The sequence below is a fragment of the Sarcophilus harrisii genome, chromosome 1 (assembly GCF_902635505.1).
Source record: "Sarcophilus harrisii chromosome 1, mSarHar1.11, whole genome shotgun sequence".
NCBI lineage: Eukaryota > Metazoa > Chordata > Mammalia > Dasyuromorphia > Dasyuridae > Sarcophilus > Sarcophilus harrisii.
The window spans coordinates 658,468,885-658,613,063 of record NC_045426.1 but is presented as its reverse complement, the minus strand read 5'-3'; the positions used below and the strand labels follow the sequence as shown (position 1 = coordinate 658,613,063).

Genomic DNA, 144,179 nt, shown 5'->3' with positions numbered 1-144,179 from the left:
TTAAAAGCATTTCACCCTAGCTGGAAACTAAGGAAACCATTATTAGTTTCTATAAGGGAAAATAGATTTGTGAGACATTGGGATATGAGATCTTTTCAGAATTGCTCTCTTTCTCTTCCTTTGTTATTGAGAGCCACTTTTTGTTGGTCATACAAGAAGGGACTAGAGAGTGACTATGGGAAGACTCTAGTTCTGTTCCTGCTTTGCACCCAAATAGCCACTGATTCTGGCAATCAAGATCATAGGTTTTCATGCAAGAGAGACTTTACATTAGCAATTTAGCTACCAAGGATAGGAAGAATTGTGACAGTTGGACTCTGTAGATCCTTTCCACCATGTGAGTGGACAATGGCAAATGTGGGAGGTTGGATTTGTGTTCTGTCAGCATTTATACCTCTATATTGCCACTAGAACTAGTGGTAGGATTGCTGAGGACAGATTGTGACTGGTAACAGTAGTCATGCCTTAAAACCCTACCTGTTATGATTAGGATCAGTGGAAGAAGGACCCAGATGAAAGTGGAAACAGAAGCAGGAGCCTCTGAATACTTGACTGGTGGCTCAAGTCTAGGAGAATCTTATGGGAAATTCACATACTGCATTCCCTTTTTGGAGAATTAATAAAGTCACACCTTATCTTCCTATCTGTTTAAGTAAGACAGTATACAAGCTGATGTGGGCTTTATATGTGTAACATAATACCCAGTGTCCCATGAGATACATCAAATGCACTATGTAATCTATGTCTATGCACATTTAAAGATAGATAAAAATAGCTTGCCATTAAAATGATACACTGGTAAAATAAATTTTAAAAAATGATTTAATGTTTGAAATTTTAATTGACAGAATGCTTAGTAGTAGAACAAGATGGTTATATAAAAGTCCAGGCAAACAATGAAGAACACTGATTTCTGAATATAGTGAAATGATGGGTTCCACTTGTGCAATTAAGGCAGTGTTTTAATAATCCCAGACTTCTCACTTCTTCAAAAGTTCATGATGATAAAGCCAGTATTCTCATGGTGATACTATGTGACTGAATCTTTTTTTTATTATAATAACTTTTTATTGACAGAACCCATGCCAGAGTAATTTTTGTTACAACATTATCCCTTGCACTCACTTCTGTTCCGATTTTTCCCCTCTCTCCCTCCACCTCCTCCCCTAGATGGCAAGCAGTCCTATATATGTTGAATATGTCATAGTATATCCTAGATACAATATACGTGTGCAAAACCAAACAGTTCTCTTGTTGCACAAGGAGAATTAGATTCAGAAGATAAAAATAACCCGGGAAGAAAAACAAAAATGCAAACAGTTCACACTCATTTCCCAGTGTTCTTTTTCTGGGGGTAGCTTCTTCTGTATCACTGATCAATTGAAACTGAGTTAGATCTTCTCTTTGTCAAAGAAATCCACTTCCATCAGAATACATCCTCATACAGTATCGTTGTTGAGGTATATAATAATCTCCTAGTTCTGCTCATTTCACTCAGCATCAGTTCATGTAAGTCTCTCCAAGCCTTTCTGTATTCATCCTGCTGGTCATTTCTTACAGAACAATAATATTCCATAACATTCATATACCACAATTTACCCAACTATTCTCCAATTGATGGGCATCCATTCATTTTCAAGTTTCTAGCCACTACAAACAGGGCTGCCACAAACATTTTGGTACATACAGGTTCCTTTCCCTTCTTTAGTATCTCCTTGGGGTATAAGCCCAGTAGTAGCACTGCTGGATCAAAGGGTATGCACAGCTTGATAACTTTTTGGGTATAATTCCAGATGGCTCTCCAGAATGGTTGGAATTGTTCACAACTCCACCAACAATGCATCAGTGTCCCAGTTTTCCCCACATCCCCTCCAACGTTCATCATTATTTTTTCCTGTCATCTTAGCCAATCTGACAGGTGTGTAGTGGTATCACAGAGTTGTCTTAATTTGCATTTCTCTGATTAATAACGATTTGGAACATTCTTTCATATGAGTGGTAATAGTTTCAATTTCATCATCTGAAAATTGTCTGTTCATATCCTTTGACCATTTGTCAATTGGATAATGGCTTGGTTTCTTATAAATTAGAGTCAGTTCTCTATATATTTTGGAAATGAGGCCTTTATCAGAACCTTTAACTGTGAATATGTTTTCCAAGTTTCTTGCTTCCCTTCTAATCTTGTTTGCGTTAGTTTTGTTTGTACAAAAGCTTTTTAATTTGATGTAATCAAAATTTTTTATTTTGTGATCAATAATGGTCTCTAGTTCGCATGTGACTGAATCTTAAAAAAAGCTTTTTTGCATTGACTTCAGTAAGTCAGTCCCTGGGGCCTGTGGAGAGTATCCTGGAGTGCAAAGTTTTTTTTCCTTCTAGGTTTTGATAGTGTAAATCCCAGAAGCAAAATCACAAGTAGTGTTTCTATCATTCTTAGCTCCCCTGGGAGAGGTTGTTTATAGTGAGCAGAATCCCTCTGAGATAGGATTGTCTCTGCTTTCTTCCTAAGAACCATACATATAATGGGATTCTTAATTTGTACATTCTGCCCACCTATCCTAAGTAACAAATAGTCCCCTCAGGAAGAGAACCTGAAAGGGAAACAAAAGTTTCTTGCCATTCTCCTTCAAAGGTAAGTCTGGGCTCTTGGACAATCATGGACAAATGGAGGGAACTAGACCAGTTATTCCTGAAGTTAATAAAGTTTCTGAAAACCCTAATGTCTCTTTAGGAAAGACCTGGTAACCCAGTCACAAAGAACAAAAGCATCAGTGAGCTATCAGACCTGCACTCTCCTGGAGGTGAGGGTCCAAGCTCTGGCCAGACAAATGTCCAGACAAATTCTCCTCTTAGCTTCCCAAGGAAATCACTGAGATTGAGAAGATGCTTCATTGGCATAGCCTTGACTCACTCAATTCAAGGTAAAAAGGAGAATAGTTATATGGGATTTAGATCTGGATAAGACCATATAGTTTATCGAGCCCAAACCTATCATAAATTGCCGATCAAAGGGAGGAAGTGACTTGTCCAAGATCGTGCAACTAGTGAGTAGGAGACCCGGGCTTTGAATCTACACTCTAGCACATAATAGGTCAATCCCAAGTGAAACAGAACAGAAAACAAGCAAAAAGAAAAGCTATTCAGACCTTGGCTTACATGATGGCTATGGAATGGTATTGTTTCAGAGATACCAACATTCATTCCTTCCCAGGTCTTCATGTTTTCTTGATCTCCAAGGGTTTTGGCTGGCTGTCCTCCATCCATGGAATGCTCTACATGCTCATCCCTATGACCTGGTTTCCCTGGCCAGCTTCAAGCCTCAGCTTAGTGTCTTACCTTTGCAAGAGGCCTGTCCCTGTCCTTAATGTCAGTGCCTCAGCAACTTGTCCCACCTACATCTCATTCATACATAGCATGTGGTCTCTCCCATTAGACCTTGAACTCCCTTTGGTCAGGGACTCCCACAACAGCCCATTCTCCTCTCCCCCCCCAACAGTCTTTTTATGCTCTAAGGGTTTAGCACAGTGCCTGGCACATTGTAGGTGCTTGATAAATGTTAGTTGACTATTTCCGAGACAGAGCGCTGGATTTGGAGTAAGCTTAAGTTCCAAGCCTTTCTATTGACTAGCTATGGCACTGACTGTCACCTAATTGTCTAGAGACCTCAGTTTTCTCATCTGCAACAGAAGGACAATGATAATTGCACCATCTGCTTAGAGAGGTGATATGAATTTCAAGTGAACTACTCAAAAAGTATTTTGCAAATATTAAAATACTAAAAAATGCAAACCGTTATTATCACAATTATTAGAATTTAAACTTGGAAGGTTGGTTAACACCTCTCCCCACTTTTTCCTTTTAGGCAGGAATAGTTTTCAGTCAGGCCTACCCACTCCTCCTTTTACCATTTACAGCCAGGAAGACCTAGATTCAAGTTCTATTCACCTCTGACACATACTGACTGTGTGACTCTAGACAAGTCATTTCAGCACTCCAGGCAATACTTTAAGACTAATTTTCAGAGCAAGTGTTTTGGTAAAATTCCAGGACCAAGAAATTCTTAAGTCTAGGTCATATTTCTATCCCTATGGTTTCAAAAATAGTATTAGACCCCACTTGTCCTATAATTCATGTCTAAAGGAGACTGAGTTCAAGGACTTTTTAACCTGCTAAGCAATAAATATAAATGATGCCCCAGTCCTATCCACAACACTTTCATCCCCAGCCGCACTGGGGATGAGAATCTACATTAATAAACAATGGCCCCTTTCATTTTTTGTAGTACCTGTTGCTTAGCATCCTTTACTCCCCTCCCACAAGAATCCTAGTCTTCCCTCCCCTCATCAGATTTTGGAAGGCAATAAAGATTGTCAACATCAACAAAGAAAAACTGAGTCTAGACAGGTAAGTGTCTGAGTCCCAGCCGCCCAAATTTTCTAAGCTGGAGTTTGCTATTGCTGAAGTCAAAGGAGGTATGTCAATCTCTAAAAGGAATGGCATTGACCATTCCCTATCCTCCCTTATTCAGCAGCTGGTGTAGCCAGCTTTTACCTTTCGGCCATTAAGCACCAGGGATTTCCCCTCATTTCTAGTCCTTTTTACCTCTCACATTGTCTGTATTGGGGAAGTAGGGAGACTTGGCTTTGAATCCTTGTTTGGGCAAGTCAATTCATGGCTCTGAGTCTGTTTCTTTCCCTGTAAAGCCAGGGAAGTTATACATTATGTTGCTGTGATCATTTCAGTTGCCTTTTTCTGAGTTCTCTTCCATTTCATTCTTCTTTTCTTTAAGCAGAGTCCAGGTGTGGAGTTACCGTGCTTTTGTACAAAGGGAGAACGATAATTTTTGTTTTCTTCCTGATACCCTTTTGGATGTCTAACATTTGGGGGGACTTTTACAGGAGCTATTAGGCTAGTGGAAATGAAGGCTACACTGAGTTTCTCTTTGTATTTGTTGTTCAATTGTTTTTCAGTCATGTTTGACAGTTTGTGACCCTATTTGGGCTGTTCTTGATAAGGGTGCTGGAGTGGTTTGCCAATATTTTCTCTATCTCATCTTACAGATGAGGAAATTGAAGCAGACAGGATAAAGTGACTTGCCCAGAGTCACACAATTAGGTATCTGAGGCCAGATTTGAACTCAAGAAGAGGAGACTTCCTGACTTCTGGGACTGGCATTCTATCTGCTTTGCCACATAACTGGCCTCTCAAAATCATACCTGATATCTGGAAGCCTATCATATTATAATTAGTATATATTATTTTCCCTACTGGCCTTCATTATTTTGTACTGGTGAATCTTACCTATAAATTTTCAGCCTAGTGCCATGAAATCTTCTGAAGCTTATACCTGCAGGTTCAACTTTTAATTCAAAAAGGGAGCTTAGCTTTTTTTTAAAAAGCTGGAAATTTCCTACTTCTTCCAGATCTATTAAAAATAAAAATCTTAAATGAAAAAGATTTCACATCAATGTCTGGACAACTAAATTTATACCATGATCTAAATTGGATATCTACCCTCACTGTTATATAATAACTTCTCAATCCCTTGCAATCTGCATTCTGGCCCAACAATTTTGTGGAAATCATTCTTTCTAAAGTTACTGAGGATCTTCTAATTGCCAAATCTGATGGCAGCTCTTGATTTTCATCCTTCTTTACTCCGCTGCAACTTTTGATCCAGTTGGTCACCCAATCTCCCTGAAAATCTCTTTTCCCCTTGACATCCATGATATCACTCCATTGTTCTCCTCCCTGTCTAATTGCTCCCTTTTGGTCTCCTCTTGATGCTGGGTAATCATCCATCTCCCTTTCTCTTAGCTATTAGGGGCATAGAGAGCCCTGAGCTCAAGTTGCGCTTTAGACACTGATCATGAGCAAGCACAAAACATCTTTCAATCTCATTTCTGCGGCATATCTGCAAAAGGACTTTTCTCCCAGGGCTATTACAAACATCAAATTAAATAATACATGTAAAGTACTTTGCAAATCTTAAAGCGTCTTGGGAGGTTTTCTCTTTGGGCTTTGTCTTTTTTCTTCCATCATCTCTTGGAGATTTATTGACACCTGTGGGTTCAAATATCCCTTCTGTGCAGATGACTTCCATATATGTGTTACTCTCCTCCAAACTTCCATTTTTCTATTGTCTCAATTCTCTCTCTTGCCCACACTGCCATATTAACGTCAAATGGATTGCTTTTTTTTTAGGTTCTCTCCTTTCTAGTCCATACTTCATGTAGTTGCTAAAAGCACAGGTCTTATCCTCTCCACCCCTCTTTCAAAAGTCTCCAATAGCTCCCCATTGCCTAGATATAAAACAAAGTAGGATTTCCCTAGCCTGGCACTTAAGGTCTCATAACCTGCAGATTCCCATCTACCTTTTCAACATTTTTATGCTGTTCCCCTTCACAAATTCAACATTCCAGCCAAAGAAGATGATGGGAATTCCTCCCAATTTCAATACTTCATCTTTTGTCTCCATGTGTAAACAAAAACTGTTCCTTAGCTTGCAATGCCATTCCTGCTCACTCTGGCTTCTTAGAATCTATATCTTCCTTCAAAGTTTAACTCTGCAATTCCTTCCCTGATCTTACTGCTAATACTGTTACTTCTCTCTATTTTTCTTGTATGATACTTATTTATGTATAGATATGTTGTTCTGTAAAACCCTTCCCACCCTCTACCCTGTAGAATATAAGCTTTTGGAGGTAATACCCTTTTGTTTTTTGTCTCCCTAGCACCTGGGAAAAAATTACAGGCTATATGCCAGAGAGAAGTGAGACCCAAACAGTTTTGTGAAGTCTGTAGAGGAAGATCCCAATACTAACCCATGAAAAGAGGAATCAGGGAAATTTTTCTGGAGGCTATAGCATTTTGGTTTGACCTTAAAGGCTTTCTAGTTCTACAGGCTGAAATCAAGAGAGAACAGCTTTTTCAAAGTTAGAGAGGCAGAAGAGGCCAGTGAGTGTTTAAGACAAAAGAACTGTTTAATTTGGCTGAATAACAGTAACAGCGGACATTTATCTAATAAGACTGGTCACTCCCAGGTTTAAGTCTCCTTGGTATTGATCCATTTTTTCAGGTCACTTCAGAATGAGAGAGAAAGAGAGAAAAGTTGGTGCCTTTATTCCCAGGTATGGAAGGAAGTGCTGCCTTTCTCTTTCCATAGTTCAAGTCCCCTATCTCCCTGACTTTGGTAACCACTGATGGGGTAATAGAATGGATATCAGGAGCATCAACATCCTAAGGCAGCTTGGAGAGGACAAAAGTCTCCTAAGCAGAGGATGTGGAGCTTGTGTGTTCCTTCGCATTCTTACTCATTCTTAGACAGCTGTGTTGCTCTAAGGAAAGCTGATGCTTCACATCTGGGCTGCTTAGGGGACACAGAGGGGAAGAATTGTGATTGGGAAACATGGCTGGTCAGTAGGAGAGGGCAGAATGGGGATCCCAGGGTGGTGAAGCTTTCTGTAGCTTGAGTAATTTCTTTCACATGCTTTTATAGGGATGGCAGACTGAATGGCCCCAAGTGACTGCAAAGGCAATAAGGGAACTATTGGAACCACTTTCCAGGTAATTTTGGTCACATGGAAATGCATTCACCCAAGGACAGAAAATTGTTGCTATGTAGCAAATATGCATAATCAAGCAAAGTGAATTCCCACATTATATATATCTGAAAATGTATGTCTTATTCTGCATCTTGAGTTCACTATCTTTCCATCAGGAGGTGGATGACATGCTTAATCATCAATCCTCTGGAATTTTAATTCATCATTGTACTGATCAGAGTCCTCGAACCTTTCAAGTTGCCTTTCTTTATAATGCTGTTCTTAACATACAATGTTTTGTTTCTGTTCACTTCATTCTGGATCAGTTTATACAAATGTTCCCAGATTTCCCTGAAACCATCCATCATTCCTTATGGAACAATAATGTTCATCTTGGAGACTTTATGCTTTGTGAAACAAACAAGGCTGATTTTCTGGGTGATCAGACAGATTCCTCAGTTGATGATCTGCATTCACTGAATGTACTGAAGCACAGAGGCAAAGAGATCCTATCTCAGGGATGATGAGCCTAAAGTAGACAGGATATTCAGCAAGAGAAGAGTAAGACTGAAATAGTCAAAACGAATAGTAGAGTGGTACACCAAGCTCCATGGAGCAAAATTCATTTCTAGATATGGTGGAAGTTAAAATTTCCTTTCCTGTTTTATCTCTTTATAGATTCCTGGGATGAAGTTGGAAAATGAGACATGGATAGTGAAAGAATTTGTGCTTGTGGGGTTTTCCAATCTTCCAGATCTGAAGGCTACTCTCTTCATTCTCTTCCTACTCATGTACTTGATCTCACTCAGTAGCAACGTCACTATCATTACCATTATCTACCTAGATCACACCCTCCACACTCCCATGTATTGCTTCTTAGGGGTCTTATCCCTTTCAGAGACTTGCTACACTCTGGTCACCATTCCCAACATGCTGGTCCACCTGTTGATGGCGAACCAGGTCATTTCCATTCCTAGTTGCTGGGCTCAAATGTTCTTTTTTATTGGCCTGGCTTGCAGTAACTGTTTTCTCCTCACCTTGATGGGTTATGACCGGTATGTGGCCATCTGCCACCCACTCCGTTACACAGTGATCATGAGTCCATCTGTTTGTCTCTATCTGGGAAGCCTGGTCTTCTGCTCAGGATTTCTGGTGGCTGTCACTGAGACTTGCCTCATATTTTCCTCCTCCTTCTGCCACAGCAACCAAGTGGAACACTTCTTCTGTGACATTGCACCAGTTCTCAAACTTAGTTGTACTCAGAGTGCAGCCAAGGCCCTGACTATCTTCTTCTTTAGTGTGATAGTGCTGCTGGCCTCCTTCTTCCTCATTCTGCTCTCATATGCCTTCATTGTGGCTGCCATTGTGAGGATCCCTTCTGCTGCTGGACGGCGCAAAGCCTTCTCCACTTGTGTGTCTCATCTCACAGTGGTCATTGTGCATTTTGGATGTGCCTCAATAATCTATCTGAGACCAAAGTCAGGGAGCAACCCAGATCAGGACCGAATGGTGGCTGTTTTCTACACAGTGGTTACCCCATTGCTCAACCCTGTGGTGTACACCCTACGTAACAAGGAGGTCAGAGTAGCACTAAAGAGGACCTTGGGTTGCAGACTGAGGACCTAGAATAACTAATTGCTAGCATGTGGCTAGAAAAAGGAGCAAAGCAATAGTGCATTTTCAAAAGGGACTCATTTATCCAAATTCAGTTGGGTCAACAGCTTTAATTGTTCCAGGGTTCCAAAGTCATATCTCAGTGAACTGAACTGGAGACCACTCTAAGACCACAACTTAATTGGAGACTAGACTTCTCAATTGCTTATCTTTAAATCCCATCCCCATAATTCTAGAAGGTCTACCTCAGCAAATCATGCAGTTTTATAGTCTACTTCTGTATCCATATATTCTAAATTAATTAGCTTTGAAAGTGGCTTTGTTGAAGGAGCATGGAAATCATCAGTGCCCTATAGACTCCTTTACTTTCTTGTCATCCTTTCATTGGCTGGGCATATGAACCACTAAGAGATCCAGGATGACTGTGCGTCTTGCCAAGCAGTTCAGAAAATCTTTGGAAGGAAGAGAAGCATCGCTTTGCCAGATTTAATTCAATGGGTGTGAAGATAGGAACAATGGAGTTTGAATTCATTTGAAATCTTCCCCCCCCCCCCCCCCCCCCGCCCACTCAGAATAGAGAAAGAACAAGAAACTGGAAAAATTCAATTAATAATTTTTTAAAAAATGCTTTATTACTTATAAAAAAGACTGTAAATATTTCATTTCACCTTTGAAAGGTGAAAGATGACTAGGGTATGTAGGAATAAAATGCAAATAACACAGAAAAAAAGAAACATAACAATATAACACAGAAAATAACAAACAGAGAAACAGTTTCTCCAAGCAAGATAGTAGTTTATTAATAGTGATGCATGAAGCTGTTAATAAAGTGGATCAGACAGCTCCTCTCAATTAGGTCAATGACCGTGAAATGTTGGGGGAAACCCATTTAATTGAGCTACAAAAAGGGAAGATTTCTGGGTGGTTGGAGACTAGCTTCACCAGGAAAAGGTGGCTTGTTTTTCAGATGTGGAGGATGGTCATACCATGAAACAATTAAAGACCATTAATTTTTTTATGGGCTTCAATTGCTTCTAGTAATCTTGGCTAGAAATTAGAACCACCCCAGTCAGAATGGCAGGATTAGCCATCCCTTTGGGGAAACCAAATCACTTCTCCTTTTACAAGGAGAGACAACTGTTCCTTGGAGAGGGACTCAACCAAAAACTGGTTTTTGGTATACAAAACAGGTGTCCCAGGTTAAGTCAAAAGGAAGACAATGTCTTTTGACCATGTCTTACTGGGAGAGATCACATTTCTGAGCTTAGCTGAGAAATGGAGTTTGACAAAATGGAGAATAAAGGTTGATTACAGAGTAAAATCAATTGTTAAATGATAACAGCACAATTTTAGTTTTCTTAGGTGTGTTATGGCACAGAAAAGTCTCTGTAGTTGCAGTTATAAGAGGCATAGTAGAACCAGTCATCTTCCTTAAAGAGTAATTTCCTCCAAGCCAGCTCATATCCTAGCTTGTTTTCTTGATTGTTCCTCACCTACCTCTACCCCCAGCTGCTAGTGCCTTGGTTTTTTGCCTTTTCCCCAGTGCTTAGTACAATGCTTGGCCCCTAGATGCTTAATAAACATCAATTGACTGACTGCTTCTGAGGAAGGAGTTACCTTCTGGCACAAGGCACAAAATAGAAGTAGAGAATCTCATAATTTCATGTTCAATGGAGCTGTAATCAGTAGTGATGATGGCACCAGGGACCCGTACACAGCAGAGGTCAAAAATGGCAGAGGCTGTGCATCTCACAGAGACTTCATGCCACAAAGCGATAGTTATTACAGGCAGAGTTTGTATTCAAGGCCATTGGTTGCTTTGAGTTGTGAGTTGCCCCTCAGTGTGTGCTTTAGTCACATGCATTTTCTATGAGTATGCTTTTCAATGCACATATCATAGCCATACATACTCCCTGCATGTGTGACACTTCTCTCCATGTGTTCCCCACATAACTCTATTCTTTTCATGGATAATATTTGTAGAATACAAACTCTTTGAGGGTAGGGGCTGTTTTATTTTTATCATTGCATCCTTATTCCCTAGCACATAGTATGTACTCAATCAATGCTTGTTGATGGAACAGAATTGAAGATTGAATTGATTTGTATATTTATGAATTTGCCTCCAATTGATGAGGGAAACATTTATTATTACTTTACTTACTATGTTATTTTATTAAATACCTTTGGTATGAATTAATTGTTTCTTTGGCTAACTTAAAAAAAGATAAAATCATTAGTAGGGGCTCACTTGTGCCATAATTTTAGTTAGATACAATCAATCAATCAATTAAAATTTATTCAATGACTTTTATGTGCCAAGAAATTTGCTAAGTGCTAAAGATTTTTTTTCAAAATAGCAAAAGAGAGTTTCTGCTCTCAAGGGTTTAGAATCTAAGGGGCAAAGCAATATGTAAACAAATATATAAAAAGTAAGCTATATAGTAGAAATAATATAGGGAGGGCAGTAGAATAAAGGAGGGGTGGGGATGCTTTCTTGGTGAAGATGGAATTTTAGTTGGAAATTAAAAGAAACTGGAGAGATCAATAGTTGGAGAGAAAGAGGGAGAACATTCTAAAAATAGGTCACAAACAGAGAAAATACCTGGAACCAAGAGATAGAGTATCTTGATAGTGGAACAGTTTGGGAGACTACTGTCATAAGATCAAAGAGTAAAGAATATTTGGAATCTGGAGAAATGAAAAGTATCATTGTATATGAGTAGAAGGATATTATCTATATGAGTAAAACCTTTTTAAAGGCATTTCACCCCAGTTGGAAACTAAGGAAACCATTATTAGTATCTATAAGGGGAAATAGATTTGTGAGACATTGGGATATGAGATCTTTTCAGAATTGCTCTCTTTCTCTTCCTTTGTTATTGAGAGCCACTTTTTGTTGGTCATACAAGAAGGGACTAGAGAGTGACTATGGGAAGACTCTAGTTCTGTTCCTGCTTTGCACCCAAATAGCCACTGATTCTGGCAATCAAGGTCAGAGATTTCCATGCAAGAGAGACTTTACATTAGCAATTTAGCTACCAAGGATAGGAAGAATTGTGACAGTTGGACTCTGTAGTCCCTTTCTACCATGTGAGTGGACAATGGCAAATGTGGGGGGTTGGATTTGTGTTCTGTCAGCATTTATACCTCTATGTTGCCACTAGAACTAGTGGGAGGATTGCTGAGGACAAATTGTGACTGGTAACAGTAGTCATGCCTTAAAATCCGACCTGTTATGATTAAGACCAGTGGAAGAAGGACCCAGATGAAAGTGGAAACAGAAGCAGGAGCCTCTGAATATTTGACTGGTGGCTCAAGTCTAGGAGCATCTTATGGGAAATTCACATACTGCATTCCCTTTTTGGAGAATTAATAAAGTCACACCTTATCTTCCTGTCTGTTTAAGTAAGACACTATGCAAGCTGATGTGGGCTTTATATGTGTAACATAATACCCAGTGTCACATGAGATATATCAAATGCACTATGTAATCTATGTCTATGCACATTTAAAGATAGTTAAAAATAGCTTGCCATTAAAATGATACACTGGTAAAATAAAATTTAAAACGTGATTTAATGTTTGAAATTTTAATTGACAGAATGCTTGATAGTAGAACAAGATGGTTATATAAAAGTCCAGGCAAACAGTGAAGAACACTGATTTCTGAATATAGTGAAATGATGGCTTCCACTTGTGCAATTACGTCAGTGTTTTAATCATCCCAGACTTTTCACTTCTTCAAAGTTCATGATGATAAAGCCAGTATTCTCATGGTGATACTATGTGACTGAATCTTAAAAAAAGCTTTTTTGCATTGACTTCAGTAATTCAGTCCCTTGGGCCTGTGAGGGAGTATCCTGGAGTACAAAGATTTTTTTTTTTCCTTCTAGCTTTTGATAGTGTAAATCCCAGAAGCAAAATCACAAGTAGTGTTTCTGTCATTCTTAGCTTCCCAGGGAGAGGTTGTTTGTAATGAGCAGAATCCCTCTGAGATAGAATTGTCTCTGCTTGCTTCCTAAGAACCATACATATAATGGGATTCTTAATTTGTACATTCTGCCCATCTATACCAAGTAACAAATAGTCCCCTCAGGAAGAGAACCTGAAGGGGAAATAGAAGTTTCTTGCCATTCTCCTTCAAAGGTAAGTCTGGGCTCTTGGACAATCAGGGACAAATGGAGGGGACTAGACCAGTTATTCCTGAAGATAATAAAGTTTATGAAAACCCTAATAGCTCTTTAGGAAACACCTGGTAACCCAATCACAAAGGACAAAAGCATCAGTGAGCTATCAGACCTGCACTCTCCTGGAGGTGAGGGTCCAAGCTCTGGCCAGACAAATGTCCAGACAAATTTTCCTCTTACCTTCCAAGGAAATCACTGAGATTGAGAAGATGCTTCATTGGCATAGCCTTGACTCATCCCTTTCAAGGTAAAAAGGAGAAGTCCATAGTTATATGGGATTTAGATCTGGATAAGACCATAAAGTTCATCTAGCCCAAACCATCATAAACTGCCGACCAAAGGGAGGAAGTGACTTGTCCAAGATCGTGCAACTAGTGAGTAGTAGACCTGGGCTTTGAATCTACACTCTAGCACATAATAGGTCAATCCCAAGTGAAACAGAACAGAAAACAAGCACAAAGAAAAACTGTTCAGACCTTGGTTTACATTATGGCCATGGAATGTTGTTGTTCCAGAGACACCAATATCCATTCCTTCCCAGGTCTTCATATTTTCTTGAACTCCAAGGGTTTTGGCTGGCTGTCTCCCATTCATGGAATGTTCTATATGCTCATCCCTATGACCTAGCTTCCCTGGCCACCTCCAAGCCTCAGCTTAGTGTCTTACTTTTGCAAGAGGCCTGTCCCTGTCCTTCTTAATCTCCGTGCCTTCAACTTGTCCCTCAGCAATTTGTCCCGCCTACATCTCATTCATACATAGTTGTTTGCATGTGGTCTCTCCCATTAGACCTTGAATTCCCTTTGGTCAGGGACTCCCACCCCAGCCCATTCTCCTCTCCCCCCCAACAATCTTTTTATGCTCTAAGGGTTTAGCACAGTGCCTGGCACATTGTAGGTGCTTGATAAATGTTAGTTGACTATTTCGAAGACAGAGCGCTGAATTTGGAGTAAGCTTAAGTTCCAAGCCTTTCTATTGACTAGCTATGGCACTGACTGTCACCTAACTGTCTAGAGACCTCAGTTTTCTCATCTGCAGCAGAAGGACAATGATAATTGCACCATCTGCTTAGAAAGGTGATATGAATTTCAAGTGAAATACCCAAAAAATGCTTTGTAAATCTTAAAATGCTATAAAATGCAAACCGTTATTACCACAATTATTAATAATTTAAACTTAGAAGGCTGGTTAACATCTCTCCCCACTTTTTCCTTTTAGGCAGGAATAGTTTTCAGTCAGGCCTAGCCACCCCTTCTTTTGTCCTTTATACCCAGGAAGACGTAGATTCAAGTTCCATTCACCTCTAACACATACTGACTGTGACTCTAGACAAGTCATTTCAGCACTCCAGGCAATACTTTAAGACTAATTTTCAGAGCAAGTGTTTTGGTAAAATTCCAGGACCAAGAAATTCTTAAGTCTAGGTCATATTTCTATCCCTATGGTTTCAAAAGTAGTATTAGACCCTACTTGTCCTATAATTCATGTCTAAAGGAGACTGAATTCAAGGGCTTTTTAACCTGCTAAGCAATATATATATATATATATATATATATATATATATATATATATATATATATATATATATGATGCCCCAGTCCTATCCACAACACTTTCATCCCCAGCCGCACTGGGGATGAGAATCTACATTAATAAACAATGACCCCTTTCATTTTTTGTAGTAGCTGTTGCTTAGCATCCTTTACTCCCTCCCCACAAGAGTCCTGGTCTCCCCTCCCCTCATCAGATTTTTGAAGGCAATAAAGATTGTCAACATCAAGAAAGAGAAACTGAGTCTAGACAGGTAAGTGTCTGACTCCCAGCTATCCAAATTTTCTAAGCTGGAGCTCCCCATTGCTGAAATCAAAGGAGGTATGTCAATCTCTAGAAGGAATGGCATTGACCATTCCCTACCCTCCCTTATTCAGCAGCTGGAGTAGCCAGCTTTTACCTCTGGGCCATTAAGCACCAGGGATTTCCCCTCATTTTTAGTCCTTTTTACCTCTCACGTTGTCTGTATTGGGGAAGAGGGGAGACTTGGCTTTTAATCCTAGTTCCGAGTCTCTTTCTTTCCCTGTAAAGCCAGGGAAGTTATACATTATGTTTCTGTGATCATTTCAGTTGCCATTTTTTGAACTTTCTTCCATTTCATTCTGTTTCTCCTTAAGTAGAGTCAAGGTGTGGAGTCACCATGCTTTTGTACAGAGGGAGAAAGATAATTTTTGTTTTCTTGCTGATATCCTTTTGAATGTCTAACATTTGGGAGGACTTTTAATTTACAGGAGCATTGGGCTGGTCGGAATGAAGGTTATACTGAGTTTTTCTTTGTATTTGTTGTTCAGTTGATTTGCAGTCATGCTTGACTCTTTGTGACCCTATTCGGCCTTTTTTGATAAGGGTACTGGAGTGGTTTGCCATGTTTTTCTTTATCTCATCTTACAGATCAGGAAATTGAGGCAGACAGGTAAAGTGACTTGCCCAGAGTCACACAACTAGGTATCTGAGGCCAGATTTGAACTCAAGAAGAGGAGACTTCCTGACTTCTGGGACTGGCATTCTATCTGCTTTGCCACATAACTGGCCTCTCAAAATCATAACTGATATCTGGAAGCCTATCATATTATAATTAATATATATTTATTTTCCCTAATGGCCTTCATTATTTTATACTAGTGAATCTTACCTATAAATTTTCAGCCTAGTGCCATGAAATCTTCTGAAGCTTATACCTGCAGGTTCAACTTTTAATTCAAAAAGGGAGCTTAGCTTTTTGGAAATTTCCTACTTCTTCTAGATCTATTAAAAATAAAAATCTTAAATGAAAAAGATTTAACATCAATGTCTATACAACCAAATTTATAACATGATCTAAATTGGATATCTACACTCACTGTTATATAATAACTTCTAAATCCCTTGGCTGGATTCTGGCCCAACAATTTTGTGGAAATCCTTCTTTCTAAAGTTACTGAGGATCTTCTAATTGCCAAATCTGATGGCAGCTCTTGATTTTCATCCTTCTTTACTCCTCTGCAAGTTTTGATCCAGTTGGTCACTCATTCTCCCCAACTAATCTCTTTTCCCCTTGGCATTCATGACATCATTCCATTGTTCTACCTGTCTAATTGCTCCCTCTTGGTCTCCTCTTGATGCTGGGTAATCATCCATCTCCCTTTCTCTTAGCTATTAGGAGCATAGAGAGAGCCCTGAGCTCAAGCTGTGCTTTAGACACTGATCATGAGGAAGCACAAAACCTCTTTCAGTCTCACTTCCATGGCAAATCTGCAAAAGGACTTTTCTCCCAGGGCTGTTATGAGTATCAAATTAAATAATAGATGTAAAGTACTTTGCAAACTTTAAAGTCTCTTGGGAGTTTTTCTTTTGGGCTTTGTCTTTTTTCTTCCATCATCTCTTGGAGATTTATCAGTACCTGTGGGTTCAAATATCCCTTTTGTGCAGGTGACTTCCATATATGTGTCACGCTCCTCCAAACTTCCATTTTTCTATTGTCTCAATCCTCTCTCTTGCCCACACTGCCATATTAATCTCAAATGGATCTCTTTCTTTTTAGTTTCTCTCCTTTCTAGTCCATACTTCATGTAGTTGCTAAAAGCACAGGCCTTATCCTCTCCACCCCTCTTTCAAAAGTCTCCAATAGCTCCCATTGCCTAGATATAAAACAAAGCAGGATTTCCCTAGCCTGGCACTTAACATCTCTTATAACTTGCAGGTTCCCATCTACTTTCCAATATTTTTATGCTGCTCCCCTTTATAAATTCAACATTCCAGCCAAATCAGATGATGGGAATTCCCCCATTTTCAATACTTTGTCTTTTGTCTCCATGGGTGAACAAAAACTGTTCCTTAGCTTGCAACGCGCTTCCTCATCACTCTGGCTTCTTAGAATCCATGTCTTCCTTCAAAGTTTAACTCTACAATTGCTTTCCTGATCTTACTGCTAATGCTGTTACCTCTCTCTATTTTTCTTGTATGATTCTTATTGATGTATAGATATGTTGTTCTATAAACTCCTTCCCACCCTCTACTCCATAGAGTATAAGCTTTTGGAGGCAGGGATACCCTTTTATTTTTTGTCTCCCTAGCACCTGGAAAAAAATAACCAAAGTATTACATGCTATATGCCAGAGAGAAGTGAGACTCAAACTGCTTTGTGAAGTCTGTAGAGGAAGATCCCATTACTAACTTGGGAAAAGAGGAAGCAGGGAAATTTTTCTGGAAGCTATAGTATGTTGATTTGGCCTGAAAGGATTTCTAGTTCTACAGGCTGAAATCAAGAGGGAACAGCTTAATTAAAGTCACAGAGGCAGAAGAGACCAATGAGTGTATGAGAGGAAAGAACTATTTAATTTGGCTGAATAACAATAACAGTGGACATTTATCTAGCACTTTGGGACTGTTAAAATACTTTAAATCATTTCACCCTCACAGTAAGCTCATGAGGTAGATGCCAGTTTTTTATTTGTATAGCTGATTTTCATAGAGATTAAGAGGTTGTTTTAAGATTTCACAACCACTAATATGCCACTCAAACCAGGGTCCACGTGATTTTAAGTCAGAAATGTCTTTCATCTGGCCACACTGTTAGACTGTAAATAGAAACAAAGGGTATGAAGAAGAAGAAGAGAATGAAATTATCTTAGAAAGGTAGAGTAGCATCACATGCAGGAAGGTTTGGATAAATGCTTAACAATCCATTTACCAAAAAAGTAGAAAAAAGTTTACCTATCATTTTTAAGGTTATGTGCATTAACACTTTCTCCATTGCTTTATCTAGACAATCAATATGGCAAATCAATAGTGTTGTAACATTTCCCAATTTCTGAGGTACAAATAAAATAAAAAACTTACCATTCAGAGCTGGCTCCAGCACATCCCATTTGAATATCAGATAAAGTAATTCCCCAAGCTCTAGGAAGACAGTGAAGAATTTTGATGGAAGAGGAATGATATGAGCAGAATCGATGAATAAGAAAGATTGGTTTTGACAGTAGTATAAAAGATCTAAGGGACTGAGAGCAGAGGCAACTGGACCTTTGCGAAAGCTTTTGCAAAAGTCTAGGTGGGAGAATCAGAAATGAGAGCTACAGGTGGAGGTGATGGAAATAGACCTGGGAGGTAGATGGATGAGATAGAGGTATTATCAATAGGCACCTGATGGAATGTTAGAGGTGACCAAAAGGGAAATCAGGGAACCTCAGGTGAAAGGCGGTGGCTGGAGCAGATTCACAGTAAAGTCACGAAGGGAGGCAGTTTTTGAGAGAGAGAGACCTAATGAGCTTAGATTTGAACATGTTGGCTTTGCCATCCTGGGGGTTATCCTGGGAAAGGTGGTCCTAACATAGCAGAAGATTTGGATCCAGCAGAAGAGGGTTCAGGACTAGAAATGTAGATTTGGAAGTCTTTTCAATAGATTTGGTAGCTGAAGACATGAACTGAATTGAGATCACCAAAGAAGAGAAGTAAGGAAACAATTAATAAATGCCTAGTATGTGTTGGGTACAATGCTAAATGCTTTACAAATATTATCTCATTTAATCCTCACAGGAACTTTGGAGAGATAGGAGCTATTATTATCCCCATTTTAAGGTGGAACATAAATTGAAGAGACAGTAGTGACTTGACCAGGGTCACACAGCTAGGAGGCATCAGAAGCCAGATTTGAAATCAGGTGTTCCTGACTCTGGATTCCTGTCCAGAATTCCTGGTTCCTGTGCTACCTCTAGAACAGACAAAGAAAAGAGGAGAGGACCATGGATAGATACTTGGGAAATACTCACTTTAAAGGATTTAGACAAGCATGAAGATGCATTATAAGTAACAGGAAAGGCATGATTTTAGAGGTAGGAGAACCAGGAGGGTCTTCCTGAAACCAAAAAAAGAGACAATTCTTCCTCAAAAAGGAGTGATCAATAGGGCTGAAAGCCACAGATAGGATTGGAAAAAATGTGAAAAATCCCATTATTGGATGCCAGTCATTGTAGACTTTAGAAAGGGTAGATCCAGTTGTGCTAGGGGCAGAAGTCCAATTTCAAGGGATTTAGGAGAGTCTTATTGTGAGGAAGCAGAGGTAGCCAGTGGAGAAAGTGTGATTCAAAATTACTGAAAAGGTCCTATAGGTGGATTAGATAGGGGAGCCAGAGGAGGGTTTTAAGCTTTTTTAATGATTGGAAAAAGTTAAGAATGTTTTATTAGGTGCTTCAAAAGAAACTCTCCCCAGTGTGGCTCTCTCAGTTTTCCTATTCCTATTACCTATTTTCTCATTCACACACTCAATGTTCCAACCACACTGGAATATATTCTCTCTTCATCTCTGACTCTCAGAATTATGGGATCACAGATTTAGAGTTGGAAGGACACCTAGAGGTGTTTTAGTCCAAATCATTTTTCTTATGTATGAGATAGTGGCCCAGTAGATAGAATCTCTACTCAGACACTGAGTCGCTATCCTGGGAAGTCACTTAAATTCTGTCTGCCTCAGTTTCTTCAACTGTAAAATAGGCATAATAACAGTATCTACCTTCCAGAATTGTTGTGAAAATTAAATGAGACAGGTTTTGTAAAGTGCTTAGCATACTATCTGGCATATAATGGGTGCCTAATAAATGCTTATTTCCTTCCTTTCTTACAGATGAGAAAATTGAGGCCTTGAGAGGATGTAATTTACACAAGGTTACATGACCAGGAGGGATCAAAGCCTGGCTTCAAAACCAGGTCTCTTGACTTCCAACCCAGTGACCTTTTTAATGTCATTTGGCTATTTCTCAAATACAGAAGCACCAATCAGAACTGGAACAATAACAAGAGTGTGGGAGAATGTAGGCATGTGGAAGCCTCATAGCCAGACTCATATACAAGAAAGATGTGACTTTAGGCCATGCAGGTGGCCTTTTTAGTTGCTGTTGAGGCCTTTTAATCCCAACTACTCCTGGCCTTATTAGGGATTTTCTTGGGAAGGATACTGAAGTGCCTTACAATTTCCTTTTCCAGTTCATTTTACAGTTAGGGAAACTGAAGCATCAGTTAATTGACTTGTTCAGGATCATACTGTTAAGTCCATGCCTAAATCTGGATTTGAACTCAGGTCTTCCTGACTCTAGAATTGACACTCTATCCTCTATAGCACTAGGCTGGACCTAAGCAGATTAATTTTTATACCAGGCCAGATAGTATTCCTTATGATATCAACCAATTAATTGATGGGAGTGAGAAGACACCAGTAGGACAACCAGAAGGACTGCAAGAAATATGTCATCCTCAGAGGAAATCCAGATTTTCCACCAGAGAGAGGAAGTGAAGAAATAATGACTGAGAAGTCTCAGGATGAAGGGGTGTTTGTTAACAATACAGCAGAGATTCCAGAGGGTCCAGTGGAGAGATCTAGAAGATGTGGGATCGGATTGAGGGGAAAACCATGATGAATGGAATAGGTAGCAGGCTTCTAGAGGAAGCCATATGGGTGTTCCACATACCTTTGAGGTATCATAACTGGATGATCAGGACTGGGGAGCCATATAAGCAGGGTATACCCTACTTAGTTAAATACTATCAGTCAACTTAAAGTGATAAGCCTCCCCCCAGTTTGAGGTAGAATTTAGAATCTCCTTGTTTTCCATGATGTTTGTTAGAGATTCTCTTTTAGGTTTCTCTTGGTTCAGTGATTTTTAAAGCAATATCCATGCATTCATCTATTTGGCTAAGCACTCACCCCTCCATCCAGCCTTCTGCCCAACTACCACTGCCCATTCATCCACCTACCTATCTGCTCACCCATCTATTCATCTATTCAGCATCCATTTACCCAGTATTTGAGTTGAAGTCCTTCCTAATTCTCAGTTCATCACTAATAATTTGGCGGTTAGATGTCTCTGACATTGTATCCTAAAGAGTAAATTGGGGTATTGAGAGATTAAGTGACTTAACTGTGATTGCACAGCTGGTATGTGTCAGAGGCAAGGCTAGTGCCATGTCCAGTGCTCTATTCATCCCTCCACATCTCCTTTTGAAGCATTATATAGATGTCAGTGATTATTATTGTTTTCAGAGGGATGGGTGCATCATGTTGTACAATATGCAAAAATTAATTAATTTATCAATCAACAAGTATATGTTAACTACCTGATATGTACCAGATGTAGTGATGGGTACTAGAGAAACATTCATTTGAAAAATGAAACAATGTTCACTCCCAAGGAATTTACATTTTAATGAGACAAACAAGTGCATGTGTGCGTGTGTGTGTATGTGTATCTATATCTATATATTATCAACATAAAGTAATTAAATATATACAAATTAGTCAAATATAGGGCAGTTTAACCATGTCCAAAATAGGTGGTGGTCTGAGGCAGGAAAAGATTCCAGAATTCAAGCAGATAAATTAATTGATTGATATCAAGGTCCATTGGCCTTTGCATGCATGAATCAAGAAAAAGGATGGGTTCAGAGCATGTCTTCAAGCATTTTAGAGCATTTGCAGATCTTGGGACATAGAGTAATCATTGCCCAACACAATGATGTCTCCATGCCTGTAATTTCAGGCAGTTTGAAGCCAAACCAATGCTTTTGTCTTCCCTAGGGATATGTATAAACATAGGAGAACCCAAAACAGCCCTCTTGGGAAAACCACCTAAGAAAACAGAGCCTCCAGGGACTGCATTGCTCTGCCAGAAAGGCTTTCCCTACTTCTTAGCTCAATGGCTACCGGCATTTCCAGGACAGGAGTCCAAATAAGAATATTCATTCCCAGGTTTAAGTCTCTTTGAAGTGCCATCTTTCTCTTTCCATAGTTCAAGTTCCCTACCTCTCCAACCTTGGTAACCACGATGGGGTAACAGAACGGATATCAGGAGCATCTGCATTCTGAAGGCAGCTTGGAGAGGACAAAAGTCTCCTAAGCAGAGGATGTGGAACTGGTTGTGTCTGGTTGTGTCTTCCTTCCCATTCTTACTCATTCTTAGTCAGCTGTGTTGTTCTAAGAAAGGCTGATGCCCCACATCTGGGCTGCTTAGGGCATGGAAGGGAAGAAGTGTGAGTGGGAAACATGGCTGGTCAGTAGGAGAAGACAAAATGGGGATCCCAGGGTGGTGAAGCATTCTGTAGCTTGAATAATTTCTTTCACATGCTTTCATTGTGATGGCAGGCTGAATGACCCCAAGTGACTGCAAAGGCAATAAGGGAGCTATTGGAACCACTTTCCAGGTAATTTTGGTCACATGGAAATGCATTCACCCAAGGACAGAAAATTGTTGCTTATGGATTGAGCCTGGCCACAGAATCCTGCTGCTATTGAGCAGTTATAAGTCAGGTGTTCAAGAAAGACAAGACAACAGCAAACTGAGGTAAGCCTGTGATGCTCCACAAAGAAGCAAGCACATTTTCAATGTTCTTGGTGTATGGTGAGTATATCCTCTTTAGCTCTTGTCATATTGTTAGGGTTCATTTGGGAAATATCCGTTAAAAGCCTCTTCCTCCTTCCTTCGGGTTTCCAGGAATTAAGCTTATTTCTTCCCATTTCCCAAAGTCAGGGTTTTTCACTTTTGGACTGTAGTTCAGGCAACAGATCATTTATCACACGGAAAATCTTTTTTATCCCCTTTAGAACACATCCATTAATTTAAGCCTTTGGTTTTTTTTTTTTAAAATTTTTTTTCATTCTTAATTTGGTTAATTTTAGAGTGCAAATCAAATGAAGTGGACCCTCTCCCGAAAAATTTTTTAGAGTTCTAATTTAGAAAATCTTACATCAACTTATTGATTTTTGGTTTTTTGTTTTAAATTTTTTTATTTCATTTCATTTGGTTTGGTCTTCAGGGGCCTTCAAGAATTTAAAAATTTAACTAAACTTTTGGCTTGGATTTTTGGAGAGAGTTTAAATTCCACCCAATTCACCTTGTATGTTACATTATTTTTTTGATCTCATTTTCCTAGTCTTTAAAGGAAGGGTTTAATTTCCCCGTTTCAAAACTAGAAAGGTCTTTTCAGGGAGTAATTTTGTTTTTTTCAAATGCTTTTAGGCCCGGGTAAAAGACCTCAAAACCTCCCCAGCATTTTCCGTTATTTTTGTTTTTTTAAATAGTTTTTGGTGGCCTTTCCACAAGGCCTGGGAATTCTCCTTCCTTCCCCTTTCTTTCCTTTTTTCCTTCCTCATTCTTTCCTTCTTTTCCTTCCCTTTCTTTTCTTTCCTTCCTTTTTTCCCTTCCTTCCTTTCTTTCATTCCTTCCTTTCCTCCTTTCTTTCTTCTCTTCATCCTGCCATCCTTCCTTCTATCCCTTCTTTTCTCACTCCCTTTATCCCTTCTTTTCTTTCTGCCTCCCTTCTTTTCTCCCTTCTTCCCTTGTTCCCTCCCTCCTTCCCTTCCTTCTTTTCTTCTTTCCTTCCTCCCTCCCTCCCTCTCTTTCTTTCTTGTTTCCTTCCTTCCTTCCTTCCTTCCATCCTCTTTGTTTCTCTACTCACTACTCACAAGAAAAACAAATGCCTTGTAGCAAATAAGCATAGTCAAGCAAAGTTAATTCCCACATTATCTGTATCTGAAAATGTATGTCTTAGTCTGCATCTTGAGTTCACCATCTTTCCACCAGGAGGTGGGTGCCATGCTTCATCATCAATACTCTGGAATTTTAATTCATCGTTGTACTGATTAGAGTCCTCAAGTCTTTCAAGTTGTTTTTCTTTATAATGTTGTGTTTCTATTCACTTCATTCTGGATCAGTTTATACAAATGTTCCCAGATTTCCTATCCATCATTCCTTATGGAATAATAATGTTCATGTTGGGGACTTTATGCTTTGTGAAACAAACAAGGCTGGATTGTTTGAGTCATCAGACAGATTCCTTGGTTGAAGAACTGCATTCCCTGAAGCACAGAGGCAAAGAGGTCCTAACTCAGGGATGATGAGCCTAAAGTAGACAGAATAGTTAGCAAGAGAAGAGTAAGACTGAGATAGTCAAAATGAATAGTAGAGTGGTACACCAAGCTCCATGGAGCAAACTTCTTTTCTAGATATGGTGAAGTTAAAATCTCCTTTCCTGTTTTATCTCTTTGTAGGTTCCTGGGATGAAGCTGGAAAATGAGACATGGATAGTGAAAGAATTTGTGCTTGTGGGATTTTCCAATCTTCCAGATCTGAAGGCTACTCTCTTCATTCTCTTCCTGCTCATGTACTTGATCACACTCAGTGGCAACATCACTATCATTACCATTATCTACCTGGATCACACTCTCCACACTCCCATGTACTGTTTCTTAGGGGTCCTTTCCCTCTCGGAGACTTGCTACACGCTGGTCACCATTCCCAACATGCTGGTGCACCTGTTGATGGAGAACCATGTCATCTCCATTCCCAGTTGTCGGACCCAGATGTTCTTTTTTCTTGGCCTGGGTTGCAGTAATTGTTTCCTCCTCACGTTGATGGGTTATGACCGGTATGTGGCCATCTGCCACCCACTCCGTTACGCAGTGATCATGAGTCCATCTGTTTGTCTTCATCTGGGAAGCCTGGTCTTCTGCTCAGGATTTCTGGTGGCTGTCACTGAGACTTGCCTCATATTCTCCTCCTCCTTCTGCCACAGCAACCAAGTGGAACACTTCTTCTGTGACATTGCACCAGTTCTCAAACTTAGTTGTACTCAGAGTGCAGCCAAGGCCCTGACTATCTTCTTCTTTAGTGTGATTGTGGTGCTGGCCTCCTTCCTCCTCATTCTGCTCTCATATGCCTTCATTGTGGCTGCCATTGTGAGGATCCCTTCTGCTGCTGGACGGCGCAAAGCCTTCTCCACTTGTGTGTCTCATCTCACAGTGGTCATTGTGCATTTTGGATGTGCCTCAATAATCTATCTGAGACCAGAGTCAGGGAGCAACCCAGATCAGGACCGAATGGTGGCTGTCTTCTACACAGTGGTTACCCCATTACTCAATCCTGTGGTGTACACCCTACGTAACAAGGAGGTCAGAGTAGCACTAAAGAGGACCTTAGGTCGCAAACTGAGAACCCAAAATGACTAATTACTAGGATGAGACTAGAAAAAGTAGCCAAGCAATACTCCAATTTTAAAATGGACTGACTTATCCAGATTCATTGGGTTGACAACTTTAATTGTCCCAGGGTTCCAAAGTCATATCTCAGTCAACTGAACTGGAGACTACTCTAAGACCACACCTTAACTAGAGACCAGATATCTCAATTGCCTATCTCTAAATCCCCCTCCCCATAATTCTAGAAGGTCCATCTCAGCAGATCATCCAGTTGTATAGTGTAGTTCTGCATTCATATATTTCAAATTAGTTAGCTTTGAAAATTGTTGAAGGAGCATGACTGTCATCAATGCCCCATAGCCTCCTCGACTTTCACTGGCTGGGCATAATGAACCTCTAAGGGATCCAGGATGATTGTGCTTCATGCCAAGCAGTTCAGAAAATCTTTGGAAGGAAGAGAAGCACCTCTTTGCCAGCTTTAATTCAATGGGTGTGCAGATAGGTACAATGGAGTTCGATTTCATTTCAACTCTTCCCCCTCTTCCCCACCAGAATAGAGAAAGAACAAGAAATTGGAAAAATTCAATTAATAGTTTTAAAAATGCTTTAATACTTATAAAAAAGACTGTAAATGTTTCTGTTCATCTTACAACTCCCTTGAAAGGTGAAAGATGAGTAAAGTATGTACCAAAAAAATGCAAATTACACAGAAACAGAGAAACATAACAATATAACACAGAAAATAACAAACAGAGAAACAGTTTCTCCAATCAAGATAGTAGTTTATTAATAGTGATGCATGAAGCTATTAATAAAGTGGATCAGACAGCCCCTCTCAATTAGATCAGTGACCGTGAAATGCTGGGGGAAACCCATTTTAATGAGCTACAAAAAGGGAGGGTTTCTGGGTGGTTGGAGACGGTGACGATTAGCTTCACCAGGAAAAGGTGGCTTGTTTTTCAGATGTAGAAGATGGTTGCACCAGAAACAATTAAAGAACATTAATTTTTATGGGCTGCAAATGCTTCTAGTGATCTTGGCTACATTAGAACCACCTCAGTCAGAATGGCAGGATTAGCCATCCCTTTGGGGAAACCAAACAATTTCTCCTTTTACAAGGAGAGACAACTGTCCCTTGGAGAGGGACTCAACCAAAAACTGTTTTTTGGTGTGCAAAACAGATGTCCCAGGGGCTAAGTGAAAGTGGATGACAATGTTATTTGACCATGTCTTACTAGAAGGGACCATCTTTTTTTAATTATAGCTTTTTATTTACAAGATATATGCATGGGTAATTTTTCAACATTGACAATTGCAAAACCTTTTGTTCCAATTTTTCCCCTCCTTCACCCCATCCCCTCCCTCAGATGGCAGGCAGACCAATACATGTTAAATATGTTAAAGTTTATGTTAAATAAAATATATGTATACATGTCCATATAGTTATTTTGCTGTACAAAAAGAGTCGGACTTTGAAATAGTGTACAATTAACCTGTGAAGGAAATAAAAAATGAAGGCGGACAAAAGTAGAGGGATTGGGAATTCTATGTAGTAGTTCATAGTCATCATCCAGAGTTCCTTCACTGGGTATAGCTGGTTCTCTTCATTACTGCTCTATTGGAACTGATTTAGTTCATCTCGTTGTTGAAGATGACCACATCTATCAGAATTGATCATCATATAGTATTGTTGTTGAAATGTATAATGATCTCCTGGTCCTGCTCATTTCACTCAGCTTCAGTTCATGTAAGTCTTTCCAAGCCTCTCTGTATTCATCCTGCTGGTCATTTCTTACAGAACAGTAATATTCCATAACATTCATGTACCACAATTTATTCAGCCATTCTCCAATTGATGGGCATCCACTCAGTTTCCAGTTTCTGGCCACTACAAAGAGGGCTGCCACAAACATTTTTGCACATGCAGGTCCCTTTCCCTTCTTTAAGATCTCTTTGGAATATAAGCCCAATAGTAACACTGCTGGATCAAAGGGTATGCACAGTTTGATACCTTTTTGAGCATAGTTCCGAATTGTCTCCAGAATGGCTGGATGTATACACAATTACACCAACAATGTACCAGTGTCCCAGTTTTCCCACATCCTCTCCAACATTTTGCATTATCTTTCCCTGTCATTCTAGTCAATCTGACAGGTATGTAGTGGTATCTCAAAGTTGTCTTAATTTGCATTTTTCTGATTAATAATGACTTGGAACATCTTTTCATATGGCTAGAAATAGTTTCAATTTCTTTATCTGAGAATTGGAGAAACCACCTTTTTGAGCTTAACTGAGAAATGGAGTTTGACAAAATGAAGAATAAGAGTTGATTACAGAATAAAATCAATTATTAAATGATAACAGCATAATTTTAATTTTTTCTGGTGTGTTATAAGCACAGAGAAGTCTCTGTAGTTTTAGTTAAAAGGAGCATAGTAGAACCAGTCATCTTCCTTTAGAATTTCTTCCAAGACAGCTCAAATCCTACCCTGCTTTCTTGATTGTTCCTCACCCCACCGCTACCCCCAGTTGCTAGTGCCTTTTTTTTTTTTATTTGTTTCTTTGTATCCCCAGTGCTTAGCACAATGCTTGGCCTGGCCCCTAGATGCTTAACAAATATCAATTGACTAACTGCTTCTGAGGAAGGAGTAACCTTCTGGCATAAGGAACAAACTAGAAGTAGAGAAGAATCTCATAACTTCATGTCCAATGGAGCTGTAGCCGGCAGTGATGATGGCACCAGGGACCCGTACACAGCAGAGTTCAAAACTGGCAGAAGCTGTTTATCTCAGAGATTTCATGTGACAAAGTGCCAGTTGTTGCAGGACCAGCAGGCCGAGTGTGTAGACAAGGCCATCAGTAGCCTTGAGTTGTGAGTTGTCCCTCAGTGTGAGCTTTAGACACATGTGTTTTCTATGAGTATGCTTTTGGATGCACATACCATGGCCATACATGCTCCCTGTATGTGTGACACTTCTCTCCATGTGTTCCCCACATAACTCTATTCTTTCCATGGATAGCATTTGTAGAATACAAACTCTTTGAGGGTAGGGGCTGTCTTATTTTTATCATTGCATCCTTATTCCCTAGCACATAGTATGTACTCAGTTAATGCTTGTTGATGGACAGAATTGAAGATTGAATTGAATTGTGTATTTATGAGTTTCCCTCAAATTGATGAGGGAAATATTTATTGTTTCTTTACTAATTATGTTATTTTATTAAATACCTTGGGTTTGAATTAATTCTTTCCTTTGGCTAACATAAAAGATAAAACATTAGTAAGGGCTCACTTGTGCCATAATTTTAGTTAGATACAATCAATCAAACAATTAAAATTTATTAAATACCTATGTGCCAAGAACTGTGCTAAGTGCTACAGACTTTTTTTAAAAAATAGCAAAAGAGAGTTTCTGATCTCAAGAGTTTAGAATCTTAAGTGCAAAGCAATATGTAAACATATATATATATATATATATATATATATATATATATAGCTATGTACTAGAAATAATTCACATAGGGAAGGCAGTAAAATTAAGGAGGGGTGGGGATGCTTTCTTGGTGAAGATGGAATTTTATTTGGGACTTAAAAAGAAACTGGAAAGATAAATAGTTGGAGATGAAGAGGGAGAACATTCTAGAAATAGATCACAACGAGAAAAAATTCTTGGAGCCAAGAGATAGTGCATCTTGATTGTGGAACAGTTTGGGAGGCTACTCTCATAAGATCAAAGAGTAAAGAATATTTTGAACCTGGAGAAGTGAAAAGTACCACCATATGGTAGTAGAAGTATACTATCTATATCAGCAAAAGATTTTTTAAAACAGTGAGCATTTCACCTCGGCTGGAAGCTAAGGAAACCATTATTAGTTTCTATAAGGGGAAATAGATTTGTGAGACATTGGGATATGAGATCTTTTCAGAATTGCTCTCTTTTCTCTTCCTTTGTTATTGAGAGCTACTTTTTGTTGATCATACAAGAAGGGACTAGAGAGTGACTATGGGAAGACTCTAGTTCTGTTCCTGCTTTGTTCCCAAATAGCCACCGATTCTGGCAATCAAGATCATAGGTTTCCATGCAAGAGAGATTTTACATTAGCAATTTAGCTACTAAAGATAGGAAGAATTGTGACAGTTGGACTCTGTAGTCCCTTTCTACCATGTGAGTGACAATGGCAAATGTGGGGGATTGGATCTGTGTTCTGTCAGCATCTACTATTTATACCTCTATGTTGCCACTAGAACTAGTGGTAGGATTGCTGAGGACAGATTGTGACTGGTAACAGTAGTCATGCCTTAAAACCCTACCTGTTATGATTAGCACCAGTGGAAGAAGGACCCAGATCAATGTGGAAACAGAAGCAGGAGCCTCTGAACACTTGGCTGGTGGCTCAAGTCTAGTAGCATCGTATGGGAAATTCACATACTGCATTCCCTTTTTGGAGAATTAATAAAGTGACACTTTATCTTCCTATCTGTTTAAGTAAGACACTATGCAAGCTGATGTGGGCTTTATATGTCTAACATAATACCCAGTGTCACATGGGATACATCAAATGCACTATGTAATCTATATCTATGCACATTTAAAGATAGTTAAAAATAGCTTGCCATTAAAATGATACACTGGTAAAATAAATTTTAAAAAGTGATTTAATGTTTGAAATTTTAATTGACAGAATGCTTGATAGTAGAACAAGATGGTTATATATAAAAGTTCAGGCAAACAGTGAAGAACACTGATTTCTGAATATAGTGAAATGATGGGTTCCACTTGTGCAATTAAGGCAGTGTTTTAATGATCCCAGACTTTTCACTTCTTCAAAAGTTCATGATGATAAAGCCAATATTCTCATGGTGATACTATGTGACTGAATCTTAAAAAAAGCTTTTTTGCATTGACTTCAGTAAGTCAGTCCCTGGGGCCTGTGAGAGAGTATCCTATACAAAGTTTTTTTCCTTCTAGCATTTGATAGTGTAAATCCCAGAAGCAAAATCACAAGTAGTGTTTCTGTCATTCTTAGCCCCCTTGGGAGAGGTTGTTTGTAGTGAGCACAATCCCTCTGAGATAGAATTGTCTCTGCTTGCTTCCTAAGAACCATACATATAATGGGATTCTTAATTTGTACATTCTGCCCACCTATACCAAGTAACAAATAGTCCCCTCAGGAAGAGAACCTGAAGGGGAAACAGAAATTTCTTGCCATTCTCCTTCAAAGGTAAGTCTGGGCTCTTGGACAATCAGGGACAAATGGAGGGGACTAGGCCAGTTATTCCTGAAGATAATAATAGGTCAACCCAAAGTGAAACAGAACAGAAAACAAGCAAAAAGAAAAGCTGTTCAGGCCTTGGCTTACATGATGGCCATGGAATGTTGTTGTTCCAGTGACACCAATATCCATTCCTTCCCAGGTCTTTATATTTTCTTGACCTCCAAGGGTTTGGGCTGGCTGTCCCCTATCCATGGAATGCTCTATATGCTCATCCCTATGACCTAGCTTCCCTGGCCACCTTCAAGCCTCAGCTTAGTGTCTTAACCTTTGCAAGAGGCCTTTCCCTGTCCTTCTTAATCTCAGTGCCTTCAACTTGTGCCTCAGCAACTTGTCCCACCTGCATCTCATTCATACATAGTTATTTGCATGTGGTCTCTCCCATTAGACCATGAACTCCCTTTGGTCAGGGACTCCCACCCCAGCCCATTCTCCTCTCCCCCCCAACAATCTTTTTATGCTCTAAGGGTTTAGCACAGTGCCTGGCACATTGTAGGTGCTTGATAAATGATAGTTGACTATTTGCGAGACAGAGCACTGGATTTGGAATAAGCTTAAGTTCCAAGCCTTTCCATTGACTAGCTATGGAACTGATTGTCACCTGTCTAGAGACCTCAGTTTTCTCATCTGCACAAGAAGGACAATAATAATTGCACCATCTGCTTAGAGAGATGGTGTGAATTTCAAGTGAAATACTTAAAAAATGCTTTGTAAATCTTAAAATACTATAAAAATATCAACCATTATTACCACAATTATTACTAATTTAAACTTGGAAGGCTGGTTAACACCTCTCCCCACTTTTTCCTTTTAGGCAGGAATAGTTATCAGTCAGGCCTAGCCACCCCTTCTTTTGCCCCTTACAATCAGGAAGACCTAGATTCAAGTTCCATTCACCTTTGACACATACTGACTGTATGACTCTAGACGAGTCATTTCAGCTATACTGAATACTTTAAGACTAATTTTCAGAGCAGGTGTTTTGGTAAAATTCCAAGACCAAGGAATTCCTAAGTCTAGGTCATATTTCTATCCCTATGGTTTTGATAATAGTACTATCCACAATTATCCTATTCAGCAACTTGAGTAGGCAGCTTTTGCCTCTGGGCCATTAAGCACCAGGGATTTCTGCTCATTTCTAATCTTTTTTACTTATCACATTTTAGCTTCTGGCTGTCTCTATTGGGGGAGAAGGAAGATCTGGTTTGAATCCTAGTTTGGGCAAGTCATTTCATGGCTCCGAGTTGGTTTCTTTCCCTGTAAAGCCAGGGAAGTCCTACATTTTGCTTCTGTGATCATTTCAGTTGCCTTTTTCTGAGCTCTCTTCCATTTCATTCTGTTTCTCCTTAAGTAGAGTCCAGGTGTGGAGTCACCATGCTTTTGTACAGAGGGAGAAAGATAAATTTTTGTTTCTTCCTGGTACCCTTTTGGATGTCTGACATTTGGGGAAAGGGATGGGAATGAATGCTACACTGAGTTTCTCTTTGTTTTTGTTGTTCAATTGTTTTTCAATCATGCTTGACTCTTTGTGACCCTATTTGGGCTTTTCTTGATAAAGGTGCTGGAGTGGTTTGCCATTTTTTTCTCTATCTCATCTTACAGATGAGGAAATTGAGGCAGACAGGGTAAAGTGACTTGCCCAGAGTCACACAGCTAGGCATCTGAGGCCAGATTTGAACTCAAGAAGATAAGACTTCCTGACTTCTGGGAGCAGCACTTTATCCACTCTGCCACATAGATGCCCTCTCAAAATCAAAATTGACATCTGGAAGTCTATCATATTATAATTGGTATATATTATTTTCCCGACTGGCCTTTCTTATCTTTGTACTGGGTGAAACTTACCTATAAATTTTCAGCTTAGTGCCATGAGATCTTCTGAAGCTTATACCTGCAGGTTCAACTTTTGATTCAAAAAGGGATGTTAGCTTTTATTTGAAAAGCTGGAAAATTTCTACTTCTTCCAGGTCTATTAAAAATAAAAATTATTAAATGAAAAAGATCTAACATCAATCTCTGCACAACTAAATTTATACCATGATCTAAACTGCATGCCTATCTTCCCTCACTCTTATATAATAACTTTTCAATCCCTTGCAATCTGGATTCTGGCCCAACAATTTTGGGGAAACCATTCTTTCTTACTGAGTTACTGAGTTATCTTCTGATAAGTTACTGAGGATCTTCTAATTGCCAAATCTGATGCCAGCTCTTGGTTTTCATCCTTCTTTACTCTGCAATTTTTGATCCAGTTGGCCACCCAATCTCCCTGACTAATCTCTTTTCCCCTTGGCATCCATGACATCATTCCATTGTTCTACCTGTCTAATTGCTCCCTCTTGGTCTCCTCCTGATGCTGGATAATAATCCATCTCCCTTTCTCTTAGCTATTAGGGGCATAGAGAAAGTCCTGAGCTCAAATTGTGCTTTAGACACTGATCATGAGGAAGCACAAAACCTCTTTCAGTCTCATTTCTATGGAATATCTACAAAAGGACTTTTCTCCCAGGGCTGTTATGAGCATCAAATTAAATAATACATGTAAAGTACTTTGCAAATCTCAAAGCCTCTTGGGAGTTTTTCTCTTTGGGCTTTGTCTTTTTTCCTCCAAAATTTCTTAGAGATTTATAGGCACTTGTGGGTTCAAATATCCCTTTTGTGCAGATGACTTTCATATATGTCACACTCCTCCAAAATTCCATTTTTCTATTGCTCAATCCTCTCTCTTGCCTACACTGCCATATTAACCTCAAATGGATCGCTTTCTTTTTAGCTTCTCTCCTTTCTAGTCCATACTTCATGTAGTTGCTAAAAGCACAGGCCTTATCATCTCCACCCCTTTCAAAAGTCTCCAATAGTTCCCCATTGCCTAGACATAAAACAAAGCAGGATTTCCCTAGCCTGGCACTTAACATCTCTTATAACCTGCAGATTCCCATCTACCTTTTCAACATTTTTATGCTGTTCCCCTTCATAAATTCAACATTCCAACCAAATCAGATGATGGGAATTCCCCCAATTTCAATACTTTGTCTCTTGTCTCCATGCGTGAACAAAAACTGTTCCTTAGCGTACAATGCACTTCCTCATTACTCTGGCTTCTTAGAATCCATGTCTTCCTTCAAAGTTTAACTCTCCATTTCCTTTCCTGATCTTACTGCTAATGTTGTTACCTCTCTCTATTTTTCTTGTATGATACTTATTGATGTATAGATATGTTGTTCTGTAAACCCCTTCCCACCCTCTATGCTGTAGAATATAAGCCTTTGGAAGCAAGGATACCCTTTTATTTTTTGTCTCCCTGGTGTTTTGCACCAGGCAAAAAATAACCAAAGTATTACATGCTACATGCCAGAGAGAAGTGAGACCCAAACTGCCTTATGAAGTCTGCAGAGGAAGATCTGCCCAACTACTAACTCAAGGACAAGAGGAATTAGGGAAGTCTTTCTGGAGGCTATAACATTTTGGTTTGTCTTTAAAGGATTTCTAGTTCTATAAGATGCAATCAAGAGGGAACAGCTTAATCAAAGTCAGAGAGGCAGAAGAAACCAGTGAGTGTTTGAGAGGAAAGAACTGTTCAATTTGCCTAATAACAAGAAAGCTGACATTTATACAGAACTTTGGGACTGTCAGAATACTTTAAATTATCTCACCTTCACAATAAGTACATGAAGCAGGTGCCAGTGTTACAACTGGATAGCTGAGTTTCAGAGAGATTAAGAGGTTCTTTTAGGATTTCCTAACCACTAAGGTGCCACTCAGACCAGGGTCCTTGTGATTCAAAGTCAGAAATATCATTCATCTGGCTATACTGCTAGCCTGTCCATAAAATGAAAGGGTATGAAGAAGAAGAAAAGAATGAAATTATCATAGAAAGGTAGAGTAGCATCACATTGTAAAGGTCCTTGAATGCAGGAAAGTTTGGGTAAATGCTTAACAATCCATTTTTTTAAGAAAGAAAAAAGAATAAAATAAAGAAAAATTTATTTATTATACTTCTATGAGCACTGTTCACACTTTATTACTTTCTTTGTCTAGACAATCAATATGACAAATCATTAGTGTTGTAACATTTCCTAATTTCTGAGGTATAAATAAAAATGGCTCCAGTACATCCCATTTGATTTGCTATGATGTTTGTTAGAGAGTCCATTTTAGGTTTCTCTTGGTTTAGTGATTTTAAAGCAATATCCATGCATTCATCTATTTCGTTAACCACCCATGTCTCCGTCCATCCTTCTGCCCAACCACCACTGCCCACTCATCCACCTACCCATCTGCTCACCCATACAACTATCTATTCAGATACTCACCATCCATTTGCCCAGTATTTGAGTTGAAGTCCTTCCTAATTCTCAGTTATCACTTTAATAATTTAGTGGTTAGATGCCTCTGACATTGTATCCTAAAGAGTAAGTTGGGGTATTGAGAGATTAAGTGATTTAACTGTGGTTGCACAGCTGGTATGTGTCAGAGGCAAGGATAGTGCCATGTCCAGTGCTCTATTCATCCCTCCACATCTCCTTTTGAAGCATCACATAGAAGATGTCAGTGATTATTATTGTTTCCAAAAAGATGGGTGCATCATGTTGTACAATATGCAAATTTTAATTAATTTATCAATCAACAAGTATTTGTTAACTACCTGTTGCATATCAGATGTAGTGATGGGCACTGGGGAAATATTCATTTGAAAAATGAAACAATGTTCACTCATAAGGAACTTACATTCTAATGAGACACAGAAGTGTGTGTCTGTGTGTGTGTGTATCTATAGCTATATATAACAGCAAAATAAAGTAAGTAAATATATACAAAATATTCAAATATAGGGCAGTTTAACCATGTCCAAAGTAGATGTATCATCTGAGTCAGAAACAGATCCCAGAATTCAATCAGATAAATTAATTGATTGATATCGAGGTCCATTGGCCTTTGCATGCATGAATCAGAAAAAAGTATGGTTTCAGAGAGTGTCTTCAAGCATTTTAGAGCATTTGCAGATTTTGGGACAAAGAATCATCATGGCCCAATACATTGGTGTCTCCATGCCTATAATTTCAGGCAGGTTGAAGCGCAACCCAATGCTTTTGTCTTCCCTAGGGGTATGTATAAATATAGGAGAACCCAAAATAGCCCTCTTGGGAAAACCACCTAAGAAAACAGAGCCTCCTGGGACTGCATTGCTCTCCTAGAAAGGCTTTCCATACTTCTTAGCTCAATGGCTACAGGCATTTCCAGGACTGGAGTTTAAATAAGAATGTTCATTTGCAGATTTGAATCTCCTTGCTGTTGATTCATTTTTTTTCAGGCACGCTTCAGAATGAGAGAGAAAGAGAGAAAAGTTGGTGTCTTTATTCCCAGCAATGGAAGCAAGTGCTGCCTTTCTCTTTCCATAGTTCAAGTCCCCTCTCCCCAACCTTGCTAACCACTGATGGGGCAAGAGAAAGGATATCAGGAGCATCAGCAAGCTGAAGGCAGTTTGGAGAGGACAAAAGTCTCCTAAGTGGGGATGTGGAGCTGGTTATGTCTTCCTTCTCATTCTTACTCATTATTAGACAGCTGTGTTGTTCCAAGGAAGCCCACTTCTGGGTTGCGTAGGGGATGTGGAAGGGAAGAATTATCAGTGGGAAACATGGCAGGTCAGTAGGAGAGGAGAGATCCCAGGGGATCCCAGGATGTTAAAATTTTCTGTAGCTTTAGTAATTTCTTTCACATGCTTTCATAGTGATGGCAGGCTGAATGATCCTAAGTGACTGCAAAGGCAATAAGGGAGCTATTGGAACCACTTTCCAGGTAATTTTGGTCACATGGAAATGCATTCACCCAAGGACAGAAAATTGTTGCTTATGGATTGAGCCTGACCACAGAATCCTGCTGTTCTTGAGCAGTTATAAGCCAGGTGTTCAAGAAAGACAAGACAACAGCAAACTGAACTAAGACTGCGGTGCGCCACAAGGAAGCAAGCACATTTTCAATGTTTTTGATGTATGGTGGGTATATTCCCTGCTTTATCTCTTTGTCATCTCTGCTAGTGTGGGAAAATATCCAGAAAAATGATCAGCCAATCTAGGTGGCTCTGCCTTCCCTCTGGTGTTTCAGGCATTAAGCTGTATTTGTACTTGGCATCCATTTCAGAGCCCAGGGTTACACCTCTGATGACTGTAATTCAGAGCCAAGAGCAGATCATATTTGATTAGTCAGAAGTTCTTCTTTCCTATCCCTTCCAGGAACACATCCTGCAGTATTTCAAGCCCTTGTGAGCTCCTTCTCTTGATTCTCACAGAGGTTATTCTCTAACTCATATCAAGTTTTTTCATCAACTTTGAATCTGGCTCACTGAATTAGTCTAGCAGTGTCAACATCAATTAACAATGTTACCAGTAAACCAAATGAAAAGTTCTTTGCAGGCTGCTTACTGAGAAAATCTCTCATCAGCATTATTGATGTTCTCTTGTGTTTTAGTTTGTTTTATTAAATATTTTCTTATCTCATTTTTACCTGGTTGGGATGCATTCAGGAGTGTTATGAGCAGAGTCTTTGACATCCCTAATTTTGAGCTAGAAGCTTAGTTTATGAGTACCTGAGTTCAAATTCCATTTCAGCCATTAACCTATATAATGTTAAGCATGGTACTTCCCTTCTCAGGACCTCATTTTCCTTCTATAAAATAAAGGGGTTGTAATTATAACCTCTACGTTCTCTTAAAGTTCTAGATTTAAGATCTTTTTCTAAGGAGCCTAATACAACTAATTTATTTAAAACATGAAGAAACTGAGGCCCAAGGAAAGGAAGTTCCATGTCCATGATCACATATAGAATAAGGAAGAGAGCCTCTTATTCCAACCCCAATTTCTGACTCCAGATATAACACTTTTCCCACTGAACAAGTCTCAGGATTTCTTGGTCTTTCTCAGACTCCAAATTGGTCTTTTTAAAATCAAGGTCAGCTTCTGCACAGCTAAAGTCTCTCTGAAGAATTACTACTGCTTGTGCATCCAGACCATCCATTTCTTTGTCCATGTTTATAGTGTGTCTATATGGCCTGTGATTCTTCCTTCCTTCCTTCCTTCCTTGCTTGCTTTTAGTTCATCATTGTACTGATCAGAGTCCTCAAGTTGTTCAAGATATTTTTCTTTATAAAGCTGTTGTTATTATACAATATTCTGTTTCTGTTCACTTCACTCTGGATCAGTTTATACAAATGTTCTCAGATTTCTCTGAAACTATCCATCATTCCTTATGGAACAATAATATTCATTTTGAGGACTTTATGCTTTGTGAAACAAACAATGCTGGATTGTTTGGGTCATTGGAAAATTTCCTTGGTGGATGAACTGCATTCACTGAAGCATAGAGGCAAAGAGGTCCTAACTCAGGGGATGATGAACCTAAATTAGACAGGATATTTAGCAAGAAAAGAATAAGAATGAGTTAGTCAAAATGAATAGTAGGGTGATAAACCACACTCCATGGAGCATATCTTTTCTAGATATGGTAGAAGTTAAAATCGCCTTTCCTGTTTTATCTCTTTGTAGATTCCTGGGATGAAGTTGGAAAATGAGACATGGATAGTGAAAGAATTTGTGCTTGTTGGGTTTTCCAATCTTCCAGATCTGAAGGCTACCCTCTTCACTCTCTTCCTGCTCATGTACTTGATCACACTCAGTGGCAACATCACTATCATTACCATTATCTACCTGGATCACACTCTCCACACTCCCATGTACTGTTTCTTAGGGGTCCTTTCCCTCTCAGAGACTTGCTACACGCTGGTCACCATTCCCAACATGCTGGTGCACCTGTTGATGGAGAACCATGTCATCTCCATTCCCAGTTGTCGGACTCAAATGTTCTTTTTTCTTGGCCTGGGTTGCAGTCATTGTTTCCTCCTCACATTGATGGGCTATGACCGGTATGTGGCCATCTGCCACCCACTCCGTTACGCAGTGATCATGAGTCCGTCTGTTTGTCTCTATCTGGGAAGCCTGGTCTTCTGCTCAGGATTTCTGGTGGCTGTCATTGAGACTTGCCTCATATTTTCCTCCTCTTTCTGCCACAATAACCAAGTGGAACACTTCTTCTGTGACATTGCACCAGTTCTCAAACTTAGCTGTACTCCCAGTGCAGCCAAGGCCCTGACTATCTTCTTCTTTAGTGTGATTGTGGTGCTGGCCTCCTTCCTCCTCATTCTGCTCTCATATGCCTTCATTGTGGCTGCCATTGTGAGGATCCCTTCTGCTGCTGGACGGCGCAAAGCCTTCTCCACTTGTGTGTCTCATCTCACAGTGGTCATTGTGCATTTTGGATGTGCCTCAATAATCTATCTGAGACCAAAGTCAGGGAGCAACCCAGATCAGGACCGAATGGTGGCTGTCTTCTACACAGTGGTTACCCCATTGCTCAACCCTGTGGTGTACACCCTACGTAACAAGGAGGTCAGAATAGCACTAAAGAGGACCTTGGGTCGCAAACTGAGAACCCAGAATGACTAATTACTAGAATGAGACTAGAAAAAGTAACCAAGCAACACTCCAATTTTAAAATGGACTGACTTATCCAGATTCATTGGGTTGACAGCTTTAATTTTCCCAGGGTTCCAAAGTCATATCTCAGTCAACTGAATTGGATACCACTCTAAGATCACACCTTAACTAGAGAGCAGATATCTCAATTGCTTATCTCTAAATCCCCCTCCCCATAATTCTAGAAGGCCCACCTTAGCAGATCATGCAATTGTATAGTCTACTTTTGCATCCATATATTCCAAATTAATTAGCTTTGAAAGTTGCTTTGATGAAGGAGCATGGAAATCATCAATGCCCTATAGGCTCCTCTACTTTCTTATCATCCTTTCATTGGCTGGACATATAAACCACTAAGAGATCCAGAATGACTGTGCTTCATGCCAAGCAGTTTAGAAAATCTTTGGAAGGCAGAGTAGCACCTCTTTACTAGCTTTAATTCAATGGGTGTGCAGATAGGTACAATGAAGTTTGAATTCATTTCACCTCTTCCTCCCAATCGCCCCCAGAATAAAAACAAGAAACTGCAAAAATTCAATTAATAGTTTTTTAAATGCTTTAGTACTTTAAAAAAAGATAGTCAATGTTTCTGTTCATCTTTACAATTCCTTTGAAAGGTGAAAGATGAATGGGGTATGTAGCAAGTAAAATGCAAATAACAGAGAAATTTAACAATATAACAGAGAAAATAACAAACAAAGAAACAGTTTCTCCAAGGAAGATAATAGTTTATTCATAGTGATGCATGAAGCTTCTAACAAAGTGAATCAGACAGCCCCTCTCAATTAGGTCAGTGACTGTGAAATTTTGGGGGAAAACCATTATATTGAGCTACAAAAAGGGAGGATTTCTGGGTGGTTGGAGAATATCTAAATTACCTTCACCAGGAATAGGTGGCTTCTTTTCAGATGTGGAGGATGGTCACACCATGAACAATTAAAGAACATTAATTGTTTATGCTTCTAGTAATCTTGGCTAGAAATTAGAACCACTCTAGTCAGAATGGCAGGATTAGCCATCCCTTTGGGGAAACCAAACCACTCCTCCTTTTACAAGGAGACAACTGTCCCTTGGAGAGGGACTCAACCAAAAACTGGTTTTTGGTATGCAAAACAGGTGTCCCAGGGGCTAAGTGAAAGGGGATGACAATGTCATTTGACCATGTCTTACTGGGAGAGACCACATTTCAGAGCTTAACTGAGAAATGGAGTTTGGCAAAATGGAGAATAAGGGTTGATTACAGAGTAAAATCAATTATTAAATGATAACAGCACAATTTTAGTTTTCTCCAGTGTGTTATGACAAAAAAAAGTCTCTGTAGTTTCAGTTAAAAGAGGCATAGTAGAACGTCATCTTCCTTTAAGAGTAATTTACTCCAAGATAGCTCAAATCCTAGACTGCTTTCTTGATAGTTCCTCCCCTCACCCATACCCCTAACTGCTAGAGCCTTCTTTTTTTTGCCTTTTCTTTGTACCCCCAGTGCTTAACACAATTATTGGTCTCTACATGCTTGATAAATATTAGTTGACTGACTGTTTCTGAGGAAGGAGTTACCTTCTGGCTGAAGACACAAGATAGAAGTAGAGAAGAATCTCATAACTTCATGCTCAGTGGAGCTATAGTCAGCAGTGATGATTGCATCAGGGACCTGTACACAGCAGAGTTCATAATGGCAGAGGCTGTGCATCTCAGAGACTTCATGTCACAAAGCACCAGTTGTTGCAGGACCAGCAGGCAGAGTGTGTAAACAAGGCCATCAGTAGCCTTGAGTTGTGAGTTGCCCCTCAGTGTGTGCTTTAGTCACATGTATTTTCTATAAGTATGCTTTTGGATGCACATATCATGGCCATACATGTTCCCTGCATGTGTGACACTTCTCTCTTTGTGTTCCCCACATAACTCTATTCTTTCCATGGATAGTATTTGTAGAATACAAATTCTTTGAGGGTAGGGGCTGTCTTATTTTTATCATTGCATCCTTATTCCCTAGCACATAGTATGTACTCAGTTAATGCTTGTTGATGGAACAGAATTGAAGATCGAATTGAATTGTGTATTTATGAGTTTCCCTCAAATTGATGAGGGAAATATTTATTGTTTCTTTACTTATTATGTTATTTTATTAAATACCTTGGGTTTGAATTAATCCTTTCCTTTGGCTAACATAAAAGATAAAACATTAGTAAGGGCTCACTTGTGCCATAATTTTAGTTAGATACAATCAATCAAACAATTAAAATTTATTAAATACCTGTTATGTGCCAAGAACTGTGCTAAGTGCTAGCAAGAGTTTGGAATATAATATGTAAACATATGTATAGAAAGTAAGCAATGTACTAGAAATAATTAATATAGGGAAGGCAGTAGAATTAAGGAGGGGTGGGGATGTTTTCTTTCTGAAGATGGAATTTTAATTGGAACTTAAAAAGAAATTGGACAGATCAATAGTTGGAGAGAAAGAGGGAGAGCATTCTAGAAATAAGTCACAACCAGAGAAAATGCCTGTGCCAAGAGATAGAATGTCTGGATTGTGTAACAGTCAGGAGACAATTGTTATAAGATCAAAGAGTAAAGAATATTTTGAACCTGGAGAAATTAAAACTACCACCATATATGAGTAGAAGTATACTATCTATATCAGCAAAAGATTTTTTAAAACAGTGAGCATTTTACCTCAGCTGGAAGCTAAGGAAACCACTCTTAGTTTCAAGAAGGGGAAACAGATTTATGAGACATTGGGATATGATATCTTTTCAGAATTCCTCTCTTTTCTCTTCTTTTGTTGTTGAGAGTGACTTATTGTTGGTCATACAAAAAGGGAACAGAAAACTGCTTGCATTTTTGTTCTTCTTCCCAGGTTATTTATACCTTCTAAATCCAGTTCTCCCTGAGCAACAAAAAAACTGTTCGCTTCTGCACACATATATTGTATCCAAGATCTACTGTAATCTATTTAACATGTATAGGACTGCTTGCCATCTTTGGGAAGAGGGTGGAGGGAGAGAGGTGAAAAATCGGAACAGAAGTGAGTGCAAGGGATAATGTTGTAAAAAATTACCCTGGCATGGGTTCTGTCAATAAAAAGTTATTTAATTAAAAAAAAAAGCGGGGGGGGGGGAACAGAGAATGGCTATGGGAAGACTCTAGTTCTGTTCCTGCTTTGCACCCAAATAGCCACTGATTCTGGGCATCAAGATCACAGATTTCCATGTGAGAGAGGCTTTACATTAGCACTTTTGCTACAGAGGATAGGAAGATTGTGACAGTTGGACTCTGTAGCCCCTTTCCACCATGTGAGTGGACAATCGCAAATGTGAGGGTTTGGATCTGTGTTCTTTCAGCACCCACTATTTATACCTCTATGTTACCACTAGAACTAGTGGTAGAATTGCTTAGGCCAGATTGTGTGTAATAGTAGTCATGCCTTAAAACCTTACCTGTTTTGATTAGGACCAGTGGAAGAAGGAACCTGATTTTTTGGGACAAAAACACCTACCCAAAGTGACTAACACAGAGATCACTCATAGAAAGCAGAATTATTTATTAGAATCTCGAGAAGTGGACCCCATACTGGTCTGTGAGTCAAATTCACAGCAGGATCTAGCCACTCCCTTAAAAATGTTCACAGATTTTATACATTTCAGACAAAGAACCTCCAAAATCCCACCCTCTATATGTTGTGATTGATTACATAAGCCTGTATTCCCCTATTTGGTCAGTGGAATGTAGTAGATAAGGTGTTGTACAGCTTCTTTGGCTATATTTTTAGACCCTTCTTTGGACAATGGAATGTAGTCCAGGCCTTATTTAAAATCAGTGACTCTGGAGAAGCCGAAACTGAGGCCTATAGGCTTGATCTACTTTAGCTAACAGTTTCTGATCAATATGTGCTTAATCTGTAAGTTCTTCACCTTTTCCTACATACAGATCTAAGTGGAAACAGAAGTAGGGACTCTGAGCACTTGGCTGGTGACTCAAGTATAGTAGCATCTTGTAGGAAATTTACATACTGCATTCCCTTTTTGGAGAATTTATAAAGTGACACCTTATCTTCCTATATGTTTAAGTAAGGTAGCATGCAAGTTGATGTGGGCTTTATATGTCAACATAATAACCAAGTATCACATGGGGTACAACAAATACTTTATGTGATCTATGTCTATGCACATTTAAAGATAGTTAAAAATAGCTTGTCTTTAAAATAATACACTGGTAAAATAAAATTTAAAATGTGATTTAATGTTTGAAGAGTTAATTGACAGAATGCTTAGCAGTAGAACAAGATGGATATTCAAAAAAGTCCAGGGAAACAGTCAAGAACACTCATTTCTGAATGCTGATTTCTGAAGACAATGAAAAGATAGCTTCCATTTGAGCAATTAAGGCAGTGTTTATAGTGACCCCAGCCTTCTTGTTGTGCCTCAGTTTCCCTAAATTTTTCTGCCTCGTTTCCCTTAATTGTTCTGCCTCAATCCCCTCAGTTGCAAATCCCCCCTCTGGTTCATTAGGACTGATATAACTCAGGGCTAGTTACTCTAAAGTTATAAGTTGTATATGTATAAACTCAAGATAAGGTGGAGTTCAGACTTCCTGACTCCTAACTCCTCCTAAATCATCAAGAATTTATGGTTTTACCCCCTAAACTGTCAGAACCAGATTGATGGTCCCTGCCTGGAGATTCCTGCTTACCAGAGTTTGGACTCCATCACCCTTTGTCTTAGATCCCCAAACTTTGAGCCAAAAATATATGTCACTGAGAACTCACATTGCTGCTGGATGATTTGGACATCAGCCCTGGGGGGGATCATGCCCTCAGCACAATCTCTCCCTCTCAGAAATCCAAATAAAATATTAAAAACTCTCTTATATCTATCTTGCCTCAGTTTCTCTGGCATTACATGCTCACTTCTTCAAAAGATCATGCTGATATAAGCAGTATTCTCATGGTGATACTAGTGACTGAGTCTTTAAAAAAGCTGTTTCTCATTGACTTCAGTAAGTCAGTCCCTGGAGCCTATAGGAGAGTATCCTAGAGTACACATTTTTTTTTTCCTTCTAGCTTTTGATAATGTAAATCACAGGAACAAAATCACAAGTAATGTTTCTATCTTTCTTAACTCCTCAGGGAGAGGTTTTCTAGTGAGCACAATCCCTCTGAGAAAGAATTGTCTCTGCCTTCTTCCTAAGAACCATACATATAATCGGATTCTTAATTTCTGCCCCTCTATCCCAAGTAACAAACAGTCCCCTCAGGAAGAGAACCTGAAGGGGAAACAGAAGTTTCTTGCCATTCTCCTTCAAAGGTAAGTCTGGGCTCTTGGACAGATCAGGGACAAATGGAGGGGACTAGACCAATTATTCCTGAAGATAATAAAGTTTATGAAAACCCTAATAGCTCTTTAGGAAAGACCTGGGTAACCCAATCACAAAGAACAAAAGCATCAGTGAGCTATCAGACCTGCATTCTCCGGGAGGTGAGGGTCCAAGCTCTAGCCAGACAAATGCCCAGACAAATTCTCCTCTTACTTTCCCAAGGAAATCACTGAGATTGAGAAGATGCTTCCTTGGCATAGCCTTGACTCACCCAGTTCAAGGTAAAAAGGAGAAGTTCATAGGAATATGGAAATAAGATTTGGATAAGACCATATAGTTCATCTAGCCCAAACCATCATAAATTGCCGACCAAAGGGAGGAAGTGACTTGTCCAAGATTGTGCAACTAGGGTGTAGTAGACCCAGGCTTTGAATCTACACTCTGGAACATAATAGGTCAACCCAAAGTGAAACAGAATAGAAAACAAGCAAAAAGAAAAGCTGTTCAGGCCTTGCCTTACATGATGGCCACGGAATGTTGTTGTTCCAGAGATACCAATATCCATTTCTTCCCAGGTCTTCATATTTTCTTGAACTCCAAGGGTTTGGGCTGGCTGTCCCCCATCCATGGAGTGCGCTACATGCTCATCCCTATGATCTAGCTTCCCTGGCCACCTTCAAGCTTCAGCTTAGTGTCTTACCTTTGCAAGAGGCCTGTCCTTGTCCTTCTTAATCTCAGTGACTTCAACTTGTCCCTCAGCAATTTGTCCCACCTACATCTCATTCATACATAGTTGTTTGCATGTGGTCTCTCCCATTAGACCTTGAACTCCCTTTGGTCAGGGACTCCCACCCCAGCCCATTCTCCTCTCCCCCCACAACAATCTTTTTATGCTCTAAGGGTTTAGCACAGTGCCTGGCACATTGTAGGTGCTCGATAAATGATAGTTGACTATTTGCTAGACAGAGCGCTGGATTTGGAGTAAGCTTAAGTTCCCAGCCTTTCCATTGACTAGCTATGGAACTGACTGTCACCTAACTGTCTAGAGACCTCAGTTTTCTCATCTGCACCAGAAGGACAATGATAATTGCACCATCTGCTTAGAGAGGTGATATGAATTTCAAGTGAAATACTCAAAAAGTGTTTTGTGAATCTTAAAATGCTAAAAAAAAATGCAAACCGTTATTATCACAATTATTAGAATTTAAACTTGGAAGGCTGGTTAACACCTCTCCCCACTTTTTCCTTTTAGGCAGGAATAGTTTTCAGTCAGGCCTAGCCATTCCTCCTTTTACCATTTACAGCTAGGAAGACCTAGATTCAAGTTCTATACACCTCTGACACATACTGACTGTGTGACTCTAGGCAAGTCATTTCAGCACTCCAGGCAATATTTTAAGACTAATTTTCAGAGCAAGTGTTTTGGTAAAATTCCTCACCAGGAACAAGAAATTCTTAAGTCTAGGTCATATTTCTATCCCTATGGTTTCAAAAAAGGTATTAGATCCCACTTGTCCTATAATTCATGTCTAAAGGAGACTGAGTTCAAAAGCTTTCTAACCAATAAATAGAGATGATATCCCAGTCCTATCCACAACACTTTCATCTCCAGCCCCACACTGAAAATCAACATTCATAAAGTCCCTTTCATTTTTCTAGTAGCTGTTGCTTAGCATCACTTACTCCCTTCCCACAATAGTCCCCTGCCCTTGTCAGAATTTGGAAGGCAATAAAAATTCTCATCTTCGAGAAAGAAAAACTGAGACACACAGAGATAAGTGTCTGACTCCCAGCCACCCAAATTCTCTAAGATGAGCTTCCTATTGTTGAAGTCAAAGGAGGTGTGGCTATATCTAGTAGGAATGGCATTGACCATTCCCTCCCCTCCCTTATTCAGCAACTGGAATAGCCAACTTTTGCCTCTGGGCCCTTAAGCACCAGGGATTTCCACTTATTTCTAGTCCTTTTTACCTTTCACGTTGTACCTTCTGGCTATCTCTATTGGAGGAGTGGGAAGACCTGGTTTGAATAGTAGTTTGGGCAAGTCATTTCATGGCTGTTTCTTTCCCTGTAAAGACAGGGAAGTGATAAATTTTGCTTCTGTGATCATTTCAGTTGCCTTTTTCTGAGCTCTCTTCCATTTCATTCTGTTTCTCCTTAAGTAGAGTCCAGGTGTGGAGTCACCATGCTTGTGTACAGAGGGAGAAAGATAAATTTTTTTTTCTTCCTGATACGCTTTTGGATGTCTGACATTTGGGGAAAGGGATGGGAATGAATGCTACACTGAGTTTCTCTTTGTTTTTGTTGTTCAATTGTTTTTCAGTCATGCTTGACTCTTTGTGACCCTATTTGGGCTTTTCTTGATAAAGGTGCTGGAGTGGTTTGCCATTTTTTTCTCTATCTCATCTTACAGATGAGGAAATTGAGGCAGACAGGGTAAAGTGACTTGCCCAGAGTCACACAGCTAGGTATCTGAGGCCAGATTTGAACTCAGGAAGATGAGACTTCCTGACTTCTGGGACTGGTGCTCTATCCACTGTGCCACATAAGTGCCCACTCAAAATCATAACTGACATCTGGAAGCCTATCATATTATAATTAGTATATATTATTTTCCCTACTGGCCTTTCTTATCTTTGTACGGGGTGAAACTTACCCATAAATTTTCAGCCGAGTGCCATGAGATCTTCTGAAGGTTATACCTGCAAGTTCAACTTTTGATTCAAAAAGGGAGTTTAGCTTTTATTTGAAAAGCTGGAAAATTTATACTTCTTCCAGATCTATTAAAAATAAAAATATTAAATGAAAAATATCTAACATCAATCTCTGGACAATCAAATTTATACCATAATCTAAACTGCATACCTGTCTTCCCTCACTGTTATATAATAACTTTTCAATCTCTTGCAATCTGGATTCTGGCCCAACAGTTTTGGGGAAACCATTTTTTTCTTACTGAGTTACTGAGTTATCTTCTGATAAGTTACTGAGGATCTTCTAATTGCCAAATCTGATGCCAGCTCTTGGTTTTCATCCTTCTTTACTCTGCAATTTTTGATCCAGTTGGCCACCCAATCTCCTTGACTAATCTCTTTTCCCCTTGGCATCCATGACATCATTCCATTGTTCTACCTGTCTAACTGCTCCGTCTTGGTCTCCTCCTGATGCTGGATAATAATCCTTCTCCCTTTCTCTTGGCTATTAGGAGCACAGAGAGAGCCCTGAGCTCAAGTTGTGCTTTAGACACTGATTGTGAGCAAGCACAAAACCTCTTTCAGTCTCACTTCTGTGGCATATCTGCAAAAGGACTTTTCTCCCAGGGCTGTTATGAGCATCAAATTAAATAATATATGTAAAGTACTTTGCAAACCTCAAAGCCTCTTGGCAGTTTTTCTCTTTGGGCTTTGTCTTTTTTCTTACATCATCTCTTGGAGATTTATCAGCACTTGTGGGTTCAAATATCCCTTTTGTGCAGATGACTTCCATATATGTGTCACACTCCTCCAAACTTCCATTTTTCTATTGTCTCAATCCTCTCTCTTGCCTACAGTGCCATATTAACCTCAAATGGATCTCTTTCTTTTTAGGCTCTCTCCTTTCTAGTCCATACTTCATGTAGTTGCTAAAAGCACAGGCCTTATCATTTCCACCCCTCTTTCAAAAGTCTCCAATAGCTCCCCATTGCCTAGACACAAAACGAAGCCTGGCACTTAAGGTCTCTTATAACCTGCAGGTTCCCATTTACCTTTCCAACATTTTTATGCTATTCCCCTTCACAAATTCAACATTCCAGCCAAATCAGATGATGTGAATTCCCCCAATTTCAATACTTTGTCTCTTGTCTCCATGTGTGAACAAAAACTGTTCCTTAGCTTGCAACGCGCTTTCTCATCACTCTGGCTTCTTAGAATCCATGTCTTCCTTCAAAGTTTAACTCTACAATTGCTTTCCTGATCTTACTGCTAATACTGTTTCCTCTCCCTATTTTTCTTGAATGATACTTATTGATGTATAGATATGTTGTTCTATAAACCCCTTCCCACCCTCTACCCTGTAGAGTATAAGCTTTTGGAGGCAGGGATACCCTTTTATTTTTTGTCTCCCTAGCACAAGGCAAAAAATAACCAAAGCATTACATGCTACATGCCAGAGAGAAGTGAGACCCAAACTGCCTTATGAAGGCTGCAGAGGAAGATCTGCCCAACCACTAACTCAGGGACAAGAGGAATTAGGGAAGTCTTTCTGGAGGCTATAACATTTTGGTTTGTCTTTAAAGGATTTCTAGTTCTATAAGATGAAATCAAGAGAGAACAGCTTAATCAAAGTCAGAGAGGCAGAAGAAACCAGTGAGTGTTTGAGAGGAAAGTACTGTTCAATTTGCCTAATAATGAGAAAGCTGACATTTATACAGAACTTTGGGACTGTCAGAATACTTTAAATTATCTCACCTTCACAATAAGTACATGAAGCAGGTGCCAGTGTTACAACTGGATAGCTGAGTTTCAGAGAGATTAAGAGGTTCTTTTAGGATTTCCTAACCACTAAGGTGCCACTCAGACCAGGGTCCTTGTGATTCAAAGTCAGAAATATCATTCATCTGGCCACACTGCTAGACTGTCCATAAAATGAAAGGGTATGAAGAAGAAGAAAAGAATGAAATTATCATAGAAATGTAGAGTAGCATCACATTGTAAAGGTCCTTGAATGCAGGAAAGTTTGGGTAAATGCTTAACAATCCATTCTTTAAGAAAGAAAAAAGAATAAAATAAAGGAAAAAATAAAGAAAAATGTATTTGTTATACTTCTAAGGTTATGAGCACTGTTAACATTTTCTTTGTCTAGACAATCAATATAACAAATCATTAGTGTTGTAACATTTCCTAATTTCTGAGGTATAAATAAAAATGGCTCCAGCACATCCCGTTTGAATATCAGACAAAGTAATTTCCCCAAACTCTAGGGAGACAGTGAAGAATTTTAATGGAAGAAAAGTGATATGAGCAGAATCAATAAATAAGAAAGATTAGTTTTGACAGTAGCACAGAAGATTGGAGGGACTGAGAACAGAGACAACAAGAACCTTTGAGGAATCCATTGCAAAAGTCTAGGTGGGAGGGTCAGGAAGGTCAGGTACAGGGGGAGGTGATGGAAATAGATACTAGAGGTAGATGGATGAGGTAAAGGTATTATCAACAGACACCTGATGGAATATTAGAAGTGACCAAAAGGGAAGTCAGGGAACCTCAGGAGAAAGGTGGTGGCTGGAGCAAGTTCACAGTAAAGTCAGGAAGGGAGGCAGTTTTTGAGAGGGAGATCTAATGAGCTTAGATTTGAACATGTTGGCTTTGCCATCCTGGGGATTATCCAGGTAGAGATGTTCCTAACATAGCCGAAGATTCAGGTCAAGCAGAAGAAAAGTCAGGACTAGAAATGTAGATTTGGGAGTCTTTTCAATAGTTATAGTAGCTAAAGTATATTGAAAGAGGATTGAATGAAGTCATCAAAGAAGAGAAGTAAGGAAACAATTAATAAATGCCTAGTATGTGTTGGGTACAATGCTAAGTGCTTTACAAATATCATCTCATTTAATCTCATAACAACTCTGGGAACATAGGAGCTTATTATCCCCATTTTAAAGTGGAACAAATTAAGGCAGACAGTATTGACTTGACCAGGGTCACATAGCAGGAGGTCTCAGTGGCCAGATTTGAAATCATGTGTTCTGGACTCTAGACTCTGGACTTTAGACATTGTGCTATCTCTAGAATAGACAAAGAAAAGTGGAAAGGACTATGGATAAACACTTGGGAAATATTGACTTTAAAGGATTTAGACAAGAATGAAGATGCATTATAAGTAACAGGAAAGGTACTAGTTTAGAAGTAAGAGAACCAGCAGGGTTTTCCTGAAGCCAAGAAAAGAGACAATAGACAGTTCTTCTTTAAAAGGGAGTGATCAATAGTGTTGAAAGCTATAGGAAAATGAAGAAGGATAGGAGTGGAAAAAAGGTGAAAAATCCATCTACCGGCTATCTGGACGAAAGTCTGGGAGGAAGGAGGGGAAAAGTTGGAACAGAAGGTTTTTCATGGGTCAGTGCTGAAAAATTACCCATGCATATGTCTTGTAAATAAAAAGCTATAATAAGAAATAAAATAAAAATAAAAATTTTAAAAAAGGGTGAAAAATCCCATTATTGGATGCCATTCATTGTAGACCTTAGAAAGGGTAGATCCAGTCATGCTAGGAGCAGAAGTCCAATCTCAAGGGATTTAGAAGAGTCTCATGGTGAGGAAGTAGAGGTAGCCAGTAGAGAAAATTTGTGTCAAAATTGCTGAAAAGGTCCTATAGCTGGATTGGACAGGGAAGCCAGAGGAGTGTTTTAATGATTTTTTTATGATTATTTTATTATTTATTTAAATTATTTTTTAATGATTAAAAAAATTTAAGTTTTATTAGGCACCTAGAAAGGAGCTCTCCCCAAAATGGCTCTCTCAGTTTTCCTATTCTTATTTCCTGTTCTCTCATTCACACATCCAATGTTCCAACCACATATATATATAAGTCTGACTCTCAGGATGATGGAATCATAGATTTAGAGTTGGAAGGATACCTAGAAATCTTTTAGTTCAAGTTGTTCTTCTTATGTATGAGATAATGGATAGTATATTTCTCTATCAGTAGATAGAATCTCTTCTCAGACACTCAGTAGCTATCCTGGGAAGTCACTTAACTCTGTCTTCTTCAGTTTAGGCATAATAACAGTATCTACCTTCCAGAATTGTGGTGAAGAATAAATGAAACAGTTTTTGTGAAGTGCTTAGCATACTATCTGGCATATAATGGGTGCCTAATAAATGCTTGTTTCCTTCCTTTCTTACATATGAGAAAATTGAGGCCTTGAGAGGCTGTAACTTAACATGGTTGGGAGGGGTCCAAGTCTGGCTTCAAAACCAGGTCTCTTGACTTCCAACCCAGTGACCTTTTTAATGTCATTTGGTTATTTCTCAAATACAGAAGCACCAATCAGAACTGGAACAATAACAAGAGTGTGGGAGAATGTAGACCTGTGGAAGCCTCATAGCCAGCCTCATATACAAGTGAGATGTGACTGTAGGTCAGGCAGGTGACCTTTTGTGGTTGCTGTTGAGGCCTTTTAATCCCAACTACTCCTGGCCTTATTAGGGATTTTCTTGGGAAGGGTACTGAAGTGGCTTACAATTTCCTTTTCCAGTTCATTTTACAGTTAGGGAAACTGAAGCATCAGTTAAGTGACTTGTTCAGGATCATGCTGTTAAGTCCATGCCTAAATCTGGATTTGAACTCAGGTCTTCCTGACTCTAGAATTGACACTCTATCCTCTATAGCACTAGGCTGGACCTAAGCAGATTAATTTTTATACCAGGCCAAATAGAATTCCTTATGATATCAACCAATTAATGGATGGGAGTGAGGAGAGACCAGTAGGACAAACAGAAGGACGGCAAGAAATATGTCATCCTCAGAGGAAATCCAGATTTTCCACCAGAGAGAGGGAGTGAAGAAATAATGACTGAGAAGTCTCAGGATGAAGGGGTGTTTGTTAACAATACAGCAGAGATTCCAAAGGGTCCAGTGGAGAGCTCTAGAAGATGTGGGATCAGATTGAGGGGAAAACCATGCTGAATGGAATAGGGAGCAGGCTTCTAGAGGAAGCCATATGGGTGTTTGACTTGACCAGGGTCACATAGCAGGAGGTATCAGTGGCCAGATTTGAAATCAGGACTCTAGACTCTGGACTTTAGACATTGTGCTATCTCTAGAATAGACAAAGAAAAGTGGAAAGGACTATGGATAAACACTTGGGAAATATTGACTTTAAAGGATTTAGACAAGAATGAAGATACATTATAAGTAACAGGAAAGGTACTAGTTTAGAAGTAAGAGAACCAGCAGCGTTTTCCTGAAGCCAAGAAAAGAGACAATAGACAGTTCTTTAAAAGGGAGTGATCAATAGTGTTGAAAGCTATAGGAAAATCAAGAAGGATAGGAGTGGAAAAAAGGTGAAAAATCCATCTACCTGCCATCTGGGCGAAAGTCTGGGAGGAAGGAGGGGAAAAGTTGGAACAGAAGGTTTTTCATGGATCAGTGCTGAAAAATTACCCATGCATATGTCTTGTAAATAAAAAGCTATAATAAGAAATAAAATAAAAATGAAATTTTTTAAAAAGGGTGAAAAATCCCATTATTGGATGCCATTCATTGTAGACCTTAGAAATGGTAGATCCAGTCATGCTAGGAGCAGAAGTCCAATCTCAAGGGATTTAGGAGAGTCTCATTGTGAGGAAGTAGAGGTAGCCAGTAGAGAAAATGTGTGTCAAAATTGCTGGTTGGGGATTCCCAAGGTTATACCTTTGAGGTATAACTGGATGATCAGGACTGGGGAGCCAACTAAGCAGAGTATACCCTACTTAGTTAAATTCTATCAATCAACTTAAAGTGATAAACCTCCCCCCAGTTTGAGGCAGAATTTAGAATCTCCTTGTTTTCCATGATGTTTGTTAGAGATTCTCTTTTAGGTTTCTCTTGGTTCAGTGATTTTTAAAGCAATATCCATGCATTCATCTATTTGGCTAAACACCCACCCCTCCATCCAGCCTTCTGCCCAACCACCACTGCCCACTCATCCACCTACCTATCTGTTCACCCATCCACCCATCTATTCATCTATTCACCATCCATTTACCTAGTATTTGAGTTGAAGTCCTTCCTAATTCTCAGTTCATCACTTTAATAATTTGGTGGTTAGATGCCTCTGACATTGTATCCTAAAGAGTAAATTGGGGTATTGAGAGATTAAGTGACTTAACTGTGGTTGCACAGCTTGTATGTCAGAGGCAAGGTCTTCCTAGTGTCATGATCAGTGCTCTATTCATCCCTCCACATCTCCTTTTGAAGCATCACAAAGATGTCAGTGATTGTTATTGTTTCCAAAGGGATGGGTGCATCATGTTGGAAAATGTGCACAATTTAATTAATTTATCAATCAACAAGTATTTGTTAACTACCTGTTGCATAACAGATGTAGTGATGAGCACTGGGGAAACATTCATTTGAAAAATGAAACAATGTTCACTTACAAGAAACTTACATTGTAATAAGACACAGAAGCGTGTGTGTATGTGTGTGTGTGTGTGTGTGTGTGTGTGTGTGTGTGTGTGTATAAAATCAAAAAAGTAAGTAAATATATACAAAATATTCAAAGACTAAGCTTCTAGCTGCCCAGTCTAGGGCAGTTTAACCATGTCCAATGTATGATCTGAGTCAGAAACAGATTCCAGAATTCAAGCAGATAAATTAATTGATTGATATCGGAGTCTATTGGCCTTTACATATATGAATCAGAGAGAAAGGATGGATTCAGAGAGCGTCTTCAAGCATTTCAGAGCATTTGCAGATCTTGGGACAAAGAGTCATCATGGCCCAACACATTTGTGTCTCCATGCCTGTAATTTCAGGCAATTTGAAGCCCAACCCAATGCTTTTGTCTTCCCTAGGTATATGTATAAACATAGGAGAATCCAAAACAGCCCTCTGAGGAAAAACACCTAAGAAAAAAGAGCCTCCTGGGACTGCATTGCTCTACTAGAAAGGCTTTCCCTACTTCTTAGCTCGATGGCTACCGGCATTTCCAGAACAGGATTCCAAATAGGAATGTTCATTCCCAGTGTGTGGGATGTAGAAGAACCTTACCCAAAATGACTACTAAGAGATCACTCAAAATAGAAAGCAGAAAGGCCATTTATTATATCTCTGGAGGATGAGCCATTCTATCACGAGATAAGAAAGAGAAAGCTGATGGCAGGAGGGCTAAAGAAGTAGTAAAGATACACAGCTTTTAGACAAGAGATTACATCACAAGTAAGAGAGCATTGAGAAAGGGAGAGGGAGGCATCTAATTGATTATTGCTATTCAGAGATTGGAATGGAAGGTTTCTGTTTCCCTGAAATCACCTGATTTCTGGGAAATAGAAAATCAGGCCTTCAGGCTTCAGAGATAGCTGGCCAAGGCTCAAGTATACGTGGCTTGCACATATTATACAGATCATAGGGGAAACACAGAATTAATGAAAATAAAATACAGAAAAAGAGTTCACATGTTCCTGTAAGTTCTTCATCTTATCTCTCTATTCCACACACCAGGTTTAAGTTCTACTTGTTGATTCATTTTTTTCAGGCACACTTCAGAATGAGAGAGAAAAGTTGGTAATTTTATTCCCAGTTACGGAAGCAAGTGCTGCCTTTCTCTTCCCATAGTTCAAGTTCCCTACCTCTCCGCCCTTGGTAACCACTGATGGGGTAATAGAATGGATATCAGGAGCATCAGCATCCTGAAGACAGCTTGGAGAGGACAAAAGTCTCCTAAGCAGGGGATGTGGAGCTTGTATCTTCCTTCCCATTCTTACTCATTCTTAGACATCTGTGTTGCTCTAAGGAAGGCTGATGCTTCACATCTGGACTGCTTAGGGGATGTGGAAGGGAAGAATTGTGATTGGGAAACATGGCTGGTCAGTAGGAGAGGGCAGAATGGGGATCCCAGGGTGGTGAAGCATTCTGTAGCTTGAGTAATTTCTTTCACATGCTTTCATAGTGATGGCAGGCTGAATGACCCCAAGTGACTGCAAAGGCAATAAGGGAGCTATTGGAACCGCTTTCCAGGTAATTTTGGAAACATGGAAATGCATTCACCCAAGGACAGAAAATTGTTGCTTATGGATTGAGCCTGGCCACAGAATCCTGCTGCTGTTGAGCATAAGTCAGGTGTTCAAGAAAGACAAGACAACAGCAAACTGAGGTAAGACTGCGGTGCGCCATAAAGAAGCAAGCATGCTTTCGATATTCTTGGTGGATGGTGGGTATATTCCTTGCTCTAGTTCTTTGTCATCTCTGCTGCGAAAATTTCCAGAAAAAGGATCAGTCAATCTAGGTGGCTCTGCCTTCCCTCTGGTGTTTCAGGAATTAAGTTGTAATTGTACTTGGCAGCCCAGGGTTTCACCTTTGATGTAACTGTAATTCAGAGCCAGGAGCAGATCATATTTGATTAGTCACTTTGAAGTTCTTCCTTCCTATCCCTTCCAGGATCACAATCTGCTGTACTTCAAGCCCTTGTGAGCTCTTTCTCTTCATTCTTGCAAGGGTTGTTCTCTAACTTAGACCAAGTTTTTTCATCATCATTGAATCTGACTCTAGCTGACAACAGGTTCACTGAATTAGTCTAGCAGTGTCAACATCAAATAAAAATGGTACCACTAAACTATATGAAAAGCTCCTTGCAGGCTGCTTATTGACTTAAAAAATCTCTCATCAGCACAATTGATGTTCTCTTGTGTTTTAGTTTTTTTATTAAATATTTTCTTATTTAATTTTCATCTCTTTGGGATGCATTCAGGAGTGTTATGGGCAAAATATGTGACACCCCAAATTTAGAGCTACAAGCTTAGTCTTTGGGTACCTAAGTTCAAATTCCATTTCAGCCATTAACTTGTGTGATATTAGGCATGGTACTTCTCTTTTCAGGACCTCATTCTCCTCAGTCTTAAAATAAAAGAATTGGAATTATAACCTCTAAGTTCTCTTAAAGTTCTAAATTTAAGATCTTTTTCTAAGGATACTAATCCAAATAATTTATTTAAAAGATGAGGAAACTGAGGCCCGAAGAAAGGAAGTCAGTTATCTTTGGTCACACAGAGAATGAGGAAGAGAACCTCTTATTTCAATCCTAATCTCTGACCCCAGATACAGCACTTTTCCTCCATAGTACCAATCTCAGAATTTTTTAATCTTTCTTTGTATCCAATTTGGTCTTTTTGAAGTCAAGGTCACCTTCTGCTCAGCTAGAGTTTGTCTGAAGAATTGCTACTGACTATGAGTCCAGACCACCCATTTATTTGGCCATTTTTATAGTGTGCTCTCTCCACATGACCTATGATTCTCCTTCCTTCTTCTTTCCCTTCCCCCCTTCTTTCTTCCTTTCCTTCCTTTTTTCCCTTTCTTCCTTTCGACCCTTTCTTCCTCCCTTCCTCCTTTCCTCCCTTCCTTCATCTTTCTGTCCCTCATTTCATCCCTCTGTCCTTTCCTTCATCCCCTCTTTCCTCCCTCCCTTAATCACTTCTTTCCTCCCTCCCTCCCTTCCTTCATTTCTTCATTCCTTCTTTCCATCCTCCTTATTTCTCTACTCACTCCCTCACTACTCAGAAAAGAAAAAGAAATACCTTGCAGCAAATATGCATTGTCAAGCAAAGTGAATTCCCAAACATTATCTATCTGAAAATGTATGTCTTATTCTGCATCTTGAGTTCACTGTTTTTCTGTCAAGAGGTGGGTGCCATGCTTTATCATCAGATTTTAATTATTCATTGTACGGATTAGAATCCTCAGTCTTTCAAGTTGCCTTTCTTTATAATGCTGTTCTTAACATACAGTGTTTTTCTGTTCACTTCACTCTGGATCATACAAATGTCCCCAGATTTCTCTGAAATAATTCTTCATTCCTCATGGAACAATAATATTCATCTTGGTGATTTTCTGCTTTATGAAAAAAAAAAAAAAACAACAAGGCTGGATTATTTGGGTTATCAAACAAATTCCTTGGTGGATGAACTGCATTCACTGAAGCACAGAGGCAAAGAGGTCCTTACTCAGGGATGATGAACCTAAATTAGACAGGATATTTAGCAAGAGAAGAGTAAGACTGAGATAGTCAACATGAATAGTAGAGTGGTACACCAAGCTCCATGGAACAAACTTCTTTTCTAGATATGGTGGAAGTTAAAAATCTCCTTTCCTGTTTCATCTCCTTGTAAGTTCCTGGGATGAAATTAAAAAATGAGACATGGATAGTGAAAAAATTTGTGCTAGTGGGGTTTTCTAATCTTCTGGATCTGAAGGCTACTCTCTTCACTCTCTTCCTGCTCATGTACTTGATCACACTCAGTGGCAACATCACTATCATTACCATTATCTACCTGGATCACACCCTCCACAGTCCCATGTCCTGTTTCTTAAGGGTCCTTTCCCTCTCAGAGACTTGCTATACGTTGGTCACCATTCCCAACATGCTGGTGCACCTGTTGATGGAGGAGAACCATGTCATCTCCATTCCCAGTTGTCGGACTCAAATGTTCTTTTTTCTTGGCCTGGGTTGCAGTCATTGTTTCCTCTTCACCTTGATGGGTTATGACCGGTATGTGACCATCTGCCACCCACTCCATTAAGCAGTGATCATGAGTCCGTCTGTTTGCCTCTGTCTGGGGAGCCTGGTCTTCTGCTCAGGATTTCTGGTGGCTGTCACTGAGACTTGCCTCATATTCTCCTCCTCCTTCTGCCACAGCAACCTAGTGGAACACTTCTTCTGTGATATTGCACCAGTTCTCAAACTTAGTTGTACTCCAAGTGCAGCCAAGGATCTATCTTCTTCTTTAGTGTGATTGTAGTGCTGGGCTCCTTCCTCCTCATTTTGCTCTCATATGCCCTCATTGTGGCTGCCATTGTGAAGATCCCTTCTGCTGCTGGATGGCACAAAGCCTTCTCCACTTGTGTGTCTCATCTCACAGTGGTCATTGTGCATTTTGGAGGTGCCTCAATAATCTATCTGAGACTGAAGAGGGGATCCCCAAACTCTGAAAATCCTGAAAGGAGAAAATCTCCTTCAACTCTGCCTCAGTGAGGGACTCCACCCCGAAGGATAAACAGTTTCATCTTTGTTATCTAGATGGGGTCAGCTCAGTCCTGAAACTCATTGAATTCAATTCAAATTCTACCCTTAGCTGAAATTCAGGGAGGAGCCAACTTGGGACTCCACCCACAGGCTCCTTTTAGCTAAATCTCTCATTATAAAAAGAGCCAAACTAAAATCCTTTCTTTGTAGAGGTTCCAAACATTCCATGCTTGGCACACTAAGGGGCATGCCTCTGCCCACTGGAATACTCTTTCCAGTGCTATCTTCTCTTTACCCTCATCTATTTCCCTTACCAGACTTTAGCCTTACTTCCAAATCCCCATAATAAACCTCTTTTATCAATCTAGGTTTTTGGGTCTGCAAATTCCTATCCAGAGAGCCTCTGCACCATCAGAAGGGAGTCTCCAAATTCCCTACCCTTGCGCCAAATCCCAAGGGAGTGCAGGAAGACAAACCCATCCATTTAGTTCCCTGAACCCCAAACCTGCCACTAGACCTCATTTAAATTCCCTGACCACCAGAAACCCTAATTTCATTTTGGTTCCCCAAATCTAAGCCTCATCATTACCAAAGTCAGGGAGCAACCCAAATCAGGATCGAATGGTGGCTGTCTTCTACACAGCGGTTACCCCATTGCTCAACCCTTGGTGTACACCCTATGTAACAAGGAGGTCAGAGTAGCACTAAAGAGGACCTTGGGTCTCAGACTGAGGACCCAGAATGATTAATTCAATTCCCCTTCAATTCCCTTCCCAATTTAATTCCCCAATGATTAATTCAATACTGGTATGAGAAAGAGGCACACATGTCATTTCAGACTCTTCAGGTACCAGAGAGGGAGAAGAGAAATAATCTTTTCTTTTTTTAATATCCATCTTTTTTATTGAAAAACCTAGAGAGGGAGAGGTGAGAGGTACTAAAAGCCTTTTTTGGGCACTTCTCAGAAGAGCTGCTTTTCATATGAATGGAGACCATGAATACCACCTTTCACTTGAGCAGATGAAGTCCTCTTCTCAAATTTTAGCTCTTCTGAATACATCATGGCTCTGACTTGAGATAGACTCTTGGCAGCAATATCTTGGCAGGAGTGCTGGATGTCAGCAATCAAGTAGGGTACAAACTTGTGGATGAACCCTTTGTCCTGCATGGTCCCAGATATCCCTTGAGCCACTGTTGATTTTGTCAGCTTCACTGAAATAATGGTTCTGGCTGCCAAAGTTCTCCCTAGTGTCAAGGGAGCCCATCCCCCAGAATTTCTTTACCTGATTTCCATTAGGATTCTATACTTCTTCTAGTATTTGTCTGAGGTCTCTGTGATGGCCATCCTTACTGTGGAAGCTCCAAGAAAAAGAGCTTTGGTAATGTAATCCACATTCTGGATGCCACCATCAACAATGATGGGACATCAAAGTGGGATGTATATTCTAAGACCTTGTATGAAGCTGTTGCCTGAGGCCGCCCACATACCAGCACTTCTTGTGTAATGTGGTTGGAAGCATAGTCCATGCCAACTCTCAGGGCATCCACTACAGAATCACATTTGCCATCGATAACTTGGATGTTTTTGTATTTCTCCTTGATGTGTTTGCTCATGTTAATTTGGAAAATAGAGTTTCCTTGGGAAGAGTCCAGAACCACCACATCCACACTGGCCTGAGGCAGCAAGTCAAGCCGATACTTGTCGTCCTCATCTGTGCCAATGGCTGGCCTGCACAAAAGCTGCTTCTTGTTTTCCTTGGATGTCAGGGGATACCGATTCTTCTTCAAGTCCTTGTGGGCAATGATGGCTACTAGCTCATCATCCTCATTCACAATGGGTAGCTTCCCTTTCTTGCTCCACTGCAAAATTTCATTGGTTTCCTTTAGTGGGACTCATGCAGGAGCTACCACTAGAGCTAGTCATAATCTGGCCCAGGAGACAGTCATGTTCCTCCTCCTCCTTGAGAAAGTCTTTGTCACAAGAGAGATGATGCTCATTAGGTAGTTGTCCATTGTGCCTTTGACTGTGGCTGGAATTTCACAGAAGCCATGCCTTGCCTTGGCTTCAAATACATCTCTGACTCGATCTTTGGGGCTCAGGACTATAGGATCAGTGATGAAGCCCTGCTCATAATTCTTCACTTTGTGTACTTCATTGACCTAGAAATTCTGGGGTGCAGTTGTGACGGATAAAGCCAATAATACGCTCTGTCAGTGCTATGGCGATAGCCATCCCAGCCTCAGTTGACTGTGTCCATTGGGGATGAAAAAGTGGGGTCTTTAGGGTGATCTTGGTAAGTGCTGAAGTGAGGTCTACTTGGTCTTCTGTGAAGTCTATGAAGCCCGGGAAGACAAGGAAATCATTGTAAGTGAGCCCATATCCACATTGAAAAGTTGCTGCACCTTGAGCCTATCACCTGGGGCATAATAAGTGCTGCTGATGGCAGGAACAAAGTCTGGATGGGGAGAGGAAGTGGGCTGGATTGGTGGGAGAGCTGATTAGAGCCACATGGGGTTGATGTATCTCTTGCAGAGAAAGAAATAATCTCTTGAAGATATATAAGGGAAAACTGGTTCTACTTGCCTCCCTAAAGAATTCAGGGCAATTTCTCCTCAGATAAAATTGGGGTCCCTCTCTTGATTGATTGATATATCCAATCAATTCCATTTAAAAGTTTATTCACTCTCAGGTATTTTCTGGTATATTGTAATCTTTACAATTTCTGTTTGCTATCTCTTTGGACAAATTATATAAATACTTGATATTCACTATATGTGATGGTCTTTTGTGTAAAGAGCATTTGTTAGACATCTGCTGGTATAAGTTTGGGTTATACTTCTTACTTAAAAGAATAATGGGAAGGAAAGTGTGTGGCTTTGTTTTTGAATTTTTAAAAACTGTGCCCTTAGATCATCCCAGGATTATTTAGGGGAGCAGAAAGATACAATTCTATTTTAGTTCCCCCTCTTAGAGGAGAACAGGCTAGTCAGACTCATGGCTCTTTCTCTTGCTCATTTCCAGATGGAAATCAGAATTTTCCTTGGAGATGAGTTAGTAATAATACAGAGATAACTATCTGTGACTCCTGTGAACCAAATTTAGTCCACTCATGTGGACATACATATATGATATGGGCAATATATACCTTTTAAAAAGCTGTGGTTTGATAGTCAGGTTTTCCAAAGAGCTGGAATGAATGAGGAGTTTCTGAATTTCATTTAGATCACCTAGTGCTCAACACAGTAGTAAACATTCAATAAGCATTCTTTTTTCTTTTAAGTTGGTCTGACTCTTGTAGTCTCTAAACCACCTAACTGTTGTGATAGCCTAAGGATTTCTCATGGAAGAGAAATGACAAATAGGATGACTTCTTTCTAATATCTAGCTATAAATCAGTGTTTAAGATATTTCAAATGTCTTTGTGCATTTCATATGTATCTTACCCTCACATAAACTTATTTTCCTGTCTTTGACCTATTCTGAAGATAGATAACAGTGATTTTTAGGAGACACAATTGAAGCCTCATGGGAACTTGGCTTTTTGTTTTCTCCTACCTGTTTGCTTGGGCTCTGGGGCCCATGCCTGAGGGAGATGAAAACTCTGTAGAGCTCACTGTTTGCCAAAGATTTTAAATTAGAAAGCAAGGACATTCTCCTCAAGAGGCCTGCCATCAATGTCTTTTGATAAGTCCAACTTTTTAAAGACTTCCCCAGGGTCTGATTAAAATTCTGAGGAACCTTATTAGAAAGAAGAGTGAAAAAAGAGTTATCTTTCCTTCATCCCCATAGGACTTTGTACATCTTTTGTAGCTGACATTGAAATTATGCTTGAAGATTTATGAAGCTCTTTTCATATATCATCTTCTACAGTGTATTCCACTACTTAGTAACACTGGCTTCTTTGCTTTCCTTGGACAATATTTCATCTTCTGACTCTGTATTTTTGCTAGCTGCTCTCCCACCCTATGCCTAGAATGCTCTCGCTTCTCATTTCTACCTCGTGACTTCCTTCAAATCTCAGCTAAAATCCCATTTTCTGCAAGAAGCCTTTTCTTGTTTTCCTTAATATTAGTACTTTCCCTCTGAAATAAATTTCTCTTTTAACCTTTATATTTGATTATACATAATTGTTTTCATAGATGATTAGCTTCTTGAGGGCAAGCACTGTTTTTGCCAGAGACACTTACAAGCTATGTGATTGGGCAAGTCACTTAACCTCTGCCTCAGTTTCCTTTTCTATTAAATGGGGATTGGAGAAAATGACAAACTACTTTAATATCTTTACCAAGAAAACCCCATGAACAGTATGGCCTATGAAGCACAAAGAGTCAGACACAACAGAAGGAGTGAATGACACCACCAACAATAAAATGAAGATAAGAATAGTATCTATCTGATAGGGTTGTTGTAAAAATGAGACTATATTTATAATATGTTTTACAAACCTTGAAGATCTATATAAAGACTAATGGGTTAGTGAAAGTAGTAAAAAAAAATGCTAAAAGTCATAGGCATAGCTGTGGTAGTAATAGTGGTGGCGATTGTAGCAGTAGAACAAGAGGAATCGTTGGTGCTTAGTTCAATGTCTAAAGCATAGTAGGCACTTAATAAATGCTTATAAACCAATTGAATAACTGTGTGATTCATAGCAACTTTGTTTTTCTGTTACTACTTTAGAGATAAGGAAACCCCTGACACATCCCATTGGGTGTCCTTTGCCTCACTAAGTCTCCTTAGCCAGGGCATTGTGTTCATTCTGGGCTTCTCATTTCAGGAAGAACATTGACAACCTTGAATACATCTAGAGAAGGATGACTAGGAGGGTGAAAGGACAAGACTTGGGGAAAGAGGGTGAGGGAGAAATGATATGATTTTTTGTTGTTCAGCCATTTTTTAGTCATGTCTGACTCTTCATGACCCTGTTTTCTTGGCAAAGTCTTTCTTGGGATTTTCTTGGCAAAGATACTAGAGTGGTTTGCCATTTCCTTCTTCAGGAAAATTGATGAAGAAATGAAGTGACTTGCCCAGGATCACAGGATTAGTATCTGAGGTTGTGTTTGAACTCGGGAAAATAAGCCTTCCTGACTCCAGGATCAGAGCTCTGTCTTACCACTTAGGTGCCCAACTATATATCTGTTTTCAGATATTTGAAAGGTTGGCAGTGAGGTGATAGCAGAGGATAGAGTACATCTTCCTGATTTCTCTAGTTCCTGCAGTACTCTGGGATTGATTTACTCTTATATTTTACCTCATGAATAGTCTCCCAGAAAAGAGTAAAAAGTTACTCTATGTACAATATGAATCAGGCATGGGACAAGTATTTATAGCCTACATACAAAAGAAACACTAAATATAAAACATTCAAGAAGTGGAAGTAATCACTTATATATACTTTCTTGGTAGGCTGATATTGAATCTAAACATCTAAACATTAGGTACGTTGTGGACCTATTGAGTAGGCATTTTAAATTTCACCTCGGCTCTGCACTGTCCCTCTCATAAGAGAGTCTTCTAGCAAGCTGGGCCAGGGCTTGAGCTCATCCTTTCGCTGGTTGTCTTCTCCGTTTGGAGTAGTGGGTGGGACTCTAACTCCTTCCCTGACCAAAGGATTTAAGACCACCAAGAACCTTACAAACTCACAAACCTCCCAAACTCAGATAACAAGTATTGTTTAAGTGATTACTATATGCCAGGCACTGTGCTAAGCCCTGCGAAATCAAATATAAGCAAAAAAGACAATGTCCCCAAGGAACTTTCATTCTAATGGATAAGACAACATGTAAAAGAAAGCTGAAAAGAAAGGAGGAGGGAGAAAGATTCTTGGCTTGAGGCATGATAGAGAAAAACAGAGGACTGTGTAGCCTATTAGGAAATGAAGAGCTGACTATCTCAGCAGTCCAGAAGAGCTGGACTATCCCTTCTTAAATAGACATTCTAGGAAGAACTCTCCACTCTCCACTCAAAGGGATAGGCTATAGGATCATAGTAATTCAGAGTTGTAAATTCCAGGATTGAAGTGACTTTTTAGGAAAAAGACTGAAAGTGAATTGAACACATTCATCTCTAGACTAATATTTGTTTATCTGGTCCAAGGTCAGAAAAATACAAACACAGAGGAGGCTATCCAAGACCTATGATTAGGTTTGCCTAGGAAGGATTCACTACTGTACACTCACAGCCCTAGGGTTCTTCCTGCTCACTGGTTAATGGGGTGGGATGCTTCAGCATCTCAAAGTTATATATATATCTGGAAGAATTGGGTTTCATTATAGCCAAAACACTGAAGTGATGAGCTAGCACCTAGGATTGGCCAGAACCAGGAAGGGCAACTTTGTGCATACACATTCAGTCCTGGGGAGCTAGGTAGTACCATGAATATAATACCGGGCTTGGATGGGAAAGACTTAAATTCAAATCCTATTTCAGACATTTACTAGCTATATGAATTTGGCAAGTCACAACTTCTCTCAGAATCAGTTTTCTCTTCTGTAAAATGGAGATAAATCAAGTCAACGAACAATTATTAAGAATTAATTTATTAATTAATTATTAAAAAATAATTTATTATTATTTATGTGTCAGTGCCATAATAATAGCACCTACCTCACTGAGTTGTTGGTGAGGATCAAATGGGATAAAGTGTAAAGTGTCAGCTACCATTATTATATTCATCATGTAGCTATGGTGTATATATTTCTAAGTTCTTGGAAGTTCATTAAAATGTAAGCTCCTTGAAGGCCAGAACTATTTCACTTTAGTCTTTGTATACCCACCACTTAGCATAGTAGGGTAGAACTGATAGGCTATGCATGGGATTTGCTTGCTGTCTGAAGAATGAAATAGAAAAGTCTTTATTCATAGCTTACTATGGGACAGAAATTGTGCTAAGCACTGAGGTTACAAATAAAAAAAGTGAGAAAATCCTTATCCTCAATGATCTTACCTTCAGATTGGGGCATCTAATCCCTATATGAGGATTCAACTGCTGAGCAGATAATATATCAAGTATGGAAGGGGCCTCAATGATCCAGATGAGACATATCTACTTGATCCTTCTTATTTTATAGGACCAGTATATTAATTTCCAAGCCATTCTGTGGTTACCTGTGAAATAAGGGGATTGGACTACATAAGGTTGAGATACAGGAGAAAATCAGACTATTTGAGGACATAGGATTTATAAGGAGGATAGTGAAGCAAATTGGGAAAGGGCAAGGCCTAGAAGATACTGCAAAGGGAGTATGGTGTTATAGAGGAGGTAGTCCCAGTTCTTCCCTTTGAATTCGGTTCAATTCATTTCACTTCAACCAATACTTAATAAGTGACCTTTATATGCAGAATATTGTGCTCAGATTAAGGTAAATACCAAGTTTAGGTGAGACATGATCCTTGACCTCATGGACCTGGAAATCTCTTAGGGAAATAAAATACTAACATAGTTATTATGTGGTACCATGTATTTTAAAATATACTAATAAGTAACAAAACTACATGCTATATGAGGTCTGAGGAGAAGGTCTTTCCCAACTAATGGGAAATAAAATCTGATTTATGGTACACAATTGATCCAAATACATCAGCAATAGATATTTTGAAACAAAGATTCCTGTGAGAATTGGGGGAAGGTGTCTTGGATTGTTTGTGGAAAAAGAAGCTGGAAGAAGACAGAGGCACATGCTCCATTATAGGAAAGTCTGTCCTGGTTCTTGTATACAGCTGATTACTATTACCAAGAACAATCAGGTCAAGTCAACAAGGATTTAGTAAGTGCCCAATATGGGCCAGGCATGCTGTAGCTGGTGTGATAGTCAAGGAAATGAGGCACTGAAGTGCTGAAAAGACCTCACTTGGTGAGTGTCCCTCAATGACATTCTCCCTTATTTGGAACATAGAGGTTCTGAAGAAGCTTCTGTGATAATCTTCCCTTCTCCTATAGCTAAACACAAAAGAACTGTTTGCTGCCCTTGAAGTCAGAGGTGTTCAGCACCTACTGCTCGTCATTTCTTATACCACAATGGCATTCCATCAAAATAATATCTCACAACTTCTTCTGCCATTCCCATTTGAGGGTATCCCTTCAATTTTCAATTCTTTTCTACCACAAAATCCCACATATAAATCCTTTGTACATATAAATCTTCTTCCTTTTCCTCTGATCTCTTTGGGATATAAATACAATATCTTTCTTTATTAATGGCATTACTGGATCAAATGATATACCCAGTTTTATAGCCCTCTGGGCATAGTTCTAAATTGCTTTACAAAATGTAGATCAGTTTACAAATCTATCAACAATGCATAAATGTCCCAATTTTTTCACTTCTCTCCAATTATTTATCAATTTTTTATTCAGTATTATCCAATCAATAGATGTGAAGTGCTTTCTCAGATTGCTTTAATTTGCAATTCTCTAATCAAGTTTTAGAGCATTCGTATTAGACATTGTTTTGATTTTTTCTGAAAACTGGTTATTCCTATCCGTTGCTGGTGGTGGTGACGTTCAGTCATGTCTGAATCTGACCCTTTGTGACCCCATTTGAAGTTTTCTTAGCAAAGATACTGGAGAGGTTTGCTATTTCCTTCTCTAGCTTATCTTACAGATGAGGAAACTGAAGCAAACTGGGTTATGACTTGCCCAAAGTCATGTCTTGAGATCAGATTTGAATTCAGTAAGCTGAATCTTCTTGACTTTAGGCCCAACACTCAATCCACAGTGTCAGCCAACTGCTTTCATATTCTTTGACCCAGGATTGACCAGGATTTCAATTGGAGAATAAGTCCTTTTATATATTTGACTCAGGTCTCTATAGAGATCTATAGATCTGAGAAATGAAGTTTTAATAAAAACTTTAATTAAAAAAGCTTAATAAAATTTAATAAATTTTATTTAAAATTTTAATAAAAAGCTTTTAAAATTTTTACTAAAAAAATGTAATAAAAAGCTTTAAAATCCCCCTCCCCCCCCCCCCCCCCCCCCGTTATTTGTTTTCCTTCTAATTTTGGTAGCATTGTTTTGGTTTGGGCAAAACCTTTTAAATGTAATGTGATCAGATATCCATGTTGCATTTCATAATGTTCTCCCTTATTTGGTCTTAAATTCTTTTATTCATATATCTGACAGCTGAAATTTACCATGTTCCCCTAATTTGCTCATATCGCCCTTTTAGGACATCTAGTTCTAATTTAAAGGCCATTAGATTCTCCACAACTCAAGAAGTGAGAGAATCGGGCTGGACATCGAATGGAGAAGCTTCCTCATAGACAACCGAACGCGGGCCCGGGACAGAACGTTGGCAGGAAGAGCAGGCAATCAATTGTGATCCGCTCCGATTCTGAACTCCTAGAGCGGCAGAGATCAATAATTCCAGTAGCATTTAGATGACAATATTTTAAAGCTCTCAAAAAGGCGTTTCCAAGTACGCTCTCCTTTGGGCCTCCAGGCTGTCGTTATCACTCCTATTTTAACAAATGGGAAATAGACACAGGTGAAGTCGCTTGTCCAGGGTCTCACTGCTAGGAGAGTCTGAGGCTGGGTTTGAATCGCAGGGCTCTCTCTCTTGGCGGCATTACCTATTTGCTCCAAGTCAAAGTGAAGGCGGGTGGGTGAGAAGGACCTCGGAGGGTGGGGGCAGTTGGGGTGTCCAAAGCTGACAGCCTGATGAGGGAGGGTTTGGGGGAGGGGCACGCTGAGAAATCGCGGCGTGATGGGCGTGGCCAGGAGTGCATTTGCCTGGGAGGGGTTTTTCCGTACTGTGGGGGAGGGGCAATGATGAGGCGGGGCCTGTGAGAGGGGGGGAGGGTGATGAGATTCCCTTCCCATCCTCCATTCCCACTAGTTCAGAAGGTGGAGCGACGACGCGGGCGGGGTCTAGGAAAAGGCTGGGGTTATGGGGATAGGGCCTGTGAGAGGCAAAAGCTGGCGAGTTTCTTTTCCTCTTCCAGCTTCCCAGGGCGGGAACCCGCTCTAAGGACCCGGATGACCATAACGTCCAGAGGGCGGAAGACTTGGGAATTCAGGGCTTTCTTTCCGCTTGGCTGGGAGGCGCCGGTCACGTGATGACGCGGGCGGGGCAAATCTCAGAGCGACCTCCGTTCCCGCAGGAAAGACGGAGGAGGGAGAAGGGAGGGACGGGGGAGTCACCAATCCCCGGGGGCGAGGGGCGTGGCTCTGGGTGGAGAGGAGACGTGCCCACGCGGGGCGGGGCGGGGCCTGCCCGGAGCTCTCGGAGCCCCGCCCACGGGGCGGGCCGCAGCGTTGACGGGGCGTGGGGCAGCCCGGGCTTAGGCCGGTTGGGGAGCCGAGCCCGGACGGGGCTGAGTGATTGCCCGGGGCTGGTGTCCTCTAGTGAGGCTAGGACATGGAGGCCGTCTGGGCCCTGGTTCCCTGCTGCGTCCTCTGGGCCTGCGGGACCCTGGCGATCGTCCTGCTCGGAGCCGCGCACCGCCTGGGCCTCTTCTACCAGCTCTTGCACCAGGTGCCCGGGAGGGAGGGAAGAGGCGCTGCCCCCGGGCCGGAATCAGGGCCGGCGCGAGCCTGCGCCCGGGAGCTCCGCGGCCTCGGGGCGCTGTGGGCGCGCGTGTAACACACACAGACCACAAAGAGCCCGCGGCGCCGGCCAGAGAGGGACAGGTCGCTTTGCTGGCACGGGCGGCGGCAGCATGGGCCTCCAGGTGGAGGGAGCATTAAAGCCCTCCCTCCTCCGCCTCCCTCCTCGCTGTCTCTTTGCCTCCTGTCCCCGTCTCCTTGCTCCGGCTCTTCCTTACGCTGCCCCCTTGTACGTGGCCGGCCCGGGAAGGGGTGGGGGAGGAGAGGAAGCGCTCCGGGGGCCAGGCTGGGCCCCGCCGTGGGAGGCCTCTGGCTCTCCTAATCTCAGAAGGGGGGACTGACCACCAGGCTTCCCTTTGTCCCTCGCATCCCCTCCGGCTTCTCCTTGAGTTCCGATGATCGCGGTGCTGTCAGCGCCACAGATCCCAACTTGTGACACTTGCACCGTCCCCTCCGTTCTCTTGAACCTCTTGTAGTGGGGAGAGAACACAAGCAGAAATCGGCCCCAAGGTGGTGAGAGCAGGGGGCCACCTGGTCCTCTCCTCTGACTCAGCCTTCTGGCTGCGCAAACCAGGACTGGCTAAAGCCCTTAAGTAGGGAAGGAGGGATTAAGGGAGATTCTGGACCCCGCCTCTGCCCTTTCCCTTTGGGACAAGAACCAAAGGCAGCCCCAAGCTCAGAGCCCTGACCCTTTTTACTCAGTTGTAAATTGACCTTTGTGAAAGACTTGCCACCTTCAGTGCTTGGCTCTTGCCCCGAGATCTCCAGTATTTCAGGTGAATGAGCATAACCACCAGACCATGGCACCACATGAATCCTTGCTACGCCCTGCTGCCCATGCCCCCGGCCCTGCTTAGATCCTTCCTGTCCCCTTACTCCTTACCTCTCCTGTTCCAGGTGGACAAATCCAGTTCACGGCATGGTGGGGAGAGTGTGGCGGCAGTGCTGAGAGCCCATGGTGTGCGATTCATATTTACATTAGTGGGTGGACACATTTCTCCACTGCTGGTGGCAGCTGAGAAGCTAGGCATCCGAGTGGTAGATACACGGCAGGAGGCCACGGCAGTCTTTGCTGCTGATGCTGTGGCCCGGCTCTCAGGTAGGGCCTCGATTCCTCTGTCTCTTCCTAAGTAGGGGAGGATGAAGGAGGATGGGTATTACTATGGTTACTGAGGAGGACCCTGGGGAGGGAGGGGTTACCTTTCTAATAGTTCTGCCATGGTGGGTATTGAGAGGGTGATTGGAGATGGACCTGTGGTGCTTATTATATCCATTAGAACCTCTGAGTACTGGCTGGATGTGTGAATGTTGACTGTGCTGATAGGGGATTTGTCTGTGGCAGGGACTGTGGGTGTCGCTGCAGTGACCGCTGGGCCTGGCCTTACCAACACAGTGACTGCTGTGAAGAATGCCCAGATGGCCCAATCACCTGTGCTGCTTTTGGGAGGGGCCGCTAGTTCACTGCTGAAGGTGAGGTGGGCCTGGCCTTCAAAGGGTGGGTGTTACTGGGATAAACAGAGCCCAGCTGGCTCTAGGCTGGGTGGGCAGAGCTGGTGGTGGCAGGAGCAGAGGGTGTTCAGTGGGACCTATAGTGGCAATCTTTCCTTGTGTCAGGGCCGGGGGCCACTTCAGGGCATCGACCAGATGGCTCTGTTCCGACCACTCTGCAAGTTCTGTGCCTCTGTGCGCCGGGTCCGTGACATCATCCCTACTCTTCGGGCTGCGCTTGCTGCTGCCCAGTCTGGTACACCAGGTAGGCAGGGTGTGAGATCGGGGAGGAGGGGCAATGAAAGAGGGATTGTGCTGGGGTTGGGGTGTGTCTGAGGGGGAGAATGGGGTCTTGGAGAGGATGGAGCAGGTGAGGTAGCCTCCTATGCCCCCATTCCCAGGCCCTGTATTTGTGGAGCTCCCCATCGATGTGCTCTACCCTTACTTCTTGGTGCAGAGGGAGCTGATGCCCTCCAAAGCCCCCCAGAGCCTCATGGGAAAGCTTGTCTCCTGGTGAGCACTCCCCTGCTTCTCCCTCCTCCTCTTGCTTCTTCCTTTGCCCACCTTGTCCTTTTCCCCAGCCTTCATTCAATCTAACAGCAGGCATTTATAAAGCCAGCTTTCCCTGGCTTATAGGAGAGATAAGAGGAGGAGACTTGAAGACTTGGTGCTTGTTCTCCCTGAGCTAGTTGATTGTTTCATGGGGGATCTGGGATTCACATTGATGACACAATCAGGGAGCTAATTTATATGTTTTAGGGTGTATGGGCTGTGTCAGAGACATCAAAATGACCTTGAGCAGTTAGGGAAAGCCTTGTGGAGGAGGTAGCATTTGGGTAAAGCAAATCAATTTAACAGAAGTTTATTAAGCATTTACTATGAGTAAGGTAGTTGGGATGTCCAGAAATAAAAGTACAAAGTGACTTGACTGGGCTGTGTGGGTAGACTGGTGGAGATGAGGAGGGTTGTATTATGCACACCAGCAGAACTGCATATACAAAGCAGAGGGATATCTTTTGCATGTAAGAGGGTAGGACCAACTGATGAAGCTTGAAAACCAGATAGGACTATAGTTCACTTGGATAAAGCAAGGAATGGGGGAGCTGTTGTAAGTTCTTGAACTAGGTACAGAGTGCATTGAAAAGGAGAGATTGAGACAAGAGTCTTTAAACTTTTTTGATCTTGTAAAGGTATCTGGGAGGCACTGTAGCACACAGAGCATATGACTGGAGTCAGGAAGACCTGACTTTAAATCCATCTTCAAGTATTTTCTACATCTTTAATCCTGGGCAAGTCATTTAATTACCATTTCCTCATTTGTAAAATGGGGATAATAATAGCACCTACCTTCCAAGGTGTTGTAAGGCTACAATGAGGCATTTGTAAAGTGCTTTGCAAACCTTAAAAGAGATAGATAAATTTCATTTATCTATCCATCCATTTATCCAACTATTTATTTACTCGGCTTTTTTGTTTGTTTGTTTGTTTGTGTTATGATTTTTTGGTAAAACCTATGGACCCTTCTCAGAACAGTATTTTTAAATATAGAAAATAAAGTACATAGAATTCCAAAAGAAACTAATTAATTCAAAATATAGTTATAATACACAGACATAGACACACCTCAACAAATAAATTCAAAGATCCCAGGTTAGGAACTTTTGGAGAGAAACTAGGTAGGAGGTTCTCCAAGTAATTCAGGTATAAGATAGTGAGGACCTGGACCTGGGTGATAGCATCAGGAATATTAAAGGAAGAAAAATGAGAGAAAAGAAAGAAGTGATGTTAGATCTTGGGATTAGAATGGATCCAGAAAACAGAAGGTGGTGAAGGAGGAAGATCCAAAGTGTTTTTTGAAATTCTTAGCCTGGGCATTGTAATTGACTCAAGTTCAAAAAAGAGTTAGTTTAGGGATGAACAGGTTTGCCCTAGAATAATTAATTTAAAGATGATGCTTGGGTATCCACCTGGAGTAGGAATATGAGAAAATGTCTTGGAGTTAGGAAGTATGTAACACATTTATTGAATTGCATTGGTCTACCAGGTAAGAAGCTAGGACTGAGTGTAGATAAGAAAGCCATTGGATCATAGAATATTAGAGCTAGAAAGACTCATAGGGAGGGAGCATCTTATCTAATCTCCTCATCAAAAGGTTGAAGTTCAGTTTTTCCTGAGAGTTTGTGACTTTTCAAAGGTGACACTGAGTTAATGACAGAATCAAGACTCCCATTCAAGTTATTTGCTTCTCAGTCTAATGAAGATAGTTAAAATTTTGTTAGTAAATGATCTCCTTAAAGAAATGAGATTAGAAAAGAAGGGTACAGAAAACATAGTTGGATATTGTTGACTTTGGAGAAGAAAAAAAATATTGAAGTACGTAAGATTAAGGGAAATGAAAGACCTGTGGTTGTGATGGTGGGGTAGTGGTGGCAGACAGAAGTATCAAATGATGCCAAGAAGACCTGGCAAATGGAGGTGAGAAAGACTTTGGGAGACATGAAGAGGGTAGTATGATGGGAAAAGGATCATCCTTATAGAGCTGGAAGGGTCCTGAGAAGTCATCTTATCTAATCACTAAATTTATAATTGAGGATACTGAGGCCTAAGAAACTTGAAATGACTAGTGTCAGCTCACATACATTGGTAAGTGTCCCTGTGGGTATTTCTACTAATAATGGATTTAAGGTTAAAATTCCTGGCTTCAAGACCCAATTCTCATATTTACTAGCTCTGTGACTATGTGTAAATCATATTATCTTACTGAGCCTCTGTTTACTCATCCGCAAAAAGGGGTTAACTAAATGATTCCTAAGATCCTTACAAATTCTCATATTTCATAATTCTGTATTAATTTGCTTTTTCCAGTGGCTTTTTTCCTTTCCTATTCCCTTATGCTTCTTAATCCTCTGCCTTTTTGTTTTGTTTTTTTTTAAATTCCTTGCCTCCTGTTTCTCCAGTTTAACCTATTTTGATTATCCATACTTTCTCCACCAGGTACCTGCAGAACCACTTGGCTAATTTGTTTGCAGGGGCCTGGGAGCCACAGCCTGAGGGCCCCCTGCCCTTGAACATTCCACAGGCCTCTTCCCAGCAGGTGAGTTTAGTGTGTGTGTGTGTGTGTGTGTGTGTGTGTGTGTGTGTGTGTAGGAGGGAGAGAGGGGGGAGGGAGGGAAGGGAGAGGGAGAAAGAGAAAGAGACACACACACACAGATAGAGATAGAAACAGAGATCTAGCAATAAGCAGACCACCTTTTCTTTACTTTGTCCTGGGTACACCTTGACAGGTTCAGCGCTGTGTAGAACTTGTAAGCCGAGCCAAGAAGCCTCTCTTGTTGCTGGGAAGCCAGGCCCTACTCCCTCCAACCCCAGCTGAGAGCCTTCGGTGAGGAGACTTTCTGTATTCCTCCTGGCCAGAGCTTCTGCTGAAGAGATCTTCCTTCTCCTGACCCACTGCCTGCCCCCTTCCCCCTCTGCCCCAATCTCCCTGGCTTCTGGTGAGACCGCCTTGCTTCTGTGCCTCCTTTGAGGAATCCCCTGGCTCTAATACAGAGAAGCTCTGTCTGCCCTCTTCCTCCAGGGCCTTAAAGGAGAAGAATCTACCCTATCTGCCCCTGCATGACCCCCTTCTCTTCAGGTCCCCTCATCCTGACCTAAGGCAAACTTGGGCTTCCTCTGGCAGAGTTGGGGGGAGGTATTTAGGGGAATGAGGCTGGCAAGAGGAACTGACACTGATGGAATTGGTGGCTTCGAGGAGCTATTTCAGGCTCCTCTGATTTTTCTTTTCTCATTAGAGCTGCAGTGGAGTCTCTGGGTATCCCTTGCTTCCTAGGAGGAATGGCAAGGGGACTTTTGGGCCAGGATAGTCCCCTTCACATCAGGCAAAACCGCCGTGATGCACTGAAGGAGGCTGATGTGGTCATCTTGGCAGGTACATGGGTCAATATGTAGGGGCAAGAGTGGAGGGAATGGTTGACAGCAGTTCATTTTTGCAAGTATCCTTATGTATTCCCCATTACTTTTCCTGCTGGTTTCTTTGGGTTTTAGTAACTGCCTTCCCTTCCCCTCACTTCATGTCCCCATATTCCCATTCTTATTTTCAGGTTCATGTTTAAAGGGTGGACTTTGTTCACCTTTCCACAGAATTACAGATGGAGTTTAGGACATGGTCCTTAGATGGCTGTTGCATTGGAAGCCTATTGTAGGAGTTTAGCTAAGATGGGATAGATATATTTTCACCATCCTCTGACTAGACAAAATACACAGTTCAATTGGATTAAAATATCAAAGTTTTGAAACAAGCACACCAATTAAAGTCGATATTTTAGAGACAGCTTCTTAAAGAAAAAAGAAAATACCATCTATATAATAGCTCTCATTTCTTTAGTTCTTTAAGGTTTAACAAATACTGTACTTTCTCATGTATGATAGGACAGTATTACAGATGTTATCACATTTTGCCTCCATTGTCTATGACTTAGATTATAGAATAGTTACAGATCTGAATTAGTAAAGATAATTTTCATGAGCAGCTTAGATGACACAAGTGGATACAGCGCCAGCCCTGGAATCAGGAGGATTTAAGTTCAAATGCAGCCTCAGAAACTTATTCTTCTTAGCTGTGTAATCTTATAAAAAAAAAAAGAGAGAGAGAGAATTTTCTTACTATGAAAATTCCTAAGGAGATTACAGGGCTGGACCAAAAACAAAAATTAGCCTTATTTTACAGGCTGAGGAAGTGAGGCTCAAAAAGGCTACCCAAGGATATGGTATAGTGGATAGAGGTTAGAGTTGGAGTCAACGATAATTAGGTTCAAATCCTGCCCCTGACTGTGATTTTGAGCAATCCACTTACCATCTCTGTGCCTCGGTTTTTTAGCCATAAAATAGCTGAATAATATGACAGTCTGCTTCCCAGGCCTTGGTTTTTGGAATCAGTCATGGAGAAGAAAAATAACATATTTCTATAGAGAGATCAATCAAGTATTTAATGTGTATCAGGGGATACAGATGTAAGCAAACAAAATAGTCTTTCCCCTCAAAGAGCTTACATTCTGATAGGGCCTTTAAGTTTCCATAAATTTATTCATTTAACAGATGTTTACTGTTCACTATTACTTCAGCCAATGCTGATTGCTTGTTCTAGGGAAAAAGCAACAGTGCCCATAATCTACTATTTATACCTACTTTGGGTGCTGTGGCTGGCAGAGAAAGCCTGATGCTGGTGATGGCAGAGATGAGTAAAACAAGAGTCTGAAGCTTGCAGTCCAGTCAATTGTAAAGTACACAGAACAGAATGCTTTTGAAATCTGAACTGTGAATTAAACAAAGTTTCATTGATTTCATTATCTTCCCATGACCACTGACCATCATGCTTCACCCTCCTTCAGCTCCCTGCTATGTTTAAGTTTGTGGTGCCCTTCCCAAACCCCCAGGTGCTGTGTGTGACTTTCGCCTGTCCTATGGCCGTATCTTAAACCGCAGCAGCAAAATTATTGCCATCAATCGTGACCGAGAACAATTGCTGCTCAACTCTGACCTTTTCTGGAAGCCTCAGGAGGCTGTGCAAGGTAAGCAGGGGAATCCCCATTGTTTCCTAGGATTCACTGCTTTGTTTTTAGACCATAGAGTTTAGATCTGGGTGGAATCATAGAGATGGTCTAGTCCAATGCTGTCATTTTACAGAGGAAGAAACTGAGAACCAGAAAGGAAAATTTTCCATGGTCCCAAGATAGTAAACAGCAGAACTAGGTTCTGACTTTTTAAATTCCAGTGCTTAATGCACTTTACCACACTGGATTTCTCATAATCTTTTAATGTGAATAGTGGAGTAGAGGCCATTTGGCTGAGTGACTGTGATGCTGGCTTAGAATCAGGAAGACTTCAATTCAAATCTCATTCTTGACACTAGCTGCATGATTTCCAAACAGATAACTTAATCTGACTATTCCTAAGTAGTGCCATCTGCCTGCCCTTCATTGGTTGGTGTTCATATGCCTGTGCTGATAAGTGATGATATTGGCAGGAGACAACTTATGGAACACTTATATACATGATTTCATTTTATCTTAACTACACTTCCATAAAGCAGGTGGGACAGGTCATCCTTGCTTTACATGAAATGGAAGCTCAGAAGGGAGATAAATAAGGGCAGAGTTGGGCCTTGAGGAGGAATCTTGTGGAGGAATCTTTCTCCCATGACACTTGCTCTACCCTCTTTACTCTAGCCTTGCCTGGGGTTACTGAGAGGTTTTTGTCCCGTGTCTGATTACTCCCTGGTAGTACTCCTTATCTTTGTTCTTACCAGGAGACTCTAGCTAGAAGGGGATAGAAAGAGGAAAGGGAATAAACATTTATATAGTATCTACTAAGTGCTTTACAGATTTTATCTCATTGGATCCCCAGAACAGTCCTTCAGGGTAGGTGCTATTATGATCTCCAATTTAAAGTTGAGGAAACTGAAACAGATTTAAGTTACTTGCTGAGAGAAATATGCTCACAGGTGTCTGAGGCAGGATTGGTGCCATGGATAGAAAGCTGGCCCTTGCTGGGTTCAAATCTGGCCTAGACATTTAACACTTCCTAGCTGTGTGACCCTGGGCAAATCACTTATCCTGTTTGCCTCAGTTTCCTCATCTGTCAAGTGAGCGGGAGAAGGAAAGGGCAACCTATCCTGGTATCTTTGCCAAGAAAACCTCAAATAGGGTCAAGAACAGTTAGACATAACTGAAAATGACTCAGCAACTTCCTGATTTCAGGACTTGCCTTCTGTCCACTGTGCCACACAGCTGCCTCAAAAGGCCTTCTCTGCCCTTCCTTTTGAACCTTTTCCTGTTGATTAGGTTCTTCCTGCCCACTGGGTCAGAGGCTACCATCTCTGCATTTAATCCTGATCCCACCAATATTTTCTTCTCAGGGGATGTAGGCTCCTTTCTGCTAAGGCTAGTGGAAGGGCTTCAGGGCCAGACCTGGAACCAGGACTGGATTGAGCAGCTTCAAGAGGCTGACCGGAAGAAGGAACAGGCCAATCGGTGGGTCTTTCAGGTGGTTTATCAATGGATATGGGAGTTCTGGAGTGGTAAGGGGAATGGGCTAAAGTGTGTATGGGGGGAGGGAATTGGCAGGGTTCTGCAAAGGCCAAAGCAGCTTCCTCTGGTTTCTGAAAATGAGTAGACTAGAGTGGTGGTTGAGTGTTTCTTTCAGGATGCTAACAGGCTGCCTATTCTAGAGAAAAGGCATCAGTGCCTACAACCCACCACTTGAACCCACTTTGGGTGTTGGAGTTGGTTGAGAAGACCTTGCCAGATAACTCAGTGCTGGTGGTAGATGGTGGAGATTTTGTGGGCAGTGCTGCTTACCTGGTCCGGCCCCGAGGCCCTTTGTGCTGGCTTGATCCTGGTGAGTAGATACCAGGAACAACTGTACCATTTCATCTTTTTTTGGGAGAGAGCCCTAGATCTAGAAAAGCTTGGAGAACTTTTGAGTATTTGGATATGCTATCTTCTTTCCTCTTCTTGATTCTTCACAGGAGCCTTTGGGACATTAGGAGTAGGAGGAGGATTTGCACTTGGTGCCAAGCTGTGCCGGCCTGATGCAGAAGTGAGTTGCGGAATAAGAGTGAGGGGTGCCAGCCCATGGGTTACTACCTTCCTATATTGCTTACTTTTCCTTTCCTTAGGTCTGGGTCCTCTTTGGAGATGGTGCTGTTGGCTACAGTATCATTGAATTTGATACCTTTGTCAGACACAAGGTATGTAGGCACAGTAGGGGGTATTTTTGCTATACCTTGATAGCAAATCTTGGACCTGTGAGAGGATTGCTCATCTGTGGAGAGGGAGTACTATTGGAAGGAATTTTTGCTTATCTCTCAATTGTCTTTTTCCCTTCTCCTCGAGGGGTGCTCTCTGCTCTTTGGCTTCCATTTTCTTAGTTTGGGACAAAGGAAAGATTTGGGGGTTAGGATTCCTACCTTGTGTTTCTTTTCTTTCAGATTCCTGTTATTGCTGTGGTGGGGAATGATGCATGTTGGACCCAGATCTCTAGGGAGCAGGTGCCCATTTTTGGCAGTAATGTGGCCTGTGGTCTGACTTACACTGGTGAGGAGCTTTGGGAGATAATGGGAGTGTGGTGGCTGCAGTGGGGTGGGCAGCCCAGTGGGTTGCTTCCTCTTTTTCCTTCCTTGAGTCCTAGAGATAGATAAGCCACTTGCAGCTTTATTCCAGGACTGGCTTTGTGCTAAAGCCATATTCTGATTGTTTTCTTATGTTGTTCCTGCAGATTATCATGTGGTGGCAAAAGGGCTGGGATCTCAAGGCTTCCTGCTCTCAAGGGAGAACGAAGAAAATGCTGCAGAAGTGCTGCATACTGCCCAGCAGTGGTGTCGTAAAGGCCAGCCTGTCCTTATTAATGTGCTCATTGGAAAGTCAGACTTCCGGGATGGCTCCATCTCTATGTAGGGAGACCTATTACATCATCTTGTACCCTGATCTCCCTATGCCACTTGTTAGACAGAGTGGCCATCTTTCCCTTCCCTCTTCCTCAGAGACAGATTCAGACAGTATCAGATTAGTAGGAAGGGATAATGAGCCTGATAATGAGACCCATTCTAAGAGATGTACCCTGGCTGATAAGTTCAGCCTCAGGCTGGGTTGAAGCATCTTTGGATGAGATAATGTTCTTTTCCCATGAACCTTGGTTCAATAAAATTCCAATTTAGGCCTTTGGTGGCCCAAGGACTCAGCCCTGGTACCTGTGCATAATGATTTATTGTTCACACAGTGAGGATGGGGTTGAGGGAGGGTATTAGGTGATGGTGAGAAGGACCCTAACTTTCCCACCAATGGCTCCTCACAGGTGAGAGAGATTTGGGTTGGGGTAGGGTTCCACAGTGGTACCTACTGGTTGTAGCCTCAGAAAGTATATATCCACTGCTGACTCATGCCCATATTTTCCCTGGCCTAGAGCCCCAGACATCTATATAAATGTATATAATTTTCTTTCATATTCTCAACACACACATAAACATACACACAAACATACATATTCTCACAGCTGAGGCAATAAATAAGAGCCTGTTCGTACCAAAGTATACCAGCCTGGCTCTTGGAGGGATGGAGAGGAAAGAATGGACAGCCATCCTTTAGAGAGGGTAAGTGCTTAGTTTGGTGGGCCTGAGAGGGTTAGGACCTTACTCTGCTACCCCTACTTGCTCTTCTGAGGCAATGATTGACTTTTCCTCTCTCCTTTGGGAGCAGGGGAAAAGGGGGTGCATACTTTTGGAGGTAGGGTAAACGTCACTATCAGTTGCTATGTCTTTAGATAGCCCTGATCTGTGATAAGCTCATGGACTTCCAAAATGACACTGCTCATTTTAGGGCTTAGGGAAAGAGGAGGTGGCAGAGCGCTTGGTCCAAAGCTAATACTGATTTGGCTGGCAGCAGCAAGGGAGGGTGTGTGGGAGTACGCCCAGGGGCGGTTGGGTGATCACAGCAAGATAATAAATCATAAGATTTTAGAACTGGAGGAGACCTTGGAGACCATCTAGTCCTACCCTCCTCATTTTTACAAATGAGGAGACTGAGGCCCAGAGAGCTGAAGTGACCTGCCCTAGCTGACACTGTGGCAAGGAGCTGGGCTGATCTGAGCACGGGATTTCTGACTTGGATTCTCTGCCCTTTCCACTCCAGTCTCACTTTCACTGGGAAAAATGGCTGCACTAGCCTGGCCTCCACAGAGGTTACCAACCTGGCCTCAGGAAAAGCAGTCCCTGGTTTTCAGGGGAAAGGTCTGTGGAGAGAGGGCTTCTTATCCCCGTTAAGAACGATCCTTGGTAACGAGGAGATGGCCCTTGACAACGGAAGGCTGGTCCCTAGCAACAAGGAAACATGGTCCCTAGCAACGGGAGGCGGGATCCCTGCCAGGGCTCAAAGGCACACATTTATCTGCTTGGACAGCTCCCTCTCCAGGTCCAGGATCAGGGTGTCAAAGTCCTTGAGGTTGAGGCGGGTGTTGAAAGGAGCCTCAGGGTCATCATCCATAAGAGCAAAGTCGCCCACGAAGTCACCGTCTCTCTCTCGCCCTCTGCCTTCATCCTCATCGTCGTCGTCTTCGTCTTCGCTGCTCCCAGCGACTTGATCATAATCCGGGCCGGACAGGAAGTCCCGCCCATAAGACAGGAAGTCCCGCCCGCAGATGCTCCAGTCTCCAGCGTAGCGGTTGCTAGGGGGGCTCTCGGGCCCACTTCGGTCTCGGGGCCGTGTCACCACTTCGGGCTCCCCCAGCGGCAGTTCCAGCAGGGGCTGCCGCTTCGGGCGGAGGTAGGGGACGCTGTCTGGAGGATCTGGTGGGCGGCGGGGATCTGGGGGAAGAGGGGAAAGCCATGACCTAGAGCTGGCTCCGAGCCGACATCCGACCCCCTCATCGACCTTGGAAGCGGGCTGCAAGCCACTCTCAGAGAGCCTGGCTGACAGGTTGGGGGGCGGGGGAGGTGTCACGGAATTCGGATCTCTGATTGGCTAGATGGTGGGTGTGGCCTTCGTGTGGCCCATCTTTGGTCAGGTAGAGGCGTGGCCTCTAGAATGATTTAGCCCTTGATTGGCCTCAGTACAGGGGATTGGCCTCCCTCGTGGCTGATTGATGGACATGGCCTCTGGGGGATTGGATTTCTGCTTGGGGTGGGAGGGGCCTGAAGGAGGCGGCGTTTACCTGGCCAAGCTTGCAGCAGATAGTGCAGCACCTCGATGTGACGTTTGAAGTCCACGGCGCTGGCTAGGCTGGAGCCGGAGCCCGAGCCCGAGCCCGGGGCGGGGTAGCCTCCTCGGAGCCGGCTGGGCGCTTGGCGCGGGGGCAGCAGCACAGGCCCGAAGCAGACGGCCAGGTTCTGGGGGGTCATGCGGTTGTGGGCGTGGAAGGAGGAGACCAGGCGCAGGTGGTCCAGGAGCAGAGTCAGCGTGGCCTGGGGGAGCGGGTGGAAAGCATATATATATATGGGCGGGGCTGGGCTTCGGTAAGGGATCTCTCCTACCTCCCGTGGTACCCTAGCGCTCTCTGTGCCCCTGGCCTCCTGTCTTCCCTCTCTCTTCCTTGCCATTTTCTCCCCCGGATATCTTGCCCCGACTCTGCCCTCCCTTCTCCCAATCTTTCCTCTCATCCTCTTCCTTTCCCATCTTATCCCCTCATTCTCTCTGTTCCCATTTCCTTATCATCTCAGTGTCTGACTCTAGCTTTAGTCCATACTGTCGTTTCTCATCCCTTTTCTTTGTTTCATCCCCCAGTTTTCTCCCACTAACCTTCCTTTTGACTTCATCCACCACCCGTTGCTCCTTACATTTCCCTCTCCCTACCCCCAGCTTTCTTCCTGTTCCCGAATGCCCTAGGCAAGATCTCAGTAGTGTGCGCTATTGTCCACCGGACCTGGGTTATCGCTGTAACACAGGTTAACACAAAATAAACCATCACAGGCCATGGCTTCTATATGTACTTTTGTGAAAAAAAATGTTATAAAGAGCCCGTGTGCCATAGTTCACTTTCCATCCCTCTTTCCCTCACCTTTTGTTCCCATTACCCAGTACCAAAGCTCTTTCCCCCCATGCTTCTACCTCTTCCCCAATCCACTTACCCTCTCAACTTCAGGCAGACATTGGAGGAGCTCTCTGGTACCTTGTGGATTGACCCTGCCTCTGGGTGGCCCCTGCCTCATGGCTTCCAGGACGACTTGGTAGAGTGGTGGGGTGATGAGGGGTGTGGGTAGCTCTCTTAGGTAGTCCTTGAGGATCCCTACAGAAGTGAGCCCCAGCTCAAATTAGGGATTCCTTGTCTCTTTTTGCTGATAGTGCCCTATTTGTAGTCCTCAACTGGACTTTGAATTGGAACAGACGTGGCATTTGGAGGGGGGGAAAAAGGGAGTAGAGAAGTGAGATTTCCCAGAGAAATAGTGGTCAGAGAGAAAAGGGAGGCTCGGCTAGCAGAATGGTTCATTGCCTTATGGGAGAAGTCATGTTAGGGGAACTTTGATTTGGGGGTGGGATTAGAGGAGCCAAAGAGATGTGGAGAACCAAAGAAAGGGTTGGTGGGGCAGAAGAGGACCTGGGTTGAGGGGAAAATGCTGACCTGTGATAACATTGATGTCTGGATATAACTCCTCTGAGAGACTCACTGCTGCACTGTCTCGCTCAAAGGCATCCCGAAGTTCCTTCTTTACAGCTGCTGAGCCACATAGCCGGTATAGCCCCACCACCTGGGAGGGGAAGAAAAGTCTTTGATATGGCTGGGGGTCTAGACCATATAGAGTGTGATCAGCCCATATCAACCCAGGATCCAGGAAGTTAGGGTGAGGGGAGAGAAAATGGACATCTAGTATAGAAAAGAGAATGTGGCCAGACTAGGGTCCCAGGGCCTCACCCGGAGTCCCCTTCTTTCGATCTGCCCAATGCACTTCTGGATGATGAGGGGCACATGACCTGGAGCTTGTTCCCGCTCTACAAGCAATGGCAGAGGTAACCCAAAGACTCTGGGTTCCTGGCTTCTTGGGGCTTCCTGCTGTTCCCAGAGTGTCAGCTTTGCATATAACAGGCCTTGGGGCTCTAGCCTCACTGCTAGTTGCTGGGCCCTGCACCCTGGGAGTAAGATATAAGAAAATGATATAGAGACAAGGTCTAATTGCAGGCTCTGTAGCCTGTATGTAACAGTGCTGCTCCCCATGTTCAGTTCCTTGTATCCTTACCCATTGTCTGGTCACCCAATCTTCCCATATCTTAAGTTCCTATTCCTTGCTGGTCTGAGCCCTTGTTCCCTTACCAGGGAGGCCTTAGGCTTGACTCCCTTATTCTTCCCTTAAGCCCTTGATCTCTCCCCCAATTTTGCTCTCTGATCTGTCCCCACACCCCCATGCACCTCGGAAAAGAGAGGGCAGCAGCACAGTGCCATGAGCACAGGGACGGTGGCGCTGAATACAGGGGTCCCAAATCAGGATTAAGGCTCGGAGCAGATGGGCAGCCTCCAGCTCTAGGTGGAAGGTGTGATCAAGCCTTAGGAAATCAGTGCCACCCCCTCGAAGTGGTCCTGTCCTGGCTTTTGGAACACCATCCACTTGTAGCAGGCAACAAAGATTTGGTGAGGTGGGTCCTGGTGGCAGGCGCAGTCCCCCTAGCCCATATAGGTGCAGACTGAGGCGCCCCCAAAGGGCAGGGGGTGAGGCACGGGGTGGTGTAACTGCTTCATAGGGCTGGAAGGCATCAGGAGATGGGTGAGGAGGCCGTTCAGGGGAGTCACCATCACTGAGGTAGCCGGTCTGGCTCCCCTGGGCTCCCTCTGTACATCTTTGTGCTCCCACACTGCTATCCAGGTGATACCGGCTTATGACCGAGCCAGCTGGGGCTGCGCGTTCCCGTTCACCCTCACGGTCCCGCCCACTTCTGGGCCCTCGGAGGCTCAATCGCCGCCTCAGTTCAGGCAATTTTTTCATCTTCATTGAGAGGCGCCTTGCAGGGCCTGGAGATTTGGTTCGTGATGGTTTAGCAGGGGGATTGCTGGGGACAACCTCTGGGGCTGGTCCTATGGAAAAGCAGAGAAGTTAGATTCTAGAGGGCAGAGGACTAGACAGAGATTGAGGGACAGAGAATGAAAGAGTGAGGGGATACCAATGGGACAAGGATTGGAATGCAGAAAGCAGGGATCATGAGGACTATAGGCAGACTGGGAGAGAAGACTGGGAAGCAGGGCTGAATTAGTTACAGACTAGACAGAAGGTCCTGGGGGCTGGAGGCTGTTGAGTGGAGGGATTTAGGAAGAAAGTAAGGATCGTTTGTTACCACCAGGGGCTGCACCCTCCTGCTGGGCTGGTGTGGTCTGGGCTGTCCTTCCCCCAGATGCCTGGCTTCCTGGGTCCTCTTCAGGGATAGGATTGTACCATATCTCTCCCACTAGTTCACTTGGTCCTCCAGATCCTAGACTTGTTTCCTCAGGAGCCTTGCTGCCTCCCAGCACCCAGCGGCGGCTGCTGGACTCCAGGCTCTGCAGATAGGCCCCCCGGGCTGGATTTCTTGACACTTCAGGACTGGGAGGTTCCTCTTCCCCAGGCCCTGCTGCTTCTATCTTGGGGACTTCGAGTGCTGGCTCAGGAACACTGGGTTCTGGGATTGGGGCTGGGCGGCCTATGAGGACAGGGGGGAGGTGAGACTGTCCCCTTCTAATCTGCTGAGAGGAGGGGAGGGGTCCAGCCTTAAATCCCCTCTCCCCTTTCACATCCACTTAGGGTTTTAAGCAAAGTCTGACAACAGTAGAGATGTTCCCCTCCTTGCCATCTCCACCTCCCTTCTTAGCACTCTCCCAGGGTTCTGCTCCCCCCATACTATCATCCAACCAACTAAAGGGTTCCCTCCTCACCATTTTCACTGCCCCTTAACTCCCTGTCCTTGGTCCACCCCAAGGAGCAGCAGCCACTCTAGATCTCCCCTGGGATTGTCAGCCATTCCGACAGTATAACGGTTTGGAGTCCTACCCCATCCCGCCCCCTTCCCCCCTCCATCCTTCCCCCCTTTGCTCCCAGATCACCAGCCCCACTCCATTCTCTGAGGTACCACCTCCTCCTTCATCCAGCCTCCACCTTGGGGTCCTTCATTTGGAGGGCTGAATATGGACGAGATGTCAGTGCTGGAGCTCTGGCTCTGGGAACTCCCCTTGGACCTCACCTCTATCCTTCACATCCGACTTTTTCCGAGGAAGTTTCTCCCGGCCCCGAAGGCGGGAGAAGGTTTTCCTGAGTAGCGGCTCGGCCATGCTGGGGGCTGGGGTTGGGGGCTGGGCCAGGGTCCTGCCAGGCCAGGCAGAGCCCCTTGCCCCGGGCCGCCCCCTCCCCTCTTCTCCTTGCCTGCCCACCCCACTAGATTTCTCCCTCCCTCCCTCCCTCTCTGCTTCCCTCCCTCCCTCAGGCAGGAAACAAATTCCAGGAATGCTTTGGCCCAAACTTTTTTTTTTTCTTCCCTTGGCCAGAGCAGGTGCTGCTGGGAGATGTAGTTTTTGCCTGGGGAGGGGACCGATAGGATGGGAAGCTGGGGAGAGTGGATGGAGAGAGACTTTAGGGAGCTGGGATTGTAAAGCGGGGGAATTCCAGAAGATGGGGATCATCATTAGGGCATTTTTGTCTTGGCAAAGGGTTTTGTTTTGGTTAGGCTTGGATCAGCCTGCTGGACCTCATGTCCTGGATCTCCAGGAAGGTAAGGTATGTTGAGGGGAGGGATCTAGTGGAAGAGATGGCGTGGCATGGAGTGTGGTAATGAGGCAGGGAGGAGGAACAAAGATAAGAGCTCCCCAAGAGGAGACAGTGTTGGGGGAGAGTTAGTTTAGCAGATACTCTGGCCATTGTATTGAGAACAGAATGAGAATGATAGGGTCTGTTCATCCCAGGTTAAGGCCAGGAGATCTCCATAGGGATTGGGACTCCTGGTCCTCTCTGAGAAGTGTAGGGGTGTGCTGAAAAGTGTTTAATAACCAGCTCTCCTAAAAAATAAACACAAGACAGACTTTTAAGTTTAATCAGCATTGTTAACATTTTCTCTATCACTTTCTTAAGTCTAGACAATCAACAAAATAAGTCAAGCCTTTACTTATAGCATTTGCCCATTTCTGAAGTGTAAAAATGTTCATGCTAAAAATTTCACACTGACTTTCTAGAACAGTTTTGAGCTGGCTTCTGTACACCACTGGAGGGCCACACAGTAATTGGAGATAGGTGAAATGAAGAAATTGAATTGGGAGTGTTATTGTGGCAGGTTGGGGCAACGGAATAAAGAGACAGGTAAAGGAAGATCTGCAGTTCTAGGCTTGCTTTTGACTCTAACTATTCGTTTTGTGACCTTTGTATCACAGATAAAGAACTGAAAAGAACCTCAGAGGCCATCTAGTCCAACACCTTCCACATTTTACAGATGAAGAAATTGAGACCAGAATCAAATCTGTAATAGGTGATAGAGCCAGTATCTGAGCTGGCTCTCCGATTCCAAAGTCACCCCGTTTCCATCTTCCTTTGTGTCCAAAATGGTACTTGACCCCAAGGCTTCCTGACACTTGGACTGGCTTTCAGTCTAGTACTCTGTGCTACCTTGGGTAAACTAGTCTTTGTACCTGTTTTTTTCCTCTGAAAAATGCAGATTTAACCTCTTCTCTCTTTTCTTTAAAAAGATTCAGTTGAGGTAATGATTGCGAAGTAGTTTTGGGAAATTAAAAATGCTACTTTTTTTTTTTTTCTGAGGCAATTGGGGTTGAGTTGCCCAGGGTCACACAGCTGGGTAGTATGTAGTGTTTGAGATCACATTTGATCAGGTCCTCTTGACTTTAGGGCTGGTGTTCTATGCACTGTGCCACCTAGCTGCCCCCAAAATGCTACTCTTTACCTGTCAGGTTATTGTTATTAAAATCATGGAATTGAATGTAATATTAAAAGTATTTTAGTTCAGACTCTCCCTGAATCACAAGTCTTGGTCTGCCCTCTTAGAGGGGTGGTATCGAATTAGGCTAAAGAGCTTTGGATTTGGAATCATAGAGCCAGAGCTCCAGATTCAGCTCAACTGTTCACCAGGTGTGCACCCTTGGGCCAGGAAGTTAACTTGTTAACTCAGTGTCCTGTGTAAAAAGAGGTGATTGGATGAGATGGTCTCCAAATCCCTTCTCAGCTCCAGCGTTTCCTTGAATGAAGGAAATGATACAGTGAAGAGCTCACTATATCATAGAAGACAGCCTATTCTATTTTGGGCTAACGAATTGTTAAGGTATTTTTCATTACTTTGAATTAAAATCTACCTTTTACCTATTGCTTGTAGCTCTGTCTCTTTTCACATCAAGCAGAAAAAAAGTATAATCTGCCTTCTTGAAGGTCAAATATTTGAGCACAACTGTATATGCTGGGAGTGGTGATTGGCAACTGGGAAGGGAAAGCTATGGCAACTGTGCCATTTAACCAGGCTATTTGGGACCCAGTGAACAGAGGTTCAGGCACATGATAGTCTTAAAGAGGACAGACTTGGGAGAGGAGGCTCAAAGCAGTTCCCATTCTTCAGGAGCAGCACCTGCTTTATTGACCATCTCACAAGCACTGGCCTAATGCAGGCTCTTCTCACCTCTCCCTTGGCCCCTTTATGACCTCCCTGCCATTCTTCCTCCCAAATCCATCTTTCATTCACAGCTACCCAGTTGCTGTTTCCAAAATATGGGTCTCCTGGCATTCCACTGTGCAGAAAACTCCCATGGCTCCCAATTTCCTCTATGATAAGTTGTCATTTAAGGTCCCTCCCAATCTGGCATTGCTTTTTTCCAGGTTGGTTTCACATTCCTTCCCTTTATGTATTCTTATGTTCCAGGGCGTCTGATCTGCATGCTAATCCTTGGACTCAGTATTCCATTTCTTATGCTTTTGCATGACCATCTCCCATACCCAGCAGCTCCTGAATCTTTTCTCTTAGATTCCTAACTGCCTACAAAAGCTCAGTTCAAGTACCATCTTCTACAGGAAACCTTTTCTGATCCCCCAGACGCTGGTCCTGCATCACTTTGAATTACTTTGTATATATTTCGTATTTATATATACACTTGTTATTTCCTCAAATAGAATATAAGTTCTTTGGGGCCAGGCACCATGTCTTTGTAACCTGAACATTTAGTACACTGCTTGACACATAGTATTTAATAAATTCTTGTTGATTGGTTTTCAGGAATTACTGGTGTCAAGGATTTGGGGATAGTGAGGAGCACAGTTGGGGTATTGGGGTCTTTTGGGGTCATTGAGGCTTTTTGAATTTAGGAGTTGGAGGGCTGGAAGCAATACAAGGGCTAGGTGCTATGGGGGAAGTTCATAGGATAAAACTAGACTTGAGAAATTGTGAAGCCCAGAGCTGATGGTAGGATCTTTGGCAAATTACTTAAATAGTGACAGAGCCTAGATACAAATGGTCTGATTCTCAAGTTAGCTAATCTTCCCATTATGCTATAATGTCTTCCTCAGTGCCTAAATCTTACTGGGGGGGTGGGTAGTGTAGAGAGAAGAGAGAGAGTATGGATAACTGGAGTTTGTTGGAATTGAAGGTTGGGGAGAGTTGCCTAAGGAGGACTGTAGGCAGGAGAAAGGTTAGGAACTGTTTGGGAACTGGGAGAACTTGGTACTAGAGGTATACTGGAGCCTCATCTTGGGTATATTTGGCACAGAGATACACAGTTCTGAGTGCCTACCCTTAGCTGTGCCCACCCTTAGCTCTTCCCATTCGTGTGGGCCCTAGTCTAGGCCAAGTTTCTAGGAAGCATGTTACCAAAGTTGAAATGAAGAGGTAAGCTCTTACCAAAGCTAGTGGCTAGCTATGTCTCACTGCCCTGCCAGTCTGTGCCTCTGCTCCTTATGGCCAAGGACCTATGGGTTGGGCCTGAGGCTGATCAGCTCACAGGGTGAGTCCTGCCATCAGGATGGTCCATACCCACAGACCCAAAACTTGCCTTGTACCGTTGACAAGATAGCACAAAGCTTCCATTGTAGGGGAGAAAAGGATGGCAGTGTGAGACAGGTCACTTGGGGATCAGGAGTTAAGGCAGAAGTTAGAGTTTGGGCAGTGGGTTCTAGGTTTTCAGGCAAGCGAAAAGAAGGAATTCTGAACTACTTCTAGGGATCTGTCCCCTAGCTACTTCCCCTTCCTCCTTACAAGCATTTGATTCTTTGCTACTTTCTGAAGCTGCTATGAGGAGCAGTATAAAACTGATCAGAGACTTATCCCATAAATTATAGTGAATCTTAGCTCTCTAAGTCCTAGCCTAATCTTTAAGGAAAGAAGGAAGCTGGGGATGTCAGGGAGTCAGTTTATTCCCTTCTCCTGTCTGTGTGTTCCCCACCCTTGCCTATCTGACATCCTTCCTGGTTCAGGCCTGGTGTAGCTGGCTTCCACAGGCGGGTTAAGAGCACATCACCTTTTGGTCTCTTGCCCAACCCTCTGATGTGACTTCCTATTCCAAGACTCTCCAATCTGTTCAGATGATCCTGAAGACAGAATTATAGAAGCAGAGATTTAGAACTGGAAGGCACCTGAGAAGTTATTTAGTTCAACTCCCTCATTTTACAGATAAGGAAACAGTATTGGTAGCTGGGAAGAGTAGGGATTATTTCCTATTCTAAGAGAGGCTAACAGGGGTGGAGGTAGAATAGAAGGTTTAGGATTTAAGAGGTTACATTGAGAGAGAGAGAGAGAGAGAGAGAGAGAGAGAGAGAGAGAGAATGTGTGTGTGTGTGTGTGTGTGTGTGCTGGGTGTCCTGGATAGTTGCCCTCATGTTACAAGTTACTTTTTGTAGGAAAATTAATGTTTTTCTAGTTTACCTGAATTTGTGCAATTTTGGCACTATATTTTGGGGGACACTTTGTTTTTGTGTGCTGGATGTTTTTCCCCAAGAGAGATAAGAGAATTTCTCTTAAGAATTTGAAGGACTATCATAGAGAAGAGGAATTAGGCTCATTCTGCTTGACCCCAGAAAGGAGGACTCAGAGCAGTGGATGGGGAAAAAACAACAACCCTCAAACCACCCAAGCAAGAACTCAGAACACTCGCTAAAAACTGAAACTATCTAGAAGGATGATGGGTCAATTTAAGGATGAAGAAGTCCTACTGCACGTTAGAATGTCAAGCAGAGACTATGCAGCTGGATGCTACAGTGGATGGAACAATTGGCCTGGAATCAGCAGGATGCAAGTTCAAACTTGGCCTCAGATATTTATTAGCTTTGAGACCCTGTGCAATCATGTACCTTGTCCATCTCAGTTTCTTCATCTGTAAAATAAGAATATAAATGGAACCTCCCAGAGGTGCTGTGAAAATCAAATGAGATATGTGTAAAACATTTAGCACAATGTTTGACATAGTAAGCACAATATAATTGTTAGCTATTATTATTTGTTGTTATAATATTTTATGACTAATTATCCAGGATGTTATAGAAAGGGATACCCATCCAAGTATAGATTGGACTAAATGGCCTTGGAAGTCCATTCCATCTGTGAACCTGTATGAGCAAAGGCACAGGTTGGGTAGTAGTAAGTTTCAGGGCATAGTAAATAACCCTTTTTTGTCTGAAGCATTGAGTTAAAGGGGAACAGTGGGTAATAATTCAATTCAACAAATATTTATAAGTGCCCAATATGTGCAAGACACTGAGATAGCTCCTAAGGATATAGTACAGTGCCTAGCACATAGTAATTGCTACCTCAATGTTGCTGTTGCTGATGTGACCACTTGTCTTGGATGTTGTAGAAAGGGATTGTGATTCAGGTATAGATTGAAATATATATATATATATATATATATATATATATATATATATATTTACAAATTTACAAGTTACAGATTTACAAATCATCCTTCCCATTTGCTAAAAGATCTTCCAAAGGCATACCTTTGACTAGGTCATTTCCATGCTCAAACACTATTTGCATAAGTTCATGTTTTCAAGGAGCCAAGCATCTGTTTGTAGTGTGGGTATGCCACATTCTAATAAGTATAACACAAGTTAAATATCAGAAGGAGAGCAAGACAATTTAGTGAAGGGCTTTTAGTTGGGGGGACCAGAGAAGGCTTTGCGAAGAAAGGCTCTGGGAGCTAGGATTTGAAAAGGATTTCATGAAGCAAAGCTAATAATAATTGCTAGTGTTTGTATAGTGTCATGAGCTTGGCAGAGAACTTTATGTATGTTCTCTTATTTGATCCTCACAATAACCCTGCAAAGTGGGAGCTATTACTATCTTCATTTTACAGATAAGGAAACAGACTAAAAATGTTTGTTGACCAGTAATAAGTAGGTAATGAAACTTTCATCCTTTCTACTACAAAGTTGAGAAAGGAGTGCATTCTGGTCATGTTTGAATTCACAAAATCTGTGAATAGCTAGTTGTCCAGTTTGGGTCAGAGAATTTGTAAAGAGAAGTTATATGAGCTATAGCTGGCCAAGCACTTGTCAGGTGTGTTAGGATAGGGGTTGGACTATGTAACCACTTGATGTTAGGAGCAGAGCGGCAAATGTTTAATTGGAGAAGAGGAGACATTATTGAAAGAGGCTGTGGGGATTGACTAAGATGACAGGAAAAGATAATAAATGCTGCTGAGGATATGGGAAAACTGGGATATTAACGCATTGTTGGTGGAGTTGTGAAATAATTCAATCATTCTGGAGAACAATCTGGAATTATGCCAAAAGGGCTAAAAACTGTGCATATCCTTTAAAACCCAGCAGTGCCATTACTGGGTCTGTAGGAACCATAAAGAAAGAAAAAGGACCCATATGTGCAAAAATATTTGTAGCAGCTCTTTTTGTGGTAGCAAAGAATTGGAAAATTAGTAGATACTCATCAATTGGGGACTGCTGAATAAGTTGTGGTGTATGAAGGTAATGGAATAGTATTGTTTTATAAAAATGATGAAAAGGTGATTTTAGAAAAGCCTGGAAAGATTTACATGAACTGATGCTGAGCAAAACAAGCAGAACCAGGAATACATTCTACATAACAGCAAGAATGTGCTATAATCAACTATGAAAGACTTGGTTCTTCTCAGTGGTTCAGTGATCCAAGGAAATCCCAATAAACTTTAGACAGAAAATGCCATCTGCATCCAGAAAAAGAACTGAGATTAAATGTAAATCGACAAATCAACACAAGCTATGTTTCACTTTTTTTTTCTATTTTATTTTTAAAATCTCTCCAATATGATTTTGCTCTGATTTTCCTCTCCCAATATGATTCATAAGCAATGTGTGCTAAAAATAAATAAAAATAAAATAAAAAAAGATGCTATGGAATGTATAAAAGTGAGACAAGTGGTATGGCTCAGAGTGTCCCTTTGAAGGACACTATTCACATTAGAACAATAACTTGCATTGCTATTGAGCTTTTTTCACCATCCTCTGCTTCTATTCTCCAAGTGCATCATTTCTGTTCAAGCCTTAATTTCCTTCCTTTACACTCCTGACCTTGTGGCATTCAGCTGTGTATAGTGACCAAGCTACTTTTTTTGTTCCTTTGCCCCTTTGATTTATTGGCCTTGCTGCTGGAGAAAATTGTGAAGACATTCTGCTGAATGGATTTATTACACATTTATGTTATCTAAACTCAGCTGGACTTTTTCCTGTCTGAAGGAGTAAACTTATTATTCTCCTAACTCTATCTTTTTTTTAAAGAAGAAATCAGGTTAAGTGATTGGCCAGTTTCACACAACTAATAAATGTATGAGGCTGGATTTGATCTTGGGCTTTCCTGACTCCAGGGCTGGTACTCTGTCCACTGTGCTATCCAGCTGCCTCAATCCGATAAACTCTTTTTAAATAAATAAATATATTATAGCTTTTTATTTACAAGATATATGCATGGGTAATTTTTCAGCATTGACACTTGCAAAACCTTTTGTTCCAGCTTTTCCCCTCCTTGCCCCCATCCCCTCCCCTAGATGGCAGGTAGATCAATACATGTTAAATATGTTAAAGAATATGTTAAACACAATATATGTATACATATCCATAGTTTTTTTGCTGCACAAGAAAAATTGGACTTAGAAATAAGGTAAAAATAACCTGAGAAGGAAAATAAAAATTCAAGTGGACAAAAACAGAAGGAGTGGAAATGCTATGTTGTGGTTCACACTCATTTCCCATAGTTCTTTCTCTGGGTGTAGCTTGTTCTCTTCATTATTGAACAATTGGAACTGATTTGGTTTATCTAATCCTATAAATCTTGATTTCCAAATGGAGCTGTTCCAAACTGCTCTACTCAAACTCTCGCAACATTTCCACCTCCCTTCCTGTTGGTAGGGAACATTGTCTTCTGCTTTCCTCAGAAATCAGAGGTTCTTTCCACTTTCCTACTCCCTCCCTTACAGGTGCTCCTCATCTCCTCCCCTTCTGTCCTTCAGTCTCTGTTGAAGAGGGAACTCTTCTGGCCAACCCTTGCTCTTTCACATGTAATGTGGATTCCACCCATGCTTGTTGACTTCTCCCAGATTTTGTCTTTTGTGACTTTCCTTCTCTTTCCTTCATCTTCAGTCTCTCCTTATCTACTGTGTCCTTTCGCTTTGCCTACAAAATGTTTAGGGTTTCCCCATTCTTAAATAGCCTCATTTGACCCTATCTCCTCTCAAACTTTGATCTTTCATATCTTTCTTCCATAGCTAAACTCTATCTAAACTTCTTGCCTTCATTTTCTTTATTCCCACTCATTTGCTTTCAGCTCCACCTCTATATGCACTGAAACTGCTTAATTGCTAATCCTATTGCCTTTTTTTAGTCTTTATTCTCCCGACCTTGTGCAGTTTTTGACAGTACCTACAATCCCCTCCTACTTTAAACATTCCCCAAACCTGGAGAACTTGGGGAAAAGGGCCATCACTTTCCCAAAAGGGAAAAAGGGACATCCTCAAAGTGTTGCTTTTTCTCTGAATTTTGTAGCAGTTTGAGAAAAGGATAGAAACTGATTTTAATGTGATGAAAAAGGAATTGATGAGAGGAATCATGTGATTTAACTCCTGCTTGCCCAAATGATAACTTCAAGGCAAAATAGTGGGGCTTATAGGTGTGACAAAGGCCAAGGTATTTTAAGTTATGAACAATTTTAGATAGTGACAAAATAAAATTAGTTTATTCTTTGATTATCTGTTAAGCAAATATTAGGGATGTATGAAGAGCTTTTTTGCCAAAAGGGAAAGATGGAAAGTTTCAATAAGAAATAGCTTCCTGGCGGAGCCAAGATGGCGGAGAAGACACACGCGACTTTCTAAGCTCTTCTCTTACCCTCTTTATCAATATTATATCGAGCCTCAAAAATAGTCTTGACTGCTACAATTCGTAAAGATAAGAAATAGAAACAACTCACCGCGAAGAAAATCTCAGTCTCGCCAAAAGGTTGGTTCGGGGCCAGGGAAGATCGAAGAGACAGGAAAGTTAGGTTCGAGGAGAGTCTCAAACCGAGGAAGCCAGATCTCAGCACAAGCGTACAGCCCACCCATAGTCGGGCTTTTCAGCAGGACAGTTGTGATCCTGCACCGCGGGGACGCAACCAGGTTAGCCTCAATCTGCACAGTGGGGAGCTCGGCTTGGGGCCATAAGAAGCTTTCAGGGCCGATTTGCATTGGGCAGAGACACTGGGGCGAGTTCGAGGCGGTCCGTCTGGCTCAGCTGCTAATACTCACAGTCCCACAAGAGGCTCTGGCCTGGGGCAGGGACACTTTCACCCCTTAGTCTCTAGCCAAGGGCAATCGATAATCCACTCAGCCCTACTAAGCAGTTTGAAGCTCCCAGTGCTGAATCCACTTCCTGTTGGGAAGGAAAACTCTCACTAGAGCACTCCCATACCTTGGGCGAATGGTTTACATCTCTCCCTGCTCTGCAGAAGGAGCTAGTAACCCCTTGCCTAGAGACATACCTAAAACTTTAAAACAGAAAAAAAGATGAAAAGAAACATCGAACAGCTTCTATCAAGAAAAAACAGTCAGCAAACACGAAAGAACCTCAAAACAGCAAAAATACATCAGACTGTCCTCTTTTACCAATACTCTCATAGAAAAGACCATTAAAAAGTCTCAAAAAGTTAGAAATAAATAGAAAAGGAAAAAACCTTACAAAAACAACAACCCTAAAACAATTAGAAAAGATTAAAAATTCCCAGGAAAGTGCAGAAACAAAAGTAATGGAAAAAAAAAAATCTCAGAAAGTAAATGAATTGGAAAAAAAAAAATTCACTAGAAAGTAAAATTTGTAAATTGGAAAAGACAAAAACTCACAAAAAGTAGGAATCTGAATTGGAAAAAAAAAAAATTCACTAAAAAAAAATTATGAAAGAGAAAAAAATTCCACAGACCAAAACAACATTAAAAACTCAATTGAACATATACAGAAAAAAAAAAAAACTAGAAAAAAAATTCTTTAAAAATTAAACTAAAACAATTAAACTAATCATGAACAGCAAAATCAATCAACAAAAACAAAAAAAATGACAAACTGAAAAAACCATAATTATCTACCTAAAAACAGAACTTGGAAAAAGAAATCTAAGAGATAATCAAATTATTGGACTTTCCAAAAACTAGAAGAAAAAAGCCTAAATACTATTTTACAAAAAATCATCAAAAAACTTGCCAAATTAAAAATCAAAAGTAAAAAGCATTGAAAAATTCATAACACCTTCTAAAAACCCTAAAAAAAACCCAAAAATTGGCAAAATTAAACATCAGATTAAGAAAAAAATTTACAACAGCCAAAAAACCATTTAAAAATCACCACAACAAGATCACCCAAAGATCACTCCTCTACCATTAAAGAAAAGAAAAAGCCACAAAATATTCCAAAACACAAAACTAATACACCAAAAAATACCTACTAACATTTCCAACAGAAGAAAATGAAGCATTTAATAAAAACAAAAATCCATTTATTTTAAAAAAAAAAAAAACTAAACAAAAAATTATCTCAAAAAAAACTCCAAAATCAAAAAAAAAAAAAAACTACCAAAATTTTATTTCTATTGAAATAAAAAAAATAAACAATATAAAAAACTAAAATTAAAAAGAAAAGCGAAACAATGAAAAAAAAAAACACCCCACAAAAATTAAAAAGCTCTAAAAGAAAAATGTAAATCTTACTAAATTGCTCAAAAAACAAGTAACATTTTTAAAAAATTCCACTCATTAAAAAGCAAGAAAGAAAAAAAAAAAAAAAATAACAAAGAAAGAAAAACTCAAAAAATAAAAAAAATCATATTACAAAAACCAAATTTAAAAATTAAAACAAAACAAAAATAAAAAAATTGTAAAAAAAAAAATTTATAACTAACCATAAAAACAAAAAACTCCCCAAAAAAGAAACAAACAGCCAAATAACAAACCCACCAATACTTTATTTCCAAAACACAAAAAGAAAACAAAAAAACCAAAAATGCCAAACAAATCTCATACTTGGCAAAAATCCCATTACTCCAAACAAGCAAAAACAAAAAAATCTAGAAAAAAAGAAAAACCCATCCTACTAAAAAATAACAAAACCACCACAATAACCATGCCTGCCCAACTTCCAAGAAAAAAAGTTGCAAAAAAAAAACAAAAACCAAACATTACCAGCAGAATCTCAACACACACCTAAAAAATCAAACCACAAAAAGAACAAAAAGAAAAAAGCCAAAAAAAAAAAGCCGATATTGTCTTTAGAAAAAGAAACAAAACAAAAAAACCACTTTCTTCTCACATTCATAAACCTATTCAAGAACCAATATGAACACAAAAACCTCAAAATACAAAAGCAAAAAAGCCAAGCACCAAAATAATACAGCAAAACAATTCACAAAAAGAAAACAACCCAAAAAAACAGCCAAATACAAAAACCAATTAAAAACTAATGCAAAACAATGTAATTTCCTCAAAAAACAGCAAAAACACTCAAAAATACAACAGCCAATAAAACACTTACTTACCAAACAAAACAAAAAAATGTAAAAATAAAAAAACAAAAAAAAGCCAAACTTAATAAACAAATAAATAAAAAAAAAAATAACTCCCAACCAAACAATAAAAACAAAAATTCAAAAAAACCACTTTAGCCATCTAATTAAAAGAAAAAACAAAGTAGCAATCAAAAAGCAAAAAAACTTTCCACCAAGAAAAGTAAAAACAACAAAATTACTCAACTTTATAAATTTTGCCAGAAAAGCAAACCTTACCTCCAACAAACCCCAAATTAACAGAAAACAAATTACTTGAAACAATCCCATTTCAAAAAAAAAAAACAAAACAACAATTCACTCCCTATCCCAAGGCAAATGCCAAATTTACAAGCCACCAAACATTTAAAAACAAGCCCCCCATATAAGCCCACTAAGCAAAACCAAAATCCTACCATCACCACCAACACAAACATAGCACAAGCCACCTACCAAGGCCAGGCACAAAAAAAAAAAGCAAACCCACTCACAAACCCCAATACTAAATCCAGCAAAATATGCAAAAACACATCATCCCAAAACCAACCACACTAATCCAAAAATTTTACCACCAAAAACTTTCAAACCCAAAAACTATCAGCCATAATTGCCTACATGCACCACCCATCATGGCAAATAACATTTGGCCATCCATCCCACACCCCACCAAAACCGCCACACCATCACATCTGCCCCATCAGCCATGAAAATAACTACCACCCCCACAAAATCACGTAAACAAAAACCCCCACCACCACTACGCTTATGCCCACGCAGCAAAAAAATAAAAACAAAACCAAGCAGCAAAAGCAAGCCTCACTCACCAAACACAATACCCAAAAAACCCCAGAAATTCTCAAAAAATTGCCAAAACCATCACACTTTCCAAAATTACGGTACCAAGCAAAACCCCACCTCCAGCATTTCTTGCCCCACTACATCCACAGTCAATTACAAAAACCATTAAGCAACCACCAGCCAACCACCAAAAATCCAATTTAAACACAAGCCAAACCACACCACACAAAAGCCATCTAATCACTTGGCGAAAAATCCCACTCTTGGGCAAAACCTGCATCACACCACTATTTTGCATCCCATCAAACCTCCCCAAAACTTCTTTAACAACAAAAAAAAAAAAACAACAAAATTCAATAGAAAAAAAAAAATCAAAACTCAAAATGTAACATCCAAAATAAAATAAATTAAAACCCACTTACTTTCTTTAAAACAAATTAAAAGTCAAGAACCAAACGCCAATTTCAAAAAAAAACAAACCACCACCTAATAAGCCCAAAAATCCTTTTAGAAAACCTATTTGGTACAAAAAATTGAAAACAACAACACTTAATCCACCCATACAACAAAAAAAAAAGTCCAAAAAAATTTCACAACACAACACAAAAAAACCAATATTAAGAAAACACCAAAAACCCACTCCAAACCTATGAAAAGAAATCTTACCCAAAAACAAAATTCCAACCACAAAAACAAAAAACCCCAATACCAAACTTAAAAAATTTTAACAAAACCAAATCTAACAAAACAAGAAAAACAAACACAAAAACCACAATCAAAAAAATTTCACAATAAAACCTCATTTCCAAAAAAAGCTCCACCACATCCAACCATTCTCCAAGGAAAAAAAAACCAAACAAACATTTCAAACAAAAACGAACTTCTTTACCACCCAAAAAAAATACCCATCATATTAAAAAAACAGTAAACAACTCAAACCACCACACCTCCAAATTCAAAAAGCAACAAAAAAAACAAGTTCCGAAAATAAACAAAACAATTCGCTTTGGCCAAAGGCAAACAAATCCACCGCCCCAATTTGAAACACTATTATCACTTATACACCACCCCAATCAGCCAGCCCACTACCAAAATTACCTTCCCAAAAATATAAAAAAAAACCTATGTCACAATTTTTGGCACCCTTTTTAGCTCAAAAACTAAACAAATATTCCATCAATTGAAATCTAAAAAATTGTGGTATAAAAAGAAATATTACTTTCTGAAAACAAGATTTCAAAACCAGAACACACAACTAATGCAGTAAAAAGGCAAAACCAGAGAAATATACTTCAACAACCAAAAATGCCATTTCATGATCCAACCTCCCTCACTTAAAATTAGCCAAATCTTTCTAAGAGCCATAAAACTAACCAACTAACCAAAAAAACTCGGGGATGACCAAACCATTACATTATTCCCAATCCTATATTTATACCCACCTGCATTTTGATTTCCTTCACAAGCTAATTGTACAATAATTCAAGTCTGATTCTTTTGTACAGCAAAAATAATATTTGGTCATGTATACTTATATGTATCTAAGTTATATTTTAATATTTAACATCTACTGGTCATCCTCCATTTAGGGAGGGTAAGAGTAAGAGGTGAAAAATTGGAACAAGATTGGCTATTAATGCTGTAAAAGTTACCCATGTATATATCCTGTAAATAAAAGGCTATTAAATTAAAAAAAAAAAAAAAAAAAAAATCAAATGATGGTGGCTTAGCTGTACCAGATCTAAAACTATACTATAGAGCAGCAGTTACCAAAACTATTTGGTATTGGCTAGAATAGAATTGATCAGTAATAAATTAGGTTCAAGGGATAAAACAGTCAACAAATATAGCAACCTAGTCTTTGACAAACCCAAAGTCCCAGCTTTTGGGATAAGAACTTACTATTTGATAAAATTGCTGGGAAAATTGGAAACTAATATGGCAGAAACTAGGCATTGATCCATACTTAACGCCGTACACAAGATAAGGTCAAAATGGGTTCATGACCTAGGCATAAAGAATAAATTATTAATAAATTAGAGAACATAGGATAGTTTACCTCTCAGACCTGTGGAAGGGAAGGTTTTATGACCAAAGCAGAACTAGAGATCATTACTGATACAAAATAGAAAATTTCGATTATACCAAACTGAAAAGTTTTGTACAAACAAAACTAATGCAGACAAAGATTAGAAGGAAGCAATAAACTGGGAAAATATTTTTACAGTCAAAGGTTCTGATAAAGGCCTCATTTCCAAAATATAGAAATTAACTCTAATTTATAAAAATCAAGCCATTCTCAATTGAAAAATGGTCAAAGGATATAACAGACAATTCTCAGATGAAGAAATTGAAAATATTTCTAGTCATATGAAAAGATGCTCCAAGTCATTATTAATCAAGAAATGCAAATTAAGACAACTCTAAGATACCACTACACACCTGTCAGATTGGCTAAGATGACAGGAAAAAATAATGATAGTGTTGGAGGGATGTAGGAAAACTGGGACATTGATTCATTGTTGGTGGATTGTGAACAGATCCAACCATTTTGGAGAAGTAGTTTGGAACTATGCTCCAAAAGTTATCAAACTATGCATACCCTTTGATCCAACAGTGTTACTACTGGGATTTCTCCCAAAGATTATAAAAGGAAAGGGACCTGTATGTGCACGAATGTTTATGGCAGCCCTTTTGTAGTAGCTAGAAACTGGAAACTGAATGGATGTCCATCAGTTGGAGAATGGCTGAATAAATTGTGGTATATGAAAATTATGGAATTTACTTTTATGAAATAAACAGGATGATTTCAGAAAGGCCTGGAGACTTACACAACTGATGCTAAATGAAATGGCAGGACAAGGAGATCATTATATACTTCAACAACAATACTAGATGATGACCAGTCCTGATGGATCAATGCATCCTCCACAACGAGATCAACAAATCATTTCTAATGGAGCAAGTAATGAACTGAACTAGCTATCCCAGAAAAGAACTCTGGGAATGACTAAAAACCACTACATTGATTCCCAGTCCCTATTTTATCACCTGCATCTTTGATTTCCTTCACAAGCTAATTGTACAATAATTCAAGTCTGATTCTTTTTGTACAGCAAAATAATGTTGTAGTCATGTATACTTTGTGTATCAAGTTATATTTTAATATATTTACATCTACTGGTCATCCTGCCATTTAGGGGAGGGTGGGGGTAGGGTAAGAGTGAAAAATTGGAACAAGAGGTTTGGCAATTGTTAATGCTGTAAAGTTACCCATGTATATATATCCTGTAAATTAAAGGCTATTAAATTAAAAAAAAAAAAAAAAAAAAAAATAGCTTCCTTTCAGTTTCTATAATGAACTTATAGTGCTAGAGAGAGCCAGCATACATAGCTATACTATACAACACATATAGTCAATCCCAACTTTTGTGGGGTAACATTCCTAGAAAATGGTGTGAGAGTAAAAACCATGAATTTTGATAATACTAAACCTATGAGAAATAGGGGGTTAAGTTTTCATAACCACCAAAAACTAATCTTTCCTAATGATGGCTGGAGATCTACTTTTATGTACATAATTCTTTTTTTTTTTTTTTTTTTAGAGTTAATATTTGCTATTCTCAAATTTCTTCTCTTTTCCTTTTTGCTGAGGCAGATGGGTTCACTGATTTGCCCAGGGTCACACAACTAGGAAGTTAAGTGTCTGAAGTCTGATATGAAATCAAGTCCTCCTGACTTCAAGGCTGGTGCTCTATCCATTGCGCTACCTAGCTGCCCCTATTTTCTTTTCTTTTTTTATATAAAGTCTTTTATTTTTAAAACACATGCATAGATAGTTTTCAACATTCACCCTTGCAAAACCTTGTGTTCCAGTTTTTTTCTCCCTCTCTTCCTCCCACCCTCTCCTCTAGAGGCAAGCAATCCAATATATGTTAAATACATGCAATTCTTCCAGTGTATACAATTCTTTATAACAAAACATTAATTCTGAATGATAATGTGTACTTTTCCTAAAACAGTAATCATGAAATAACTCATAAAGTGCAGCATACAAAATAAAATTGGTAACATGCAAAACATTTTTCCTCACTAGTAAATATCCTAAAATTCTGTGGCATTGCATGCTAACATCTCCAAAAACAAACAAAAACTCAAATCCCCACTGATTTCAGACAATGTTCAATTTTCATAACACATGAAATCTACAGTACTGGATAGCAAATAAAATTTTTAAAAATGAAAACATTTTTTATTCTATATATTTATACTATGTCAGATCTTGGCGCAAGGGCATTATACTGTATACTATATTGACATAAACCTCTCTAATTTGGCCACCCTATAAAGATTTCTGGGACTTTAGTTGCTGCTGTCAGAAGATTCCAATACAGTATAGCATCTTGAAAATACTTTATAGTCAAAGGGTTTGGGGGCATAATTGCAATAGAAAATTTAAATTTTGAAGACAATAAAAACAAAGAATGTATGGGAGCTCTTTACAAGGCAAGGTGAATAAGATCAGTAAAAAGCATCATATGACAGTGAAAATGAAATCACTATAAAATCATGTAAATACTTGAAACACAAATGCTGAGATTGCCTGTACATAAATGCATTAAAGAAATGTAAACAAAACTTATATGAGCTCTGAGGAGAATGATTATTACAAATTGGAGGGGTTGGAGAAAGCTGGCAGAAGGTGATGATTGAGATGGTCTTTATAGGATTATCAGTAGACAGAGATGGGGATCAGTGACAATTTGGGCACCAGAAGTGGCCTTAGCCCATGGCATGAATACCCAGGCCATATTTCCATCCAATTTGTCCAGAGGGATAGAGTGAATTAAAGGAAATAATAGGAGAAGAAAAAAAATTATGAAGAGAATGAGCTTGAATTCTAGGTAGAGGAGTTTAGATTTTACTTGGTAGACAATAAGAAGTCACTGATTTTAAGCAGAAGAATGTCACAATTGGATCTGTGCTTAATAATATTTATTCTAGTAACAGCAGTGTGAAAGTTGGATTGGTAGAGGGAATACCTGTAAGGAATCCATCCACACTGGAAATCATGAGGGTTACTATTAGGGTAATGGAAGGGAGACTAGAGAGAAAAGGATGAAGGAGAGAGTGTTGTGGGAGTAGAATCAATAGATCTTGGTCCTTGGTATGAAGGCAGAGTCAATGCTATCCTGTGTAAACACATTGCTATTGCTTCTAAAAAAATAAAGCATCAAATTCTCTTTATCTGTGTTTTGGAAAATAAATATCCACTGAGAGGGAGAGATGTCTGTGGGAATATATGTCCCTTCATGACCAGCTCAGGAAAAAAAAGAAAAAAAAAGAAAGAGGAAGGAATAGGAACTGGTAGACAAAACATCTGTTAAGTCTAGTCATTTGGGGGCATATTACAAGAATAAACTTTAAAAAACAATTGAGGGACAGTACATGGTGATTGAAGTTAGAGTTATTAAGGAGAGGTTACTTTGGCAGAAAACCCAATTTTTGGTTACATTGTGTAACTGATGGCCTGCTGGGGTCAGGATCAGGGACAAACATCTAGAAGGAAAATTTTTTCCCTTGGTGAAGCTGTCTGGATGGAGGGCAGCCACCTGTGGGAGAAGATGCAGTAACTGTCTGGACCCTTTCTAGGAAGTGATTGACCAATCAGGAGATGCTTAGATTTCCTCCCTGCATTTCCAAGGAGCACAAAGGGGCTGGGCTGTGGTCTTGGAGCCCCCTTGTGGCCGAGGTCTGGGTCTAACTTAGGTTTTGTTTCCCCAGCATCTCTGAGTGTAATAATGCAGAAGGCCCATCATAAATGTTGAATTCACTTGAATGATCCAGATATCTAAGTTTCCCATAGATGGAGTTAACTGAATTAAAATCTGTTGTATTCTCTTCCGCTCACTTTTTTTTTTTTTAAAGTTAAAGAACTTTTTATATATAGATGGTATTGTTCTTCCTTCTTGAATGTGACATCAGGGATGCAACTGAATTGAATTTAAATGAGGGAGGGCTGTGCAAGGTCACCTGCTTCACTTTCCCCTCCAGGCCATTTAGGTCCAGTGGCCAGATATAGATCAGGACAATTGGAGACGGCCCTAAATACAGAGGAAGACCTTGGCCTTTAAAATATAGCATATGTTGATGCTAATTAAATATATTTAACATAAATTTATTCTAATTAAATGCTAACATAGGATTTGCCAATTTCTATTTTGAAAATTTCACAATGAGAACAAAGTAATACAAACATCTAGGTATCATTCTCCCCAATCTTAATTATTCTCAATTATTATTCAGTTCAATTCTGGCTTTCCTCCAATTTAAACTGAATATAAAACATAATTTTAAACTTGAGTTCCAAGCATTCCTAGGGACTTTTTTGCTTCCTTGGGGCTTAAGGGTATCTTGGTATCAAAATGTATATTCATATCAAATACTTTGTATCAAACATCAAAACCAAAACATTGAATCAATACCTTGATATCCAAGATTAGCATATGATCTTATTAGAATAAACTTTTCAAACTGACTCCTTCCTGTTTATGAAGAAAATGGTTCTATTTGCCTTCTCTGCCTATCTAGTTGTTGATATTGTTTTTATTGTTCAATCTGCGGTTTCTCTCTTCCTCCTGGTAGATAAGAGGAGGGAAAAAATAATATAAAAAAACCAAGCGATGTTTTTAAATGTCAGCTTCTTACATTGGGAAGGAGGTAAGACTTAGGTGATGTCACCTCTCTGGTTCCTTCCAAATGCATAAGATTCTATTCTAATTTTCTTATCAGTTTTTTTTTTTTCCTAGTAGTTAATTTTAAAGTCACTCCAAGTTATCTATTTCCCATCAAATTTCTATTGCCACACTCCTTAATAATTACTACAGATCTCCAGTAGTTCTCATGATCTTGCCCCTGATTAAGGTCACATTTCAAGTTGCTACAAAATTAAATTCAACAAACATTTGTTTGGCAGCCTCTATGTTAGGCACTGGATAAGCTGTAAGGTTTAGTTGAAGTATGGCTCCTGCCTTCATGGAGCTTACATTTTTATGGAGGGGGTGGTTTGACACATAAATAACTATAATGTATAATCAAGTTCCTAACAATGGTATAAAAAACCCAGATGTTATGTAAGATTTAAGGCCTTTACCAAATGAAAGAGAGAAGAATGAAGAGAGGCTTCTTGGAGGAGGGGGCTTTTGGTTGAGATTTAAATGATGGGTAGGCAAAGAGATCTCAGAGGAGGGAAAAGGACCCACATATGCTAAAATGTTTGTAGCAGTCTTTTTTGTAGTGGCAAGAAACCGGAACAGTTACTGAGTGGATGCTTGTCAGTTGGAGAATGGCTGACTAAGTTATGGTATATGAGTGTTATGGAACGCTATTGTTCTATAAGAAATGATCAGGAAGATGATTTCAGAGAGGGCTAGAGAGACTTACAAGAACTGATGCTAAGTGAAGTGAGCAGAACCAGGACATCATTGTAAATGGCAACATCAATATACAACAATCAATTCTGATGAAAATGACTCTTTCCAACAATGAGATGATTGATGCCAGTTCCAATGATCTTGTAATGAAGAGAGCCATTTATACCCAGAGAGAGAACTGTGGGAATTGAATATGGACCACAACATAACATTCTCACCCTTTTTGATGTTGTTTGCTTGCATTTTGTTTTCTTACTTATTTTCTTTCCTTTTTGATCTGATTTTTCTTGTGCAACAAGAGAATTATATAAATATGTTTACACATATTGGATTTAACATATATTTTAATATGTATAACATATATTGGGTTCCTTGTCATCTAGGGAGGGAGTGGGGGAAAGGAAGGGAAAATCTGAAACACAAAGCTATGCAAGGGTCAGTTGAAAAAATTAGCCATGCATATGTTTTGAAAACAAAAAGAAAAAATTTAAAAAAAAAAGAAAATAAAAAAGCTTTTTTTTTTTTTTTTTTTTTTTTTTTTAAGTGAAGGGTAGGAAACTCAAGAGAGAGAGAAGTTCAGGTCAGAGGACGTTCCAGGAAGAGGGAAACAGGGTGAGCAAAGGAGCAATGATGAAAACAATATCTGTGCATAGGGCCATAAGCAACACAGTTTGGCTACAATATAGAATTCATGGAGAAGAGTCACATGAAATATCAGTCTCAAAGAGTGGGATGGCAGGAGATTGGAGAGGACTCTGCATGAAAAGTATTTTAAAATTTACTCGTTTGGGAATACTGAGTCATAGCAGGATTTTGAGAAAGGGAAGATCATGATCAGTTCTTAAGGATGATTGATCTGGTAGCTATGAAAAATGAATCAAAAGGAAAGAGAATGGAGGTAAGAAAACTTCTAGGAGATGATTGCAATAATTCAAATAGGGGTACTAGAGTAATGAGGGTAGAAATGGGAAGCAGAGTAATGGGCTGAAGAAATGAATGTTATGAACAAGAGTTGGTCACTGACCAACTGATATCTGTTATGGAACTTGAGTGCATCCCCCAGTTCTTTTTGGAGAGAGGGTGAGCTTTGACAAATCCTACCAAGCTGGAACAATTTCTGGTATGTATCAGGCTAGTGACAGAAGAAGCAAGCCAAAGGTGAAGAGCCTATTGTTAGAAGGCTGGCTGCCCAAGTTTGCAATGACTACATCTTAAGGTAAGGAAGGCTTGTTCTCTGCAATAGTAAAGGGGAATACATGCCTAATGAATCAATAATAATGATAATTAGCTACATATATAAATGTTAATTATCATTATTATTATTGGTTCATTAATGTATAGTGTTTAAAAGCACTTTACAAATATCTCATTTTTATCCTCACCCCAATCCTGGTACGTGGTTGTTGTTATATCCCCATTTTACAAATGAGCAATCTGAAGGGTTTTTTATTATTATTTATTATAGCTTTTTATATAAAAAAAATATGCATGGGTAATTTTTCAGCATTGAGCCTTACAAAAACTTCTGTTTCAACCTTTCTCCTCCTTCTCTCTACCCCCTCCTCTAGATAGCAAGTCAGAGAATTGCTCAAATTGTTCATGATTATTCATATATTATTATTGCTGATGTAGGCACAGTGTCCGGGTTCATTCTCTCAACACTATTCACACTAGCAGATCAGGTAAACCTGAGAAGTTGGGGCTGGGGGAGGGAGTAATTCCTCTAGTACTGTTGCTATCAAGCCCCCATCTGTTGTGTTTACCTTTCTGATTATCAGTTGATCAGTTAAAGGTTTCCCCAATATCAGTGAGTCAGTGGATAGCAACTAGCTTTAGCACAAAGTGATTATTTGCTGAGATAATAGGGCAAGGATTGGAATACAAAAAACATCACAAATGAGGATTATATATATATATATATATATATATATGTATATATACTTCTCTCTACATACCCATACATGTTGAATATGTTAAAGTATATGTTAAATACAATATATGTATACATATTTATACAGTTATCTTGTTGCATAGGAAAGATCAGATTTAGAAAGAAGGTAAAAATAACCTGAGAAGAAAAAAAGAAAATTGAGCAATTTGAAGTTGAGAGAAATTGAGATTGCCTAAGGTCACACAGTAAGATTTGAACTCGTTTTCCCATCTCTGAAATATTAAATAAGTTGTTTGTGCTGATGGAGTCTTCTTGCAGCTGTAAAAAGTGAGATTCTGAAAAATTAAGTGGCTTGTCCACGATCTCAGACTCAGAATGGGACAGTCCAGACTCAAACTAAGTTCTTTTTACTCCAAGTCCAAAGCTTTTTCCATTACAGCCCTATGATTCCATTGCTTGCACAAGAAGCTCTTTGTTAAGTCAACAGGACTGTTGCCAAGGTCTATCATGAACTGTGTAAGGGATTGAGAAATTAGTACTTAGAGGGTGGAGAGTTTAAAATTGGTAGATTATATTGCTTCAGCCTCAGGATCTAGAACTTGGGAAAGGGGGGGATATTATATGTATACAGATTTTAGCTCAAAAGAAAGAAAAAAACCTTCATTATCATACTCCTCCTGAAATGGAGGACACTCTCCTTTCTATCACTGTAGGTCTTTGAGTGGAAATTAGGTAATCACTCCTGGAGATGTTGTAAAAGTCCTGTTCAGATCTGGTATGGATTATTTGATTTCTGAGGTTCCTTCTAAATGATATTCAGAGACAATAGCTACTGTATAGGTCAGAGAATTGCTCAAATTGGTCATGATCATTCATATATTATTATTGCTGATGTAGGCACAGTGTCTGGGTTCATTCTCTCAACACTATTCACTCTAGCAGATTAGGTAAACCTGAGAAGTTGGGGCTGGGGGAGGGAGTAATTCCTCTAGTACTGTTGCTATCAAGCCCCCATCTGTTGTGTTTACACTTCTGATTATCAGCTGATTAGTTAAAGGTTTCCCCCATATCAGTGAATCAATTGATAGCAACTAGCTTTATTATAAAGTGATTATTTGCTGAGATAATAGGGCAAGGATTGGAATACAAAAACATCGCAGATGAGGATATATATACTTCTCTCACAAACCCTTTTGGTCCCTTGTGAGAATGGACTCCAATTTAAAAGTGGTTCTGGGTGTAGTGTAGCTGGTGGATCAAGTCTAGCCCACTAGTTCTGCCTTCTTTCTGCCTGAGCCAAGCAGGTAGCTTGAGGGCTTGCAGCCTGCTTACTGGACTCCTTACTAGAGGTAGCTGCTATGGCTATGATCAGACTCTGTGATCAGACAACCTCCAATTGCTAAACTTTTAATGGCCATTACTTCAGGACAGAGGAAACAGAGGTGGCCCCATCCAGAGATCCGCAGCACTTCTTGCCTGTTCCTGGAGGTGGGGATGAGAAAGAATGGGATAAACATTTATATAGCACCTACTATATGCCAGGTATCCTTGAAAAGGGAAGTGACCTGAGAACCAGCTGAGGCAGGGGAAGGGAATAAATGCTAATGGGCCTTCTATGTGTTAAGTATTTTATAGATATTATCTCATGTTATCCTTTCACCAATCCTTGGATACAGGCACTATTATCCCCATTTTACAGTTGAGGAAAGTTGAGATAAACAGAAGTTAAATGATTTGCCTAGGGTCATACAGTAAGTGACTGAGGCCATAATTGAGCTCAGATCTTCCTGACTCCAGGCCCAGAGCTCTTATCATTAACTGTCTGACTCAAGAAGAGAGATTGAGATCCCTTGCTTGAAACTTTTGTAGGCATACTTGGTTCAGGCTCAGCAAGTTAAAAAGGTTTTTTTGTAAGTAGTAAGTAGTGTACTTGTAGTAAGTCCAGGAAACAAGATATCTATGCATGTGCTGAATTGGGGAGCATCCCCACTCCTCTATACCAGGTATTTCCAGAAGCAGATTTGTCAAACCTAGAGGACTGGCAGCAGTGCAGTTATTAACTATATAAATTGTTTTCTTAGGTATGTTTACTTCACTTTGCATCAATTCATGTAGATTTTTCCATACTATACTTACCATACTTCCATAATGTATTCATCACACATTTCCTGCAGTACAGTAGTATTCCCTTCTGTTCATATACCACAATTTGTTTAGTCATTCCCCAATTGGTGGGCAACAACTTTGTTTCCAATTCTTAGCTATCACAAAAAATACTAATATAAATATTTTGGAATTTATGGGGATTTATTTTTCTTATCAATCTCTTCCTTGGGTTACATACTTAGTAATGAAGTCTGTGGTACATAGAGTTCCAAGATATTTTAGTCACTTTATTTGCCTAATTCCAAATTGCTTTCCAAAATGATTATACTATATTACAGCTCTACCAGCAATGTATTAGTGTGCCTATCTTTTCACCCACTTTTCCAAGATTGGCTGTTCCCAGTTTTTTTGTCAAAAAACTCTCCTCCCAATTTGCAAGATGTAAAGTAAAATCTCAAGGTTGTTTTGATTTGTATTTCTTTTATTATTAATCAACACTTCCATGTGGCTGAGAATATTTTGCAGTTCTTTTGAAAAATGTTTTTTCATTCTTTGACCATTTATCTAATGGGAATGGCTTCAGTAATATTTTGGTGGATCCCCCTACCTCAAGTCTTTTCCTATTTCAGTTCATCCTTCAGTTGCCAAAGTGATTTTCCTATAAGACCTCTCTCTCTCTCTCTCTCTCTCTCTCTCTCTCTCTCTCTATTGTAATGTTAAAGGTCACTTTTAATGGGGTGATCAGTTCCTCCATTTGTCCTATTTCATATTCTGCCTTAAGGTTATGACCATCCCCTCTAAATGGTTGAGATAAAGGTGTTATAGACATTCCTTAATGTCATTAGAATATCAGTAACCTCCATCTATGAGGCTACCCCCACCTAGGTCTTTGCATTATGTCATTGTTAATGTTATTCCATAAAAGGCTTACTGTCCCAATACTCTGGGCTAGACTCATACTCTAGTCTAGCCCTGGGATCCATTGGTCCCAGTATTTCTCTCCATTTAATAAATTATTGAATTGGTCTCTAATCTCTGTCTTGCTCAATTTCTTTTAACATTACATTTGGAGGCCCCAGTGAGATGATTAGAAAATGAGCAGGATGAGAGACAAGACTTTCGGGCCTCTGCCTTGGGCTGGGGTGACTGCGAATCTGAACTCTTGGCCTGGAGAGGTTGGGCCCTCCTGGATTTCTTCCAGAGCCGATTCACTGGGTTGCACGGTTGTACGGTTGTCACTTTTGGGGTGCCCTTTTCTTGGGATACCGGTTGGTTTGGTTGATTAGTGAATTACCGGACGTGGATGTCACTTGGGGTGCCCTTTTTGGGGGTGCCATTTGCTTGGTTGATGAGTGGCCTACTGGACGCAGGGGGTCGCTACTGGAGTGTGATGGAATTTTGGACAAGGTAAAAGACTTTTTCTTTCCTTATCTTGTGGTGGACATCAAGACTGCAGTCGTTGTTTGGAGCTCTTGGGAGCTCTGGCACAATTCTTTAGGAATTGCTGCAGCTCTATCTCTAAAAAGAGATACGAGGGAGGCTGCAAGGTTGGAAAAACTAAGCTTTTACTTGTCTGCAATCTAGACACCCGCTGCCTCAAAACTCTTTTCCTGGAGCAGATGCTTTGCTTGAGGAAACTCTTTCTGTCCAACTCTTTTCCAGAGACAAAGGCCCGTCCTTTGCATTTCTAAGAGAGATCGTCCCACTTCTTCCATCGAGTGGGAAGTATATACATTTGAAAATGGGACTCAGTTTCCCTGTTCAGGTCATCCTGTGTTAGTTAGAGTAATGCTGGCCCCTCCCGCTTTTGCATGCTCAGGGGGCTATTTACAAAGTTTTAAAAACACCATTTGGTTTGGCTTTAATGTTAGTGTCCTACTGAATGTTGTAATTGCGCAGTCTAAGTGTGATCAGTGTTCTGTATGTCTTGTATGTTTTTGGACAGTCTAGTTGTGCTCTGTGCTCTATGTGATTTTTGTGAAATTGTTTGTAATTTGTTTGTCTGTTTTGGTAACTTAAGAGCTCTGTTAAATTTAAGAACAATGATCAAATTTGGGAATTGGTTATTTCAATACTGAACTCCAGCTGGTGAAAACATTTGATTAGGAATTTAAAGATGATTCTAAATTTGGGAAATGAATTGGTTTTCCTTAAGTATAAGATCTTAAAGGAACAATAGCTTGTTAAAGAAGTTCTGTTAACTTGCCTGAAAGAGGTCATGTGCCTCTAATTTTACCTAAAGTATGTAACAAGGACTTTTCTGAAAGCTTCATCCCTGGCCAGGCTGGGCTTAGGAGAAGTCCATTGGGAATAATGGCCACATGGGGCCAGAAGGAGAGAAAGAAACTATGTTGTTTTATTATTTGAAATGAGATAGAAATGGATTATATGCTTTAAATCCAGCTCTGCTGGACATGTAGGTTTTATGGGATTCCCCCACCCACCCACTGATTTCTGCTACTTTAAATGTTGGGTGGGGTAGGGATCTTTTGTAAAGATTTAAACTCGACCCCCTCCCCACTGCTGCTACTTCAGCTATAGGAGCCATTTAGTTAGCCTGGAGTGATTTCGCTCTCCACCCTTGTGAAATTGGGGGAAGGGTAGTCACATGGAATTCTATTCTCCCCCCTCTAAACTGTTCCAGATATTTTAAATATCTTGGATTTGTAGTTAATATGCACTGCATTTTTTCCCTCCTGTAACTGATTTCTATAATGGTCAATAAGAAATTGTTAATTCAATTATGTCATACCTTGTTGTTTCCAATCTGGTTATGTGTAATCACTATATCCTAAATACTTGAACAAATAAGTATTTAGTCTGGTCATCTATTGGTTACTAGATATTGTGTCTGGACATTCAAGTTTTTTTTTTTAAGGTTTTTAACTAATGGGAAGCCACATCTTGTAGCAGTACTTATGGACTTTATATCTCAGACTGTTCTAACTTTTCTTTGTTAGATTTGTTTTTATTTCTAGATATGGTCAAATTGCAGACATATTGACTTGCTTCTGGGACCTAGATCAAACCTTTGTTTGTCAGCTCGCCACACTACAGACCCATCCCCCTCGTGGATTGAACATCATCCCTAGCATCTTCCCTGTTCAGCTTGAAGAAGCAAATGACAGCCATTGGCCGTGCCCACTTTTCCTGATGTAATTTGGACTGGTGGGGGGAAGTGGGAAAGTGGTCGACTTGTTAAAATTTTCACTGTATTACTGTGCTGTGTTTAAGACTTGGAACAGAAATTGTTAAACTTGTGTAACTATTGCTGTTATGTTTGAGGGACTTTTAGTCTGTTATGTATATGCATATGTGTATGATTTGAATGTGGGATGGTCATTTGATAATTCCTTTCCAAAAAAAAAAAAAGGGAGGAGAAGAAATAGGAAATTGGGAAAACTGGTACCTTGCTAGTTCAAATTTAATTGGAAGTTGGGAAAACTGGTATCTTGCTAGTTCAGATTTAATTGGAAGTCCTTTACTCCTTGCTTAAATTTACTAGACTACGATTTGCTGGTTGTGCTTTAACTTGGAAATCCCTTATTCTGTTGGAATTGCCCTGGCAGACCCAGTTTTTGGGATTATTTTTTAGAAACAACCAGAAATTGGATACCTGTCTTGGAACTGGCAGTCTCTCTGAGCTGTTTCTCCACTCCTGTTACCCCAGGTCCTTAATTAGTATTTCAGCATACTTAAAAGGACTTTGTTGATATCGAGGCCTCTAAAAAGTTTGGGGTTGCCTGCCTTGGTCTAACTGCATAATCTGCTCAGAAATCTGCATTCTAGTGGCAGCCCTGTTTGTTCCTCTGGGTGGGACAGGTGGGGCTACTCCAAGCCTCTCCCTTCTCTCCTGGAGCCGGCTGCCCCTCTGAATGGGCAACACAACTAACTGCCTTGAGCTTGCTGCTCTCCATAAGCAGAGGCCGAGTCATGCACAAATGACCACAGCTGTCCATATGCTCCCCAACTGCAGAGGATCTGACAATTGATTGTCAGAAATACTTGAAATAAGGAACTTTGTGTATAGCTGATTAATTCTGGGGTTATCAGGGAGAGACTTGCCCTTGCATTGGTCTAGCTTCATTTTGATTTTTATTTACTTCACAAAGAGTTGTTCAAATTATAGTGCTAAGGCCTTCTAGAGGAAGGTAATTCAAAGATTTGAATAGTTCCAAGAGAAAAAGGAGAGAATGTAATGACAAAGGTCACTTTTAATGGGGTGACCAGTTCCTCCATTTGTCCTATTTCGTAATTCTGCCTTAAGGTTATGACTGTCCCCTCTAAATGGTTGAGATAAAGGTGTTATAGACATTCCTTAATGTCATTAGAATATCAGTAACCTCATCTATGAGGCTATCCCCACTTAGGTCTCTGCATTATGTCATTGTTCTTATTATTCCATAAAAGGCTTGCTGTCCCAATACTCTGGGCTAGACTCATACTCTCGTCTAGCCCTGGGATCCATTGGTCCCAGTATTTCTCTCCATTTAATAAATTATTGAATTGGTCTCTAATCTCTGTCTTGCTCAGTTTCTTTTGACATTACAAAATCAGGAAGAATTGTGTTCAGGTTCTGCCTATGATACATACTGGTTTGATGGCACTGGGTGAAATAGTCTCTCAATGCACTTGGTAACTCTCTAGAACTTAAATTGCTAAACTGCCACAGTAGAGGGAATTACCTCATTGGCAATTACCTATAACAATGAAATTACAGGGCTAACAGAAAAAAAAAGAAAGAAGGAAAAATGGGGGAAAATGCCAATTGAATTATAAGGATTAGGGGAGAAAGAGGTAAAAAAAAAAAAAAGCCTGCTAGCCCTAGGATAAGGAAGTACAGCTGACTTCAGTGTTTTGTGATGTTGGAGGATGGCATCAATTTGTTCAGTCTTGAGATGCCAGTAAAGAAAGGGTTGTGTTGGTGTTTGAGAATGAATCAGTAGATATATGGGATTGGGGTCTCCAGGGCTAGAGTAGATTTATGTCAGTTCCTTATTGCAATTAGTCAATAATTTAATTAATCAACAAGCATTTATTAATTGCTTTCTATTTGCCTGATATAGTGTGAAAGACTAGATAAATTCAGAGATAGAAATTAAATTACAAGTTTCTGCTTGTAAGGAATTTATATTCTATCAAGGGAGAGAACATATATACTTATAAATATACATATATATTTTACATACATATATTTCATGCACACTAAAATAGCTAAAAGATGAATACAAAGTCATTTTGAGAGTTGGAGGAAATAGAAGTAGGAGGTGGGGAAGGAAAGGTTTTATATAGGAAGTAATGTCTGAGCTGACCTTTGATGAAAAGTAATTATTTTAAGAGATAGAGGTAAGAAGAGGTAAAAATGCATTCCAGGATAGAAAGCAGTCAGCTTTTGCAAAAACATTGGAAGTATGAAATAGGATATCCTGCATTAGGAATAAACAGGCCAATTTGTCTGGACCATAGAGTATATAAAGGGGAAATGTGTATCCGTGTTACAAAATGCTTTAAATGTTGAGCAGAGGAGTTTGTATGTGATTGTTGATTGCAAGTTGATTGAGTAAGAAAGTGACATGATCAGATCTATGTTATAGGAAAATCACTCTGGCAGATGTGTAGAGTATAAGTTGGTTGGGGAGAGACTTGAGATGGAAAGAACAAGCTGAGGCTCTTTTAGTAGGCCAGGTAAGAGACTGATAAAGTTTGGACTAAGGTGGCTATAATGAGAATATAGACAAAAGTGAAAGATCTTGTGGAGGTACAATTAGTTGAATGATTAGACCCAAAGAAGAATAATTCTTTGATGTCATCCTAGAGCAGCAGTTCTTAATCTGGGATCTGTGAATTTAGGAAAAATAGTTTGATTTCAGTGTAGTTGATTTCCTTTGAAATTCTTGATGTGTCTGCCAGAAAAGATGCATGTAATAGAAATAGATGTGTTATCAAGAACTTTGTTAATATTATAACAATATAACTTATGTATCACAAAGCACTTTACATGTTATCTTAATGAATATTTTTATTGAACAAATACATTTGTATTTTATTTTATTTATTTAAATACATTATTCTGAGGAGTTCATAGACTTCACCATACTGCAAAAGGGGTCCACAACAAAAGGTTAACAACTCCTGCCCTTGAAAGAGGTTTCTGGTGGAGTATCTCAGGAATTTATTCTCGGGTCTGTGCTGTTTAAACTCTTTGTCAGTAATTTACATAAGAGCACACATGTCATATACTCATCACCTTTTCAAATGACACAGAACTGGGAGGGTTCTATAACATGTTGGTGACAATGGATTTCAAAAGGTCTCCCAGGCCATAATAATGGACCGACTCTAATAAGATGAAATTTAACGGGGATCACTGGGTTAAAGGAAACTTCAGATGTGCAAGATGGAGAAAATGTATCTGAAACAACAGTTACAGTCAAAAAACTTTTGGGTTTTAGTGGGCTTCAAGGTCAGTTAACCCAAAATATGATATAACTGACCACTGTTATGCCGCAGTTCTCTTTTATTGCCCTGACTCAGTTTCTACAATTATCTTGATTCAGTTTCTCTGCTTTTCAGTCCTGAAAAACCTCCCCTCCCTCTTTATCAGAATATTTGATAAGGATAAAAGATCTTATGTTTTAGAATATTAGAATGCCTCTCCCCCTCCCAAACTATTGGAATGTCAGGTACTGTCTTATCAAGATGCCTCTCCCTATGTCTGGAGTGCCTCCCCCTATTATGTCAACTCATCTCCTTGTCACCCCACCCTGTCAGAGTCCCGTTCCTGCTCTCAGTACCCTGACTCTGCCCCTGCCTCAGTCTACCTTCTGAATCTGAGCCATGTGTATATAGGTCATTGAGAACTCTCATTGTTTGCTGGATTCTTGGAGACGATAGTTTCATTCAGCCCTGGGACCAAACCATGGATCCATTTGGTCCTAGTAAATCTCTCCCATTTAATAAATTATTAAATACTCTCTAATCTCCATCTTGCCTCATTTTCTCCAGCATTACAACCACAACTGGTCACTTCCTTAGGTATTAATAGGGGAGTGGTATCTAGAATTGGAAACCGATTAGTCCACTGTACTCTGCACTAAATAGATACATCCCATTGTGTCTATTGATTCATTTTCTGAAGGTCACTGGCAATTGGATACATCCCAAGGAGAGCAACCAGAGTGGTTAAAGAACTGAAGACTGGATCAAAAAAGGATTGTTTGTAAACACACAAAGGGATGTTAGCTTCCAAAAAACTTGAGGGTGGGGTGGGGGACACAGATGGATATGATAGTTGTCTCCAAGTATTTGAAGAGAGTTTAGACTTGTTCTTCTTACCCCTAGAGGGGCAGAGCTGGAAACAATGGGAGGAAATTGTAAAGAGATAGACTCTTTCCTTATTGTAAGAAACAACTTCCTAATAATTAGAGCAGTCCAAAAGTAGAATGAGTGGCTTCAGGAGACCAGGAGCTCTCCATTATTGGAATTCTTTCAAGTAGATGTCTAAGACATCACAAAGGGATTTTTGTTGAAGATTAAAAAAAAAAATCAACCTAGAGCTGCCAGTCATTGACATATGGAACTCCCAGTGAAGAAATTCTCTCTACCAATACAGATCAACAATAACTCTGCAACTTTGTGACTCAGCTAGTTTTTGTTGTTAAAGTATAAGGCAATATTACGCAGTGGATTGAGTAAAATGCTTGGAGTTAGGAAGATCTGAATGAAAATCCTCTCTCTGACACTTATTAATTATATATTGATGTACAAATCACTTAATCTTTACAAATCACTTGTTTTCACTTCCCAGTCTTGAGCTGCCCCAGGCTAATGACATTACAGATGTTTTGTGTACTTACAGATAAGTAGGACAGAAGACCTTTGAAGTTGCATTATTGTTTCTTAGATGCTCTCCAACTTGTCAGTGTCACTCTTGTGATTCTTAAGGCATAGCTAAATGGAATAATAACAAGACCTTGGGTTGTAGCAACAAAAGCAACCAATGTTAAAAACAGAAAGCTTCCTGCCTTGGGTTCCCCAGGTGCTTGTCTCATTCCCTCTTCCCCTTTCACTCTCATTCCTATGGCTCCCTTACTGGGGGGTTGATGTTTTGCAGATCAGTTTCCTTAAAGCACCCTTCATGTCCCTATTTCTCAGGCTGTAGATGAAGGGATTCAGTATGGGTATGACCACTGCACACATCACAGCAGCTGCCTTGTCTTTTACTGGAGAGGTGGATCCTGAGGGCTGCAGATACACAGCAAAAATGGTCCCATAAAAGAGTAAGACCACAGTGAGGTGAGAACCACAAGTGGAGAAAGCTTTCCGTTTTCCTTCAGCAGAGGGAACCCTCAGGACAGCACAGAAAATGCAGATATAGGAGAGAAGAATGCACACCAGGGGACTTATGCCCATGAAGATGCCAAAGACTAATACCATAAGCTCATTGATGTGGGTGTCCGAACAGGAAAGCTTCAGCAGGGGCATGAGGTCACAGAAGAAGTGGGGGATTTTGTTATCTGCACAAAAGGTTAACGTTGCCATCAGGGAAGTGTGTACCACTGACTGGAGGTTGGTAATACCCCAGGGTCCTCCTACAAGCAGGACACAGAGCCGAGGGCTCATGATGGTCGCATAGCGCAGTGGGTGACAGATGGCCACAAAACGGTCATAGGCCATCACTGCAAGGAGAAAACTGTCCATGGTTCCAAACAAATGAAAAGAATACATTTGGATGAGACAGCCAGCATAGGGGATTGTCTTGCTGTGTGTCAGGATATTTATCAACATCTTAGGCATTGTGGTAGATACCTGACAGAGATCCACAAAGGACAGGTTGGAGAGGAAGAAGTACATAGGTGTGTGGAGGTGGGAGTCAGAATAAATAGCTAGAATGATGAGCAGGTTCCCAACTATGGTGACGATGTACATGCTCAGAAAGAGCCCAAAAAGGAGCAGTTGTTGGTCTGGTCTCTCTGAAAGTCCCAGAAGGAGGAATTCCGATACACTTGTGTGGTTGTCTTGTCCCACGTAGCTGACGTATCTACCAAGGATATATACAATGGAAATACATTCAGCAGCTTTGCTAATATTAAAATAGTAGTAACTGCTCGTTTCTGTTTTGCAAAACACTTTATATCACTGAATGTGACCATTTCAACAGATTTATTAAGCATTTACTATTTATTTCATTGTATAATCCTTCCACAAAGATAAATATGACAATAGATGATACCATCAATGTGTGGTCTAATCTAACAGATGAGAAATAAATACATACTATGCAAAGTAGTGTGAAAGTCCAGCAAGAAGGGCTTTCTGTTTCTTCAGTATGAAATAGCTTTCACACATTATCATGGGAACAAAATTGAGTTTCTGTTGAATTCCTGTTGGAATTCCTGAATTCCAATTCCAGAGAATTGGAAAAAGTTTTAATGATTACATGCTTAGTTGTACAGATTCTTGCATGTTGTAGATTTGGAAAAGGAAATTGGAATCTTGGAACACTCTCAGAATTAAGTAACTTAAGCCAGATTGACATTGAGTATGCTAGATTAATTAAGCATGATTATTATCCATGACACAACTGACTTGACTTTTGCAGAGCAAATTGATGGACAATGGTGACATTAAAACTGGTCACTACTCTGTGCTGATTTTGAATGCAAAATAGCAAAGAATGCCAAAATTGGGAGATATACGCATAACATTTTTTCCAGGTAGATAATTTGGAGGTGTATTCAACTGGACTAATATTGAACTAATATCACTATGTTTTATTTGTAAAATTTTTTAATGTTAATACTATGTTTATAAATTTCTAGCATTATAATTTTGAAAAGGACTATAAAACTGTGTGTGTGGTTAATATTTTGGATTGATGTCTATTATATGATGCATATGTAGCCTCAAGGTGTTGAACTCTTTGATGTAAGTACTGTGATTGCTTTATAAGAACTATAATATAATAGAAATGTTAGTCTGGGGGATGTGGTGCTCCTGGCTAATGATTATATGAATTTATGTGTATACTCTATCAAGAGTTAATTTGGTTTTGGTAAATAATACAAGTAACCTTGAGATATAGAAAAAAAGTAAAAATACAATTAAGTGTGAAACAAGCATTGCCTAATCATGATCCAAAACTAGTGGCTTTAAATTTTAGTTCTCTAAAAGCAGGGAGAGCAAATGTCACTTTATAACAGATAAGGTATAGAAAAGACAATTGAAGTGACTGAAAATGTTGCTGAGTTTTAAGTCTAAAAAGCGAAATAAAAATGAATGGACATTTGGAGGGCCTCTGAACGTGATAATTAGAAAATTGTATTTGGCCTTAAAACTTCAGATTGCCTTTGACAAAAAGTTGCATGTATTTTTTTTTTTTTTTATAAATTTATACACCTGGAGATTAACTTGTTTTTACAGATTACCTAAACTTATTTTAATCCTCTTTCTTCCTTCCCACCAGATGGGAATATGATGCTTTGGCAAATTTGTATGCAACTTATTAAAATGTCAATTAATTAAAGATTTTGTTTGATAGTGTGAGAAGGTGATGTCAGTTGAAGAACTCGGTGAAATAGTGAAGTTCACAAGGCCCAAGAATATTTGTTAATATAGTAAATTAGCTTCCTACATTGTATTTAAATAATGAATTTGGGGATTTTCCTCATGGAAATGTGAATTTTATTGAGTAAGCCTTAATACTTGTCATATGTTAGGCAAGAGTTATAAACAAATCCTAACACCTGTTGATATTAATGTTGATTTCAAGACGATTGTATCTTGCTTTAATTGTAAGCACTGGAACTTTTTGGGTGAGGTAGAATTTCTTGGGGCTGTCAATTGATTTATATATTGCCCATGATCTCACTTTAATTCTGATAAAAGTGTTTGTTGGCAAATCAAACCATTTACCTTACCATGCAAAGAGAAAATGTCAGTAGCTGCCAATCCAGTGAGTGCTAAATAAAATATCCATAAACCAGGACCAGGTGGATGAAGATTATGAAGAATGTCAAGGTGACCTTTTTGAAAACACAATGACAGAGCCTCCCAGATTCTTTTCCTCTGTTAGGAATGGGAGGTTTCTTACCTGTCAGTCAATAAGTTTAGCCATTGTAGCCCTTAAGTAGGATGAAATTAGGAGATGGAAAGGAATAGGGCCTGTGAATCCACTGGCATGCTGAACACTTTCTATAATGCAGGTTGTCACCTTCTCTGTAACTTAAAGAATTGCCAAGAGATTAAGAATCACACAGCCAGGAAGCATCAGAAGTAGACTTAAATTAAGGCTTTGGTGGGAGCAGAGAGAGAGAAGGAAATAAGCATTTATATAGCACCTACTATATGCTAAACACATTGTAACTAAGTTTGACAAACACTCTGTCATTTGATAATTATTTTCTGAGGCCCCTCTGCATAAATCAGTTCCTCCGAAAGAATGTCTTACTTTTACCTGGGATCAGAGTTAAGGGATTCTTGTTTCTATATAACTAAATGAGGTTCATCTGTGTTTTTTAGACCAAGTTCTGATAGAATATTTTAATATACAAGACTTATATTTTGCCTCTCTTAAAGATTGAGTTCAACGACATCATATATCCCTGATACTGTAAATGATAATAACACTGGGATAGAACTGCTTTCCTGTAAACATCTCAGATGTGATCCTTGTCACCCCATTGTCACTTATTACATGAAATGAGCACATTAAGGTGTGGAATAGCTGTCTCCACCTCCACCTCCACTTTTGTTTCTTCCCCTCCCTGAGGACAAACTGCCTCCTTTAATCGACTTTTGAGGATGTCGCACTTCTTTAAGGTCAGGCCCCAGAAACTGGGATGGAGACAGAGGGCAAATCTTGGATCATGCAGAGTATCTTTCATACCTTGAATCTGTATGCTATCGGGCTGTTTCCATATGCCTTTCTCTGTACTAGACAGTATGGCTAATGGCACTCGTGTACAAAAAGCCCAAAGTTGGAGGATGACACAATGGTCTAAAGAGATGGGTCTATTCTTCCTTTTTCCTCCTTTGTACTGAAAAGTATAGCAGTATTACCCAACCTGCTTGTCTCACAATACTGACCAACAGGTAAGGACTTCCCCAGCTCCACACCTCTTAGCTTTTGTAAATTTACAGATTAGTTTCTTTGGGTTAGATAAGTGTTATTCCTGTAAGAGGGTCCTCATTATTGACATGTACCTTGAATAGGTGGGAACTACCCTTATGTTCACAAAGACTTCATCTCTGTTGCTTAAAAACTTACTTAATTTTTCCAGATTTGGATTGCCACTTACTAGACAATGATAGATACATATTTTACATTGGTGATACTAACTAGCATTTATGTAGCACTTCAGAGTTTGCAAAATATTTGACAAACAATAACCCTGGAAAGTAGGTGGTATAATTATTTCCAGTTTTCAGATGAAGAAATTGAGGCAGATAGAAATAGCTTTCTTAGGATCAAACAAATAGTAAGTGGCTGAGGCAAGTTTTGAACTTTTGTACTTTTGAATCAGCTCTTCCTGATTCCAGGGCTAGTCTTCCAGCTGATGGGGTGAATGGATCCCAGCAAAATACTATTTCTTGCTATAATTCTGTATTTGAGTGGGCCTCAGTGAGGGGCAAACTGACCCTGGAGCATTATCTTATACTGACATTATCATGAACAGACAGATCCTAATGCTCATTGTTACCTTATACAATCTCGAGGTTTAGCTATAGACCTGAACTCCCAAGGCTATCTTATATAAACAGGATGACCAAGACCAGGACCACCAGTTGATTTACTGATGCACACAATTAACACAAATAGTATATTTTACTTTGTTTCTTTTCTCAATAAAAGAACCCACTTTGTCATATGTTAAGTGTGAGTTCATTAGGAACTTTGCCCACCTTATGGTGTTATTATAAAACTTTGTTTCTTAATCTGGAATGGCCTGAATCTGTGAATTTATTCTGGAGGATTCCCCACCTTCATTACTTTTACTTTTGCGGCCTGTTGGACCTCATCATAAGTACCACAAAACCTAGACATATGGATGACGTTTAATATACAACAACAATTGGTCTACAGATACCACCCAGAATTGACATAGAACACAAAAGATTGTCATAAAAACATGCTCAGCCAAAGTTGGAAAGAAAGTGGTCCTAAGTGGTTTAATGTTCCTCTTATAGCTTTGAAACATAGTTGAATAAAAAGCATAGCTTAATACTGTATAAGATACTCATGTCATACTCTCTGTGAAGATCAGCAGCTAGGCTTCCAGTCTCTCCATACGAAATGGATCTTCAATAATAGATGAGATTTTTCTGTAGCGTTGTAAATGCTAATTAAATCTGGTAGGTCTCTTTACCAACAGTTATCAGGAATCCTGCCCTGATTGCCTGATTCCCTCTGGCCTCAACCTCTGGTCAGGAGAATGAGTTTATGTATAAGCCTATCAGTAGGGAAATGCCCTTCACTTCTCACTGAAGGGTCCACTCCAGGTCCTGCTGACCAACAACACTGCTTCCTGCTGTCTGGAGCATCAGATATGGATCTATATATCACACTTTGGATCTGGACACTTCTATCTCCTTCCCTGCCTTGCAGTGCCTCCTTGTGACCAAGTTAAAAGGACCTCACAACCAAAGCACCAACTTGCTTGTGATCCCTTACACCCTGATTAAATAATATGTGTATACAGGGAGGGAGAACAGGAAACTTCCATGATCACTGACTGCACTATTGCTGCTCTCCATAGTGTTCTTGGTGATCTCCACACTGGATGCAGATTGATTTGTGATCCTCCCTGGCTTTTGGGAACTCTATATTTTATTGTACAACATCAGACTCAGTCCCAGTTAATTTGTTTTCTTTTTATTCTGCTCTGCTTATTTCATTACCTGATCTGTGGTCACTTCTAAGGGATGGTTGGGTAATATTTTCTTGAACTGGACCCAGGTGTATACCTCTATAGTGAATTCCATGTCTTGTTGCACGTGCTTGCATGCGCCAGCCATGATGACGAAGAGCCCCTATTGATTAAAATCATGCTGGACAGCCAGTTCTTCCTGAGGACAACAGCTCTTCTCATTTCATGAATGTGGGCTTTACATGTTTTGGTAACCTCTTGAGTCTTATAAGATTCACTTTCCCCCTATTTACCTGACATACTATACAACAGTTGGATTTGTGGACTTTTTCTCCCAGATTCACTATGACACCCTGCTTTTCTAACAAACACCTCTGTTATAGAGAACTCATTAACATTCCATGGTAACTGTCCTAGGGAATAATTTCACTCTCATTTCCAATTCCTCCTTGGCAATCTATGACATATTCAATTTATCCCTTTTACATTGCTTTGTAGTATGCTTTGGGAACAACACACAGGTAAAATTGCTAAGGGAGAAATCACATCTTAATTGCATACCAAGCTCGCCTTCCTTCACCAACTTTTCTGCTTTCCTCTCCCACCATTTGTCTTCCCCTGTCAGCTTAATGCTATACTCTTATAGTTCATTCCATTTGGCCAAAGAGCATCTTTTTTTGGACTGCATATGAAGAGCACATAAGTATCTGTCCTGGGACTGCTTTGTTATCTGAAGGGACTTTTATCTCTCCTCCCTTATCCCTTCATGAGACCTTTTGTTCTTTCCATATGACATCACACACAAAGTACTCCTAACCCAATAGAATCACCTTCCACTGGCTCTTTGAGTGCTGATAACACTCCTTGGGTTAGTGAATATGAAGGACAATCTCTCCAGTCTCCTGTGAAGTGCTAATAGCACTTTCAACCCTGCAAGGACCCAGACTGAAACACTGTCTTAGCATCAATTTAGTGTCTTTCTTTTGCTTCACAAGTTGGAGTCATTTTTTCTGATAAATACCTCCTGCTATGTCTGGAATTATAGAAACTGCTTTTCTACATTATCCAGGGCATTCTGTTCTTTTTACACTGTTTGCCAACTGAAGACATGAACTATTCCCTGGAATCCCTGACTTAAGCGTCTTGTCTTAGGTCTTTACCCTGATCCAAAAATGACTTTCTGTTTATTATTTCTTTATTCTTTTTGTTTTGTTTTGTATTTGTCTCAGTTATGGAGTTTCCACATGCATACCCATAGCTCTCTGCCATCTTGGGCTGTTGTCCATTTAGTTTTTCTCCCTAACTTCTGCTTCAAGGAACCCCTGCTGTTTCTCCATTTATTTAAATATGGGCATAATTTTATGAAACTGCTAAAGTTTCTCTGGGGAGGCATAGAAAAGAGGGCCTTGTTCCTCTTTTTTTCTTAGCATGGATCAGCATTTATTTTAGGCAAAACAATCAATCATACAATTTGCAGAATCTGAGTTTACTCCAGCTTATCCCACAGAAAAACAGTTTGCCATGCTTGGCTTTCAAGGTCAACCACAAAAGGAAACCAGTTGCCCTGCTCAATTTTCAAGGCTAACTAACTGGACACAAAACCAATTTGTTTTTCTTAGTGTATAAAAACCAACTGTAAGCTCAGTTCAGTGGAATTCCTCCATCTGATTTCTCCCATAATCATGTGTTTCTGAATAAAATTTCCTCTGACTTGAACCCTAAATTGTGAGGTGGTTTTTTGCCATAACAGCAGAATATGACAAAATTTATGCAAATTATTCTAGGGAAACTTGAGGAGGGAGAGATCAAGTTCAACTGGTTAGGGTCAGGAGTGGAGATTAGATTGGAAAATTGGAGATGACTTAATGAAGGAGATGTCACCTGAGAATTCATGGAGTCAGGTGACAGAGAATGGAACTAGAAAGTGTCTAGTAGTACAATTTGAGTGGCACATACAGTACATTCAGGGGAGTAAGAGGAAACAAAACTGATAGGATAAATTGAAGCCAGGTTAACTGCTAGGCTGGGTTTGTATTTTGTTCTATAAACATTAAGAAGCTAATGAAGGTTTTTGAGGGATATAGTTAATTCTCTACTTTAAGGAAGATTAATTTAGCAGTTGATTAAAAGACATATTAGAGGGGGAGAGAAGCCATGTCAACTAGAATGCAAAAAAATCATAAATGTCAACAGTTTGTTCTAGGGATCAGTGTCCCTTGAACATGAAAATTTTGGAGATCTTAAATAATGTCTAATATCTACTGTCACTAGTTAGAGAATTTGGTTCTCCCCACCTTGTGGGGCAAGAAAAACCACATAATGTTCTTTGGCAACCAGAAGTTTGATAATTAATGCTTTGCTAGGATCCAGTATCAGTAGCCCCTAAAAATCACAAAAATCATCAATTAAATATATTTAAATTAAAGTTAGACAAACAATTTTTATGTTAGGAAGGGAAAAAAATCAAGCATTTATGTAGTGCCTGTTACTTGCCAGGTGCTTTACAAATATCTTGTATGATCTCACAAAAACTCTATGAGGTAGATGCAGTTATTATCATTATTTTGCCATTGAGGAAACTGAACCACATATAGGTGAAATGACTTGGCCAGGTTCATATACATCTTACCATTCTCCTGGGTTTGCAACCTAAGACTCATCCTGTTTTCCTTAGTATCTCTCACTGCTATTATCCAAATTTTTGTCAAAGCCTGTCAATTTCACCCTGGCAACATTTCTCAAATTCACCTTCTTCTCTCTTCTGCCACTGCCACCCCTCTAGAGTGAACCCTCATCATCTCACACCTGGACTAATGTAACAACTCCTGGTAGGTCTGACCATCTTGAGTCTCTGCTCAAATTTAGCCCCCATTCACTTACCAAAGTGATTTTCCTAAAGTACAGTTGATCATGTCACCTCAGTACTTAAACTCCAGTGGCTTCCTATTGCCTCCAGAATCAAATACAAAATCTTTTTAGGCATTCATAACCCAGCCCCTCTTACCTTTCTAGTCTTCTTAAACCTCATTCCCTCACCCCTATTCTTCAATCAGTGACAATGATGTGACTGTTTCCTTAACAAGACATTTCATCTCTCAGTTCTGGACATTTTCTCTACTTATAACCCATGACTGAAATATTCTTTCTCCTCTACTCCAACAATTGACTTCTCCAGCTTCCTTTAAATCCCAGATAAAATTCCATCTTTTGTTGGTAACCTCCTCCAACCTCTCTTAATTCTTAATTTTGTATTCTCTCTGTTATTTATTCCCCAATAATCCTATATATAGCTTGCTTTGCATATATCAGATTGCTTATTGTCTCTCCAATTTGATGATAAACTCCTTGAGGATAGGGACTATCTTTTTTCTCTTTTGTAACTCTACCACTTAGCACAAGACCTGGTATATAGTAGGGACTTAATAAATATATATTGATCCATTGTCTGAATTAATTCCAGATTCCAAGCCCATTGTTCTATTTACTGTACATCCAGCTGCCAAATAATTAGACTGAATCTGTCACAGACATCAGATGTCCTTTCAAAAAAAGGATGTAAAGGCAGATGTGCTCAACTCAAAAGCAATCTGGTTTCTAGTCCCATACATGCAATCCAATGGCTATGTCATTTTGAATGAATTCTTTCACCTCTCTGGGCTCTTATTCCTTATTCATAAAATGAGGCAGATGGTCTATAATGTCCCTTCCATATCTATGGTTCAGAAATTTGATGGTGTAATGTTCCAGGGGTGGGGAACTATTTTCTGCCAGGGGTCATTTGGATGGACCATAAAAAATTATCAGCTTAAAGATACTGCTTTGCATGGGAATTTGTTGTTTTCTGAGGTTGCCTTGGCAAGGCCAGACCAAATGATTTTGCAGGCTCCAGGCTGGATATTCCCCACCCCTGTTTTAGTTTTTAGCTTTATTTAATGATGTTACTTCCTGTCCCAATATCCCATGACAAACTCTATATTGATGTTAAAATATGACAAGTTGCCTATTGATTACAACCCACTGGAATCACCTTAACGGGAAAGAGAAGGATAATTGTTTGATGCTGATGAGAATTTGACCATCTAGAATCTATCTATCTATCTATTATCTATAGATAAAATTTAATCCTTCAGAGAGATTGGGGGTCTTTTTGATGTGGTCATTCCCTTCAAAGATGCTGGTTGCATTCCATCCCTGTCTGCCTATCTAGACATTCACTATAGGATTCATCTAATGTGGTAGGGGCCTTCTTTGAGGTCTTTTGATATATTGAGGATATTAATAGAACATGTGGGCTGCCCAATGAATATCCTTTACTATCACTTTATGACAAGCCCATCTTTTTTTTTTTTTTTGTCCCCAGTCAAACATTTCTTTGAAGACACCCTTTAATCATCTTTCCTTGGCAATCCTTTGTTTTTAAGGTGTTACAAATTGCTCTTAACTATCATATACCTCTTCATCCTTCTTTGGGCATTTCTCAACTTCAGTTTTTCAGAGCCTGGAGTATTTTATGATTCTATAATTTTACTGGAAAAATGTCAGTATTGCTGCTCCTCAGTCAGGTAATAGCTTGAGGTCATTGGAAGTTTCCTAAAAACAATCCAGACTACTATTCTTTTCCTGTTCAGTTCTTGGCTCAGTTCATTGTTCATTTGTAACATCTGTCTTTCAAAGATGAGTTTAGTGGTATGCTGAAAAATGTTTATCTACTGGCTCTCCAGAAAAGAAAGAAAGTACACACAACACATTTTTAAGTTTATGATGCATTATTAACATTTTCTTTAAAACTTTCTTAAATCAAGACAACAAACAACAAAACAAAACTCATGTTTTATAGTGTTTGCCAAATTCCAAGGTATAAATGCTCATGTTAAAAATTTAACAATCAGTTCTCTTGAGTTGATTTGAACTAACTTTAGCATACCCCTGGCATAAGCTTTAGAAGTTATCTGCCTAACTGAATATCATATCCTGGGCAATAAACATTCTTTATCCACTTAATTTTTTTGGTGTGAATAGTTAGAGGACACTCTTTGAATTGATTTTATGGTCAAAATGTGAGTAGGAGAAGACAAAAGCATCATGCTGAAAGGGATCAGTCTAAGTGGAGTCAATATTGAACCACCAAAAATGAACAGGAAGATGGAAATAGGACTGAAATGAGATTTTGAGGACACATCAGGATCAGAAGACACTGCATAGAAACAAACTCAGGACTGTCCATTAAAAGATAATGGTATGTTCCACTATAGCGTCCTTTTAATGGCAAGTTAGCATATGATAGCATGATCCCTTCTGTTACTTAAGGGAAAACCCATCAGAAGCTAGATCTGTTAGACAGTGGAAATTCCATGCTAATGATTTCTTAAGAAAAAACAAGGAGCAGGATGATGTAGCCTCAGTTGTTCAAGGAGAGTCAACATATATGGATAAGCTATAGCCAAACAACTCTCCTCTTTTCTTTAGACCTCAAGCTACCTCTCTGTTGACCTCTCTTCTCTGAATCATGACCCTGACCTTGCCTCACATTTTTGCACATCGTATTTGGTGTTCACCTCGACTTCATCTTTGTTCTTCCTGATCCATGGATCAGGACCAACTTCATGTTCTTTCACTTTGAACATGAGATGGCTCTATCCATTGCCCACATTCCTGACAGCCCTATAACCACAACCACAACTGGGCTGGAGCTCAAGACCCTTGCAGATTTATGAGTTAACCTCTGCTTGCCCAAGTATTAGCTTCAAGGCAAGGCAGTGATGCTTACAGGGTGTGACAAACCTATAGAGATTTCAGGGTGTGACAAGTTCCATAGTGATTGCAGGGTGTGACTAGCTCCAATGGTAACAGGTTGTGACAGATATACAGGGTGTAACACAACAAATAAAAATCTGCTTCATTCTTTGGTTTTCTTCTAAACAGGTAGACAAATATTAAATGACTACTGTGTGCCCCATACTGGTGGCAAATGCTGGGGGAATAGGTGTAAAGTTTAGATAAGGTAAAGCTCTAGGTAATAAGCTTATGAGATAGCCAACATAGATATAGTACATTATAATCTCCTAATTGCAAATCTGGATGTTCTTTTATCCTTTGACACCCATTCCTTCTGGAAATTCTCTTTTTGTGACACTAATGTCTCCTGGTTTTTCTCTTGTCTGGTTCACCATGTAAATCATGACCTTTAGTAGTGGTAGTCCCACAAAACAATGTCCTAGGCACTCTACACTTGAGTTTTTACATTTTGTTTTTCTTTGCAAACTCACTAGTTCCCCTGAGTTTAATGATCATGTCTATGCTTATGGTTCTAAATCTATTTATTCCTGTCCTACTCTCTTCTCTGGATTTAATACTTTGAGGAGTCAGACAGTTAGTTTGCTCAGAGGACCAAATGAGATTATATTTGTAAAGCACTTGGCAAAGTGCCTGGCACATTATGGACTGTGTGTCAACTCAACTACTCGTGTGCCCAAAGAGATAAAGTATAAATTCTCTTCCCTCCATCTGTGATTTGGAAAATGGGTGTTAGTTGGTGGGGGGTGATGAAGATTGTAAGGTATATGCTTTCAAGACTAACTCCAAGGGAGAATAGAAAACCAAGAAAAGAAAAGGGAAGAAGTTATAGAGAGATTCTTGGGCAGCCTAGCCACTTGAGGCAGATTACAAAGGGAAATTTTAAAACCAATCCACGGGCAATAGATGGGGAATGGAGGTAGAGCAGTAGTGAGACAAGAAGTATATTAATTAATTAAAACTTCTTTGTTGTTGTTGTTTTGGGGGGACAGGGAATTAAGCTTAAGTGATTTGCTCAGCTACCAAATGTCTTCAGTTATATTAGAAGTAAGGTTCTTCTGACTCTAAGGCCAGTACTTTACTTACCAGTACTTTATTCATTATTTATGCACTGCACCTAGCTGACCCATATTTTTCATTCTTAATTGTTTTGAAGGACTGTTTTATTTAGTTTTTTTTTTTTTTTTTTTTTTTTTTTTTCCCTTAAGGAAGAGTTTTGATGTTGAAGCCTGGAGATTTAGGTTTCAGTCTCAACCTTATCATTCCTCATCAATACTTGTGTGACTTTGAACAATTGACTTCCTATGCCTGGATTTCAGTTTTCCCATTTGAAAATAGGGATAATACTTTCACTACTTCCCTTTTATAGAATTGTTGTGGGAGAAGTGCTTTGTAAACTTCAGATTACAATTAAGGTTTGCAAAACACTTTACAGATATTATCCCATTTTACAGATGAAGAAATTGAGTCACAAAAAATTTATTGATTTGCCCAGATCACATAGAAATTAAAGTTCTGAGATCATATTTGAACCTGGGTCTTATTGCATCAGGCTTAATGCATCATTTCCTGCACCATCTAGGAGCACATGACAATAAAGTGGCAAAATATTCTCATTAACTGAGTATTTAGGGTAATTCATTAAGCATTTCAAATTATTAAGAAGTCACTTTGGCAGAAAAACCCAGTTTTTGATTGCATTGCTTAACTCTTAGAAGGAGGAAAGAGTTCTGTGATTGTCTGCTGGGGTCCATAGCAGAGACAGGTATCTAAGGAGAAATTCAAACCCAGCAAAGATGCAGTTGTTCTCTTATAGAATAAAGCTGCATTTGAACCTCCCTAGATGGCTACTTGTGACATAGGGGAAAGCTGTTTGGAAGGAGGGCAGCCAGTTGAGGAAAAAATACAGCAACATTCTCCTGTCTTTTCTAGATTTAGGTTGGCTAGTTTAGACCATTAGGGGAGTTTATATTTTCTCCAAACCACTATTCCTGCTCTTTAAATAAGGGCAAAGGGGCTGGACTGTGGCCTTGGAGCTTCCTTGTGCTCAGAACCAATGTTTATTTCATCTTTGCCTCCCCAGCATCTCTAAGAGGGTGTTGTATGCAAAAGGCCCATTAAAAATGTACCTTCTGAATGTTATAATAATGAACTTTCTCATAGATGGAATTAACTGAATTAAAGACCATCATGCTATCTAACATATCATTTTTTTAAATAAAAGAGGAACTTTAAAACAACACAATAAAACAATTATTAATTACTTTAAAAATTGCACAAAAATGGAAATATCTAGTTATCTTTCTCCCTAATTTTTAATTATTTTCAATTATGAGTTCTCCCTACCACTTCCCCCAGGCTAAAAATGGAACCCAAGTTTTTATCTACCTTATCTCCCTTGGAAACTTTAAAGTTGAAAACTAATTCAGGGCTTATAAACAAATCTAGCTCTGCTAGGATGTCTTGACATGACACAGCACAAGTAAATACAAAATAATACATGACAAAGTTCATCAGAGATGTGCTGATCAAAGAGCTACGTGACAGTCTAAGTCAGCACCCAGCATGTATGAAGGCAGGGGAGGATCCCAGGAGGACGTGGCATTTGATTGAGATGTAAATGATGGGGAAGAATTCAAGAGGGAGGTTCAGGTCAGAGAACATTCCAGGCAGAGAGAAACAGGGTGAGCAAAGGAACAATGGCGGGAAAACACAGCATGGTAATGGGGACCCAAATAACCCAGTTTGGTTGAAGTATAATATATAGGGAAAGGAGTAGTACAAAATAGCTGACTCAAAGAGTAGGGTGGTAAGAGTTTGAGGAGGACCCTGAATGTAAGGAAGATCATTGTAAACTTTCCTCAGTTGGAAATATTAGCCTCTGAAGGGTTTTGAGAAAAGGAGAGCCATGATCAGGATTACATCTAATGACCATTAGGTTGGTAGCTGGTGTAAAATGGATCAGAGCAGGGAGAGGATGTAGGCAGAATGACCTATTAGGAGATGATTGCCGTAATTTAAGTGGATGGCTTTAGAGTCCTGAAGTGGAAATAGAAAGTGGGGAAATAGGCTGAATAAATAAATAAAGAATAAATTATGCAAGTGCGTCCACAGGACTTGGTCCCTCTCGACAATTAATTTCTTTCTCTTATGGGTATATTTTACTTCATCATTTTAGCTAATGAAACTCACAACTCTTCTACTACAGATAGGTGAATTCTGCCCTACCAAGCTGGAAGCTTCAAATATGAGGCAAGTGACCAAGAGGCTAAGCTAAGGTGAGGAGACCCATTGCCAGAAGGCTGGCTGTCCACTAGGCCATGATCTGGGAAGGGAGTTGTCTCACTTATGAAATAATAATGATAATAATAACAATAACTAGAATTTATATAATGCTTTAAAACTTGCAAAGCACTCTACTTATGGTATCTCATTTTTATCCTTATAACAAACCTGGGAGATAGATGCTATAATTATCCCCATTTTACAAATGAAAAAACAGATTAAGAGAGGTTGAGTGGCTTGCCCAGTGGCAGCTAGTTAGTAAATGTTTGAGTAAATTGATGATAATGATGATTGATTCTTCTTGGAGCTATGAAAAGTGAGGCTCAGAAAGTTAAATGACTTACCTGAGATCTCAGGTGACAGAGTCAAGCCTCAAATTAAGGTTTTTTGGACTTAAAAAAAATGGGATTTTGAGTCCAAAAAACCTTAATTTTTTTCTCCTCCCTCCCTCTCTCCCTCCTTCCTTCCTTCTCTCCCTCCCTTCTTCCCTCTTCCCTCCTTCCTTCCTTCCTTCCTTCCTTCCTTCCTTCCTTCCTTCCTTCCTTCCTTCCTTCCTTCCTTCCTTCCTTCCTTCCTTCCTTCTCACTCTAGCCCTATGGCTTCATTACTCATACAACAGGCACTTTGTTAAGACAACAGGATTGTGTGCCAAAGTTTATCAAACTGTGTAGGGAGTTGAGAAATTGATAGTTAGTGGTTAGAGATCCTTAAAGGTGAATTAGGTTTGTTTTGATTCATGTATGTGAGCTGTTATATTATAAACAGGTTTATTTCAGTTCCATAGAAGAAAAACTTGCCTAATTATTAGAACCACTTCAAAGTCAGATACTCTGCCTCTCTCTGGAGGTAGTAGAGTTTCTATTACTTCAGCCTTTGAGCAGAAGCTAGATAAACATTTGTGGAGGAGGATGTTGCAGAGAGGCTTATTACCCAGCTATGTCATGGATTATGTGATTTCTGAGGTCCCTTCTTCTAATTGAGATTCTATGACAAGAGAAAGCCACAAATTTTGTACAAATAGGGAAATTCATTAAAATGACTTTTAATGGCAACAGAGCAATGCTCAGTTTCTCTGACAGACTTTTCCTCTCCTCTTCCCATCTGAAAATTCCCTCATAAATCTATCCCTCCTTCTTCCCTATTACTGGGCAATGACCTGGGCTTTTTCATGGATGGCTCTTCCATCACTTTGACCAGGTTAAACTTCAGGAGGGACTGCTCTGTATGGACGGGTTCTTCAGGCTCAGATTACAAATATATTGGTCATTATGGCCACAGAGGATGTGGTTGATATATTGAGACCAGCCCTAGGTAGAATTGGGTCTAAGTCAACAGCAACAATAATGTATTTGAAAATGCTTTCAGTGAGGCAACAGAACATACAATTCATTACTCAATACAAATAAGTTTTTTTTTTTTAATCTACATAGTCAATAACGCACACAGCATTAAATATGAATGAATCATAGCAGAATAATCATTTGTCCTAGGATCATTTCTATCTGAATCTCATATAAAAAACGAAAAGATGAGAAAAGTGGTCAGTCAGCTGGCAAAATGAATAGAGCACTGGGTCTGGAATCTGGAGTACCTGAGTTCAAATATGACCTTAGATACTTGTTAGCTGTGTGAGCCTGGGCAAGTCATGTAACCTTGATTGCCTCAAAAAAAAATTAGAAGAACAAAACAAATAACAAGAGTATTCCCAAGTGACTTTTATATAAAGCTATAATATTTGCCCAGTGTTTTTTTCCAAGATCTAATTTGAGCTTCATAGCCCTGTGAGGTTGCCACCATAGGGAGTTATCATCTCTAGTTTTTGGATGATCAAAATGAAGCTCACAGAGCTTACTGGCTAACTATCCCCAGTCTCCTTACATCCAGCCCCTGGCATGAAATACTTTTTCTTCTCAGTCTTGCTAAAAATTCCATCTTTTACAGGAACTCGTTCCTGTCTCCTCTTAATGCCAAGTGTCTTCCCACTATTGATTATCTCCTATTTATCTTTCTATAGCTTATTTGTACATGGCTACATGTCTTTCCTTTTAGTGTGTGAGCTCCTTGAGATCAGAGACTTGCCTAGTGCTTAGCACAGTGCCTAGCATACAATAGGTGCTTAATAAATGCTTATTGAATGACTTGCCCAAAGGCACAGAAGTGGGATTTAAATCTAGGTCTTCCTAATTTCAAGTCTGTCACTATTTCCACCATACTATGCTACTCACTTCCTGACTGGAGTCAATTGCAGATTTAGTAACAGGCTGAAGTGTTAAACTGAACACAGCTTTTGTTCAGGGTTAGGTTTTAGCTCAAGATTACATTGATGTTTGGAGCATTAGCTTTAGGCTGGGCTCGAGACTATACAGATTTGGCGGGGAGGAACAGGACAGATCTGAATTAGAATGGTCTCAAGGTTACCCTGAGCTAAGGGACTAAAATTGGATGGGTTTTGGGGGAGGAACACACTATTTCCCTTCTCCTAGCATCCTTACTGGGCTGCTCACCCAGACATGATCACTAAAAGGACAGGCTTACCTGGCTACCATTCTTTCCTGGATGATGTGGAAGACAGAAACTCTGCCCCCTGCAAAAGGTAGGGAGCCTTAGGTATGAGTCCCCCAGTCTAGACTGATATCTCTGGGAGGCACAAATGAGTAGTTCCCTTTTGATTTAGGACAAGTGAAACGAGGGGGTTGGAGCTGGATGGTCACAGAGGGAATAATTAATTTCTGAATCCTTGTGGGTTTAATCCCTATAGTTCCTTAGATCATGGATGTCACTGATAATTAAGTTTCTATAGTGGTATTTAGGGATTTGCTTTCTTGGGAATTTCTCACTCTCCCCCTCCCTCCCGTTTTTTGAGAGCCCTTAAACTTTTCTGTGTTGTTTCTCTTCCTCCTCCTTTCTGCCCCTTGAGTCTAATGTATATTCAGAAGTGAGACAGTTGAGTGTTTAGGATTATAGAGTGGATTGCATGGAAGTCAAAGTTCTCCATATCTATGTGGAGTAGAAAGAATCCTATGTTAGAAAGCAGAAAGCTGGATTTTAATCCATCCTCTGCTACTAACAAGCCGTGTGATCTTGCTTGGGCAATTCACTTCATACCCTAAGTCTTAGTCTCACCCATTCTAAAATGAGGGGAGATCCCTTTAGGTCTTGGAAGGTCTATGGACTTTGGTGTCCATTTTGAAATTTTCACGGTCTTTAGTTATCTAAAGGGCTCTCCTGCTGAAGAGGGCTGAGATGTGGAACTGGTAGCAATACAAAGAAGTTATGAATGAGGAGAAATTTCCCAAGTAAAAGACTTTTAGAAATGGAATAGGGGGCTGCTTCAGAAAGTAGTGGGTTCATCATTATTGGAACCTTGCAAAAAAAGACTGGAGAGTCACTTTTTAGGGATATTTGGGAAAAGGCTCATGAAGTGAGTAGAAGTTGACTTAAATTCCCTTTGAGAGTACTTTCCAATTTGAGATCCCTGTTATGATTATGACACACTGGAGTCCAGCTGTCATCCAAGATCCAGCCAAACTACCAGAAAAAAAAACAAACAAACTATTCTTTCATTTCCTGCTCATTTGTAATTTGGCCTCTCATCTCATCCCTCAACTGAACTTCCTTTCTCCAAAGTTATCAATGATTTCTTTTCTTTTTTAAGGTAAAAATCACAAACAATTTTAGTTTACTTTAAAAAGTAAACTTAACAAACACAAAATAAAACAAGCATTTCCAGGAGATGGAACTAAAATGACAGATTAAAGGCAGGGACTTACTTGCCAACCCCCTCCAAATACCTTTAAATAATAACCCTAAACAAATTCTAAAGTAGTAGAACCCACAAAAAGATGGAGTGAAACAATTTTCTACGCAAAGACAACTTAGAAGGTCACCATCAAAGATGTGTCAACTGGGTGAGAGTGGAGTACAGTCTATGATAGCACAGCCCTGGTCCCAGTGAACCAGGAGCAGGCATTGGGAGTCACTGAGTCGACAACAGCAAGGCCTGCTTCTGGAACCCACTTTTGGTAAAGGGATTGAACAATTAATCAGGAGATTACAGTCATCTTCTTGCTAGCAGTGAGGCAGGACTCTGTGTTTGGTTGGTTAGTACTTGGATCTAGATCTCAGTCCTGGGTGGTAGTCCCGAAGCATTAGCACACCAGAGCTTGTGAATGCAGTGTAGCAATGGAGCAGGGATCCCCAACACCATTCTAGGGCAGCAAAAAGAGCTTATAGTCACTCAACACACTAGAGCAAAGGCATTATCATTCATTAATAACACCATTTGGAAATAAACGTGTATGCTGTGATCATCCTCAATTGATGTCAGGTTGAAACATTATTGGATCTTGTTATGTAAGTCTGCAATTTTAATGGCGTTCCCCCAGGCTCCGGCCCTGCTAATAATTTGAAGCTATGCTCAAACAATTATAAATCAATGCTTAACCTTTGCTCTAGTAATGTATCACATTTTTCACATTTTTACACAATTTTCATTACACAAATTACATAAATTTTCACAAATTTATCACATTTTTCAAAAAGTAAACAATATGAAGTGGAAATTCATGGTTTTATTTTGAATCTTTATATTGTGCTGTATACATTATCTTTTTGCATTTAAGTTCAAAATTAATAAAAATAAAAAATAAAGAATTGATAATTTGTATCTGGATGGGGACCAAGATGGTAAAGGAGCAACAAGTAGAAATTGCAAAAAAACAAATATAGATTCAATGACAGGAAACACTTCCTAGCAATGAGAGCTGTCTTAGATGTAAAGGACCACCTTGGGGGTATCCAAACAGAGACTGTATGGCCACTTATCTAATGTGTTATAATAGGAGGTTCCTTTTGTGTATACTAGATTAAACAGCTGCCAAAGTCCTTTCTAACTCTCCATTTCTGTGTGATTCTATGTGAGTGTGTGTGTGTGTGTGTGTGTGTGTGTGTGTGTATCATGAATACCAATGTAGACAGGAGAGGAGAGAATTAGCAGCTGTGCTTGAAGTTGGTTCCAAGGAACATTATACCTCCTTCAGGATAAACTGCCTATCTGAAATGTCATCACCATCCAGGCTGACTCAATTTTTGATCAGCATCTTTTTATTCTTAACTGTGATGACCGCGTATTTTAAAATCAGCAGTCAGGAATTCAGATTAGGGGGAAATTGTCAATCTTTTATTCTCAGTGAAGAAAGATCGTTGGTGGAAGAGAATCGGCGATAGCAATGTGTGCAGCTGAGTCAAGAAGCTAGCTAGACCAGAAGCCACACGACCAGCAGCTACCAGCATCGAACCCAGGCCCAATCTATCCCAGCCTCTCTTCCTGTCTCTCTCCTCCACCCTCCAGAATCGTCATTTCCTATACAACACATCAGGACTTGCACAGAGAGTGGGTGGGGGCCATTCTTTATCCAAGCATGTATATTAATAGAGTATAGTCCAATAACTATTTAGCCTCACATGCTTGGGACCTCAGTGCATCAACTCAAGCCTCAGCCCATTACACTTAACATCCTCAGTTTTTTCTCCCCTCTGATTGGAGGGCTGGAGGATACAACAATAAACTTCTGCCAAACTGTTCCTTTATTCAGGGCTCAGAACTTTTGGATTACTTTCCATTTTCTATTATTACCTCTGCTTGATTTTGACCTCATGTAACATCAAACTCAGTGAAAGTGGGATGTATAAGACTGAAGATCCAGAGCTGCTGAGAGCACAAAATGTCCACCCATGGCAGCCATTATATAGCTGGCAGAAGGTGGAGTGTGTGTGATCATGGACCATGGACAAGTAGTAAAAAGGAAATTTCTAAAAATTAACTAAGAAGTTCTGTTTATGATGAAAAAGGTGGAATTAGAACAAAACTACTCATCCTGCTTGCCGGTCAGCTTTAGCAGCCAGTTCTAAGTAGAGCTGGTTGCATTTTAAGCTTTATTCCTATCAGAGTTTGATAATAGGAAACAGACCCAGGAAAGCAAAACTATAGTCTCATTTAACTTTTCACTAGGTATGAAATGTGATATGTAGTGTCCGAACTAGTTCTCTGGAAGATCTTGGTACCAGTCCAAGTCCTTGATCTTTGGAGAAGAGTGAAGGGGCAGGACCCACATGGATGGTTAAACATGGAGTCCGTTTATTTCAAGTTCTCTCAGCCTTAAATACCCTGGTACAATTTACATCGCTATAGCACACTGCATATGTGCTAACTATACTAGATGTGCACCAACTATAGAATGCTGTGCATGAGGGGCCACAAAAGCACCTTGCTATTATTTTGTAGATGATTCCTAGCAAAAAGTATCTCTGCTTCAAGTAGAACACAGGATATCACAACCCCTGACTTCTCAGGAAGGTTGAGATGTCCCCAAGGGGAAATGAGAGCCAAACCAGACATTGTCAGTAGGTTCCTTCTGGGCTGAAGGATCTTGTACCTCACCCAGAATTCCCCCTCTATTTGTGGCCCTCTATATTCATAGAGGACAAGTCTGGGAGTAAAATCTCTGAGGAAAGATGAAGAATATCCTGGAGGTGAGTAATAGATGGCAAGATAGATCTAGACAGAGTAACAGAGTGATGGAGGAAAGGCTTCTGAGTGATGGTAACTGAAATGGCAATGAGGAATAAGGAATCTATCTCCCACTCTTTTATAACATTTAGTAAGTGCTCATTGAATGGAAATTTACCATCTCACTACCAATATCATCTTGAGAGAATCTATGCTAATTAACTTTGTAAAGACCAAAATTTCCTATAATTATCAGAAACCCAACAGACTCTTGATGTCATGAAATCATACTATCTTAGAGCTAGAATCTCAAAGATTCTCATCCATATGAGCCAGAATCCCTTCTGTTATGTTTCCAACAAGTCATGTTCCAGCCACTGATGAAACACTCCTATGATAGACACAGAGCTCTGTATACACTAGGTCCTCAATAAGTACATGTTGTAACTCTCTTTCAAAGTAATCCATTCCATCTTTGGAAGTTCTTCATGCTGAACTGAAACCTATCTCCTTGTAACTTCCATCAACTGGATTTAGTTAATTTTAAATGTCTAGTTTCTTTTTCAAATCATGGTGGTCTTAAGTAAAAAGAAAACTATGATCAAAATGTATAAGTGAAGGAGAAATTTGTCCATATATAATCACTGTACTAGAAATCATCCAGAGTAACAAGTGCAATCTAAGAAAGTGGAGAAGACCAGTAATTCATGGATAACAGTATCTAAGAAGAAGGGAAACAATTAAGATCTGGACCTCAGATATCCATATATAAATACTTAAAGAAAAAACAGCAAACAAACTTAAAGAACCAGCATGATGTAATGGTTGACACTAGAGTCAGAAGACCTGGATTCAAATGCTGCCTCTCTCACATACTATTTGTGTGATCTTGAGTGAGTTAATTAATTTCTTTGAACCTTAATTACTCATCTGTAATATAAAGGAACTGGAATAGTTGGCTTTTCAACTCTAAATCTATGATCATATGATCTTAATGCAAGGATGTCAATGCAACCACTTTTACACAATCAACTCCTTTTAAGTGAAGTATACCCTTCTATAGTCATAGTCAGGTTGAGTCACATTCCAACAAGTTCAGAGATGTCTATAAGCCCAAGTTGACCTGCTTGTATCTGTAAATATACCTGGGATTCTATTTTAGATATATGTCTCCTCTTTAGACAGGTTTTTCCTTTTTTTCCCTTATCAGAATTATCTGTATTTATGTCATCAGAGTTTTATTCTTGAGTTTTTTTTTTCCTTCTGTCTTGATCCAACTGAATAGAATACACTGAGTGAAAACCTCTCATGGGAATGTGACCCTGAACTATGCCTTAACTGTGACTTGAAACTTTACAATAACAAGTTGAGCTATAGCTAGAAAGCTGCAAGTGTTTGATTGTCTTGGATAAACATTTCCCCTCATGTTTCCCTCCACTTCTTTATTAGCATTTAAGTACTTCTTTTAATGGTGATGATGCCTTTGGGAATTCAGGTAACAGAATTCTCTCATCCAAGAATATCTGCTTGTATAGCAGTTCTCCAGGGAAATTTAAGAGTTTGTTTTTTACTAATATCCTGTTGTTTCTGGAATAGATTTCCATGATTAGAATGTAAATCTGAACTCCCCTAGACAATGGGAGAAAAGATAGGGGTGGGAGGTGGGGGCTTCTGTGTTCAGAGTCTGTTTAATCTTGTAATCTTGTTTTGTAGTTTGTGCTTTGTACTTCTCTACTCTCACCTTGTCTGTTGGGAGTTGCCCTTTCTCATGAGATTAGTAATAAATCTCCCCCTCCCCCAACCTTTTTTCTTTTTTTTTTTTCTCTTTAATCTCAAGCTTATCTGATTTTAATTTGGGTAAGGATCACTGTCCCACACACAACTTTCCCAAGCCTATTGTAAACTAAGATGATGTGATTATTTCTTGACAAAGTTGCCGCCTTTTGCCTCTTTTCTATTTTAACCTTTACCTTAGTGGTCAGAATAAGATTCAGAGTTCTGATGACATAAATGCAGTTGATTCTGCTGAGGAAAAAAGGAAGATTCAACTAAAGAAATTAATGTGGCTGAAACAATAATCTATGAGAGAGTCAGGGCTGAAACTATGATGATTAATTGATCAGTCAACATGGAGTCATAGCTCTCATGCAGTGCCCCAGGGACCTTTACAGAACTAGTAGTGATCATGGAAAGAGCAAGAAAGTTCATTCCTGGAGAAATGGAAGAAGGAGCAAGGAGTCAATTTGTAGAACCAGGACAAAATGATCCTGGAAAGACGTTTGGCAAGGGATTCCTAGGGGCTAACCTAGTACTCAATATTTATAGATTTCCATTCATCTGGGAAATGATTCCTTTGTCCCCATTCCATTCCTGGAATATCTCATCTCTCTCTTCAAATGTGAATTTAGCATTGTAATGTTAAAGGTCACTTTTAATGGGGTGATCAGTTCCTCCATTTGTCCTATTTCATATTCTGCCTTAAGGTTATGACCATCCCCTCTTAATGGTTGAGATAAAGGTGTTATAGACATTCCTTAATGTCTTTAGAATATCAGTAACCTCCATCTATGAGGCTATCCCCACCTAAGTATCTGCATTATGTCATTGTTAATGTTATTCCATAAAAGGCTTACTGTCCCGATACTTGGGGCTAGACCCTTTGAGATGATAGTCTCGTCTAGCCCTGGGATCCATTGGTCCCAGTATTTCTCTCCATTTAATAAATTATTGAATTGGTCTCTAATCTCTGTCTTGCTCAGTTTCTTTTAACATTACAGCATAAAAAAGTTTTTCCCATATATTTGATCCTCTTCTCTCACACAACTAACATTGTAGAAAGGATCTAATCACCTCTTGAGTGGATTTATTTCAATAACTTTCTGGTTAGTCTTTTTGCCTCAAGTTTTTTCCGCAATCCTGGTTAATCTGCACTCAGTTGTCAAAGTGATTTTCCTAAAGCTTTGGTCTGGCTATGTCACTCCTTTCCCTCCTCTCTCTGACCCCCATCCCCACTTAATGAATTCTATGGTTGCTTATTATCTCCAGAATTATTGTTGTTCATCCTTAGTTCTCTAAGAACATTAATGACATCACAAGGGTGATGTCTTGACTTACTTGTAAATTGGATTTAAATGAGACAGATCTGCACAAAATCATCAGCCTCACTTTCTCTTCCAGAGTCATCAGAGTCCAGTGGCAATATTTTAAAATTCTCTATTTGGAATTTAAAGCACCTTATAACTAACTCTTTCTTACATTTTTAGTATTCTAATACTTTACTCTTCTCCACATATTCTGTGATCTAATAACACTAGATGTCTTGCTTTGCCTATGCTTTGGCATATGGCAGGATATTTCCTGTCACCATGTTTTTCACTGGATCCTCCCCACTTTCCATGCCTGGAATATTTTTCTTCCTTACCTCTAGCTCTTAATTTCCCTGGAATCATTACAGAGATGGGTGAAATCCTTTCCATTTTCAGCAGGTTTTTCTTTGTTTTCCCCATATCCTCAATAACACCCCAATCCCAGAATCTTCTGTTTGAGATTATCTTCCATTTACACTGCATATAATCTGTATGCAATTTATGAGTTGTTTTAGAATGTGAGGTCTTGAGGTTAGGGATTGTATTTTTGCCCTTCTATTTTAGTAACTCTATTCCCTTCTTCTTTCCTCTTTATTCCTCCTCCTACCTACAGGCTATCTAGACCCCAACCCACTGGGAGCAACAAGAAGGCTCACACTGTTCAGAAGAGATGGGATCAATCTTTGTAATGCTGGAGAAACTAAGATAGAGATTAGAAAACAATTTAATAATTTATTTAAATGGGAGAGAGATTTACTGGGATCAAAGTGGATCCATGGTTTGGTCCCAGGGCTGAATGAGACTATCGTCTCCAAAAATCCAGCAAACAATCAGAATTCTTAATGACATATATACACTTAGATCAGATGCAGAGGGTAGACTGAGGTAGGGGTGAAGTCAGGGTAACTGAGAGAGGAACGGGACTCTGATAGGGTGGGGTGAGCCACTGGAGATGGAATGACTTAATCAGGGGCAAGCACCTGGGACAAAGGAAGCGGCATCTTGATGAGCATCTTGATATTCTGATAGCTTGGGATGGGGAGAGGCATTCTGATATTCTAAAATATAAGATCTTTTATCCTTATCAAGTATTCTGATAAAGAGGGTGGGGAGGTTTTGTCGAACTGAGAAACAGGAAAACAGAGGCAGGACTGAGTCAGGATAATTAGGGAAACTGAGTCAGGACAATAAGAGAACTGTGGCATAACACCTTCTCTAATGCTTCCAGCAAAATGGAGGAACATTTGACTTTACCATTCATCTGCCCTCATAATGTGTCTTTGATGTGTCTCTGTCTTGCTTCTATTTCCTCCGGATCTCTGGCCCTTGCCATCAGCTGTGCCCTTAGGACTCTGGGGACTTCTTGTCTACTCTATAATCAAACTCTTTAAGTGTTTTTTCTACCCTTTCCTTCCTGTTTCTATTCCCTCACAGGAGTGTAAGTTCCTTGAGAGTAGGGGTTGTTGCCTTTTCTGCCTTTATACTCAGTATTTAGCACATAGTAAGCACATAGTATATACTCAATACTTGATACATAGTACATTTTTAATAAAAGTTTTTTTCATTCATTCATTCTCTGAGCCTCAATTTCCTTGGTTATAAATGAAGGTATTTGGATAAGCTCATTTCTAAGGTCTTTCCTAGTTCTTAATGTTCTGTATTTACTGTTCTAAAGTCCTTTCTAGGTCTAATAGCTTACATTTTTTCCTCAGATCTTTTCAGTTCTGACCAATCTAGTGTCTAAGGTCCATTCAGTTTGGGCATTCTGTATTTTATGTTGTAAAGTCTTGTTGCATTCTGACATTTTGTGTTAGAAGGTCCCCCCGACTCTAAAATTGGGATTCCAGAATTCTTTGTGAACAACTCTTCTACCTAGATGCTGAATCCCTTTACATCCTTTTACCTTTTTAGTTCTGTTGGAATTGTTCTTGCCCTGAAGGCATGAGTATTTTTGTAGACTGAAGCTACAATGAGTCATTGCTTGTCCAGAGCATTTTCACTTCCCTGGAGAAGACCCAAGTACTAGGAACACTTTGGGAAACATGGTGTGGGCAGGAGAATAAAGATTATATCTCTGCAAAGGAAACACTTCTAGATTCCCCATTTTTGTTTTTTGAAAAAGGAAAAAAAAAAAAACTGGTTTCTAGCATTAGTAGCTACTGCATTTCTCTGCCAGGTATGTGGGAGTAGGGAAGACTGCTGGTGTGACTGTGGGATGGGGCTCTCTAGACACACTCTTAACAGCATTGAATGCCACAACATCAAAGATCCCATTGTTTTTTAGTCATTGGCTCCTACCATTCTAGCTAATCATTTGCAGCTGCTGCATGGCTGAAATCCTTCTTCCAAAAATAATGACTGTAGGTTCGGGAATTAACTCTTCTTGGTGTTTCCAAAGAATTCTTTTCCATCTGGAATCCTGGGTCCAAAAAAGGGATGATTAATAGCTCCATGTCAGCATGGAGTGCCCCTGGACTCTGTTCTATTCAAAATAGGGTCATTTTATTTAGAGCTCGAATAGATTGTAGAGATCATTTTGTGGAATAATTCTTTTCTCCAATTTCACAGGTGAGGGTGAGACCCAAGGACCTTGTATAATTTTCCCAGGTAGCAAATAGTAGAACTCCTAGAACCTATTGTTATTGTTCTTTATTTTTTGTTTTCTGAGAATACCTTGTGGGGTTTAGATGAATACTTTCATCTAAAGCATGGGATACTTGTCACATTCAGAGATTGTAATGCTGAAGAAACTGAGCAAGACAGAGATTAGAG

The 144,179-nt window shown here is 40.0% G+C and overlaps 6 protein-coding genes and 2 pseudogenes across 6 annotated transcripts; 5 read left to right on the top strand and 3 right to left on the bottom strand.

Annotated features, from left to right (window-relative positions):
- Window positions 1-8,228: 8,228 nt before the first annotated feature.
- Window positions 8,229-9,399, top strand: LOC116421410 (olfactory receptor 10T2-like). Its single transcript, XM_031950764.1, has one exon. It carries the CDS (start codon window positions 8,229-8,231, stop codon window positions 9,165-9,167), a length of 939 nt encoding a protein of 312 aa, XP_031806624.1. The 3' UTR covers window positions 9,168-9,399.
- Window positions 9,400-24,416: 15,017 nt separating this feature from the next.
- LOC100926901 (olfactory receptor 10T2-like) lies at window positions 24,417-25,459 on the top strand. Its single transcript, XM_003762778.3, has one exon. It carries the CDS (start codon window positions 24,417-24,419, stop codon window positions 25,362-25,364), a length of 948 nt encoding a protein of 315 aa, XP_003762826.2. The 3' UTR covers window positions 25,365-25,459.
- A 12,421-nt stretch (window positions 25,460-37,880) lies between these two features.
- On the top strand, window positions 37,881-39,103 carry LOC100926638 (olfactory receptor 10T2-like). Its single transcript, XM_003762777.3, has one exon. It carries the CDS (start codon window positions 38,156-38,158, stop codon window positions 39,101-39,103), a length of 948 nt encoding a protein of 315 aa, XP_003762825.3. The 5' UTR covers window positions 37,881-38,155.
- Window positions 39,104-57,036: 17,933 nt separating this feature from the next.
- Window positions 57,037-58,888, top strand: LOC116420787 (annotated as a pseudogene).
- Window positions 58,889-59,067: 179 nt separating this feature from the next.
- Window positions 59,068-68,124, bottom strand: LOC100926459 (annotated as a pseudogene).
- A 219-nt stretch (window positions 68,125-68,343) lies between these two features.
- Window positions 68,344-78,911, top strand: ILVBL (ilvB acetolactate synthase like). Its single transcript, XM_031947920.1, has 15 exons — window positions 68,344-68,615; window positions 69,584-69,785; window positions 70,029-70,156; window positions 70,301-70,439; window positions 70,576-70,687; window positions 73,169-73,268; window positions 73,459-73,556; window positions 73,966-74,102; window positions 75,607-75,741; window positions 77,088-77,202; window positions 77,400-77,569; window positions 77,700-77,770; window positions 77,850-77,921; window positions 78,162-78,267; window positions 78,449-78,911. The coding sequence occupies exons 1-15, from the start codon at window positions 68,499-68,501 to the stop codon at window positions 78,625-78,627; spliced, it is 1,881 nt and encodes a 626-aa protein (XP_031803780.1). The 5' UTR covers window positions 68,344-68,498; the 3' UTR covers window positions 78,628-78,911.
- Window positions 78,901-85,074, bottom strand: SYDE1 (synapse defective Rho GTPase homolog 1). The gene is made up of 8 exons (XM_031947919.1): window positions 84,859-85,074; window positions 83,980-84,321; window positions 83,063-83,722; window positions 82,571-82,785; window positions 82,280-82,406; window positions 81,789-81,946; window positions 80,876-81,125; window positions 78,901-80,528 (listed from the first exon to the last, which is right to left on the bottom strand). The coding sequence occupies exons 1-8, from the start codon at window positions 84,944-84,946 to the stop codon at window positions 80,095-80,097; spliced, it is 2,274 nt and encodes a 757-aa protein (XP_031803779.1). The 5' UTR covers window positions 84,947-85,074; the 3' UTR covers window positions 78,901-80,094.
- A 31,881-nt stretch (window positions 85,075-116,955) lies between these two features.
- On the bottom strand, window positions 116,956-117,897 carry LOC100925670 (olfactory receptor 1I1). Its single transcript, XM_012542351.3, has one exon. The coding sequence runs from the start codon at window positions 117,793-117,795 to the stop codon at window positions 116,956-116,958; it is 840 nt and encodes a 279-aa protein (XP_012397805.1). The 5' UTR covers window positions 117,796-117,897.
- Window positions 117,898-144,179: the final 26,282 nt, after the last annotated feature.

Excerpts from the sequence above, each read along its gene's own strand:
- LOC116421410 (XM_031950764.1), top strand. The coding sequence starts at position 8,229 with ATGAAGTTGGAAAATGAGACATGGATAGTGAAAGAATTTGTGCTTGTG.
- LOC100926901 (XM_003762778.3), top strand. The coding sequence starts at position 24,417 with ATGAAGCTGGAAAATGAGACATGGATAGTGAAAGAATTTGTGCTTGTG.
- LOC100926638 (XM_003762777.3), top strand. The coding sequence starts at position 38,156 with ATGAAGTTGGAAAATGAGACATGGATAGTGAAAGAATTTGTGCTTGTT.
- ILVBL (XM_031947920.1), top strand. The coding sequence starts at position 68,499 with ATGGAGGCCGTCTGGGCCCTGGTTCCCTGCTGCGTCCTCTGGGCCTGC. Across the intron at positions 69,786-70,028 it reads TGCTGTGGCCCGGCTCTCAG|GGACTGTGGGTGTCGCTGCA; the intron begins GTAGGGCCTCGA and ends TGTCTGTGGCAG. Across the intron at positions 74,103-75,606 it reads TGATGTGGTCATCTTGGCAG|GTGCTGTGTGTGACTTTCGC; the intron begins GTACATGGGTCA and ends CCAAACCCCCAG.
- SYDE1 (XM_031947919.1), bottom strand. The coding sequence starts at position 84,946 with ATGGCCGAGCCGCTACTCAGGAAAACCTTCTCCCGCCTTCGGGGCCGG. Across the intron at positions 82,407-82,570 it reads TCGAAAGAAGGGGACTCCGG|GTGGTGGGGCTATACCGGCT; the intron begins GTGAGGCCCTGG and ends TTCCCCTCCCAG. Across the intron at positions 81,947-82,279 it reads AGACATCAATGTTATCACAG|GGATCCTCAAGGACTACCTA; the intron begins GTCAGCATTTTC and ends TCACTTCTGTAG.
- LOC100925670 (XM_012542351.3), bottom strand. The coding sequence starts at position 117,795 with ATGTACATCGTCACCATAGTTGGGAACCTGCTCATCATTCTAGCTATT.